This window comes from Neolamprologus brichardi, chromosome 6, assembly GCF_056152115.1.
Source record: "Neolamprologus brichardi isolate AB-2024 chromosome 6, ASM5615211v1, whole genome shotgun sequence".
NCBI classification, from domain to species: Eukaryota; Metazoa; Chordata; class Actinopteri; order Cichliformes; family Cichlidae; genus Neolamprologus; species Neolamprologus brichardi.
Genome location: NC_142109.1, coordinates 25,281,211 through 25,406,836, shown reverse-complemented (window position 1 = coordinate 25,406,836; position 125,626 = coordinate 25,281,211). Strand labels below are relative to the sequence as shown.

The 125,626-nt window shown below is 40.2% G+C and overlaps 4 protein-coding genes, 1 long non-coding RNA gene and 2 pseudogenes across 7 annotated transcripts; 2 read left to right on the top strand and 5 right to left on the bottom strand.

Annotated features, from left to right (window-relative positions):
* Nucleotides 1-5,782: 5,782 nt before the first annotated feature.
* On the bottom strand, nucleotides 5,783-10,509 carry LOC102780306 (N-acetylneuraminate-9-phosphate synthase-like). The gene is made up of 6 exons (XM_087842578.1): nucleotides 10,330-10,509; nucleotides 10,038-10,253; nucleotides 9,359-9,458; nucleotides 8,794-8,948; nucleotides 7,042-7,308; nucleotides 5,783-6,122 (listed from the first exon to the last, which is right to left on the bottom strand). Exons 1-6 carry the CDS (start codon nucleotides 10,459-10,461, stop codon nucleotides 5,937-5,939), a joined length of 1,056 nt encoding a protein of 351 aa, XP_087698704.1. The 5' UTR covers nucleotides 10,462-10,509; the 3' UTR covers nucleotides 5,783-5,936.
* Nucleotides 10,510-16,815: 6,306 nt separating this feature from the next.
* On the bottom strand, nucleotides 16,816-19,422 carry LOC148102559 (uncharacterized; annotated as a pseudogene).
* Nucleotides 19,423-25,671: 6,249 nt separating this feature from the next.
* Nucleotides 25,672-44,164, top strand: LOC148102558 (uncharacterized; annotated as a pseudogene).
* Nucleotides 44,165-44,847: 683 nt separating this feature from the next.
* On the bottom strand, nucleotides 44,848-53,302 carry LOC102780597 (N-acetylneuraminate-9-phosphate synthase-like). The gene is made up of 6 exons (XM_087841903.1): nucleotides 53,086-53,302; nucleotides 52,757-52,972; nucleotides 52,217-52,316; nucleotides 47,070-47,224; nucleotides 45,792-46,058; nucleotides 44,848-45,598 (listed from the first exon to the last, which is right to left on the bottom strand). Exons 1-6 carry the CDS (start codon nucleotides 53,215-53,217, stop codon nucleotides 45,413-45,415), a joined length of 1,056 nt encoding a protein of 351 aa, XP_087698029.1. The 5' UTR covers nucleotides 53,218-53,302; the 3' UTR covers nucleotides 44,848-45,412.
* Nucleotides 52,171-87,397, top strand: LOC148102557 (uncharacterized). The gene is made up of 3 exons (XR_015719135.1): nucleotides 52,171-52,330; nucleotides 55,273-55,407; nucleotides 87,302-87,397. It is a non-coding gene; the product is annotated as an uncharacterized LOC148102557 (long non-coding RNA).
* A 12,609-nt stretch (nucleotides 87,398-100,006) lies between these two features.
* LOC148102556 (N-acetylneuraminate-9-phosphate synthase-like) lies at nucleotides 100,007-105,844 on the bottom strand. The gene is made up of 6 exons (XM_087842577.1): nucleotides 105,636-105,844; nucleotides 105,322-105,537; nucleotides 104,905-105,004; nucleotides 102,880-103,034; nucleotides 100,932-101,198; nucleotides 100,007-100,740 (listed from the first exon to the last, which is right to left on the bottom strand). The coding sequence occupies exons 1-6, from the start codon at nucleotides 105,765-105,767 to the stop codon at nucleotides 100,555-100,557; spliced, it is 1,056 nt and encodes a 351-aa protein (XP_087698703.1). The 5' UTR covers nucleotides 105,768-105,844; the 3' UTR covers nucleotides 100,007-100,554.
* A 5,679-nt stretch (nucleotides 105,845-111,523) lies between these two features.
* On the bottom strand, nucleotides 111,524-122,979 carry clta (clathrin, light chain A). Of its 3 annotated transcripts, XM_087841900.1 has the most exons (7): nucleotides 122,689-122,979; nucleotides 121,999-122,027; nucleotides 120,847-120,964; nucleotides 120,212-120,323; nucleotides 117,077-117,130; nucleotides 114,168-114,203; nucleotides 111,524-112,738 (listed from the first exon to the last, which is right to left on the bottom strand). In XM_087841900.1, the coding sequence occupies exons 1-7, from the start codon at nucleotides 122,864-122,866 to the stop codon at nucleotides 112,567-112,569; spliced, it is 699 nt and encodes a 232-aa protein (XP_087698026.1). In that variant the 5' UTR covers nucleotides 122,867-122,979; the 3' UTR covers nucleotides 111,524-112,566. The 3 variants fall into 3 exon arrangements, with proteins under 3 accessions (XP_087698026.1, XP_087698027.1, XP_087698028.1); XM_087841901.1 differs by lacking the exon at nucleotides 114,168-114,203; XM_087841902.1 differs by lacking the exons at nucleotides 114,168-114,203; nucleotides 117,077-117,130 and having other exon boundaries at nucleotides 122,689-122,977.
* Between the last annotated feature and the right edge of the window lie 2,647 nt (nucleotides 122,980-125,626).

The window sequence follows — 125,626 nt, the reverse complement described above, 5'->3', positions numbered from 1 at the left end:
TATATATATATATATATATATATATATATAATAAATATATATATATATATATATATATATATATATATATATATAGATAGATAGATAGATAGATAGATAGATAGATAGATATGAAATTTAGCCCAGTGGAGGGCACATACCGGGCATTTTCCCGGTGAGCCGACTCACTTTTGGGCCGATGGGCCGGCCTGAAGTGCCCGCTGCGCACCAGCCATACAAGAAATGGCAGCAGCCCATTCGTTCATTTTCATTAGTGAACAATCAAATGTCCTAACGCTACCGGCCCCTCTCCTACCTTTGCTGCACCTTGAAGAGGTGGTGGAAGAAGCAGCGAGAAGGTGGAGCTGGAAAGCCGAGAGAGAACACTGAAAGAAACTAATATGAGATGCAGCTAAATGTGTCAGATTAACCGACATGTTAGCAGTCTGGCTGTGACTGTAACAGAAGTACCAGCAGCATAATCAAGCTTTACAATCACAGAAGGCTGCTGGTGCTGAGGAAGAGACAAGGAAGGTGAAATTCACGTGGTAAGAAAATAGATGGAGGGACATAATTAGGAAGGGATAGATTCAGGGATTTGGGTAAAATCAATGGCTGCTTTGACCATAAGCCATTGCTAATAGTAGATTTTAATTATTATCACACACTGCAGTGGAACTGAGAAATAACCCAACAACAACTGTACCGACCCGATTAATACCCATGTTAATATCAATAGTCAAACAAAATGAAATGATCATGGTGAGTCGCCTGGACCACAAATGCCTGGACAGTCTTAACACAAAGCAAACAATGTCTGAAGAATTTATTAAATAAATAAATCCACCCACTTGAGATGACTCAGTGCAGACAAACTGAAAATTCATGTTTAACCTGTTTATGTGTGAGTGTGTGAATTGTGCATGAATGGGTGGATGATTGTGTATAGTGTAAAGCGCTTTGGGGTCCTTAGGACCAAGTAAAGTGCTATACAAATACAGCCCATGTACCATTTACTACAGAATTAAGAAAATGGTTCTAGAAGAACATGTATGAGCAAGTTTTCAGTGTATGTAGCAAACCTGAGTAGTTCAATTTAATGTAGGTGTGGAAGGAAATACTGCAAAGAAAATCACAAAGATAACATAAGAAATATTTATTTGTTTTTGCTACGCAAATTGCTCCGTTTAAAAGACAATAACAATTTGAACATCGCCTTCTGTTGCCTCACAGGCCTCGTCCAATCACTCTTCCTCTGTGCTCTTGCTTCTCCATCTTGTTTCGTAACACCTGTATAAGTCACTTTAGGCCTTGTTTTTATCCGGACACATGGCTGAATTGTCCTTCCAATTGAGTGTGCTCAGGCACAACATGAGTAAGATTAATTGGTAATCAGTATGTTGCATTTTGAACACCAGTGTTTCTACCTCGACCGAACACATCTAAATGATGGAATTTTTAAAGATTTATAAAGTTAATATTGGTGAGACCAATAGAACTGTGTTTAGAGTTTTGAAATCTTGAGTCAGTTGGTTGATACATACTTTCAGAACTGTGTGAATAGTCAGTGAAGCTTTGAATGTAAGTACAGTATTCTCATATACCAGTAATCAAGCCTTCTATTTCTGAAGAGAAGCCAGTAAGAGTTAGTGTTGTTTTTTCAAGGTAACTGAAAAAAAAACTCCACCTTTTAAGTGTATTTATTATTGTGTTCTTTAAATCAACAGTTATTAATGAAAAAGGATCTGAGGTTAGATGTGTTTTGTTTTTTTTTTAAGATGGGGACAAAAGCATCAATTAACTATTCTATATTTTTGCTAAAAAATTCAAAGTAATTTCACAATAATTTTCCTCTGGTTGTCTGCACCCATTCTTAAATGACTGGATGGCCACCAGTAGAGGGCGCCCACAGTTTGAGAATCATTGCTCACAGGGAAGGGAAGGTGGCCTTAAACGGGGAAGACCTGAAATTAAAAAAGTTTTTTCCCTTTCTTTAACATTTTTTCAAAGAGTTTTTTTAAGAGACTTGTTTTAAAGACACTCAAGGAGTGTTATGGTGTTGTTTGGTGGATGATACATGGATGTTCTGTGGTGTCCTCTGCTGTCTGGTCTGCATATTTGTTTCTTAAAGGATGTACAAATTGTACTTCTTATTTATTTATTTTTTCTGTATATTTTGAGAACCCCAAGACAGAAAATGCAATGTGTGACATGAACAAGCTGGTTCATGTCACACATTAGTACCTATATAATAACACAGGGCTTCTTCCAGAAGCCCAGGAATGGCACCTGGACTATGAATTCAATATTATAAAGTGTCTTACAAAGTCCAAAGCCATACAAGAAACATTGATTGCCTTTTAGAAAATGGAAGGAAATGGAACTGTGCACACAATTCTGAAACCATGACACTTATTTGTATTTTATTTCAAGGTACTTGTATTCAGTTGTATATGTAATATGACTCAGTGAAGCCAAAATGTACATGAATACGTTCGTGGTAGTGTTTTGAGTTTATCACAGCTGTGTGAAATAGCTGTGTGTATTGCTTTGGTGTTTCATTTTGCAAGAAATGTGTCGAATTGTCACAAAGTAATTAATTCTTTCCATTTTATGATTAAGTTTTGAGAAACTGATTGAGAGACTGGTTGGTTAAAAAGATTTTATTAGTAACTTCCTGTTTTTGCCAAACAGTCCCCTTGCCTAAAGCACACAGAGAATTTCTATAACTGCCAAAGTTTCTGAAGCCAACTATGGCTGTATGCTACATAAGAGAGAGCTTTCTTCTTCTTTCAGTTGCTTCCTTTAGCAGTCGCCTCATGCTCATCACAGCATTCAACAGGTACATATAGAGCATTGTGGTTAGTTTTCTTTGTATCCTTTTCTGTTCACACACATTTTCAGTCCATTTTCTGTTTTCATGTCTATCTCACTCTTTTTATTTCTTCTATCATGTCAACCAAAATGTAGTGGTCTATCCTTCACATCCATGATGATCTTCTGGCCCACTAGTTGCTGCATGTGCTCTGACGGCATACCAGTTGGCTTGCCAACCTTCCCTGCAAACATATCCAGTGTACCTTTGGAAATGTCCACTTTAGCCCCCACTGATTTGTACAACCGTGGAGAAAACATAGAATGTAGAAATTAGTGACAGATTAACAATATCAAAGTCAAAGTCAGCTTTATTGTCAAAAATCGTGTGTATCGGTCATACACCGGAATTTGAAATTGCAATGCTCCCACGGCCTTCAGTGTAGACTAAAACAATATAAAGATATAAAGATTTTTTCTAAAGTCTTTTGTACAACACAATACAATACAATTTTAGATAAACAACAGTGAGCAACACAATCAGTGTTTGTGGTCAAGAGTTCATGTGCAAAAGGCGATGGTGGAGGTTCAGAGTTTTGTTTGTCTGGAGGGTTCCAACCAGCGCCACCATCACTAACATCAACGCTAACATCAATGTTAGATCTCAATTAGAATTTTAGGTTACCCTAACGTTGCATTAATGACTCCTGAAAAGAATTTGGAAGTGTTGCTGAAGGATGAAAAGAAAGAAAGTTGGAGAAACAAATGACACAGGATAAAGGTATTATTTATTGATTCTATGTGAATTAATTTGACAGTTGGATTTTTTTTACATCAAAGTTGTATTTGAAAATACTTAATAGTCAATAGCCACAGTTAATGCTAACCTGACCTGCTATTTAGAGGATAATGACTGCGAAACATTTTTTTTTCTTAGAAGCACCTTGAAACATTTGGTATTATGATTTGGCACTATATAAATAAAATTGAATTGAGAAAATGCAGTTTTTTGTCAGTTAGTTAGTCAACCCCATAGGAATTGTAAACAGAAATAATAACCAAATATCCTCTTTGATTCATTGTTTTTTGTTTTTGTCTTGTAGTTGGGTTTAAATTGGAACAAATTGAAGCTGCAGTAAATTTTTTACCTAGCAAGCAGCAGTTAGAAAGTAAGAATTTTATTATTCATTTTAGCTCATGTCTTTTTCATTAGAGCAAACTTTACGTGCTATTTGCTTGCCAACTTAATTAGAAATGTAACACTATTTATTATTTATAATAGTTAGCTTTTTTTGTTACCTACAACCCGATGCTTTACAACATTAAAGTGGTGTTTGAGTTTACTATTTAAAGCAAAACCTATGAAATTTCCAAATTGCCCCAAATTCCTCCATGCTAACAATGAACTTTAAGCTATGCTGTGGGACGAGCTGCCCCTCAGCTTCTGTGCTGCTGTGGAAAATGAGTCCACAGAAGCATAACCTAATTAACGTTGAATTTTAACTGCAGGAGGTTCAGTATATTCAAGCTGAGAGTAGCCTGTGCCTTAAGTTGCTCAATGCTTCTCTCCTAAACCCCTCCCAATCCTTCACACTCTCATCCTACATACATTGCAGTATTCTGTAAAGCTGAAGCGGGTTAAGGTTGACTCTTGCAATAAAGATTTGTATGCTGTTTATCACTTTGTCCTTTGCCTGTTTCCATTTTTTTCCTTTTCTCTTTTGTCATGTCAAAAATAGCCGAGACTTTTGTGGTACTGCTGGCCTTCCACTAACAAATGCTTAAGCGATAGATGAGCTTCACTTTTAATGAGGTCACCCATTGTTTTTAACTAACAACTATTAACTCCCTGAATTAGCCATGGATTGCAATAAATGTTTATAAAACCTGACAAAATTTGTTTTAGTTATAAATGTACATTTAACTATTTTGCATATAAATACTTTGACCATTTTCGTGATGGCATGAACAATTAATAGAGACAACTGTTTAAATGTTGATTCCACTGTTTCTAAGGTTAAAAAATGTCATTATTATATTTAAACTTATAAACTGTTTTTGTAAACTGTGTTTGTAAATTACACACTAATGTGTACCTAACACCTAATTATACTCAGTACTGCATACTTATATCTAATGTTACCAGCTTGGGTTTATTAATCTGTGTCTAATTGGTGTGAAGCCTCTGTATTGACACATTTTGCTATATTTAAATGTTTGGATGGGAAGGGATGAATCACTCCAGAATAAAGATGATGCAAACTAGATGTTTTCAGAACTTTTTTATTTAAAGGATAAATATTAAAAAATCCAGGACCATGGTGGTGGTCAGAGGGCCCGGTGGCGCCAGTGTCCGGTAGCCTCGCCTCTGTCAGTGCGCCCCAGGGCAGCTGTGGCTACAATGTAGCTTGCCATCACCAGTGTGTGAATGTGTGTGTGAATGGGTGAATGACTGAATGTAGTGTGAAGCGCTTTGGGGTCCTTAGGGACTAGAAAAGCGCTATACAAATGCAGGCCATTTACCATAATCATTTCTCCAAATGTAAAGCCTGCAAAAATGACAGAGGTGGTAAAAGTATGTTTGATTGGTGTGGAACCTATATAACCATATATCACCATTTTCTCAATAATGTGTGCTGGGAAAACAGAAGCAGGAACAAAATCACTCACAAAATAGTGAAGGTGTTTGTATATTCTTATAAAGTGCATGTGTCAGTTTTGACAAATCTCATACACAGTTGTGTTCTTATTTTGGGGGAAATGTTTGCATATCAGATACATATGCATCTGATGCTATAAATGTAAACATTTATTCCTAACATGAGAATATGCAGATATTTTTGCCTTTACATGCAAACAGTGCATGGAAGCATACAGATAGAGCACCTTAAGCTGTATTCTAATTCTGAAGTACAAACTTGTCCACATTTATTTTTGCTTTATTTGTGCAAATTATGCAGAGGAATGACAATTCTGCTTTTCCCATTAATTTGATCAGATACACACATTATCTTCATTTAAGCCCATATTTTCTTCCCTTATTTGTTGTTTCTCTATCTGTTCACATCACCTGTCCAATTTCTTTCTACATTTTCTAACCCTCTCTTTTTGCCTGCCTCTATTCCAACAGTTTTGAAGGTTATTCATTCTATCATGTCTGCCAAGATGCTGTCACCTTCCTTCACATCCACTTTGATCTTCTTGCCCACTAGGTTCTGCATGTTCTCTGGAGGGATGCCCTTTGGCTCACCAACCTTCACGGCAAACATGTCTGGGCTGAGCACTGTACCTTTGGAAATGGCCACCTTAGCTATCACTGACTTACCCAGCTGTGCAGAAAACAAAGAATACAGAAATCACAGATAGATTAACAACATATAAATACTAAACATTTATCATTTTTATGGGAACCACTTGATCTATCTCACAAATAAGGTATTGCCACATTGCCAAATGTTGCCAAGGTTTAGTCTTTGTTTCTCTAAATAAAATTTATACCAAAAATATGTATTATATGGTAATTATAAGCTGCTATTACACAACGTGGCACTGAAATTGTTAGCACTATTAATGTACGAATCTATTTGTGTTTGCAAGTTCCCACAGTGAGTTTTCTTCCAAAGTGCAAGGACTTCTTAGGTTAATGATTGATTTTAAATTGATCATGGATGTGACATTGTATCGTTGTCTCTCTGTTTGTCCAGGCTGTAACCTGTCTCATGCCCAGTGATGGTAGGGAGAGGCCCAAGCCCCCTTTGGCAGAAAATTCAAAAGGTACTTTAAAATAAACGTGATGGATAGACCCTACATGAAATGAGACTTACTATATACCTTCTTTTATGCAACAGCAACCAAGTGTCTAATTTCTGGCACATATGCACTTAAATTAAAAAGATAGACATATTTGGAACAGAATAACAGAGAAATATCTTGCACAAAGACATGTGAAAGGTGCGTGGTTGTACAAAAGGGACCCCAGTAATTTTTTAGTGCACCTTAATTCAGCTATGGGGGTTCATGTGATTATTGGAGTTTTCTCTGTATTATTGTAGCATTATTTATCTTATAATATAATGTGCCTTGATGCAACTGTTGTTGTGATTTGGTGATATATAAATACAACTGAAATGAATTAAATTAATGAAGTGGCACTTGTGAGAAATAATAAAAAATCAAGCTTGAAATGCAGACTTCCAGTCTCAACATTTAGCTTTTTGCTAAAGTTCATCCTAAATGAATCAAACTAACCTTATCATGGCAGGTCTTCTCACATGGCAACATTTGTTTGACTGGTGATCCCATTGCCGTCTCCACCAGTCGGATTGCTCGGACCAGCTCTGCCAGCTCGGAGGGCTCCAGGGATGCCTCATGGTCATTTCCCTTCCAGGTCTTATCTAGGGTCACATGGCGCTCCACAACTTTTGCTCCCATCGCAACAGCAGCTACAGTGATGTAGATGCCTTGCTCATGTCCAGAATATCCAATTGGAACATCTGGAAATTCTTCCTGGAATGTCTTCCAGAAAGAATGGAAAAATCAGAGTAAAAAACTTTTGCATTTTGTTTGCTGCCTGTTTGTGTACCCACCACTTTCATACAATACAGTGGTCACACATACACAATTTAATTTAACATCTAAGCACAGTGTGTAAACAAACACTGGTTTCTCAAGTCTTTCATTGGCAGGTTCCTTCTCTCTAGAAAACAGTACCTACAAAACTTTGTGATAGTGTAAGACGACACTGTAATATCATATAACATTTAAAGAATGGATTTGAAGTTAAGTAACTGTTGAGCTAAATGTTGTGTTAGCTTGTACGTCTTTACAAGATGTTAACAGTTGACAAGAAGGACTTTCGAAATGATTACTACAATGACCTGCTCTACTAATGTGGTTAATGAGTCTTCATCTCTGGCAATGTGCCATGTATGAAGAGATGGAAAAACAATCCCACAACCTGCCTCTCCAGTGCACTCCATTTCATATGACTTTTAGTTTCCTTTGGGACTGTTCACCATATTCCAGAGATAATTTTCTTTATTGTTTAGACAGTTTAAAACCTTCTCAGCAACCACAGTGATGTGATTACTTGAATGGACACCGGTCACTAACTGGTCCAGCTGGAAACTGCCAAGGCTCCATAGACCCTTGATCTGCTATTTTCAATGATTTCCTCTTTCAGCAAACCAAGGTACATTTACTTTTTGTAAGAGCATTTAATGATCTGAATGACCATTAAAATCATGGTATAGACAGTAGGATATATAATGTGGCATCTGTTTGGTATTAGTAACTTTAAGAAGGTCTGTTTCAGAAGGCATGCTAATACAGCCGATCCTTATAACAGGCTAAGCTAGCATACATTTGGGCAGTCTTTTCCTTAATTGCACTAAGATGCAAAATCTGTATCGTTAATGATAGGACCAATTAATGGTATAATTGCAGAAAATAATAAATCTTTTAAAAGGCACTAGAGATGAAACTTTTTGCAAAGAGTCAAGTGCAAAAGGCTAAACGGCTCAGTACCAGAGTAGAACAACATCGAAGTTTATGAAAATGTATAAAATAGGGCAGAGTAAAGAAAAGACTGTATTTATTTTATAAACTGTTGATAATAATTAAACAATTCCAATTCCATTATTGACATCACTTATTGATTCTCACTGGGTTCTCAGTGGCTCTGATTTGAGAGTGACCACCAGTACTAAGCAACATATCTAAGACATTACATTCACGCAAATTAATTGTGTGCTGTGGATCAAATGTTGGAGACAGTCCCATCTTTGTTGTGATCAGTGTTGAGGTCGTTACAAAAAAAATAAAAAATAGGTAGTGTCCTAAGAATTGTCATTTTTACTAAAAGTGTTGGGGAATGTTGCTTGAAGGGATTACCTTTTTTGTAACATGAACGTTCCCTTGTTTGCTGCTATGGATTGCAATAAAAGCACATAATCAGAGAAAATGATGACTGAGTATGAGGAAATTATTCACCAATATTACCTTGATAACACTGAGGTTGACCTCTTTAGGATCCAAAGGGTAGGCGCTGGTGCATTGCAGGAGGGTGAAGTTCTGCTTGTGCTCCTTTACTGTCTTGTAGACACGCCGTATGGTTTCCATAGACTGCATCCCAGTGGATATCACCATGGGTCGCCCTGACAATGACATATGTATTATGTAATCCAATATACTGTTTAGATGGGCATGAATGCAAGATCGGTAGTTAAATTTAATAATGAAAATTAGCTAATCATGACAGAGCAGACAAACAAAACTGACAGATTCAGAATAAAAGAGAAAATTCAGGTGATATTTATAAATAAAATATCAGTGTAGCAGTATTTTGTAATTTTTTGTTGTCATGTTGTTGTACGTTTTAATGGTGCCCACTATTTCAGCGCTCAAATGAGGTCTCTATCAGGGAGCTGTTTTTTTTTTTTTTTTTACTAAGGCCTACACCCACAAGGTGGGATCAGGTATAAAATGCACTGTACACTGCAGATTTGCTGTTTCCCACGACAGTTTAGGTAAGAGTGATTTGAAGTACTCGCAAAATGCCTTGTACCTTTTTTGGCAGTTTTCTCAAGATATGGAAAGTTGTTCGCATCACACGAGGCAACTTTGAAGAAGGGCACATCCAGCTCATGAAGGAACTCCACAGCCATCTATGGATATCAGATACATATATGCAAAATTCAGTCATATAACCAAAGAAAGCTAAGATGGAGTACATCAGGCCTAATGGCTTTGTTGTGTCTCGGCACTGAGTGTGTAAATCTCCCGAGATCTACAGGAAGGACGGAACATTATCCTGCAAAAGATTTTGCCTTTGGCCATTATCTCTCATAGGTGTTCAGACAGGTTACGGTGTCTCAATAGGTCATAGCATACTATTCACATTATTTTCTCAAATTATTGACGGATTCCTTGTGCTGTGTGGAGTGGAGCATTTTTTTTTTTTTATCTTGGAAGAGACCACAATGACAAGGACAGAGGATAAAGGTAATTATTGACATCAACTTTATATTGATTTGCAATAAACCTTGATTTTGTGTCCACTTAACCCCTTGATGGGGTTTTACAAAATTTAAATTTCCCCCAACAACATAACAGAACATGTTCTTGGACTGCAAGTGTGAGAAATATGCATCAATACTCAGCACATTGTTTAGTACCACACTGTCCCTGTTGATTGAAATGAAATTCACTGCACACTCTGATTAATCATAATTTTTATCCTATACCTCATCCATGCCAGAGGCAGTGAGAAAGATGCCGATGTCTTCTGCATACTTTTTTAGCTCCCTGTATTGATCATGACTGAACTCCAAGTGACGCTTGTGGTCACCGTACGTTTTCCCCCAGGAGTGCTTTGAATTGTAGGGGCGCTCCAAGGCTCGCTTGCTGAATTTGTGCTCTAATTCACTTTTCTGGAATTTTGCACAATCGGCACCACAGTCCTAAGAAGAGAAGAGAAGTATTTTTTAAATAATATTCTTGAAAAGCTCTTTAAGGACAAAATTTCATTTAATTTACCTTTGCCATCTTGATCATTTTTTTAGCAATCTGAATGTCTCCCTGGTGGTTTTGTCCAATTTCAGCAATGATGAAACACGGATGGGAGCCACCAATCATTCTCCCGGGACATAGTGCAAACTGAAGAGGCATGCTGCTAACAGAGAAATTGAACAGATGATTCAAATTCAGATTGCAAACGACCAAAGCATCCGAGTTGCGAGAGGACAGGAAGTGGTTACTGCTGTATGTTGTACTTTATACCCCCGAGGTACCGCCTCCACAAACTTTTTTTTTTTGATACATAGGCAAGAATTCATATTTACTTATCCCTACCTTTACCTAAACCAGATTTTTAACATTTTTCATAACACCAAGTTTGAACACTTAATTATATTTTGGTTAATTTCTGTATTTATCAGGGATTTTTTAAGCAAAAAAAATTAAATAAATACTAACAGTGTTTTTAATGGCTGTTGGCTTTGTTGTAGCCAATGAAGTTAGATGGAAGGTCACATGCTTTTAACCGCCGCTTTCTCTTTCACTGCTCAGTCCAGAGTTGTTATAATCATTTAATTTTAAGCAATTTCATTTTTAGATAAGTCTTAAATCTCAAACAACCCTTTAAAGTCCAATTGAATCCAAATATTTTCATTTTATTTGAACAAAATATTAAAAAAGAAATTCAAAAATGAATTTTGCACAACTGATTTTCCATCATTATCAGAGTTTTTTGAGCCACAATATCTACTGTGTTAATTGCTGTCTGCAATATGCACTTTAAATGGGAAAACAAAAATGAATTTTGTTGATGTTTTCATAAGCCGTGAATGTTATTATAAAACGTCCTCTATAAGTCCTCTTCAGTTAAACATTTTCATCAGACACACTTTTCACCACCTTAGGTGTACTATAACATAAAATTCAAGAATTACAAATAAGAAAAGAAATTTAGTAATTCAACAAAATACTGATAATGTTTGACAGATACATTTCATGGTTTATTAGAAAATATGAAACTGAATAAGGTTACCAATAAATGTTGCAGTACTGCATTACTAAATGGTTTTGATTATGCCATATCTAGGCAACACTGCTCTCTTTTTAACACTTCTCTTTTTTTGTACTGTAGTTAGTTGGAGACATCACTATTTTCCATAATATCAAAAAATTTCAGGTCACAAGATCTCCATCCAGTATAAAGTGCCTTGAGGCGACTGTTGTTGTAACTTGGTGCTATATAAATAAAACTGAATTGAATTGAATAGAGATACTGGGGAGGGGGGGCGGGGGATTGCATCATGAATGTTCAACAATTTTGCGATGCTAGTACTTAGTGATAACAAAGATGTGCAATGTTTCCAACACTTTTGGAACCTACAGATCACTAGAAGCAATTACATTAGAGTACCGACTCCTTTAATAGTCGTTTAGATATTCATCCTCAAACATTTATGAGTGTTTAATGTGTGAAAGAAAGGCCAGTGGGTCAACGGACCATTTTTATCATAAAAGTATATCTTAAAGTATTAGATATATGAAGCTAAAATTTCACAGCACTCATACATGTTAAAAATTGATACCATTATTTTTTATGCAAACTTGAGACCGTTGAGCAGATGGCATGTGCTGCGATGAAACGCCTTTTTTTTTTTTTTTTTTAAAAAAACAACAACTTTTTTTTACAGTGTATTCACCTCAAACAGACAGTTAACTGGACAGCTGTATTAGCTTTCGGGTGTAGTAAACATATACCTTAGATGAAGAAAAGAGCTTATGATATGCAAATATTTTCCCAGTTTTATAATGGTTGTACCACTTGACATGCAATGCAACTGTCTATAATCTGAATTAAGCGATTTAGATCTATATTTAAGAGAGAGGTCCAAAATTCAACCAGTAATAAAGACCCCTGTGGATAGTAAAATATACTTTGCATTATTGTTATCTTTTTACTTCGAATTAAAAGTCTCATATGGCAACATCAATTTCATGACAAAATGCTTGCTTATTTTAATTATATCAACAGCTTTAAAACTGTTGGGTTTTTTTTGACATTTATATAAATTATATACATTTATTTAAAAATGATTATATATAAAACATAATATAATAAGAAAAATAAAGTAAACCGTTTATATTTTAAATTTACTATTATTATCACTTAAACACAATTTTAATACTCTCCGTTGTCTTACTTTACATGGGCTGCCTCACTGTCTGACATGTTAGGGGATTTAGATATCAAAATCTGAAAGAATTTTATGAATGCACTGAAAAATTATTCAAACTAAAAATGTTTTATAGGTTAAACCCCTAGAATGTTTTGCTTGAAGTAAATTAAAAATATTTATACAATTATGCATTTAATCTCAGTGACCACCATGCCTAGCACTGTGTATTCACCCTGTATTTCTGGAAAACAATAGGGTGGACATTTTAAGTAAGGCACCTATTAGTAAGCTAAGAGAATGTATCTCCCAGATCATGTACTAGCACACAATATAGCTGAATTGTTTCTCTGTAAGAGTGTCACACACATATCTGTTCCCAGGATAACGTTAGAAAAGACGTTTATAAAAAGGCTCAGGAAGATTGCCCTGATACGCACTTACATAGACGTTCACTGTGTATGCTATTGCTCCCTTGCAAGTAAAGGGAGTTTATAATGCATATAACTTTAAGTCAGCCTTTACTGTTCGTCATGCTCAACTACCACAGAAAGACTACAAAAATGATTTTTAACATGTTTAACCCTTTAAGACCTACCATAGAACCAAGTCCGCCAGAGCTTATATTATATTTTTATATGCTGTGGAGCCATTTTGGGGAGCATTTCAAGTTGCTATACATCAATACAACCATTATAGCCTAAATTTTAATAATACGCATGCATTAAGTGCATAGTAATTACATAAATTGCAAAAAAGTGCGATAAACTACAAAACAATTGAAAATCGTTTTTGTTTTTTTAACATATATTTCTAGTTAGAGAAATTTAAGAGGCTTATCCCTCAAAACTGTAAATACAAAAAAGTTGCACAAAATAGTTTCCCACCACAGGAAATTTATTTTGAGTGTCTTCATAGTTTTATTTTTGAAATACACCAATTTCTATACACTGCAGGAAAAATGAAAATAAATATTATAATTCAAATTTGCAAAAAAGCAGCATATGCATCAAAATAAATTATTTCCAGCAGTGCAATATGAGTCCTAAGCATCCCAGAAACGACACAGAAAGTCATAAAGTCAAAGATAACTTTTAAAAACACCAGTATAAGCTCATGAGGCCTTGATGGTAAAAAACTACATTTCCGCGAAAATGACATCACTTCCGGTTTCGGGCAGGTCATGGCGGACATGCGATAGTTTGCGCTGATGGACATAGGAAGTGTTATGAACAGCTGATCGGATCGGCAAAGCGTGTTTCTGGAATATTATGTTTTTGTTGCTGCAAGTGCTTTTTATGCAGTTTTTGCAAAGCTTTATGTGGAAGGAAACTGTGACCGAGGACAAGCTGATGGCATAAGATGTAAGTACAACTCCTCCGGTTTCATATGCAAAAAAAATTATTGCGCTAGCTTACGTGGTTGCAGAGCTACCGGGATTTAAAAATAGTTACGCAAAACGGAGCGTGCCTGCTCCGACCAGCTTTAAAGGGTTAAAAGGCATATATTTAAAATTACATGAAATATCAGGTTATGCTGTAAATAACGGTGACAAGGTTGAAATGTTATGCTTTAACACCAGTCTAAAACCTGCCACAATTGAAACCATGCCACATGCAATAGTAGCAAACTGGTGTGGCTTTATATTTGCCATTAAACCAAACAATAAGATAAGCTTATCTTGTCAAGATTTTTTATGTGGACCTATAACTCTTGAAATTAGTTTCAGGAAAGAAAGGCTATTCATGTAAAGGACTAATGCAACATATACGAATCTGTGGCGGGGCTTGGTCTGCGGTGCTGCTGGTGGACGCACCTGAGCGGCATCGGCAATCATGCTTCGCCGGTGTTGTGCCAAAGTAGTTACTAGTGATGTGCGGATCGATCCTGAAATATCGATTCCTCCGATACCAGTCATTTATGTTCTAGAATCGATTCTCATATTAAAATATCGATATTTTAGTAATTTAGGGTTAATTTGTAGTTTATCATTAACAGGAACATAGTGGAAAGAAACTATAACATTCGGATTGTCTACATTCAAAGGAACTACTTCCTCTTCCGCCTTTCATAGTCATGTGCGAAATGCGGCTGTATAAATGTCTCGCAGCCCCTTGGCGCGCGCACTCACAACAATGGCTGAACGTAATTGGAGTCATGTGCAGACATATTTTACCTCCACAAACAGCTGAGACGTGGTTTGCGATACATGTGGCAAAAAAAGTGCTCCAAGAGTGAGTGGCCATACTTTCCCAACCTTGAGACCTCAGAATTAGGGAGACATTCAAAAGGGCTGTTGGGGGGGGTGATAAATACATTTTACAGTGTTTATTTATCGGATAAAATACGTTAAATGTCACAGTTATTATTGGCCGCCCGGAAACAGCGGGGGTGTCCAAATTCAGAGGCTGCTTCCACCTGAGGACCCGGCCTTCACGGTCTAAAGAAAGCCGGGTAGTACGTCAGGAGCTCCCTCAGTGGAGTGAAACTGCCCTCTGCTCCTTGCTATCTAAAATATAACCGGGCACTGACTTAAACTCTCGACCGTCTCACACTTTGTTTAATTAGTTTTCTGTTTGACGTTTATTCAGCTGTGTGAAAACCCCAGAGGAACCCTCCCGAGGGATTAATAAAGTTTAATTTAATCTAATCTAATAACTTTAATCTCAGCCAAACCGATTTACTCACGAACAAATAAAACACTGAAAAAAACAAACAAAAACATTTTAAAGTTATCAAAGTGACTTATATATCATGTTTAACCCGAGTAGTAAAACACCGCAGGGGTTTGAAGACGATGTGTCGGCTCAGATATTTGAAGTTTACACAGCTACATTCTCACCTGAAAACATGTTAAAAGTTTTTTTGCGACCCAGAAAGAAAAATAAGAGTAATATTAAAACTAAGGCGCTGCCGCCATTGTTGGAAACTGGAATTGGCTGGGCCGCGCTATGAATTCTGCGATATGGTATTTCAATGTTGTTGTCCGGGTGGAAAATTGGGAGAAATTCGGGAGAATGGTGGCTCCGGAATTCTCCCGGAAAAATCAGGAGGGTTGGCATGTATGGTTGTGGCAACATCACTAACTTTGTCAAACACCTCAGAGTAAATCATATCACAGAATATGACGCGCGTATGTTGAGGTGAACTGAAGAGGAGGAGAGGGACAGGTGCTGCTAGGGCGAGACAGACGTCTCTCACGGAGTCCTTTAGTGCTGCAGGCAGGCAACGTGTTCAAATAGCACAACTTCAGTTTTTTATTTCTGTAAGATAAACTCTGCATTGTTAAGTGATAAGAACAAGTAATCTGATGTCCTGTAATCATTATGATGCTATAATTTGAGATACAATAAATAAAATAAGTTTGTACAAAGTATCAGTATCGGATCAGTATCGTCGATACCACCCTGAATATTACTTGGTATCAGATCGGAAAGGAAATCAGTGGTATCGCACATCACTAGTAGTTACCCCCGTCAAAAATTGTTTCCCCATTCACGGGAGCGCGCAAAGTAGGAGGAGCCACTTGCCCAGCTCCGTTCTGTACGCTACTTGTCACTGATCTGCAGTCGACGCAATAAAGAGTAAAAGCTGGAAAACAGCAGACTCGATGAATTTAATATTAGTTTCGTGACATTGTAATGTGCCGCGTGGAAGACAATTTACCTAAAACTGTACACTGAAATAACCTGCTGGGAATACTTTGTCTAGAAAAAGACTTTGATACTATAATACTGTAAAACCAGACGCGATCATGGAAACACGTCGCTCTCCAGGGAATTTACACTCGGTTTACACTTTGTAGCGAAGCTATCACGAATGAGTTTATTTGCAAAATCAATCACAGTATAACCAATAAGTACAGTAACTTTGGAGACGATGTCATATTCACAGCAAAAGTTATGGAGGGATACAAAATTTATCAGGCTGTGTGGCATCGGCTGCCAAAATGTGTGCCCCCCCCATCTGTAATCCATATTGGCTTTGCTATCACAAAGGGTATATTTGCCAAATAAGTCACAGTATAACCAATAAGTACAGTAACTTTGGAGAGGATTTCTTCTTCACAGCAAAAGTTATGGAGGGATACAGATTTTATCAGGCTGTGTGGCATCGGCTGCCAAAATGTGTGTCCCCCCCATCAATAATGCACCTTGGCGTTGCTATCACGAAAGAGTTTATTTGCAAAATAAATCACAGTATAACTAATAACTACAGTAACTTTGGAGACCATTTGCTTTTTTTAGACTTCTTAATTTAACATCTAAATCTATATATGTAGATATGTGTTCTCAACAATGTGTGCCATAAGAACACTAGCTCTGGACCTTTAGTGTCAACTATGTACAAGCAAAACAAATAAACACATCTTCTGGTGGTGGGCTTTTCACGCAGAGCTGGTGGAACCACCGCAAACACATCTCACACTGAATCTGTAAAAAAATAAATAATTACAAATCCCAATGTTAAAATTTCATTTATGGGAATTGATCATAACAGTCAGCAGTCTTTCTTGATGTCATTACCCATTTGTTGTCAGTTTCATGCTCTTCTTCCCCGCAGAAATGACAGATGTTTGTCAAGTCATCTGTTTTAAAAAGTGAAAAAATAGCACATAGAGTATACTACCTACTGCACTTATTACTTCATTCAAACAACTATATGGTTTGTTTCTACAGCCATCATGATGAAAATATTCATGATGTGAGAACATTGAATGGTGGAAAATGAGTTACCTGTCTCTAGGAGGAGAGTGGTAGCAATTTGCAGCCTGTGTGTGTTTATGGCCTTTTTTGTAGACGGAAAGTCTATTGACTCTTTTCAGCAAACTGAAACAGAGATTCTAAGATGACTAAATAGGCTAATATCGTAAATGTTATTTTATAGTAATTTGTTTTCTGTGAATCAATTTCTTTCTTTTATTGTGTAATTATCTTATATTCCTTTTCCTGTCATTAACATTTATTACAACACAACATTTCCAATATTCTCGTATATATGTATGTATTACGGTTAAGACTCGTACTTTCAATGCAAAGACTCCACATGAGGTAGCGTCCACTTGTTTTGGGTGTTTGACTGTGTCACAAGTCCATCTTGAGACGTTGCATCCTTTTTTTCGCATGAATGCCCTGAAAGACAAGTACAATAAAAACAACATGTTTTAAAATTTTGGTGACACAAAAAGGTGAACAGTATGGAGAGCTTAAGTGTCTGTTGAACATCAAGTTAAGAACACTGACCACACTGTTTTGTTAAAATCATTACTTTTTAAAAGTCTACAACGCATTTCCGTGGACAATTTCTTGTCCTTTTTTCCCGTTTCCGCCCATGATATAGAAATCAATCACTTACACAGTACACTTTGAAGGGATATGTAGAGGAGCAAATATGAAATTCACACATGTATAACCTATGTGAATTTATTTTAGACATTTGTCTGATGTTTTAGTGCTAAACCTCCGCAACACTTTATGCAACTACTAAGCACTATTCTCCCCGTGCTATATTTTCTAATGTAAAAACATCATCTCATACAGACATCAGGTCCTCAAATAAACATTGAAACATGGGGAGACTTCTCTTTAAAGGCAAAATTAACCCATAACACCACAATATCAGAAGGCCAACACAAAAATTTAAACCTGTTGCTGCTAGTTTTTTAATTGTGAGTACCAATTTTCTTTTTAAATTTTTTTGATTGACATCATACTTATAATTGTCATAATAAACACAAAAATAACAACAGCAACAAAGAGTTTAATAAAGGGTCAAAATAAATTTCAACATTTATCCTTACCTTGTTGATTCCAAACAATTTTGGATACCTTGTTTAGTTTCTCAGAGTGGATCAAGATACAGTGACTTCTTTTCTTGTGGGTAAATGACCTACAGTAAAATTATGTGGAGAATTACATGTAATAATTCAAGACTTAAGATTATCTGCATGCCATGCATTTGTCTTATAAAACTGATTTGATGAATATTGTAAATGCAATTATTTTTTTACCACTAATGTCCAGTGATGGTGTTCATTTACAATTCCCAGAATGACTTCATGCTCCATGGGTTTGATCTTAAATTGAAACAAAAGAATAAAAATATTAACTTCAGACATAAAAAAAAAGAAATGCAATAACATGTTGTTTAGAGTCCTTTTTTATTAAAGCAATTTATGATATATTATATATCATCCACTTATAAAGTACTCTGCGACAGCCATGATTCACCCCTCATTTCTTTAACGTGTGCAAGAAGCTGGACTATCTTATATTTTTTATAAGTGGTTTTGCACATTACTTCCTCCAAGACTAATAAAGGTCTTTCTAAGGATTTTTTTTTGGACATGGAGTTCATTTTCAATCATTTTCAATGTGATCCTTGTACCATCTGCAGAATAATGTTTAATGCTTTCTTAAGCCTCTTTAACAGTGACGTATGAATCACTTGAGAATAAAAAGGTAAAAAGAGATGAAGCAGTGTTGAAGATTTCAAAAGAGATATTAGCCCAAATGTTTGCAAATCTCAAATCAAGCATTGATTGGAATGTGTACAAAAAAATGATATGATCCGAGGTACTTAAACAATACACACAAGATTCTTTCTAGAGATACCTACCTTGAGTCTTGGAGCTTTTCTCTTCCAAATGGCAGTCATTGAAAATGAATCAATGAATGCTGCTTTTGCTGAATTATGACGATTGCATTGTCTCACCATGATCGCAAGATATGCATTAATAGACTGTGAATACAAAATGTAAACATTTTTTAACTGTTGTCAAGGAATAAAACACTGATAGTTGCATTGTTGTCAGTAAAGATCACTGTACCTCACTTTCCAACTCCATGTCCGAACCAATTTGTTGGATATCCCAGTAGAATAATTTGTAAGCACCAATTTTGGAGAGTAGAACGTGAGGACTCTTTCCAGCCCAGGCATCCATTATATCTACAAAAAGTAATGAGAAAAAGAGAAGTCAGCAGGACTAAATGTAAATCAAAATTTAAAATGCATAATTTCTTATGTAGTTGTTTGACAAAAGACGTGTTTCAGGGTAAATACTTTTAAAACGCTGATAAAATGGGCACATGGTTTAACATTGTATTTTGTAGAAAAAAAGAGCACTTAAATTTGCTTTTATTTGGGGGTAAAGTTACACTTACAATGTTCTATAAAGAAATTTAAATAAATTCATATTAATAAAAGAAAATAAATTTAAATACATAGCAATAGAAATGCTCTTGCCCCTATCAAATCTTTTTTCCAGCAGAAACACCTATTACAACAATTTTTTAAAATTATGTTTAGTTGAAGCTACATGAATATATTTTAAAATGCTCAGGCTCAAGGCTTGCACCTGTGGCCTTTACTATTACATAACCGTTTCTGGAAAAATGTTATTTTTCTCCTCCAAAACTAGTTTTATTATCTTTAAAATAGAGTGCCAATTTCTGGGCTGTTAAAAGCAGCATCTTAAAGAGTATTTGATCTTTCGAACTGTTGCTGGCAGGAAGTCATCATCACAACATTAATATACTTCTTGTAGTGGGCATTCTATGTCACTAGCAGCATATATGACAGCAATTTTAGAAAAGAAGAAAATGAAGAACATACACTACTAGTCAAAATTAGGGACACACCTTCCCATTCAGTGTTTTTCTGTGTGTTCATGCTTTTCATGCAGTGACAATCATCTTAGGTGACTACCCCATGAAGCTCACTGACAGAAGGCCTAGAGTGTGCAAAGCAGTGATCAAAGCAAAGGGTGGCTAATTTGAAGAATCTAAGATATAAAAATATTTTTGGTTCTTTCATACTTTTTGGTTTACTACATCATTTGTGTTAGGGTTAGTGCTCCATATGTGTCCATTCATAGTTTTGATGCCTCGAGTTCTAATCAACAATGAATCTACAAAATAGACAAGGAAAATAAGAAGCAACATTAAAATGAAGGTGTGTCCAAACTTTTCACTCTTAGTGTACATCAGATGTACAATATCAAGCATGAACATTCTGGGTTACACAACAACAAAAGAAAGATTCAGTTTTGAAGGACTCACTTTTTCATGTGTGTAATTTTACACATGTGGCTTACATCCTTTTACAAGTTTTCTATAATGTTTTGCCCCACGAAGGTTTTTTTTTTAAAGCATTAACATATTGTTAAATTTAAATATTCTGTTAGGAAATATACCTAAAAAAATCTTTTTAAAGGTGTAAAATTTGCTATGCCATGATCTACAGAGTACTGAAACAAACACTGTCATAGGAACAAAAGTCCTTTTTGAAAAAATAAAAAAATATTATATTTATTTACATTTCTCTGCAACTGTTGGTTCTGTGGTTTGTGCTGTAGATTGCTGGGCTGTAATCTGTGGAGCTGAGGCTTGTGTGGTTGTAGCATTTGGAGCTGTGGTCTGTGAGGATGGGTCTGCTGTTGTGGTCGGGTCTGCCGTTGTCGTCTGTGAGGCTGGGTCTGCTGGTGTGGTCTGTGAGGCTGGGTCTGCTGGTGTGGTCTTTGAGGCTGGGTCTGCTGTTGTGGTCTGTGAGGCTGGGTCTGCTGTTGTGGTCTTTGAGGCTGGGTCTGCTGTTGTGGTCAGGTCTGCTGTTGTGGTCGGGTCTGCTGTTGTGGTCTGTGAGGCCTGGTCTGCTGTTATGGTCTTTGAGGCTGGGTCTGCTGCTGTTTTGGATTCGGTTTGTAGAGCTGTAGCGTGTTCTGGTGCTGTAGCACTTGTGGCTGGTTCTGGTGGTTCGTTCTTTTTCTGTGCTGTTGCTCCTGACTCTGGTTCTGATACCGTTATTGCTATACCTTGTGGAACTGGAGATGGATGTTGTGTTTGAACTGGTAGTGATGTAAGTGATGCCATTGGTGCTGTAGCCTGTGTAGCTCTAGGAGGAGGTGGTGGTGCTACCGCCACTGGTGCTGCTGTAGCCTGTGAAGCTAGAGCAGATGCTGGTGCTGCTGCAGCTTGTGGTGCTGCTGGACCTGGTTGTGCTGTTAGTAATGTGGCTGCTGTTTTCTTTAAACCCCGGTGTGGCACTCTTGGCATGCTGTCTTTGCTTAACTTTAGCTGGTCAATATTTACTTTTGGAATGATTGTCCCATTGGAATCCTGAAGATCTGCACTTTTACCTTGGATTGCTGTAATAATGTAAGGGCCTAAAAAGTTTGCTTCAAGTTTCCCCCCTTTCCTCTGCTGGCTTCTTATGTTAGCTCTTAAAACTTTGTCACCAACTTTGAAGACAACATCTCTCTTCATCATTTTTATTTTGCCCTTTGTTTTTTCCTGAGCTTTGACCACATTGTCCTTCACCAGTTCCAACAGCTTTTGATGCTTTTGAATGTCTTCCGACAGCTCCTCCTGCCCCACAATGTCTTCCACACTCTCATCAACCTTTGAATCAAAAGACATGCCTATCATTACTATAATTTGTGTAAGATACACAGATAATACATAAAAGAACTGAGAAATACAGTAAAAATTTACATTTAGTGTCTTTGGTAAGTTTTTAAGACACAATGTATTTCTGGCAAAGCTTCAGTGTATCTTAGGATTGATTGGACATGAAGAAAACTGTTATTGAGGGGTGGAACAATCCATAAAAATATTCAGTGGTGTAGTGCTTTTATGGCGGTGACATAGCATCCATTGAAACTGATCTGCCTGCGCCTCAAAAACTAAAAAAGTATTGTTGTGTGGGATTTCCGTGTAGTTTGTCACAGACAAAAAGACATACCATGAACTATTCTGGGATTTCGGAAGGATAGCGAGCCTCTCTGCCAAACATTAGGTAATAAGGTGAGTATTTGGTGGTCACTTGTTTTTTAGTTCTGAGTCCAAACATTACAGCATCCAGATACTCATCCCACATTTCTGGTTGGTCGCCAACGACTTTACACAGGGCTCTGACAATGAAAGCACATAGAAGACAGTCATATGAAAGATCATTTACATTTTTTAATAGTTTAATGTCATGCATTAATGTTTTGTTTGAAGGGAACCCCCATAAATGTATAACATGTACTCCAAGAATTTACCTCTGGATGGTGCCATTCATTTTCTCCACCAGCCCATTTGTTTGTGGGTGATAGGGGGAGCAGAGGCTTCTTTTAATTTTTAACAATCCGCAAACCCTTTTGTTGAGCTGCAAAAGAAAGTTATATACACTGGCTATAAGCACATTAAAATAAGAATTTAAATAAACAGCTGTCATACTAATATCTCAAAAACAGATTTATAAAGACCAGAAAATTAACCTTTTTAAAAAAATTATTCAAATATGAGTTCACATATTTTTGCAAAAGACTAAAGTACTTACAGAATTGACAAATTCTTTGCCTTGGTCAGTAAGAATCCTTTTCGGGGCTTCGAACTGGTGGACAAATTTTATGAGACAGTTTGTCACTTCCCCGGCTGATTTTGACTTTAAAGGGTATGCTTGTGGCCATTTTGTAAAATAATCAATAAAAACACATATGTATTGATGTCCATTGTTGGTTTCAGTAAGTTTTCCAATAAGGTCCATCCCAACCAGTTCAAATGGCTGAGAGACCTTAAAAAGAAAATCATAATTAAGTTAATAATACTGAAATTACACAGAATGCTAGTCTACTGTTATAATTTTTTCAAGTATATAATCAGTAGGTTTCTAAGCAATGAAAACATTGTGTGATTAAATGTGATTATTTGCTATGGTCGATGACTAACCTTTATCGGAATGTATTCTGCTGGTTTTTTAATCGTTGCAGCACTTGCCTGGCAAAGTGCACACTGGGAAACCTAATCAAAAATAAAAGCAATTCAATAAGAAACACAAGAGTTGAGGATCAAGGTTTACATAACTTATTTTGAGAGCTACAGAAACATTGCTGTGTTCCTCTTAAAATAAGTTAGCTGTAGTCGAATTACATAGAGTTTGTTTTAGAGTACCCACCCAATTATTGATGTCCACTGACATCCCTGGCCAGTAGAACCGCTTTGAAATGGCTTCTCTTGTTTTTGTTTGCCCGCAATGGGCCCCAGTAGGACTGGCATGAAAATCTGAAAAAATTGCGTTTGCCTCATCAGCCCCACAGACTGCCGTTGTCTTTATGGTTTTGTCTGTGCCTTTGTAGCGCCAGTAAAACAGCTGCTCCCCTAAACATAAACAAGAAAATAGAAATGTTAATTATAGCTGTTTAAACCACGACAGGTCTATATGTGGTAAAAGTCATGACAATACATCTTGAATGTAATGAATCAATTATGTATGTGATATAATTTGGGGGTGACTATTGGACTGGTTCTCTATATTTATGACAGTATGACTACTTCAGAAACCAAAAAGATTATGCCACACACAAGACTGTATTACTGATACTAAAAAAAGTGATGGATGTGTAAAGTCATTATGACTAATGGCCTTCAGATATCATGGATTTATTTTCAATACAAATATCAATTCAAAGTAGTTTAATTCCAAATTTCCTGCTGTCAGTAATTTTCCACATATGTAATTTAAAGACATAAAGACATAACAGTGGGTACACCTGCGTAAAAGGGTGTGGCACATACCACTCCAAAAGTAATTACGACGTAATATATTGTAGTTAAGCTATAAAAGGACAAAAACAGTTCTTAGTTAACGCTGTCTACTTAATAGCAAACCTTAAAACTTTTACTTTAATAAACGCCCATGTGCCTATTAACCGGGGTTAACTAGCTCAAAGAAAGGTCAAGCTAATTAAATCGGTTAGTGCAAATTAAGACTAGACATTATGCCATTGTATATGTGTTAATATATATGTATTGATGACATTTATAAACGCTACGAAGTTGCTGTTATTACCTTCAATGTCGTAAATAGCAGCTTTTCTTCGGAGAAGAAATTTCTCTTTCTTCGTGAAAAGCGCTGGATACTCGCCTTTCAGTTTATATGCAACCAAAATCTTGTACTCGTCTGGTTCCATCCTCTTGTGGTGTTTGTTATTTTCGAAAACAAATTGTAAAGTAAAGTAATCTCAGAGGCACTCTGGTTTTCGGTTCGTGGGCACAATGTGAGCTAATTTGCATAATTGATGAGGAAAACCCACGTGACCGGAGATTTTGGAAAAATTTGACAATGTCGGAGTCGAGTAGGCCTACGAAAGGTTGGCCAAAAATAACTTGCAAAATTTTGAAAAGCCCTGTTACTTACAAAGACGATAAATATATATATTTAAATGTTGTTTTAAATTTTATTTATTTACAAAGAAAAACTCTGCTAATGTGCATCATTATAGATTGGGGGGGGGGGGCACACATTTTGGCAGCCGATGCCACACAGCCTGATAAAATCTGTATCCCTCCATAACTTTTGCTGTGAAGAAGAAATCCTCTCCAAAGTTACTGTACTTATTGGTTATACTGTGACTTATTTGACAAATATACCCTTTGTGATAGCAAAGCCAATATGGATTACAGATGGGGGGGGGCACACATTTTGGCAGCCGATGCCACACAGCCTGATAAATTTTGTATCCCTCCATAACTTTTGCTGTGAATATGACATCGTCTCCAAAGTTACTGTACTTATTGGTTATACTGTGATTGATTTTGCAAATAAACTCATTCGTGATAGCTTCGCTACAAAGTGTAAACCGAGTGTAAATTCCCTGGAGAGCGACGTGTTTCCATGATCGCGTCTGGTTTTACAGTATTATAGTATCAAAGTCTTTTTCTAGACAAAGTATTCCCAGCAGGTTATTTCAGTGTACAGTTTTAGGTAAATTGTCTTCCACGCGGCACATTACAATGTCACGAAACTAATATTAAATTCATCGAGTCTGCTGTTTTCCAGCTTTTACTCTTTATTGCGTCGACTGCAGATCAGTGACAAGTAGCGTACAGAACGGAGCTGGGCAAGTGGCTCCTCCTACTTTGCGCGCTCCCGTGAATGGGGAAACAATTTTTGACGGGGGTAACTACTTTGGCACAACACCGGCTTAAAGTCTGAATTGGGTCCTGCTGCAGTTGTTGTTGTTGGTGATGTGCGCGGCTGCAAGCTGCAAAGCTGCAGCCGATTGTAAAACAGCTACTGTAAGAATAAAGTGTGTGTGAAAAGTGTTACCATATAGTTGGGTGTGCCGTGGTATTGTTACAGTGGTGTCAAAACCCAGAAGTGGGGCACGGCAGACCCAGGACCAGGGCAGCCTGGGAAGGAGCTAGCCCGAATGGTGACTGAGCTGGCAGCTGCACAGAGGGAGCAGGAGGGAGTAGTGTCGTGCTGCCAGCATGAAGAACTCCAGGAGTGTATCGAGCGCCAGATGCAGAGGATTGAGAATCTGGCGGCTCGGCTCGCAGCCACGATTGCTCCGCCACCGGCGCAGCATACATCACCAACATATTTCAAATTCGTGGCACTTCTGTTATTATAGTACATGTGCAGTATGTCAATGTCCAAACTGAAAGGCAGGACGGGAAAGAAAAAATAAAGAAAAAGGAACAGGGGAGAAAAAAGGAAGAATGCATAATAAAAGCATAGAGCAAAACTAGAAAAGTGCAGGGTTTTTTTGTTTGTTTTTTTACAGGGATTTAAATGCACATGTTGCATTCAGCCCTTTCCAGGAATAACCTTCCCTTCCTCGAACTAATTTTACAAGTTGCAGGCACACACAAAAATGTTGCAGAGATAAGCTTATCTCAAGGTTCAAGAAGTTTATTGTCATGTACACAGCACAACACAAATGGTTACACAGAGCAATGAAAGTCTAACTAAAAGCAAAGTAATAAATAGGTAAAACAAGTGCTTTGTAGCACTTGTAGCTTATGTGTGGGTGTAATAAGAATTTAAAGTGCAAGTAGTTGCAACACTGTCACAGTGATAATATATACAGAGTATGTAATATTAAGATGTTTATGTAAAGATATATACAGAATTGCAAATTTACAGTTATGGATAATTAGTGAGGTTGCTATTCACCTCACTGATGCTGTTAGTAATCTTGGAGTTTTTATGGATAGTTCCTTCAAACTGGATAAACAGGTGTCTACTGTGGTAAAAAGTAGCTTCCATCAACTATGCCAAAAATCTAAGGCTTAACCCTATATACCATGGTATATAGGGTTAAGCCTTGGATTTTTTGGCAGGGTCAGCAACCTTTAACACCCAAAGAGCCATTTGGACCCGGTTTCCAAGCAAAAGAAAACACTGGGAGCCGCAAATATACTTTTTGACATCTAAAATGAAGATAACACTGTATATGTTGCTTTTTTTTTTTTTTTTTTTTTTACTTTTATGCTTTGTGTGAATAACTAAGGTGTGTTGCTTATGAAATCCTTGAAGTGCTACAGAGAAAATTACAATTTATTTATGTAATTAACACATTTTGAACTATTAAAGAAATATAACAAAAGGAAAGACACCCAGCTGAACTAAAATGATCCATGTAGAACAAAACCTGTTGTGAGCCGCCACCCTTATATTGCCTTTGGGCTTTTGGAGCCTTGGCCTGGCTTTTAAAAAATAATTGGAAAAAAGCACTAAAAAGGAAAAATAGATATTTGCAGAATTCTGCCTAAATATGTATTTTACCTGGTTAATGTGTGCGGCGGGGCGTCGTCTGCAGCGCCGCTGCAGTGGAGGAGGATCACGCCTCGCCACCTTAACGTCTGTGCTATCTATGCTGTTGTTGTTTTAGTATGTGTCGGGCTGTGAGCTGAAAAGCTACAGCCGGCTGCATGCGGCTGAGTTTCACCACTCAGTTAACCTGAGTGGTAAAACTGAAGGCCATGAAACGTTTGGGGAAATTCCTAACACACTGTAAAAACTGTGACTAGAGGTTAAAAACCTATGGCAACAAAGTGACACTTAATTTACTTGAGTAGATTTTAATTTCAAGCTATTTATGTAAAATATATATAAAATGTTTATTAAATTTCAACAAAAAACAAAAGTAGATAAAATTCAATTGTAAATTAGTTTTGGATTTAGGGACAAAATCTCAAATTGAAGGTTAAAATTGCCTAATTGTAACAAAAAATAAATTCATTTGAAATTAATCTCTGAGAAAAATTACTTTGAATTTACTAACAAGCTGGCAGAGGTTTAGTAAAAAATTACTAAAATATCCATTACAAAGAAATTAAATGTTTTCGTTTTTATGTAAAACTCAAACTGGATTCAATAATTTTGCATTTAAACTTTATAAATAATGACTGAATGATAAGAGAAAATCAAATTAATTTAACTTTTTTTCTGTGTAAAATGAATCAATGTCACAAAGAGAACATTCAAACAGTAATTGTTTTTATTGTGGAATATAAAATGTATAAAAAAAATTTAATACAACATTTTTCTGCTTAATTTACATTGTATGCACTATGCTGCCCTCACTACACGTGACCATGTGAAGCTAGACAGCTAGCGAACAAAATAGACGAGATCTTCCACACAAGGCTTGCTTTTCTTGCTTTTAATGAAGATCCTTTAAAGCCTTATCCTCTCTCAAAGCTTCTCCTTGCTATTTCTTATTTGTAACTGAAATATACAGAAAGTGAAGATAAATTGCTAGCTAATACACATCTTAATGACAAACTTAAAGATTAGCCTAGCTTAACACGTGCGTTACATTAGCATCACAGTTAACTCCAGGTAAACACATATAAAAGTTATTTCTGAACACATTAATGCTCACAAAGACGAACGTTTCCCAAGGTACACGCGTGTACATGAACTTATTCACTATTTTAATACTGCCGAAGCACTTTTCACAGCATCAAGGAAAAAATACGTCAAAGATATGCAAATGATCAGAGCGCTCCCTCGCTCCCATTTCCACACATACAATACAAAGATCGCTTGTGATGACGATGTCTCACTCTGAGCAAATTTCGAACCCAGACATTTTAACTGTTTTTAGCATGAATTACTTATAATATAACTTTGAACTTATTTATCACTTTGCTTATGTAACTTAATCAGACTATGCACTAACTACTCACTTTTGACCAAAAGGCATGACACTCCCCGCTTGATATACACGCATTATATCACAATAAACATCAATACAACATATTCAAACATCATTTAACATTGAAGAATATTCATTCAGTCTCTGCAAGCAAAACAACAATCTCTGAAACTGGTCTGAGAAACATTTTAACAGTCCCATCTTTTACAGTCCGCACTTCCACTTTTCGGACCTTCTTGTCGCTGCTGGGGAATGTTTTTACTATTAGTCCCATGGGCCATTCGTTCCTGCTGGCTTAGGAGTCCTTTAGCAGGACCACATCTCCTTCTTTAATGTTTTCAAGCGTCCCTTTGTAAGCTTCTTGTTGGACAGCTTGAATGATAACTACCTTGGCTCGGGTGAGTTCTTGGACGTTTGGTGTGTCACTGAAACTTTTCCATCCCCTTTGTCCACTTGTCTTTTGTGCAAAGGATGTAACTACATGAATGAGTCTGGCTATGACTCTGCAAAGTGTGATCCAGTTTGAGTACTTTTTGAAACCGTCAGAACCTAACTGTGGCTCTGCTACAGTAGTTTTCATTACTTTTATGTCCGGACGTATCTCTCTGTCTTTTTCAGGTTCGATGAGCGTGAAAGGACCAGTGTGTGGTTCTGTGTGTGTGTGTCAGAGTACAGAAAGGGTGAACCTGAGAACCAGGTACTGTTTTGCAGGTCTGCTGCTGGAATGAACCGAGTGGCCTGGTCAGCTGGATTGTTATCCAACGCTTTCTGCATGGATTGGATGTAGTGATCTTTCATTTCTGGTGTCTTTTCCAAAGTCTTTTGGAGAGAGCAGAGGCGTTTTAGGGCTTGTTCTCTGTTGTCTGGGAGCCTTCTTCTCGGTGAGTGAAAGGGTAAAGGTGCAACCCAGCTGTTCTCTTGGTTTTGATAAACTTCATTGTCCTTCATTGTCAGGAATGCTTTGTTGTCGATAGACATGACTTGTTTGTTATCACCTTCAGATCTAACAAACACAGTGTCCCAAATTGTCTATGATGCAGGTAGCATTCATGGTGACCCCATAATTCTCTTTAACGTGAATTGTGTTTGGGCAAGGCTCAAAATAGGATGCACATCCATTATCTAAGGTGTGTGTTTTGTAGACATTGACCTCTGACTGATTGTGCTCTTTTCCTAGACACACCTCCCCGACAATAACCCAACCCAGGTCTAGCCTTTGGGCGTATGGTGCATCATTGGGTCCGTTGATTTGCTCATGTACCTTATGGACCCTGATGACGTCCCTTCCTAGGAGCAAAAGGATTGGGGCATGGTGATCGACAGGTGGGATGTTATCTGCGACTGGAAGAAGATGTGAGTGATGTTGGGCAATCTCTGGAGAGGGTATTTCAGATCAATTGTCTGGAACAGAGTCACATTCAATTAAAGGGGGTAGCTGGATGTTGACTTCTCCATCCAAGGACTCGAGGAAGAAGTTTACAGCTCTCCTACCTGAGGTTTGTTCTCTGCCAGAACAAGTCTTTAAGGTGTATGGAGTGGGTTTGGCATTGATTTTGAAAAGGCTGAAAAACTCTGACTTAACCAGTGACCTGTTGGACTGATCATCTATTACTACATACATTTTTATAGCTCTCTCTTTTTGGCCTGCGGGATACACTTTGACTAAACTGATCTTAGAACATGAACGTGGGCTATCACCTTGGCCACATACCTCTGTGCACTTCGACTCGACTGAAGGTGAGCTCTCAGTTTGTTCTTTATTGTCGTTGTTTCCTGATGTAGTACTCTTAGGGGCAGGAGTAGGACCAGGATGCATTGCAGATAAGTGTTTAAGGCTGTCACACTCAATACACTTAACCACTGCTTTACAGTTTTTTGCAATGTGTTGGACAGACCCACAGCATCTGTAGCATATGTGGTGCTCTTTGAGATAAGCTTGTCTATATTCAATAGTTTTGTCTCTAAAAAGCTTACACTTTTTGAGTGGATGTGGTTTTTTGTGGATTGGGCACTCCATTTTCTTTGGACTGAGATTTCTCTGGACCGGCTCTGCCGTGATGTCCATTTTGTGTGCTGACACAGTAGGTTTGCGACTATATGATCTCAGTTTTTCTGTGGGAGAAAGGCCTTGGGCATAGCAAAGCTTGGGTCATTCCTCATTTTCGCTTGCCGCTGGACAAATTGTGTGAAAACTGAGAAAGGAGGAAATGACACACTATGAGTCTCCTTGTACTGTGTTCCTACAGTTGTCCACTTTTCCTGTAGGTTTAAGGGAAGTTTTTCCACTATTTGCCTGACTCCTCTAGCTGTGTCCAGGTAAGCAAGTGCTGGGAGCGCGCCATCTTGTTTAGCACACTGTAGCTCCAATAAGATGTCACTAAGTTCCTGCAGCTTAACATTGTCTTTATTTGTGAGTTTGGGGAAGTCCTCTACCTTTTGTAAGAGTACGTCCTCAACAGCCTCAGGTGAGCCGTAGCACTCTTCAAGGCGTTGCCAGACCATCTTGGCACCTGCAGCAGGATTGAGGATGTGTACAGCACGAATGTGCTTAGCCTGTTTGGATGATGTTGGACCCAACCATTTTGTTAGCAAGTCTACTTCCTCTCTTGGAGACAAATTTAGGTCTTTGGTTGCGCTGATGAATGAGGTTTTTCATGCCCAATAGTTTTCAGGTTTGTCATCAAATTGCAAAAGACCTGTGCTGACTAGGTCTTTGCGAATTAGGTATTTTGCAAACTGTTGCATTTCACTTGATTCAGGTATGCAGTTGTTAAGGTTGGGGGTGTGCTTTGTGGAGTTGGACCAGTATGTGTTGTTGTGGAAGTTTTCCACTTAAATAAAGCCTGCAGACGAGCGGTGAGCGGTAGCTAACATTCTTTAATCAAAGCACACAAAGAACATACAACCAAGCTTGATGGAGAGCCTGCATGACCACGGGGCAGGGTCAGCAGAGTCTCACTGAGCCTAGCATGGCTCTCAATTAAATACCTTCTCCAGGAACAAAAGGCAGTACACAGCTGTTTCACACCTTAAGGTTCACACTCCCTTGCTACTTCCCAGAGTCCTCGAAGAGACAAAAGACTGGTCCTGTGGAGTTCCTGTTTCCCCCAACATCCTTACTGCGTCCCACCAAGATCAGGAAACATTGAACAAAATACGCAAAACAAAACTAGAATTAAATGAGATAATTGATAAAAAAAATTAAAAAAAATTCTTAGTACAAAGACTACGCTTACAAAATTATGATCATGGTAATAAATCCGGTCAATTTCTAGCAAACCAGCTAAAAATAAATAAATAAAAAACAACTATATGTGCTGTTCAAGATTCATCTGGGAGCACAATATAGGAACCGAAACAAATAAACAACATTTTCAGGGATTTCTATAAAACGTTGTATTCATCACAAATAAACCCATCTAAAAAGGAAATTGATCAGTTCTCTTCCAAAATTATTAGACACTCAAGCACTGGATTCGCCACTGACATCAGGTGAACTCCAGGAAGCCCTGATAAGCCAACAATAAGGCTCCAGGTCCAAACGGCTTTCCTGCAGAATTCTACAAAGAATTCAGCACCAGTTTTTTACAGAACGTTGTTGGAAATCAAAGAAAAGGGCAGACTTCCATCAAATATGAATTCTGCAAACATTAATCTCCTGCTAAAACCAGGCAAAGACCCTGTATATCCCTCAAGCTATTGTCCAATATCCCTTATAAATGTAGACCTTAAAATAATCTGCAAAGCTCTCTCAAAGAGACTAGAGAAAATAACCCCCCTCTTAATTCATCCTGATCAAACTGGTTTCATAAAAGGTAGACACTCATCAACAAATACACGTAGATTACTTAATTTGATAGACTACTCATACAGCAAAAACCTTGAAACTACAATATTTTCTTTAGATGCAGAAAAAGCATTTGACAGAGTTAACTGGAAATTTCTATTTGCAACTTTACACAAATTTGGTTTTGGATCCTCTTTCATTAACTGGTTAAAAAATATTATATAATTCCCCAACAGCTTGTGTCAGAACAAATGACCAGACATCCTCCAGCTTCTGTCTCCTGAGGGGCACCAGGCAGGGATGCCCACTCTCCCCTTCACTGTTTGCAATTTTTATTGAACCACTAGCAGCAGCAATTAGACAGAATTCAGTAATTAAGGGCATAAAATGCAAGAACGTGGAACATAAAATCAGCCTTTATGCAGATGATGTGTTACTCTTTCTCCAAAACTCACAAACCAATATCTCTGGGGTGATTGAATTGATAAACTCTTTTGCAAAAAATATCAGAATACTCAATTAACTGGTCAAAATCTACAGTCCTTCCGATTAATTGCTCCTTCCATAATTCCTCTTCGACACCACTGCAATCGGGAAATATAAAATATTTAGGTATTAATGTTTCTCCCAAGCTTGCAGATCTAACTAAATTAAACCATATCCCACTTTTAAAGAAAGTAGGTGATCTGGTTAGGTGGAAATGTCTACCCATATCACTTATGGGAAGGGTTGCTGCTATAAAAATTATGGTCTTACCAAAAAGAAATTATTTATTCTCAATGATCCCAACTAAACCGCCACAAGATTGGTTCAGATCTCTAGATTCATATATGTTCAAATTCCTTTGGAAAAATAAACCCCCATGTATAAGCTTAAAAACACTACAAAAGACCAAGGATAAAGGAGGATTAGAACTACCTAACTTTCAGCACTACTTCTTAGCCAACAGACTTTATCCCAGTTTATCTCAGGATGGCTAAAACATACCCTCTTAGATGAATCTTGGCTAGATGTAGAACAAGCACTTTGCAATAATCTAGAGATTTCAGACCTACCATTTATCAGCTCAAACATCCAATGACATGAATGCTTCAAAAGCATCAGCATCAGCTCTTCTCTGACAGCATGGTGGGAGTTTCTAAAATTGTCTTCATTAATCCCGTGCAAACATACACCTATCTGGAACAACCCTGACATATTACAAAAAAATAATATGATAAACTTTCCAGATTGGAGTGGTAAAGGAATCAAATATTTAGAACATATACTAGAAGGAACAGAATTTATTTCATTTGACAGACTAGTTACACAATATGGGATCAACAAGAAAAGATTTTTAGAATATCAACAAATTAAATCCATAGTAAAAAAAGAAATTTAAACCGGGTCAAGTTGAACTACAAACACCACCAAGTCTGGTTCAATTTCTTAAAACCCCCAAATTACTATCCAAAAATACAGAATACTTTCTAAAACAGATGAATCAATATCACTTCCTATTGCAAAATGGGAAGCGGATTTATCAGTTAACTTAGAACAAAACTTCTGGTCTCAGATTTGCTTAAAAACCTTTCATCTAATTAGAAATCCCAGTCTTCAATTAATTCAATACAAAATACTACATAGAGTGCACTATACAGGTCATTGGATGTTCAAGATGGGCTATACGTCTACCAGCAACTGCTCACACTGCCAAACCAATTCACCGGACAATTATATCCACGCTCTCTGGTTCTGTCCACCAGTTCAGAAGTTCTGGCGCGAGATATGTGAAGACTTATCGAAGTGTCAGAAATGTAACATTCCAACTTCCCCTTTAGTGTGTTTGTTGGGCAGCTTAGATAATGTCACTACAGAAAAGAATATAGCCCATATGGTTTTCACTGCCCTATGCATAGCCAAGAAAACAGTCCTCATGAACTGGAAAAATAAAAATAATCTTAATTCTAACCAATATAGAAATGATCTATTAAGTTACATTAGTCTTGATACAGCCTCTGCCACCACATCAGATCAATTGCTCTGGGCTCCTTTGATCAGCTCCATCACCTAGTGGGGGTGGGGGGGTCATAGTTTAGTCCCACCTTCGCTGTTGTGATTGGTGTGGGGGTAGGGACATGGTCAGGACGTCGGGGGGATTCCCCAGGAGCATCTTCCTTGGTGGGCTCAACCTGGGGTAGCGGTCATGGCCTATTAAGGGCTCTGTTGGCTCTTAGGTGACGGTTTCCTCGTGGCTGCGTGCAGCGGGGCTAGGGAAGGGTCTGTGCTGACGGACGTGGGTTATTGACCTGGTAGCCTGGCTGCCCCTGGGTGGGTCCGGGACGGGCGTGAGGTTCTGGGGGCGCTCCGTCTCTGGGCTGGGGCCCTGGCCGGGCCTCGGGGGCTTGGGTCCTGATTGGTGTGTTGCTGGGGTTGTGGGTGGGTGGGTGTATGGGGGCCCAGCCCTGGTTCACGGTGCCGCCAGTGCATTGAGCCACCTGGGCGGCTCTTCAACAGGTGGGGGAGGTTGTTACACCTTGCAGGAGCTCTTCTCTCTTCAGGAACTCACTCTGCAGGAGGGGGAGATACAGGAGAAGTGGAGGAAGAACTCAGCCTGGGCGTGTATTGTCTTGTGTAGTCTGGAAGATGAGTGGATGACGGGGTGGGTGCAGTTTTCTCTGTGGTGGGGTCGGGTGGGCTCTCCCGGGCTCTGTGGGGCCGGTCGGCATTGCTGTTCTGGGCCCCGGTCCGGATGGGCCTGGGCCCCCTTTCCCTGGTGGGTTGCAGAGTATGGGGTTGCCTACTGGGGTCAGCAAGGGAGCTGGCCCCAGGGAGGGGTCACTTGCCCCTCCCTTCCTTCCCTCCCCATCTCCAGCTGCCTCCCTCTTCCCGCTCCACCACAATCACCCACACATGCAGGGCCTTGGGGTAAAGGTGTGTCACCAGGGTGCAGGGGAGGCATCCCCCTCTCTGTCCCCTTCTGGCTGCCTGTGCCTCAGTTTTATCTCACAACTTAGACATTCACATTATTCACAGTCTTATAACACATACATATAGGATCTTGGGGGTGGGCACGGTACACGGACTCCAAAAGACCATCAGGGTGTACACCTCACCCCTGGCGTCGTTGCCGCCTCTCAATTTTAAATACACGTAGACATTGAGGGCTAGCAGGAGGGGCTATGCGCTTACCTGCTGCTCTCTGGCAGGTAGCTCCATGCCCTCCTGGGTTTTAAATGCACACACATGCATCAACACTACATATGAGCGGGCGGAGGGAGGTTTGGAGTTGGCCGTCCGACTGGGGTCTGGAATGTGGGGCCTCCCTTTTGCTGCGGAGTCGGGCGGTCTGCTTCTCCCCACCGCAGGGAAAAGGGTAACACCACCTGGGTCTGGGTGCAGTTTCCCCCTCCAGGGGCAAGGGTACCTAGACCCGGGGCTTAGAGTACGCTTGGGGAGTGTGATTGTGTGTACAGTGTCTCTCTATGTCTGTCTCCACGTTGGGTGAGTGTTGATTAATTGTATATGAGAGCATGAGGGTGGGAATGGATGTTTGTATCTGTGTGTGCCTGTTTGTCTGTGTCCATATGTCAGGTCGGGTATCAGACGCCACCTCTCTGGGGACATCCCAGGTCCTCCAAGGTATCTTGGAGCCTATCTCCCCCACCACTTCCCCTACCAGTGGCAGACGCCCTCAGACATCGGTGTGTTGGTGGTTCTTTGTGTCCGGGGATGGGCGTCCAGGTACACACCGGCTCACTCCTTGGTGGCTGCTTATCGGGGCCTAGAGCCTGGGGTTCACTCGGGCCACTTCGGGGGTGGGGTGCCCTCGGCCTCGGCCTCGGTCACTCTGGCACAGCTGGCTGGCGGCGGAGCTCACGGGCATGTCACTGCAACCCCCCCTGGCTTCTGCTCCGCGGCTGGTGAGTGACCCCTCATCTGGGACTCTCCTCAGCTCCTTCTGGGACAGTGGCGCAGCTGCCACTCTGTTGGTCTTCTTTGGTCTCTTGTGTTCTGGGGGCCTCTGGATGTCTGGAGTCTTGATCTCCTCCATACCTGCTTCATGCCCTGGAGGATAGGGCTGTGGCTCCCCACACCCTCTAGCAGATCATTAAATGCAGGAACCTTTTAAAAACAAGCGCGTCCATGCTCATAGGTGTACACACGGGTGCTCACACACACAAACTACACCCTTTTTGGCTCCTACCTCAAAGCACACTGTGCGCAGTCGATATTACGTGGTGCACAATAATGTTTAATATTTAGTATTTACTGGTATATTCCCATATATCATCGTGATGTTGTTTATTGTATTGCTCTCGTTTTCTTCTGCTTGTTTTCTTTTTTCTTTCTCAACAGGTGATCCAGGTGATTGATATATGTATTTTTTTGTCTGCTTATTTAGTTGGTTTTTGTTTTTTTGCCCTTTATCCCTGTCCCTCTTCTCCGCTGTTTTTTCCCCCTCTTCCTTTCTCCCTTTTCTTTTCCTCATTCAAGTCTGTCCCGTATCTAGCAAGTGAAAATAAAAAAATAAATAAAATAAACAATAAAAGGTGAATCAAATAGACCATTACATCAAGGCTGGGATGGTCACTTTGGTAAAGTAAATCCGTTGGGCATCTTTCTTCGCTTTTAGACAATAATTGTGATGGCAAAAGAACCAAACGGGGCAGGCAAAAAAAAAAAAAAAAAAAAAAAAAAATCTTCCCATATTTGAAAAGAGGTCCTTTTAATCTACACAATGTCATCTCTCTATCCAAACACCACTGGGTGTTAAACATAGAAATTATGAAAGACTTACGTCAGATTAAACACGTATTACTATATTATTTCCTGAATGTACCTTTGTCTTGAAGATCGTTCTACAGAAACATAAACATCGTGACTGAGCATGGGTCTAACTGATACACTGACTAAGTTTAACCTGAAACTCGCATCATCCCTCTATGTGAGCTTTGCCTGCACTAAAGTCACAGGGCTCCAACAGCATGAAAATGAAAACCAGTTATGTTGCTGGACTGAGCCACTTTAGCTTCATTACCACAACTGAAAAACACTGCCTGGAGACAAAAGCTTCGAAAAACTGTGACTGACAAAATCCCGCACAAATGATTTTAACTACATCACTCACCACTGAGTGTGAAACTTTTTCATAAAATTTTAAAAGTAAATGAGGGAGGCTACAGCCCATCGAAATATATCATTAATATATTTTTTAATATGGTAAAACATGTGGTTAGTCAAAGCTCTGAAGTAACACAGCCATGAAGACTTGGAAAGTGACCTTATGCCAACAGTCCACTTTGTGCCATTTTGCGTAAAAATATGATACTGTCGTTACAGTGGTCATTATTAATCTGATTTTGACGTATCATACTGTTTAGAACTTTTACTCAAAACTGCTATACGTTATTGTTTAAAACGTGTCGTATATTCGAATAAATTAAGATAATCTTACCTCAGAGAACATTTTCAAAAAATGCCTCTTTGTGCAAAATGGGTTTAAAAACATAAACAACTGTAGGATTCTGTTTGTCCGTAATTTAGACAAGGGAACATATGGCAGGATCAGCCTGATATTATTTGTATCCCACTGTAACTTTATTGGATAAAGAGCTAACATCTCCAAAATGTCAGGAGTAGTTAGTCATTACGTTGCTTTGGCATGTGTGTTTGTGAACTAAAAATCAAGAATGTGGGATACTGTTTGTCCGTGATTTGAAGAGCCCAACGCGTGCTCCCGACGAACTGAAACCCAATTATGCAGGGGAGACCTACCTTGGCACTTGTGCAGGTGAAGCCAAAGGGAAGATATGCTTCACCATATTTTCTAGTCTTTGGCTTAGAATGAAGTTGGTTTGGAAACATATTCAGCTATGCTTCATCTCCTGCTTTGCGTTTGTGTGGGCGCCCCGTGCTAGCAGTGTCCTAGCATTTTGGGGTTTTTTTGTTTTTTTGTTTGTTTTTACCTTTTTTTTTTTACCCCCCCCCCCCCCCGTCACACGAGGACGCGAGAGTGAGGGAAAACTACTGGTGTCTATGCAGCTACTGCATGCCAATGGCAACAGCGACTGAGAGCGTTTGTTGTAAAGAGCTCAATATTATGGCAGCAGCTATCCATGGGATCACATAACCGCATGATGAAAACATTAATAGAATTCTAATTTTTATTATACAGTGAAATTACGATATCGTCATTTTTACAGATTCTCCATGCAACACCAGTGCACAAAAACTTTGAAGCCGTATGCCTTAATCCAGATGTTCTTTGGGCAGCACTTGTTAGCCTCCCGGTATAGTGCTGGTCTACCAAGTTGTAACCAGGTCACTAATAGGCAAGTTAATTAATACCGCTACACTATAAAAAACAAAACAGGTTAACTGAACGAAAGCGCCTATACTGCCGACAACCAATACATGTCATCATCCCAGAATGCATTGTGTGCGAAAAAACATGGCTGCTCCCACAGCTCCAAAATGGTTTTAAACAACAAAGATTTAATGAATAACAAAACAATTGTAGTTATTCTCAAGTATGTTTTTATGTAGTGGAGATAATTTGTAACATATTTAGAGTAACTTGTCATAATAGTCGGGGTTCCTTTTAAGAAGGCCTGCTAAGCCAATCGACCTTTATAACAGGCAAAGGTAGCACTCGTTTTGGCTCTCTTTTTTTCCAATGCAGAAAACTGAAACATTTTTATTTTTAATAATACAACCTATTAATGGTATAACCGTAGAGGAAAACAAATCTTTAAAAAAGCACCAGAGACTAAACTATTTGTGAAGAGTCAAGTACAAAGAACCCAAACTGCACAGTACTAGAGCAGAACAATGTCAAAATTTATAGAAATGTATAAATTAGGGCACAGTAAAGAAAACATGAGATTTGTTTGATACATTGTGGATCTGTAGCTGACAGTTGATACCTAATGACCTTAGGCTAAGGTCTTGCAATGTTCACATTGTGACAGTTTGTGAACAGTTTGCTTTGTCTTTCATTATCTAAGAAAGCACCACCATGAGTAGATGTCACCAAGGACAGTGTTAATCTGAGTGGTGAAACTAAAGGCTATGAAACATTTGGGGAAATTCCTAACACCTGCCCTAACATCAATAAAACTTTCATATGCAACTGTCGGTTTTCTGCCTCAACAGGGAGAGTGAACCTTCATGTAACCGCAACATTCCCTTGTTTACTACTACATACTACAATAAAAGCACATAATCTGTCATTGTGATGACTAAGCGCACACCTTGATCACACTGAGATTGACCACTTTAGGGTCCAAAGGGTAGGCACTGGTGTACCACAGGAAGGTGGTGTTCTGCTTGCGCTCCTTGGAGACACAGTGTTTGGTTTCCATGGACTGCATCCCAGTGGATATCACTATAGGTCAAAGATAAGCAACCTTTAACACCTAAAGAGCCATTTGGACCATGTTTCTATGGAAAAGAAAACACCGGGAGCCGCAAATACTTGTTGACATCAAAAATAAAAATAACACTGTATATATTGTTTTTTTCGAAAGTCTCTTTTTAATTAAGAAGCTGCACTTAAATTATCCATGTATCAAACAAAAATTGTTGTAAGCCATCACCATTATATCTCCTTTGGGCTTTCCCAGGCTATAGTGGAGCCTTGACCTGAATTCAAAAATATTTGGAAAAAAGCACTATGCTACTAAAAAATTAAACATAAATATTTGCAAAATAACTGCATAAATATTCATTTTACCTGGTTACTGTGTGTGGTGGGGCGTGGCCTGCAGGGGAGGCGGACGCACCTGAGTGGCATCTGCAATCACATCTCGCCGGATTAAAGTCTGTATTTGTCGGGCTGTGAGCTTGAAAGCTAAAGCCAGATGTGTGTGCACAGCAACCGTGTGAGAAAAGTGGTCAATAAAGAGATGCTGCTGAGCGTGTTCGTGCAAACATCGTCAGGTCTACCGTGGTATGTTTACAATGGGACTTTTGCCCCTAAACCTCTGCGCAAAGCATCTGCAAATCGGGGCTTTTATCTTTACGCAGGACTGTAAGCTGTCGTCTGTGAGGTCTGAGCAGTGTTTGTTTTTAACGTAGTTTATGGTGGGGAACAGCTACTCACTTTGTGGATCCGAACATCGACAATCCACAAATTAGGCTTACTGATAGGCACCTCTCTGCCCAGGCATCATTAAATATTCTAGTTTCTTCAAATATTTTTCTTTTGTTACATTTCTCCATACAAATAAAAAAAAATTCTATTTATATATTATAAGATTACAATAATCTAATTTAGAACTACAAGTTAAGAAAAAAAAACAAAAAAAAAAAACAGACACTTCAGTTAAATACTTAATTTATTTTTTCCAAACCACGCAGAGCCGCAGTATAAGGACTAAAGAGTCGGATGCGGCCCCTGCCATAGGTCGTCCTGATATTATAAGATGTATCATGTGATCCAGATGAACATGGGTGTGTACTTAAAATAATAAAAATTAGCCCATCATAACAGAGCAGACAAGAAGAGAAGAGTTGGGTGGTATTTAAGAAAAAAAAAAAAAATTTCAGCTTTCACATGCAGTCTACATCAAAGAGTTTTTTTTTTTTAAAACCAAGAACTACTCTCACAAGGTGGGAGCTCAGCTATAAAATGCGCTTCAAACTGCAGATTTGTTGTTTCCCCACGTCAGTTCAGATAAGAGTTGAGGTTTTTAATGAAAAGCCTTGTACCTTTTTTTTGGCTGTTTTCTCCAGATCTCACTCACACACACACACACACACACACACACACAAAGCTAAGATGGAGTATATCTGGCATAATGGCTTTATTGTGTCTTGGCGCTGAGTGTTTAAATCTCTACTAGTTGTACTTCTAGTTCTACTGGAAGGCCTGAACAGAATACTGTTCAGGCCTGTGTGTGTCTGGAGAAAACAGCCAAAACAATTCTGCAAAAGATATTGCCAATATCTTTCATAGTTGTTTAGACAGATTATGATTTGTTGACTGCATAGATCATTGCATATGATTTACATCATTCTCAATAAATTGTGTGATTCCTTGTGTTGTATGGATTGGGATTGTTATCTTGGAAGTCACCACAACGACCAGTACAGAGGTGCCTCAACGTAGGATAAAAGTAATTATCATACTCGGTTGAATATAGCATTTCTATTCTATTTCATTCTATTGTACATAGTATTTTATTCTACTCCATTCCAGTGTTTTCTAATTTCTGCTACATAACTTTGCACTTTTGCTAACAAAACAAATTTCCCACCTGTGGGACTAATAAAGGTCATCTTATTCATTCATTGAAGTGCATTAAACCTTCTTGTCCAGGAGGATAATCAACACAAACCATATATTTAAAATTCCACCCACAACACAGCAGAACCTCTTGACTTGACTGCAATGGCTTAAGTCTAAAGGTTTTTCCTGTAGTTTGGATCTCTGTATTTAAAACATGTTTTCTTTCATTGCAGCTTTAAGGAATATGGCAGTGCATCAATACTCAGTACCATACTGTCCTCTGTGGGTTGAAGTGAAATTTGCTACACACGGGATTTATTTTTTCTTGTACCTCATCCATGCCAGAGGCTGTGAGAAAGATGCCTGTGCTGGTTTGTACACATACATGAGAGACACAAGAGTTCTTCTTTACAGATGTTTACTGTACTCCTTTTAACATACACAGGTATAATGTAGAACTGGTGAACATAAATGTACAATAAAATTATATTTCAACACTAAAACATCTTACAATATACATTTCACAAAAATAAAACAAACATGACACTTTGGCCTGCAAGTGGACAAACCGGCGTATTTGGAAACTTAGTACTTATTTCTTTCTTGGCTTGATATTCAAAGGCTAGACCGTCACTACAGCTCTGTCTCAATTCAGGGGCTGCATTCAGAGGTCCTGGCCCACGTAGACTGCAAAGTCCAGGTCCTCTGAAGACCGAGAAGGCTGGAAGTGTGAGGCTGTGAAATGGGACGGTCTAGCCTTCAGATTTGCGTCACCGCTGTAATAAACTCAGCTGTCGGCTCCTTGCTATATAAAATATAACAGGACATTGGAATAAATTCTCTACCATCTCACACTTCTGTTTAATCTGTTTTCTGTTTGACATTTATTCAGCTGTGTGAAAATTATAACTTTAATCTCAGCCAAACCGATTTACTCAAGAATAAATAAAACACTGAAAAAAGCCAAACAATAACATTTAAGACATTTTAAATTTAAGTTATCTAATTGATTTATATATCATGTTTAACTTGAGTAGCAAAAGACGGCGTGGGGTCTGAAAACATTACTGATGAGTCACTCATCAGTAATGTTTGTATAGTGTGCCTAAAATGTTGCATAATTTTCCTGAAAGATCTTTTACTTTGTGGTAATCTTAGATGAGTAGTTTTATGGACAAAACCCACCAGGTCATTCAGTGTTCCCTCAGTGCTAATCAGTGTTGGTCAAGTTACTTGACAAACGTGATCAGTAACTAATTACTTCCCCCAAAAAAGTAATCCCGTTACTTTACTGATTGCTTATTTTCAAAAGTAATTAATAACTTAGTTACTTTTTAAAAACACAATTTACAACCTGAATAGGTGATAAAGCGATAGATCTTTCAGCCCAATTCTACTTTTTCTGCATAATGCATGTCTTTTCTGTGTACCTTCGTGAGTTATAGTTATGGAAAGGTGATGACGATGAACCAACTTTTACTGATGTCATAGAAGCTCTTTCAACCTCATCTGGTTATTCACAGTTTAGCCGCCCTCCACAGTACAGATGTTCATCGCACACAATAAATCTGATTTCAACAAGTTGACAAACATCTAAATTCCCATGCAGACAAAAAGGCTGTATATAGGAGTAGCATTGCAAAATGCTCTGCTCTTTGGCCTAAAGCATGTCAATCAACATTAGCCTCTGAACAGGTGGAGGAAGTCAGCTGCAGGAAGCTAATGGTACCCACATCCAAAAGGTGGAATTCCCTTTTGGGGCCATTGCCAGAATCATCACAATTCCCTTGAATTAACTTAATCCTCTGTGTGTAAAAATGAGAATTAAGTGCCTTACCGAAAGGAAGTACAAATTCTAGAAAGAGTACTGCACTGTGATGAAGTCCCTGACAGTAAATCTGGACATCTTACAAGTGGATGAGTGACCTATGGAGCTTCACTACCAATACTCACAAGCATGATGTCAAAGACACTTGCCCTGAAAGATGACCTCTCTAGAATAACAGCCAGCCTTCCAGATGTCATTGTAAAGGTAAGATTGCTTTGAGTGGATTTGTTGAATTTATTAGACCATTCATGGTGGATCTTACACTTTGTTTTAAGCTGCGTGTGCAATTATAAGACAGAATAAACTAAATATCCACCCCTTGTTAAATATCAGGGATATTGATCATCATTAATCATGAATATTAATCATAATATCAACAGAAGCCTCAACAAAAATTAAATCTCATACAGTATTGAGAGCACAAAAGATGGTTTAGGGCAGTAAAACCTACAAAATAATTACAACAGCTAATTATATAGTAAATTAATGTTATTCTTAGTTGCATCATATTGTATGTTACAGGCCATCGAGACTTGTTCTGATGCTGTTCTGGATAGCTAAGAAGGACTTCTCACAGCCGCCACTTGTCCCAATTTTAAACTTCCTTGACTGAGAGATGAGTGTTGGAGAGAGCATGTGAAGGAAGAAGGAAGGATGAAGGAACTTCTCACAGCAGAGTGTCATAAAGTTGCTCCTGCAACTGACAATGTTTATGTGTCCCAACGGCCAGCCAGCCCAGCCGAAATGGACTTGTTTGAATTTGAGAACCAGCCCTCGGTGTATGAGCTTGAGATTCTGAATCTGTTCCCAAATCTCAAAAGGATGTACATGAAATACAACACTCCAACTCCATCCAGTGCACCAGTGGAATGGCTGTTGAGTTTAGGTGGATTGGTGCTTTTCTTTGAAAGGTACAGACTATCTGATAGAAGGTTTGAGAAGCTTCTGCAGATGCGATATAATCACTGTGATATAATCACCAAAAGAAAACAATAAAGCATAGGTAATTTTCTGAGTAGCCACAAAATGAGACTGTATCAACAGCCTAAATGTAGCATGCAATAGCATTTTCTGTTTTGGTAATTTGGCAAAGTTTGGGGGCAGCACAGTGGTTAGCACTGTTGCTGCCCAGCAAGAAGTTCAATTCTGAGTTCAACTGAGTTCAATTCTTTCTGTGTGGAGTTTGCATGTTCTCCCCGTGTTTGCATGGGTTCTCCTCAGGTACTCAGGCTTCCTCCCACCGTCCAAAGACATGCAGTTTGTGGGGATAGGTTAATTGATTAATCTAAATTGTCCATAGGTGTGAATGGTTGTCTGTCTCTGTGTGTTAGCCCTGCAACGGACTGGAGACTTGTCTGAGGTGTACCCCGCCTCTCGCCCTATGACGGCTGGGATAGGCTCCAGCTTATCCAGGATAAGCGGAATCGGATGGATGGCTAATTATTACTCCTCCACACTGTACCAACTGTTAAAAGGTATTATTGTTGTATTTTATTGCTGTATTTTACTTGCATCTATTTGAAAAAGTGAGTGTAAACAAAAAAGTTCATTTAGTTAAAGGAAATATTTCAGTGTTATTTGTAAACTGTTAATGAACAATCAAGAATACAGAGCTCTTTAAAGCCTTGTTTATTTGAAGTATTAAAATTACAGAAACATTTGATTACAGTTATAGCCCCACATGTGACACCTGGATGATTAAGAGAAATTGTATATGAAGTCCCCTAGATCATTTCACAATATTTTTCCTGACACATGCACTGCATGCATATAGGTGTTTTGTATAATTGGGAGAAATTGTGTCAAACTGGATTAGTATGACAAATGTGTGAAACTTATCACTGGTTGAGAAACTCTGATAGATGTCTCAATTTGGACAAGGCTGGTAGTGTGAATATTGCCTACATAAGGTGGCCTTCAGAAAATAGTGTTTACATTTATTCAAATTACATAAAGGTCATAAAACTGCCATGTAACTTCACCCAAACATATGTTTCAAGTTCAATAATATTCCCATTTGTCTTATCCCTCATTAAATGCACCATATCCCTTTCTGTTCACAAATGACATCATTATCTGCCCATTTTCTAGCTAACTGCCTATGTAACTCTATTTTATTTTCTATCCTTCTCTATTTGCCTGCCTCTCTGTCCCAATAGTTTGGGAAGATCCTTTATTCTATCATGTCTGCCAAGATGCTGTCATCTTCTTCAACGTCCACTTTGATCTTCTTGCCCACGAGCTGCTGCATATGTTCTGGAGGGATACCCTTTGGCTCACCAACCTTCACTGCAAACATGTCCAGACTCAGCACTGTTCCTTTAGGGATTTTCACCTTAGCAATGACTGACTTGCCCAACTGGAGTAGAAAAATAATATAAATACATAAAAGATATATTTTAATCCAGTTCATGTATGTTTTGCAAATTTGTACAGTTATGGATGTTCAGTGAACTGAAGAGGGTGGAAGTAAACACAGTTAACAATGACTGGTTTGATAGTGTTATGACATGATAGAATTTCAAAACTCAAGTCAAATGATTCAAACTGACCTTATCATGGCAGGTCTTCTCGCATGGTAACATTTGCTTGACTGGTGACCCCATTGCTGTTTCCACCAGTCGTATTGCTCGGACCAGCTCCACCAGCTCGGAGGGCTCCAGGGATGCCTCATGGTCATTTCCCTTCCAGGTCTTATCCAGGGTCACATGGCGTTCCACAACTTTTGCTCCCATCGCCACGGCAGCCACAGTGATGTAGATCCCTTTCTCATGACCAGAATATCCAATTGGAACATCTGGAAATTCCTCCTGGTATTTCTTTAAAAAAAAAAAAAAACCCTATAGTATTACACAGACTAACTCTGAGCATATTAAAGTTAAATGTCTTGTATTGCCCAACACAATCACTGGTTTTCATTGACAGGTGTCTTTGCTCCAGAATCAACACCTACTTTGTGATTGTGTTATATGATACTGTAAAATCATATATCATTTAGGGGCTGGATTTGAAAGTAATTGTTCAGCTAGCTGTTGTGTACTATAAAACTGCTATGGTTTATAATAATGTGCCATGAAATGCCTGGTGCACTGGCCATTTGTATCCTCTGTATACTACGGCAATGAAGCTTTCATTCATGATATATGTTAATAATTATGTGCTAAGCATCTGTGAAAAACATTAATGTAGTTTGTCAACATTATCTGTCAACAGTGTTGGGGAGTAATGGAATATATGTACCGGTGTTACGTATTTAAAATACAAAATACGAGTAATTGTATTCAGTTACAGTTACTATTTCAAAAGGTGATATTCAGAATACAGTTACTTTGTTGAAATAAATTGATTACACAGTGGTCTTAGACAATCATATGTGAGAAACAATGCAAAAATATTTTCAATTACATTTCATATTGTTTCTGCCTCTTTTGGGAATGTCCATCATGATCCTGAAATTATGTTTTTCACTCTCTACCAGTCTAACTAAAAAATAAAGTTGAACAATTATGTACCTGTAAGTGTTAACACTGGTTACAAATTGGATCTGTGTGATGTTCTACAAGGGAGTCATGTCTGATACATCCCAGTAATTATAAAATCTGAAGTGGAAAATCAATCCTAAAATGGCAGTGGAAACTAAAGAGTCAAGTTCCCAGGGTGGGTATCTTTTTAACATGTAAACTAAATTAGACAAAACAAAGGCAGAACACACAGTCAGAATGAATTACTGTATTAAAAAAATGTAAAAAAAAAAGTGGGAAATAGGGGCATATTGATTATTTCACCATAGTTGACCCAGAGGAGATGATGATGATGTTCATTCGTCTTACCCTGATCACACTGAGGTTGACATCTTTAGGATCCAGAGGGTAGGCGCTGGTGCACTGCAGGAGAGTAAATTTCTGGTTGTGCTCCTTTACTGTCTTGTAGACACGACGTATGGTTTCCATGGACTGCATCCCAGTGGATACCACCATTGGTCGCCCTGACATTGATAGATTTGATATATACGTAACCCAACAGACTGAAAAAATGGGATAATAATAATAATGGATTGCATTTATATAGTGCTTTTCGGGACCCTCAAAGCGCTTTACAATTCCACTATTCATTCACTCTCACATTCACACACTGGCAAAGGCAAGCTACAGTTGTAGCCACAGCTGCCCTGGGGCAGACTGACAAAAGCAAGGCTGCCATATCGTGCCATCGGCCCCTCTGGCCAACACCAGTAGGCGGTAGGTGAAGTGTCTTGCCCAAGGACACAACGACCGAGACTGTCTGAGTCGGGGCTCGAACCGGCAACCTCCAATTACAAGACGAACTGCCAACTCTTGAGCCACGGGATGTCATCAAAGTAAAGCTGGGCATAGACTGTGCGATTTTTTCAGTCGCGTTATGCTGGGCTTACACTGTGCGATTTTTGGCCCATTTGGGCCGATTTTTGAGTCGTGCGACCGTTTTGGTGATCAGCCCGATTTTGGCCTTCATCGTGCGTTGCGCATCGTGTAGTATACGTGGGGTAATGAGAAGCGATTAACACCTCACGACCAGCTACCGATCATCAATCACTTCCTCACGACCGTCGTGAGGGTGTTACTAGTGATGTGTCAGTCGCGAACGAAACGGCTCTTAGAGCCGGGACTTTGAAGTGAACGACACGAGCCGGCTCCTTATCACGAGCCCTGTTTTTTTTTCTCTCACCCTCTCTCTCACACTTTTTTCTGCTTCACTCCGAAGCACATTAGAAAGGTATAGTAATCATCCACAACTATTTTCAGTTGCAGATGATAAAGGATTCAGAAAGTTTATTAATGCAGGCCCATATGACAGAGAATATACATCTTCTTTCTGTTTTCATGTTTTAATTTATATTTAATTGTGTTGTGGTTTGCAGTGTTTTGTGTTGTTTCACTTTAAATTTGTTTAAAAGGAAAAAGCTGAAAATTTAAATAGTTAAAAATGTGAAATGTGAATAGTTGGTTTTTGTATTATATGATTTATTTGTTAAAATAAATATATGATTTTTATGTGTATAATTCCAAATCACAACAACAACTGAAGAAGAAGCTCTCAATCTCAATTATATGATTTATTTGTTACATTTTATGTGGAGTGAATAAATAAAGGTATATTTACGGTGGCCCCTAGAGACTAATGTACATTCCGTAGTGTACATCAACAAGACAAAACGCGTACAAACTCAGAAGCATGTACAAACTCCAAAACAAGTACAAAAGAAAACAGAAGTGTTCCCGAATGCTAGGCGCAGTTTTGAGTTTTTTGAGTGTTTTGGAGTTTGGACGTGCTTTGAACTTTGTGCATGCTTTGTCTCTAGGGGCCACCGCATATATTTATATATAAACATATATAAATAAAACCACTTTTTTTACATTAGTAATTCCTTTTGTGCTTAATTTTATATTGTTGTTAATAATAAATTAATTAAAGCAACCAAACTACCTGAAGAGCCGGTTTGGAGCTGAAAGAGCTGGCTCTTTTTAGTGATGCCTGTGATGCCGCCCAGTAGCCGTTTTAGATACGGGCAACATGGGCGGTTGCCCAGGGCGGCATCGTGGTGGGGGGCGGCATCACGGGCATTGGCAAAAAAATAATAATAATAATAATTGCTCGTACTCATGCTGCCGACGTTATGCCAACGCATACTGGGGATGGCATAGGCACCGATCGGTTTTCTATCGCCCATTTGCTGGGAGTAAGGGCGCCCTCTGTTTGCGAGGTGCGCCTGCTGCTTGCGGCACAGGGAGGAGAGGGCGGGGCGGCGGGGAATTCTCTGGCTGGCTGGAGCAGCGTCTAATAACCAACTCGCAAAATAAAATAAAATAAAAACAAACCAACAAACACGAAAACACCAGACATTATAATACAGACTTATAATTTGCACCGATGTTTTTTCGAAATTCTATACGCGAAAAGTGAGCGCGAGAGCCCTCGGTGCGCCTGCTTACTGCTGAAGTCAAAGTAAACTTTATTGTCATCTCCGCTACAGTCCAGTATATAGAGAGACGAGACGACGAGGCTTCAGTTACAACAGTGCAAGTAAACAAACAATAAATATAAGAAGAGTAAGAAAATAAATATACACTTTAGGACTAGGGGTAAAGGGATCCATAACAATTTAAAATTTATATTTTATAGTTTGATGATTTAAAGTCTCACACACAACCCGTCGAAAGGGGAGGGGCCCTGCTGCTTCCAAATAGAGCACATTTCATTCATAATGTTGTAAATCCAAGCCCATTATGTATTCATGATTTGAATCCCGGGTTGTGCGAAATCCCAGAAATAAACCCTAGACAAAGTGAATCTGTGCACTAAGGTGTAGGTCTATTATGTTGTGGTGATCCTCGGGTTGGGGGATTTGTGTTTATACTGGAGTGCAAAATTAAAACCAAGATGGACAAGAAAAGTTCAAAGCCATCAGGTGCTCAGTTTAGAAAAAAGAGAAAAGAAGAGGAGGAGAAACGAGCAAAAGATGCAGGTAAGCAGATGTGTGATTGGATAATGGCAGGTCATGTATCCTGAAACAATCAGAATCAGAATACTTTATTAATCCCCAAGGAAATTATGTGGATTACAGTTGCTCCAAGAAGAAATTGTAAAAATAGTAACAGTAACAGACTAAACTCCAAACAGTACATTATGTTACAGATTTTAATATTAGTCAGAGTCAGTTGTTGATTTGTCCTTTTCTCATTGTATGACGAATTATGATGGCTGTTTGGCCGTTTGCATACTATGCATACTCTCTCTCTTTTCATATGTGTGTGTGTGTATGTTTCTCTGGTGAAATTCAGTATGGTTCCGACAACAGTTTTAGGTTAATGTACAATCGTGTGTGTGTGTGTGTGTGTGTGTGTGTGTGTGTGTGTGTGTGTGTGTGTGTGTTTGAAAAGAAAAGTTTTTAACTGCTTTTTAAAAGAACCCACAGAGCAACTAAGGTGTGTTGCTTATGAAATCCATGCAGTGCTATAGAGAAAATTACATTTTATTTATGTAATTAACACATTTTGAACTCTTAAAGAAATATAACAAAAGGAAAGACACCAAGCTGAACTAAAATGATCCATGTAGCAAACAAAAACTGTGAGCCGCCACCCTTATATCGCCTTTGGGCTTTTGGAGCGTTGACCTGACTTTTAAAAAAAGCACTATGCTGCTGAAAAAAAATAGATATTTGCAAAATTCTGCCTAAATATGTATTTTACCTGGTTAATGTGTGTGGCGGGGCGTGGTCTGCAGTGCCGCTGCAGGGGAGTCGGACGCACCTGAGCGGCACCCACAATCGCGCCTCGCCGCCTTAAAGTCTGTGCTCTCTCTGCTGTTCTGTTGTCGGGCTGTGAGCTGAAAAGCTACAGCCAGCTGTATGCGTACAGCAACCGTGTGTGAAAAGCGGTCAATAAAGAGATGCATGTTCATGCAAACATCATCGGGTCTGTCGTGATATGTTTACAATAAGACTTATGGTCCCGAACCTCTGCACACAGCATCTGCAAATCGGGGCTTTCATCTTTACGCAGGACTGTAAGCTGTCATCTGTGAGGTGTGGGTGGTGTTTGTTTTTAACATAGTTCACGGTGGAGAACAGCTGCTGACATAATGTGGATCCAAGATCCATAATTGGGGTCGAAAGTCTCGATAAATGCACGGCGTTTAGGCGGGTATACGGCTTCCTCGAGTGTGACGCTTATTTTGAGTGATGAAAAAATAATAAGATATAATTTTATTTTTATATTTCAAAATCACAATAATCTTCCAATTTAGAACTACAAGTTAAAAAAAGATCTAAACACAAATAAAATACACTTCAGCTAAATATTTCTAATTTATTTTCCCAAACCACCCGGAGCCGCAAAATAAAGACTAAAGAGCCGCATGCGGCCGACCCCTGGGCTAGGTGATGCCGCCCCTCACCACGATGCCGCCCCGGGCAACCGCCCGTGTCGCACGTATCAAAAACCGGTACTGGTGGTGTGCGTGTCTGTGTGAGTGAAAGACAGACAGGGAGAGAGAGAGAGAGCGAGCGACAGATTTTCTGTTATAACCTTCATTTTATGGACGCACAGTGTGAGCACTCAGGTCGCATCAGAGCATCGGGCCATATAGTGTGAGACCCTGCATCGTGACCTACGAACTTATAACCCCTGCGAGTCAATCGTGCAGTTTGAGCAGAAGCTGAATAACGCGACTGAAAAAAATCGCACAGTGTATGCCCAGCTTTACAGTAAGTTTCTGCTTTGATTGTTGTTTGTGTTGTAGAGTGTTTCGTGATGCAATGTCAATAATCTGAGGAGGGTTAAACTAATGATATAATTTATATTCTACATCTAACTTATTATTAAATGTGGTCAATATTTTAAGCAATAAATAAATTACAGCAAACAAACTTCTGGTAAGAACAGAGACTGTGTGTGTGTGTGTGTGTGTGTGTGTGTGTGTGTGTGTGTGTGTGTGTGTGTGCGTGCGTGCGTGCGTGCGTACGTTTGTGTTTGTGCGTATGCACATGGATGTATGTGGGGCGCCGTGGGCCGGGGTACACACACACAAAGACTCAAATTAGCATCTATGGCCAGGCCTTTTTTTTTTCCTTCAGCTTGTAGAGACACATTCTCATGCATGACATCAGCTCACTGATTTTACACTGATGAACTGAATCAATAATTGAATAAAAAATAGCCACAAATAGCTTAAAAACTAGAGAATATGTGAAGGAGACCATTGCTATTGCTTGAAATTCATCGCTGTCGTTACACTTTTAATCCTGCCCACTTTTATACCTGTCCAATGCAGTTTCACATTTTTCTTTTCGTTCTTTTTTTTTCTCTTTTTTTTTTTTTACTAAGGACCACACCCACCTTGTTACACAGTGTTTAATTCACTGAACACCGTCAGTTACATGTTTCCTTAACATTGAGGCAAGAGTGCTGTTGAGGTGTAATACAACAAAGGCCTGTACCTTTTCTGGCTGTCTTTTCCAGATATGGGAAGTTGTTTGCATCGCAGGACGCAACTTTGAAGAACGGCACATCCAGCTCATGAAGAAACTCCACAGCCATCTATGAATATCAAGGTAATTGAGGCACAGAGTATCATCAGTGATCTGTGATATATGTACTGTTCTACGTGTTAGTTATTCAGCTACATTCATGTAAAAAAAAATGTAAACATTCTATTAATTCTGAATTTTCAGGAAAGAATGAAAAAAAAATCACTTGGTACTTGGCAGGTCTTAAAATTAGGTAAATACAACCTGATATTTAAGGAACAAAATATGATATGGTAACTGCGAAGGTCATCTAATTCACTTCAATTTGATCAAAACTCTCATTAATCGCTGGTAGTCTATGCATGGTGACATTATCATCATATAAGACAACACTACACTACACTACACTGTACGTTATGTTCTCAGTTTTGTTTATCAAGTTAAGAAAAACAGAAATGTATCAGAAGTAATAAAACTTTCCTGAAAATCATGGTTATTTGCAGCTCATACCTCATCCATACCAGAGGCAGTGAGAAAGATGCCGATGTCTTCAGCATACTTTTTTAGTTCCCTGTATTGATCATGACTGAACTCTAAGTGACGCTTGTGGTCACCGTACGTTTTCCCCCAGGAGTGCTTTGAATTGTAGGGGCGCTCCAAGGCTCGCTTGCTGAATTTGTATTCTAATTCACTTTTCTGGAATTTGGCACAGTCAGCACCACAGTCCTGATGAGAGAAGAGATGAGCAGAGATAGCAAGGCAAGATTAGGCAAGACATTTTACAGCCCAAATATTTTTTCATCATCATTCATAGTCAGACTACCACTGCCTGAATTTACCTTTGCCATCTTGATCATTTTCTTGGCAATCTCAATGTCTCCCTGGTGGTTTTGTCCAATTTCAGCAATAATGAAACATGGATGGGAGCCCCCGATCATTCTGCCAGGACACAGTTCAAACTGCAGAGGCATAGTGGCGACAGAAAGTTAACAGGCTAAAATTCTGAGTGGGGTCAAATTCACAGGTGAATCTCAAATGACGAACGCTTCAAGGTTGAAAGTAAGAGGAAGATGCTCTTGGATGCACTGTCTTATATAACCCTATGATGACCCGCCTCTGCAACACCTAGATTTGCATGCTTTTCAGGTTTGACTTCATGTTTTTTGTTCTTTTAATCCACGAGAACTAGCATTGATTGAATTCCTTGCTTCAACCACTTGTCATGTTTATCCTATGCTAAGTCAGATTTTGATCCTGAAGTAAGATCAAAATGCAAATCTCTTCATTTCATGTCTCAACACCTAAAAGTATCGACTAAAATAATAAACTGAAAATGTTACGTCCAGATCAAAATACGTCTAGATCAAAATCAGATCAAAACCTAAGGTTTTGATCTGATTTTCTTTTTGCAGTAGTGTTTTTTTTTAAAGATGGATACTCTAATTTCTTTCTAATTCTTTTCATCTTTACATCACCTGATGTGCAAGTTGCTTGAACTGTAAAGGCACATCACCAAAAGTTCAGCCAACACATGTATAAATACTAACAGTGGAGACTTGTCTAGGTTTTTGTGTAACTTCTACATAAAATCCCATAAGAAGTATAAAATATATGTTAATCCCAGATATTATTATATATCACTGACATACAATTTTCTAGTTTCTTGGAGTACTCTGAAAATTATCACTACTACTTTCTAATTTTGCTACTTTTATTTTCAGTATTTTTTATAACATTTTAAAGTATGCTAGGTTTATACTTAATTACAAATATTTACAGATAGTATGCTGTGTGGTTTTGGTTTTGGCTCTTGACTTGAATTCCAGAGTAGGGTGTAGAAGCGTCACAAAAAGAAAATACCTCCTGGAGTTATTTACAGGTTTAACAAGACACAAATTGTAGGTCTCTTTGTGATTCTTGCAAAGGAGAAACACTTGGTAACAACAGAATCTCAGCTATAAAGTGGATGAAAATGCAGAAAACAATACGGAGCAGGATCTGAAACGCATTGTGTTGCGCTTCGCATTGTGTTGCGCTTCAGACAATCTGCTGATTTGATAACTGCAAAGTTAGAGAGGGTCTGTGCTGATGGACGTGAGTTACTGACCTGGTAGCCTGGCTGCCCCTGGGTAGTGGCCCCCCACACCCTCTAGCAGATCATTACATGAAGGAACCTTTTAAAAAACAAGCGTGTCCATGCTCACAGGTGTACACACGGGTGATCACACACACAAACTACACCCTTTTTAGCTCCTACCTCAAAGCACACTGTGCGCTGTCGATCTTACGTGCTGCACAATAATGTTTAATATTTAGTATTTACTGTCATATTCCCATATATCATTGTGATGTTGTTTATTCTATTACTCTCGTTTTCTTCTGCTTGTTTTCTTTTCTCTTTCTCAACAGGTGATCCAGGTGATCGATATATTTATTTATTTGTTTATTTGTTTATTTTTTTTTGTCTGCTTATTCTGTTGGTTTTTGTTTTTTGCCCTTCTCTCCCGTCCCTCTTCTCAGCTGTTTTTCTTTCCCTCTTTCTTTCTCCCCTTTCTTTCCCCCAGTCAAGTCTGTCCCATATTCAGCAAGTGAAAATAAAATAAACAATAAAAGGTGAATCAAATGGACCATTTCGGCAAGGCTGAGATGGTCGATTTGGTAAAGTAAATCCGTTGGGCATCTTTCTTCGCCTTTAGACAATAATTCTGATGGCAAAAGAGCCAAACGGGACAGGCAAAAAAAATTAAAATAAAAAATAAAAAAATCACCTGAGCCAAGGTGTGAAACTGGGTGTGGGTCCCGGGGGGACATTCCCACTAGGTTTAAATCTGGGACTCTCCACCATTTGACCTTATAACTGAAGAAGCTTCTCGGATGAGAGGTGAAACGTCTTCAAGCAACTTAAAGAAGTCCAGACGCTTTTCTTTGCAAGCTCCTTTGACTACGATGACCTGGATGACTGAGAACCTTCACAGACATAAAAATATCCCTTATTTCACCTTTGATCACACACTTTGGTTTTCCAGTGCAGAGCAATGGCCAAGAAAAGGAAAGACTTCCCCGAGTGAAAAAAAAGATGAAGATACAAGCTGGTGATGATCCAGAGCAGCTGGTCTCAGGAAATGAAGAAAAACCCTGATCACCTTCTCTACATAAACAAGGTGAGTTTAATGTTGTGGTTGATTTAGTTTTTCAAGGTATGTATGTTACTTTAATTATAAACTGCTTTTGTTGCAACAGAATGGTGTTATGTGTATGCAACTCTACGTGAATTATAATCCTTTGTAGGGCTGTGTGATATGACCAAAATCTCATATCCCAATATAAGACATATCTCTCCTGATAACGCTATATATCACAAAATAGTGCATTTTCTGTAAATTCTGTGATTCTCGGGCAACTCGACTTATGTGAAGTTTTTCAGTTGGGCGTCGTGTACCTGGAGTCGAGTGTTTTCACCTGTGCGTGAAACTATACATTTTTAGACATGAGTTTTAGAAATTTCTTTCTGAGTATTTATTACTGGTATTGTCTTACTATTGTCTTATTTGTTGTGATTTAGGGTCTGTGCGCACAAGCAGAGGTTTTTGTTTGTAACCGTAACCTTGTTTTCAGAGCCTTGTCTAACACTTAATGGTCATGAAATATGTCAGACTTTTTACTCTACTTAAACAGCTAAGAGCATTTGAACACCATGGAGAAAAAGGTGTGCATTAAGGAATTTGAACTATGATGTTTAAGTGTTGTCACTGCTGAGGATTCGTGGACACAGATCCTTATTCACTACGCTGCTGTTTACAGTTTAACTTTTCATCAGAACAAGCACTTCTAATTGTACTTTGCTCCTCACTGATAAAACAAGTCCAGTAAATACACTTTTATCTTTAAGTTTGGGACAGTGATCTGTCTTAATTTATTTTGTGTTTTAGTTATCATATGGGGAAAAGTCCTGTGGTTATCCATCCGTCCTGTTCGAATAAACCCAAAGTTCAGGAACATCTTCTTTAGATCTGTTCAGTTTTATTCATGTGGCACCGATTAAACAGTCAACAAATTTTGACTCAAGTATGTTATATTGTAAGGTAAAGACCCCAAAGAGTTAATCTCAGACAAATGTTCACACAAATGTGAATTACATTCACTTCATTAATGAAGTGAATGCAGTTCAGTAATCAAAGGTGTTTGGCTATAACTGACTACATGTGTATACAGTATCATAAGTGGACAGACATGGATGTAAACCACACCTTAACCATTTGGCTGAGGCAAAACTACCACAAGGCAGTGATTTTAACTAAAAGGTACTCTGGATATTATTAAATGTGAACATATTGTTAAATATGACATTTTTAGTTTGTCAGGTGTCCTGTTTGAAGAAAACACTTGGTAGCCACTTGAATGAATGTAAATAAACACATTTACATGGGGGCAACCTGATTTCAAGGAAATAAAAATGCTCAAATTCTTTATACATTTTTAGACATGAGTTTAAACGGCTGCCATTTTCTTTCTGAGTATTTATTACACGGCGTGCTGCGAGGAAAAGCGTGTTCTAACGTTTGAGAGTAAGGATTATTTTGAGCACCTGACAGCTCTTTTTTGTTTTTCATTCGTAAACATGAAGGCGATTTTCCTGGCCTGGGATTTTATAAAAACATTCTGCAGTACATCAAAAACGAAAGAAAACCATTAATCAACACATGAACATTACCTCTGAAGTTACAGCGGTTTTATTAGAGACACGGCTAAGCGTTTTGCATTTTGCATAATTTTAAAAAGTTTAAATTTGTTCAGTATTGAACGGCAGAAATTAGGTTTTCTTTTCGGAAGTATATAAAACGAGAAAAAAAAACGTCGGCCGACAGCGCTGTAAACAACGGTAGAGTTGTGCGTAACAAGCAAGCGAATAATGAAGAAAACAGATTTTTAGACGGGAAACTGTTCTTGAAGTACAGAGAGAGAGAGAGAGGGAGAGAGAGAGAGAGAGCTGTGCATCGTGGTCGAAGCAAAACAGTAAAAGTAAGAGTGAATACATGATGATGTTTATGTGAAGCGTAGTTTGGATCTTCTTTTGCTGCTGGTTTGCTCAATATTGTTTGGAGAGACATCAAACTAACAGCTTTAGAATCAGCGCATAAAGGGCGTGAACACAAAGCGCGGACCGCCGACAGATCAGAATCAGCGAGCTGTCGGCTTTCAGCCCCGACTGTGAGAAATTCGACATCTAACTGATTCTGATTGTCAGGGTTCCAGGGTCGTTGACCCAGTGCTTTCAGTTTTGTTCATGTTCAGTTTATTTTGCCACTTCCATGTTCTCACTTCCTGCTTTTCCTGTGTCAGCTCGTCTCGTGTCATTAGCCAGATTATGTTCAGCTGTGTACTCACCGGTCTGTCATTATCATCCTCATCAGTCTGTGTATTTAAGCCCTCTGTTTCTACTTGTTCACTGTCGTGTCATTGATGTTGATGTCGTCTCTCCGTATGTATGTTCAGGTCAGTCAGCCAGCCAGCCAGTCTTTCAGCCAGTCAGTCCTTCGTTCCTGCCCTGTTCATCCACGATTCATAATAAACCATCTTCAGTTCTTCACTATCCACGAGTCCTGCGTTTGGGTCACTTCCTCGCCTCCACACACGACACTCCTGACACTGATCCGCGGGTTGCGCTGTGTGTTTAAGTCTTTGTGCAGAATCCGTGTACCTGCTCTCATTTACTGTCTTAGCTGTTTGGTGGTTGTTGAAATTTTGTGAGATTTCACCAGAGATTCTGGCATTTCGGGCAAAATCAATTTATATTAAAAAATCGATTCAGGATTTTAATGAATAGATTTTACGTTATCCAAGCCAGAATCGATTTTAATCGATAAATCAATTATAAAAACCCACCCCTAGTTATAAGGTTAATGGGCATCCAGTCAGTTAGCTAGTTAGTATCCATTTAAAACAGGACAGTGGTAAAAACAGTAGGCTACAGACAATTTTAAGTTTTAGATTTTAAATAGGCTGCATACATTTCAATGGGAGCAACAGGACGGTCAAATGTTGCTGATTTTACTACAGAGCAGGACGGATTGTAGGGTAGCAAACATTGTCGGAAAAAAGTTACGTCCAGATTAAAATCACCTCTACAAACTTTAGGTTTGCAGAGCTGATTTTCTTTTTGCAGTAGTGTTTTTTTTTTTTTAAAGATGGATACTCTAATTTCTTTCTAATTCTTTTCATCTTTACATCACCTGATGTGCAAGTTGCTTGAACTGTAAAGGCACATCACCAAAAGTACAGCCAACACATGTATAAATACTAACAGTGGGGACTAGGTCTCTAGGTTTTTGTGTAACTTCTACATAAAATCCCATAAGAAGTATAAAATATATGTTAATCCCAGATATTGTTATATATCACTGACATACAATTTTCTAGTTTCTTGGAGTACTTTGAAAATTACTACTACTTTCTAATTTTGCTACTTTTACTTTCAGTATTTTTTATAACATTTTAAAGTATGCTAGGTTTATACTTAAATACAAATATTTACAGATAGTATGGTCTGTGGTTTTGGTTTTGGCTCTTGACTTGAATTCCAGAGTAGGGTGTAGAAGCGTCACAAAAAGAAAATACCTCCTGGAGTTATTTACAGGTTTAACAAGATACAAATTGTAGGTCTCTTTGTGATTTTTGCAAAGAAGAAACACTTGGTAACAACAGAATCTCAGCTATAAAGTGGATGAAAATGCAGAAAACAATACGGAGCAGGATCTGAAGCGCATTGTGTTGCCAACAATCTGCTGATTCGATAACTGCAAAGTTTCAAAACTCTGACAGTAACATCAAAACAAAAGCTGTGTGCCAGGACATTCATGGCATGGGTTTCCAGGGTCAAGCAGCTATTATTGGTGCAGCTGGGTGCAATGTGTAGCTGGCAAAGTAGCTGGCAAAGTACTTTTGTCTTGTAGTTCCTTATTTTCTTGGCTTAGAGGTAATTACTGGCCCATATGGTTTTCACTGCCCTATGCATAGCCAAGAAAACAGTCCTCGTGAACTGGAAAAATAAAAATAATCTTAATTCTAACCAATATAGAAATGATCTATTAGATTACATTAGTCTTGATACAGCCTCTGCCACCACATCAGATCAATTGCTCTGGGCTCCTTATCCTTATCCCTATCAGCTCCATCACCTAGTGGGGGTGGGGGGGGGGGGGGGGTGACGGTTTCCTCGTGGCTGCGTGCAGCGGGGCTAGGGGAGGGTCTGTGCTGACGGACGTGGGTTACTGACCTGGTAGCCTGGCTGCCCCTGGGTGGGTCCGGGACCGGCGCGAGGTTCTGGGGGCGCTCCGTCTCTGGGCTGGGGCCCTGGCCGGGCCTCGGGGGCCGGTGCATCGAGCCACCTGGAGTGCTCTTCAACTGGTGGGGGAGGTTGTTACATCTTGCAGTAGCTCTCCTCTCGTCAGGAACTCACTCTGCAGGAGGGGGAGATACAGGAGAGGTGGAGGAAGAACTTAGCCTGGGTGTCTATTGTCTTGTGTAGTCTGGAAGATGAGTGGATGACGGGATGGGTGCAGATTTCTCTGAGGTGGGGTCGGGTGGGCTCTCCCGAGCTCTGTGGGGCCGGGCGGCGCTGCTGTACTGGGCCCCAGTCCGGATGGGCCTGGGCCCCCTTTCCCTGGCGGGTTGCAGAGTATGGGGGTGCCTACTGGGGTCAGCGGGGGAGCTGGCCCCAGGGAGGGGTCACTTGCCCCTCCCTTCCTTCCCTCCCCATCTCCAGCTGCCTCCCTCTTCCTGCTCCACCACAATCACCCACACATGCAGGGCCTTGGGGTAAAGGTGTGTCACCAGGGTGCAGGGGAAGTATCCCCCCCTCTGTCCCCTTCTGGCTTCCTGTGCCTCAATTTTATCTCACAACTTAGACATTCACATTACTCACACTCTCATAACACATACATATAGGATCTTGGGGGTGGGCACGCTACACGGAATCCAAAAGACTATCAGGCTGTACAACCTCACCCCCGGCGTCGTTGCCCACCGCTCAATTCTAAATACACGTAGACATTGAGGGCTAGCAGGAGGGGCTATGCGCTTACCTGCTGCTCTCTGGCAGGTAGCTCCATGCCCTCCTGGGTTTTAAATGCACCTTAGAACACACATGCATCAACACTACATATGAGCGGGCGGAGGGAGGTTTGGAGTCTTCACACACCCCCATTCTCTGCGGCCATCTAGACTGGGGTCTGGAATGTGGGGCCTCCCTGCTGCTGCGGAGTCGGGGCAGTCTGCTTCTCCCCACCCCAGGGAAAAGGATAATACCACCTGGGTCTGGGTGTAGTTTCCACCTCCAGGGGCAAGGGTACCTAGACTCAGGGCTTAGAGTATGCTTGGGGAGTGTGATTGTGTGTACAGTGTCTCTCTATGTCTGTCTCTACATTGGGTGAGTGTTGAGTAATTGGTCAATCAAATGGACCAATATGGCAAGGCCATGATGATCCACTTGGTAAAGTAAATCCACTTGGCATCCTTCTTGGCTTTCAGACAACAATTTTGATGGCTAAAGATCGAAACGGGACAGGCAACAAAAAAAAAAAGAAGAAGAAAAAAAGAGGTAATTACTGGCAATTGACTAACAAGCAGCCTCATGCCCAATAGAAACCTGTTCTCTTGCTTTTCCATAACAACATATATATGTATTTGTATTTGGCTACGATTCACTGGAACTTTTGATTTGCATTTCACAAATGTCAATCTAAATCATGGGTAGGGAACATTAGTCCTCGAGAGTAGTGATGGGATTTCCGGCTCTTTTTAGATAACCGCCTCTTTTGGCTCGGCTCACTAAAAAGAGCCAGCTCTTTTGGCTCCAAACCGGCTCTTCAGGTAGTTTTGTTGCTTTAATTAATTTATTATTAACAACAATATAAAATTAAGCACAAAAGGAATTACTAATGTAAAAAAAAGTGGTAATAATTAAAAAAAATGTTCATTTACCTGTTACTACCACACACCAAATCCGGTCATTGGTATTTCGTGGCTTGTGTAGCCACTAGGTAACAAAAGCTCAAAACTGCGCCTAGCATTCGGGAATACTTCTGTTTTCTTTTGTACTTGTTTTGGAGTTTGTATGTGCTTCTGAGTTTGTACGTGTTTTGTCTTGTTGATGTACACTACGGAATGTACATCAGTCTCTAGGGGCCACCGTAAATATACCTTTATTTATTCACTCCACATAAAATGTAACAAATAAATCATATAATTGAGATTGAGAGCTTCTTCTTCAGTTGTTGTGATTTGGAATTGTACACATAAAATGTAATGAAAATAGTAATAATAATAACATAATATAGAACAGACTGTCTGGCTAGTCACCTTGAAAAGTACTGGAAAGAAGAAAAAAACATTTTCTTTGTGTGACAAGAATGACAAGAATCACATTGGGTGGTGACTACAAATACTTTTTGTATTTCTAACCTATGACATTTTACTAACTGTCATTAAACTGTCATGCCTTGGCTTCTTGTCACAATCATTTGAGCCAGTGTCAAAGAAAGAAAACATTTAAAGGCCTAAGTGTAGTTTGCAAACTATACTTTTAATCCTCTAAAAATGTTTTAGTCTTTTTAAAGAAAAAAGTTGTTTGTTCTGTTTTGTTCTCTGAAACCAGTGCTGAGTATGTTGTGATGAGTGATTGGAGGTGATCATACCACACATAATCTATTAAAGCTTGTTTTTGTTTGCCAGTGTCAGTTGGATATTTCCATGTCTTGATCAGAATTTTCTGTCCTGAAGCAAACTTGTTAGTCTAGTTAGGCTGCATATCCATTCTTTAAGTGATCACGCGATGAACCGTGCTTCTGGGCCCAAACTACCCTGCGTTTATTAAGGCCTTTGTGTTTTTAAAATGTTTTAATGCTTTGTATCTTTTCCTATTTAATCTCAACAAGCCCTAAAACCAGTCAGCAATCACTGTTGGCCTCTGTCAGTTTTTATTACCTCTATTCTTTTTACAGCTCCGTTCAAAAGAGGCAAATGTATTCTGAATATAAAAATCAGAAAAAGACTTGATACCCAAGGAGGCCTACAAATAAAAAGCACCATCAACTATAGTTGATGGTGCCTTCTTTATAAAGAAGGCTGAAAAGAGGGATTTTTCAAAATGGGTGACTGAAGGGAAAAAAAGGTCAACTTAAAATAACGACAAAATTGATACCATATTTTCAAGGCAACTTTGACAATAGAGTTATTATAAAAACCTGCACTGGGAGGTTGCTTTTGGGCATAAATCAGGGCTGGTAAAGAGGATAAGGCACAAGAAGAAATCTCCAAGCTCAGCCACGCCGGGGCATTATTCATGCCTTTCCCCTGTAGCCAGTACCTGAGAATACAAATATTACATGCCCAATAATAGAACATAAAGTTTGGTAAAGCCACCCCCCCATCTTTTTCGGTCTTTGAAGATATGTCTTGCGTATTCTAGGGTTTTTTTTGTTCCAAATGAACCCAGAGAGAATCTTGTCTAATTTAACAAAAAAGAAAATTGGGATAAATACAGGGACACACTGAAAAAGAAAAGAAAATATTGGGAGGTTGTTCATTTTAATTGTATTTATGCGCCCTGCTACAGACAGATGGAGTAGAGACCATCTGTCCAAATCCTGTCTAAGTTTCTCCACAAGTGGGTTGAAATTAAGCTTGAAAAGATTATGAAATTGACTTGTAATTTTAACCCCTAAATATGTAAAGTTGTCCGATACAACTCGAAAAGGCAGTGCTGTACACTGATATTACTGTGCAGCAGCATTCAGAGGGAACAGTTCACTCTTGGCGAGATTATTGCGCCTTGACCTTCCTTCTAGATCCTCGCATTTAGCTTGCAGTTGTCTGACCTCCTCCGTTAGGACACTTACAGCAGATTGAAGAGAAGTCAGGTTGTCACTGCAGGCTGTAGCTGAAAGCTCCAAATCTTTAATGGTGGTCCCTTGAGCATTAACTGTAGGGTGGTTATTGCAGCTTTAAACTCAGCCTTCACAGATGATATTTCTGACTGCAGTGTATGGGTAACTGTATCAATCTTGCAGTCAAGCTTGTCGCAGATGTCCCGTTTCAAAACCTCCAATGCTCTGGTAAATGTGACTTCGCCGAGCGGTGCGCCCGCACCCCGCTCGTAGCTGCTCTCTGTGATAGCCGCATCACGTTGAGAGTCGTGACCCAGCTCCGGGCTCTGTGTACCACCCGGATCGGCCTGGCCCAGTTTTCTCCGTTGCTCCCTCTTATCTCCCATTATGCAAAAAAAGAAGAAAAGGCAAATGGTGGGACTTTTAGTGAAAGAACTTGACTGTCCTCACTGGCGTTGTTGTCCCTGGCTTTCTTTCTCTCTTTCTCTCCCGCTCCGTTCCTGTGCTGCTGCGAGTGTAACTACCGCCCCTTCCCCGTCATCCCAGGGCAAAGCACAAGGCTGGTGTGCGGAGTGAAGCGGAAAAAAAGTGCGAGAGAGAGGGTGAGAGAAAGGAAAAGAAAACCCAACGGCTCGCGATAAGGAGCCGGCTCGCGTCGTTAACGTCAAAGATCCGGCTCTAAGAGCCATTTCGTTCACGACCGACACATCACTACTCGAGAGCCATGGTCCTGCAGGTTTTAGATCTCACCCTGGGTCACCACACCTGAATCAAATAATTTCTACCAGGCCTCTATTCTTACTCTGGATGACATTATCTTGGCCTCCAGTATCACTGTGAGAGCATTTCACTTACAGACTGCAGGCTTACTTGTGGTTCCTAGAGTGTTTTAAAGTGAAATGGGAGGGAAAGCCTTCAGCTTACAGGCCCCTCTTCTGTGGAACCAGCTTCCAATTTGGAAGAGAGATACCCTCTCTACTATTAAGATTAGGGTTAAAACTTTCCTTTTGACAAAGCCTATAGTTGGGACTGGAGCAATTGACCCTGAATTCATCCTTAGTTACACTGCAATATTTGTAGGCTTTTGGGGGCTTCCCATGATGGATTGAGTGCTTCTTCTTCAGTTGTTGTTGTGATTTGGAATTGTACACATAAAATGTAATGATAATAGTAATAATAATAACAATATAGAACAGACTGTCTGGCTAGTCACCTTGAAAAGTACTGGGAAGAAGAAAAAAACATTTTCTTTGCGTGACAAGAATCACATTGGGTGGTGACTACAAATACTTTTTGTATTTCTAACCTATGACATTTTACTAACTGTCATTAAACTGCCATGCCTTGGCTTCTTGTCACGATCATTTGAGCCAGTGTCAAAGAAAGAAAACATTTAAAGCCTAAGTGTAGTTTGAAAACTTGTTAGTCTAGTTAGGCTGCATATCCATTCTTTAAGTGATCATGGGATGAACCGTGCCTCTGGGCCCAAACTACCCTGCGTTTAATAAGGTCTTTGTGTTCATAAAACAGCCACTAGCTTCAGCCAAGTCCGACATCTTCCGCTTTAGAATACGACTACGCAGCAAACTGGCGCGAAATGACGTGCATGATGTTAAAGCAGCAGAGTTTACTTCTACGTTTAGAAGATAAATTATTGAAATTAAATAATGATATTCAGCAAGTTTAATTATTTTACAGTGTAACGCAAGTACATTGTAAGTAACTGTAATTAAAATACCTAAAAATGAACAGTAGTTAGTTACTCTACTTTTTCAGTGGAAAAGTAATTTAATTACAGTAACGCGTTATTTAGTAACGCATTACACCCAACACTGGTCATATGTCACACAGTTTCAAACAAAACAACTTCTTCTAGCCTAACTTGGTGGGTGTGTGTGTGTGTGTGTGTGTGTGTGTGTGTGTGTGTGTGTGTGTGTGTGTGTGTGTGTATGTGTGGGGGTTCCACTTTTTTTCTGTCTGCATGTTCCTGTTCTTATTAATATGCCTCTGCAGCTCTGCACAAGACTTCCTGTTTTTCAGTCTGGCTGAGCACTTGGTTTGTGAGTCAAACTGGCCTTGCTTTATACAGGCCTTTATTATTAAAATACATAAAACAATATAATCAGAAAATAAGCACTAAGAATATATATTTATTCTTTAACAGTATTTAGATATGAAGATAAAGTCAACAGCACAAAGCAAAACCAACCAGCACAGAGAGACTTTAAAGCGATCGGCACAGTGATTCTACTTTAGAAACATGAGCAGGTAGAGATGGAGGCTGCAGCCTGAATGCTCATCAGTTTGTTACCAGTTCAGGGTCTGGCCCATGGGCTGTGGTCGGCCTTCACTCAGCTCTAACACCACTCTGGCTTTTTGACTAGCTTAGCATTAGCATTCTTTACGTGCAAATGCTTTGGCCATTCTCAATATGTGTACTTGTGCGTACTTGCGTTCTCGTGTACTCATGATACGTCATCAGTCGGAGACCAAGTACTGTTCCAATTCGAAGTACGCATCAAGCCGAGAACGCAAAAAAGTCCCGGATGTGTTCTCGCTCCGCCCGTTTTATCGAGCATGCATCGGTGGTGACTTGTGTGGACTTGGTACAGCTAAATATCCCAGAATGCGGCAATGGCGGACGAGCGGGGCTAAAAACTTTTAAATATTACTCTTTCTGGGTCACAAAATAAACTTTTAAGTTATTTTCAAGCGAGAATGTAGCTGTGTAAACTTCAAATATCTGCTCGATTTATCAAGATATCATATATTTCCAAACGCGCTCCGACGTTTTCGGAGACATCTGTGACTCGCCAGCTCCATAGCAGACAGCGAGGTCGAGGATTATTACAGCCGGCGAGAACAGCGGACTCTCGGCACATCGTTTTCAACCCCCCCCCCCGCGGTCTTTTTGCTACTCAGGTTAAACAAACCCCAAACCCCAGTAGCTGTCTATTGTATTGAGTGTCCACTAAAATAAAAATAAAAGCGTTCTAACATCTCACCTGCTTGTTTTTATTAAGGTATGTACACGTATAAAAAATAGTGTACATGTACACTATTTCTATTAATAAAGATTTCACTACTAAGGTTAAACATGATATATAAGTCACTTAGATCACTTCTAAATGTTAATGTTTGGTTTATTTCAGTGTTTTATTTGTTCCCAGTAAACCGGTTTGGCTGTGATTAAAGTTAAGCTTCATAACATATTACTCACAGTTAAATTAAGAGGGGACGGCAGTAAAAACTCCAGACCTGTGACATCATCAAGTACGCTGGTGTTCCAATTGTACAAATCGCGAGTCCGTACTCGCATTCTGGGTGAGTCCGTACTCCCGTGCATTCTTGGCGAGTACGTACTCGCGTTCTCGGTGAGTACGTACTCGCGTACTTGAGAATTGAGAAAGGGCCCTTGTGTTACGTCCCCTGGCTAGTCTAGGGGGTTTGGAGGGACGAACATAAAGGTGGATAGTGAAGGAGGAGCCAAGATTATATTTTTAAAAAGGTTTAGTTTAATGCTAGTGAGGAAATTTGGGTTCCGACTGAGGTATAACTTCAGGGAGAGCCAAGGCCAACATAACAAACAAAACATCCGTGATGTGAAAATAAAATAAACTTACCTAACTCCAAAGAAAACAAAATATACAACCTATAACCATAACCTACCTAACAACACATAAACAGGAGAAAACAGGGTGTCAAAACAAAAGGCAGCTCTTCCCTACAAGCAGTCTGTACATTAAAACAAAAATGCACATACAAGTCACAAAGGCATGCAAGCCCGTACAGGTATGGCATCCAAAATGGCCAGAGGGCCCAGAAGTACAGCTCCCCACCTCACTGGCATCCACTTCAAGCTTGAAAGGTTTAGAAAAGTCTGGAGCAACAAGAACAGGTGAACTCGACAGAAGACCTTTTGCACATTCAAAAGCATGTTGACACTCAGGACTCCAAATGAATGGTACCTTCGGGCTGCACAGGTTTGTCTTTTTTTTTTGTTGTTGTTGTCCTGTTTGGATCTTTAGCCATCAGAATTGTTGTCTTAAAGCCAAGCGGATTTATTTTACCAAGTGGATCACCATGGCCTTGCCATATTGGTCCATTTGATTGACCTTTATTATAATTATGTATTTATTTTATTTTCGGTTGCTACAAACGGGACAGACATGACTGGGGGATAGGACAGGGAGAAAGAATGAAAGAAAGAGAGGGAGAGAAAGAAAAACAGAGGGGAGAAGAGACGGTGAGAAAGGGGGGAAGAAAGAAAGAAAAACAAACAAAACACCTGGATCACCTGTATGGAGAAAAAAAAACAGAAGAGAAAGCAAACAAAAAAAGAGCAACATAATAAATACAGCACCATCACAATAAACTAGCTAGCAGTAGATAACAGTAGATACTAAATATTAAACGCTATTGTGCAGCACGCAAGATAGGCAGCGCACAATGTGCTTTGAGGCAGCAGCCAAGAAAGGTGTAGTCCGCGTCTGTGAACACCCGTGTGTACACCTGTGTGCACACCTGTGTGGATCAGCATGCTTGTATTCCAAAGGTTTCTCCATGTAACGATCTGCTAGGGAGTGTGGGGAGCCATAGCCCCGTCCCCCAGGGCATGAAGCAGGTATGGAGGAGATCCAGGCCCCAGACATCCAGAGGCCCCAGAGTACGAGGACCTGAGGAGGACCACCAAAAGGGGCGGAACCGTGCCACCCTCCACAGGTGCCAGGCCCCGCCAATCGGCCACCAGGAGTGAGCCGGTACATACATGAGCGCCCAGCCCCAGTCGACAAGAGCCACCAACACACCATCGTCTGAGGGCATCAGCCACCGGCAGGGAGTGTGGTGAGGGGAGATAGGCCTCCGTACTTTGGAGGGCCTGAGATGTACCCAGAGAGGTTGAGTCTAAGACCCAACCTGACATATAGACACAGACGAACAGGCACACGCGGACACAAACGTGCATTCCCACCCCCATATATACAACCAAATACTCGGCACTCACCCAACGTGTAGACAGACACAAATAGACACTGCACAGACAGTCGCACTCCCCAAACATACTCTATATCCCAGGTCCAGGTACCCCCGCCCCCAGAGGGGCAAGCCGCACCTAGACCCAGGAGATGTAACCCTTCTCTCTGGGGTGGAGGCAAGCGGACCACCTCCTTATCTGCAGTAGCAGGGAGGCCCCGCATCCCAGACCCCAATCTGACGGCCAGCACCTCAACCCAGCCCCCCAGCCCTGACGGCTAACAGAACCGGGGTGAGTGAAGACCCCAAACCTCCCTACGCCCGCTCATATGTAGTGTTGCTGTGTGCTGTTCTAAAGTGCATTTAAAACACAGGAGAGCATGGTTCCTGTTTCCTATCAGAGAGCAGCACGGCTCCTCCCGAAAACCCTTAGTGTCTATATGCATTTAAAATTGAGGGTAGGGCACCAGCGCCAGAGGTGGGTTGGAATACACTGACCATCCTCTGGATGCTGTAAAACGTGCCCACCTTAAGGCCCTATATGTATGTGTTATGTGAGAGCGTGAATAATGTGGATGTCTAGGTTGCAGAATAAAATTGAGGCACAGGCGGCCAGAAGGGGACAGAGGGGGAGTGCCTCCCCTGCACCCTGGTGACATACCTGCACCCCAAGCCCTGCGTGTGTGGGTGTGGTAGAGCGGGAATAGGGATGCAGCTGAGGATGGGGAGGGAAGAAAGGGAGGGGCAAGCGGCCCCTCCCTGGGGCCAGCTCCCCCACTGACCCCAGTAGGCACCCCCACACTCTGGAACCCACCAGGGCAAGGGGGCCCAGGCCCATCCGGACCGGGGCCTGCAGAGTGAGCTCCTGTAGAGAGGAGACCACCTGCAAAGATATAACAACCTCCCCACCAGCTAGAGAGCCCCCTAGTTGGGCCGATGCACCAGAGGTCCCCTGCACTGGGGCTGAGCCCTGGGGCTCCACAGGTTTGTCAGTGGTGTTACAACTTCAGAAAAATTCCTACAGAAACACCTGTAGTAACCAACCATCCCCAGAAATCTACGCAGCTCACGGCGTGTTGTTGGCACAGGAAAGTTGAGGATGGCATTAACCTTTGCACTGATAGGGCGAACCTTGCCCTGTCCAACTTCCTTTCCAAGGTAGGTAACTGTAGCCTTACCAAACTCGCATTTAGCCAAGTTGAGGGTCAAGGAACCATCAGCTAAACGCTTGAACACAGTGGCTAAAGTGTCGACATGCTTTGACCAGTTCAGTTGGAAGAATAGATGACCACATCATCAAGATAAACATTACAGTTTGCCACACCAGATAATACAGTTGACATTAACCTCTGGAAGGTAGCAGGAGCATTTCTCATTCCAAATGCCATGACTGTATATTGTAAAAAGTGATCAGGTGTTACGAAAGCTGAGATTTCTGATGCTCTTTTTGTCAAAGGAACTTGCTAATAACCTTTAAGAAGGTCAAGCTTCTTTTTTTTAACACAGTTTTCTAAGCTTTAGAGCGCTCCAAAATTCACATGAAAGAAAACATAAAGAAATGTCATTCTAACATTTTGGAGAGACTGTAATGGCACATCAAATTTGGTTAACAAAGTGAAATATAGGATTTATAGGTTAAGTGGCAAACATAACCAAAAATAAATGTCACAAATGTACACATACAAAAATCAAAAACACTGTAGTTTAAACTAATAAATGGTGAGGACAAAAATGGACAGAGGAGGAAGAATTAGCAATGAGACAGCTTCAATCTGTGCTTTAATTAACATGTTAAGATGCACATTTGATTAAATAAAAATTACTATTAAACACTTATAAATTATACACTCACTCGAAACATTGCATGGTCCGCAACAATATTCATATAGGTGGTATTAAACTGGGCCAAGTAAAGATCCTCCACACCACTGGGGATAAAGGGCAAAAACCAACTAAATAAGCAGACAAAAAAATACATATATCAATCACCTGGATCACCTGTTGAGAAAGAAAAATGAAAACAAGCAGAAGAAAACGAGAGTAATACAATAAACAACATCACGATGATATATGGGAATATAACAGTAAATACTAAATATTAAACATTATTGTGCAGCACGTAAGATCGACAGCGCACAGTGTGCTTTGAGATAGGAGCCAAAAAGGGTGTAGTTTGTGTGTGTGAGCACCCGTGTGTACACCTGTGAGCATGGACGCGCTTGTTTTTAAAAGGTTCCTTCATGTAATGACCTGCTAGAGGGTGTGGGGAGCCAAGGAAGACCAATAGAGGGGCAGCTGCGCCACTATCCCAGAAAGAGCTGAAGAGAGTCCCAGATGAGGGGTCACTCAGCAGCCACGGAGCAGAAGCCAGGGGGGGTTGCAGTGACGTGCCCATGAGCTCCGCAAGCAGGTCAAGCTTGCTCACATAAGCAGCAATCCAACGCTGTCAATACAGTCCTCAATACGGGGCAGTGGGAAGGAATCAGGTACTGTTACTGCATTTACCTTGCGGAAATCTGTGCAAAAGCGAGGTGTTCCATCTGATTTTGGCGTAACCAGGCATGGAGAGCTCCATGGACTATGGCTTGGGATAGCCAATCCATGCTTCAGAAGGTAGTCTACTTCTTTGTTTATCATTTCTCTTTTTGCCATATTCACACGGTAAGCATGCTGCTTAATAGGCACTGCATTCCCAACATCAATGTCGTGCTCTATTACAGTAGTACGGGAAGGCATGTCCCCAAAGAGTTTTAAATGAATGTTGACAAGCCTTTCGATGTCTAACTGTTGCTCACGGGTCAAGAGAGAAAGATATGTAGGACCACAGAGAGAATCAGCTCTAGAATGAAAGGATTTGAGCATATTGAGATGGCACAAGCATGATTTACGCTTCCTGTCTGGTGTTTTAATCACATAGTCCATGTCATTTATTTTCTTATCCACCTGGTATGGTCCACAGAAGCGGGCAGAAAATGCAGAGCTAGCAGTTGGTCAAAGCACCAAAACCTTGTCACCTGGATTGAAAGATCGAGGAACGGCTTTCTTATCATACCAACTCTTCATCTTCCCCTGAGCAGAGGAGACGGCTTCTGCAGCTGCCAACCTGGCCTTATGGAGGCGCTCTCTGAACTGTGAAACATAATCCAGAACATTAGTTTTCATCACATGATCTGTTGACAAGAACTGTTCTTTCAACAACTTCAAAGGTCCCCGAACAGAATGACCAAACACTAGTTCATTTGGGCTAAACCCAAGTGATTCTTGCTTAGCTTCACGTATGGCAAACACCATCAGGGGTACTCCCTCACCCATTCTTTTCCAGTATCCAAGCAGTATTTCTGCAATGTTGCCTTGAGTGTCTGATGCCAGCGCTCTAATGCTTCTTGAGACTCAGGATGGTATGCACTCGACACAACATGCTTAATCCCAAGAGTCTGCATAACCTGCTTGAAAAGTTTAGACAGAAAGTTAGTTCCTTGGTGTGTCTGGACTACTTTCGGTAGACCAAAAGTAGTGAAGAACTTTGTCAAAACTTTAATCACCAAAGGTGCAGTTTTGGAACAGAGTGGAACAGCTTCTGGAAAGTACACATTTTGAAGACACACGTCAAATTAGACATTGCAGTCAGTAAAAACTGATTACCATTCTTTGTCTTGGGCAATGGACCAACACAGTCCACAATGACACGTTCAAAAGATTCACCAAGTACTGGTATAGGATGAAGAGGAGCTATGGGAACTGTCTGGTTTGGCTTTCCTGCAATCTGACATGTTTTACAAGTGTGGCAAAACTCAACTATATCAGCCTTCAATCCTGGCCAAAAGAAATGGTTGAGTATCTTATTGTACGTTTTTGTAACTCCCAAATGACCAGACAGGGGGTGCTCATCTGCAAGGGAGACTACGTAGTGACAATACTCAAGAGGCACAACAATCTGATAAGTAGTTCCATTGTTAATCATGGTGACCTGCAAAGAAACGCGTGCAGCCATCATTGCATTGCATAAAAAGGGCTTCACAGGCAAGGATATTGTGGCTACAAAGATTGCATATAAATCAACAATTTATAGGATCATTAAGAACTTCAAGGAAAGAGGTTCAACTCTTGTTAAGAAGGCTTCAGGACATCCAAGAAAGTCCAGCAAGCGCCAGGATCGTCTCCTAAAGAGGATTCAGCTGCGGTATCGGCATGCCACCAGTGCAGAGCTTGCTCTGCACTGGTAGCATGCCAGTGCCACCGGCAGCAGGCAGGTGTGAGCGCACCTGCACGCACAGTGAGGCGAAGACTTTTGGAAGATGGCCTGGTGTCAAGAAGGGCAGCAAAGAAGCAAAGAAGTTTTTCTCTCCAAAAAAACCCATCAGGGACAGATTGATCTTCTGCAGAAATTATGGTAAATGGACTGCTGAGGACTGGGGCAAAGTCATATTCTCCGACGAAGCCTCTTTCCGATTGTTTGGGGCATCTGGAAAAAGGCTTGTCCGGAGAAGAAAAGGGGAGCACTACCATCAGTCCTGTGTCATGCCAACAGTGAAGCATCCTGAGACTATTCATGTGTGGGGTTGCTTCTCATCCAAGGGAGTGGGCTCACTCACAATTTTGCCCAAAAACACAGCCATGAATGAAGAATGGTACCAAAACATCCTCCAACAGCAACTTCTTCCAACAATCCAACAACAGTTTGGTGAAGAGCAATGCATTTTCCAGCACGATGGAGCACCGTGCCATAAGGCAAAAGTGGCTCGGGGAACAAAACGTTGAGATTTTGGGTCCATGACCTGGAAACTCCCCAGATTGAGAACCCATTGAGAACTTGTGGTCAATCCTCAAGAGGCGGGTGGACAAACAAAAACCTACTAATTCTGACAAACTCCAAGAAGTGATTATGACAGAATGGATTGCTATCAGTCAGGATTTGGCCCTGAAGTTGAATGAGAGCATGCCCAGTCGAATTGCAGAGGTCCTGAAAAAGAAGGGCCAACACTGCAAATACTAACTCTTTGCATAAATGTCATGTAATTGTCGATAAAAGCCTTTGAAATGTATGAAGTGCTTGTAATTATATTTCAGTACATCACAGAAACAACTGAAACAAAGATCTTAAAGCAGTTTAGCAGCAAACTTTGTGACAACTAATATTTGTGTTATTCTCCAGTCAAAGATCTTGTCCTGTGTGAGAAAACTTCACCGTACCTCAAAGTCATTACTATAGTTTATTAATTTCCACGCTGATGTCAGCTTTAAATGACACAATAAAGTGTCAGACACAGCAAGCAGGGAAGCAGAATAACATCAGAAGAACACACCTAAAGAAAGCTCAAGCCGATCCAGGAGAGAAGGACAACTGCTGCCTAAGCGAAAACCTGTAGTGGTCCCGTACATGTCAGGAGTATCTGAGCAGCTGAGACGCATTTTTGAATTGAAAGAGACAGACCTCTTTCTGGGGGCCGCCATCGACGTAGATGACATCCGGCTAAAGGCCTGAGAAGTGGCCTGCAAAGGCGAGGTGATTCTGGCCGAGCTGGGTCAGACAGCGCTGTAGAGGCAGCAGAGGCTGGACCAGGCGCGGCAGACGCTGGACAAGGCGAGGATGGTGCGGGACCAGGCGAGGATGGTGCGGGACCAGGCGAGGATGGTGCGGGACCAGGCGAGGCTGAGGACGCAGGGGTGGGACCAAGCGATTCTGATGCTGACACTGCATGCGTGGATGAGGACGCTGACGCTGAAGCTGCTGCTGCAGGCAAGGATGAAGCAGCAGACGACGGCGTGGGAGCCGCAGGTGGTGGCGCTGCAGGCAACGCATGGGAGCCGCAGGTGGTGGCGCTGCAGGCGATAGTGATGGCGGGACGGGCTCCTCGGATCCCTCAGCAAAAACAGTCACAGAACCAGCAGGCACAGGGGCCTCTGGCACACACAGAGCAAAACCAGCAGGTTTGGACACCCCCAGCAGACACAGAACGGAACCAGCAGGTGCACAGGCCTCTGGCAGGGACAAAACACAACCAGCAGGTTTGGAGACCCCTGGCAGACACAGAACGGAACCAGCAGGTGCACAGGCCTCTGGCAGGGGCAAAACAGAACAAGAAGGTTTGGAGACCCCTGGCAGACACAGAACGGAACCAGCAGGTGCACAGGCCTCTGGCAGGGAGAAAACACAACCAGCAGGTTTGGAGACCCCTGGCAGACACAGAACGGAACCAGCAGGTGCACAGGCCTCTGGCAGGGGCAAAACAGAACAAGAAGGTTTGGAGACCCCTGGCAGACACAAAACGGAACCAGCAGGTGCACAGGCCTCTGGCAGGGAGAAAACACAACCAGCAGGTTTGGAGACCTCTGGCAGGCACAAAAAGAACCAGTAGGTGCACAGGCCTCTGGCAGGGAGAAAACACAACCAGCAGGTTTGGAGACCTCTGGCAGGCACAAAAAGAACCAGTAGGTGCGGGAACCTCCGGCAAGCACAAAACAGAACCAGCAGGTGCAGGGACCTCTAGCAAGGTTGACGCTGGACTGGAGCCGAGCAGCACATAGGTTTGATTCAGGCACCGACAGCAGGGTGCAGTCCTCTGCTGGCTGAAAGAGTTCACAAAAACTCCCAACAGAGGGCGGAGGTGGCTGAGTTAACTCTCCCGGGCTCTCAGCAGAGAATGATTGCTGAGAGGGCTTTGAGTTCTCAGGTAACACGGGTTGTGCTAGTGTTGAATCTCCCAGTTCTTTGAATCTTTGGGCTGAAGAAGGACACTTACTCGGTGTATAAATGCTCAATCAACAATCCTTTATTTCCATACAATTTTCACATAATGAGTATAAACCATCCGGATGGGGAGAGATGCAGAGAGGGTCACAGCAAGTCTCAAAATGGCGATGTGTTACACAGCTTTTTATACTTTCCTCTGGCCCCCACCTGGTCGTAAACCTAAACATTCACACTCTCTTATCTGTCATGGCGCCTAAGTTATGACCTCGGGCTCCCTGTCTTTCTACCTCCTACAAGGGTGGGGGCACAGAATGTTGTCTGCTTTTGCTATTGCTGGACCAAGGTCCTTCACACGCAACCTTCTCAGAGAATGATTTAAGCAGTCTGACATGACAAGAAAACAGTGTAAAGCATTCACAGCAGATAAATTGTGGCGCCCACCTGTCTAACAGAACCCAAAGGATGGTCACATTCTTTTAATCCCCAGAGATATACTTGAACTTTTGTCTATCCTACTAACAAAAATATACTGAGACATTTTGTCTAACATACTATAAGAATATACTGCGAAGGGGGTCAGATCAGATCAGATTCAGATTTTATTTGTCACATACAGGTTGCCCCGCAGTGAAATGAGACGTTATCAGGGAGTGTTTGTCCGGCTTCAGCCTTGGGCCTGTGCAGCTGGCGCCGTGGTGGTGTCTGCATTTTGATGCCGAATTTGTTGATTTATTGAGAATTTTCAAAGCTGATCTTTAACACTCTGATACTGGTCTCTCTATCTCCCGTTGGAGAGCCGCGAGCCTCCCCATGATGGTATCAAACTTCTGATCCGTGGTGTTATCATTCTTTTGATTCTGAGACCTCACAACTGCAGTGATCCGTTCTGTGATGTGATCCAACTTTCGCTCAAGGTTCTCATTTTGAGCAGGGCCCTCTCTGATGTATCCCACCATACGCTCAATGGTGTTGTTTTGAGCCTTCACAGAAGCCGTAAGCGTCTCCAAGGTGTTAACCATGCTGCGTTCGTTGTGAGAGGTCGCGACTCGTCCCGTCGCTTCAATTCCAGCGGGCAGCTTTGGGGGGGTTTGAACAGCCGGTTCCGCTCTCTTATTTCTCCGATAAGTCAGGGCCATGCCAGCTCCGATCAGCAAGAACCCCGTTATCATGGTTCCGAATAGGTAAATATCTTCAGCGTCCTCGATCGACAGTCCCGCCAGGCACACGAGCCTCCATTTCTGCCACCCGTCCATCGTGTAACCGGCAGGGAAAGTCCCTCCGGGGCACTCGGGCTCTCCCGAGCCCAGACTTCTCGTTGAGAAGAGGGTGTCAATAGCATTCAGAGACCAGTTGATCAAATCCATAATCATGTTCTTTAACCTAATCTCACAATTCCCCCTTTGATCTCTCTTTAGAGAGATCACTTACAACATACATTCTAGGGTGGAAAAGTGGTGTCAACTCTTTCCCAGTCTCCTAGTATTTGTGCTTCACACAAAAACGCTGGATTTCCTCTGCGCTGTCACTTTTAGAGCTTGGCACGCTCTCTCCATCCCTCGAGTTGTCACACGTCCAACGCTGCTGAAGATTTAAGGCAGAGCACGTCGTACACCTTAGTTGTCTTCCTCAATGTCAACGATGAATCTCTCATTTTATTTAAAATCCTGCTGTGGGAAGTCTCCTCTTGATCTCCTGGAAGCTCAGTAGCACAGCTCTCTGTGTGATGTCCGCTGTGCTGAAGATGATCTCTGATCCTCCTGAAGCCTCTCTCCTGGCCTCAGCTCCCATCCTGTGGACGATCCTCTCAGCCACTCCTTCTCGTCATGGCACCTCACGACATCTACAGATTAAAAAATAACACTCCTTTCCCCACATGGCTTCCACCATGTGTCAACTCCCCAATGAGACATGTACAAGAATGTTGCACATTCTCTCTAAAACAATCTCCAGGGTTTCCCACTTGGAGGAGCCATACTCCAACCTGTAACCCTGGGAAAAAACATTAATCAGCAGTTACATGTTCAGCTTATTCAACTCCCAGCTCCACCTGGAGCCTGTATCCTGGAAGACAAATCTGTTAAATCAAACTTCACATTTGCAACCAACTGTAGATCATAAGAGTGATAAAGTATTCAGCATAAAAGACAAGTATCATGTGCAGGTTTTCTCCAATCATTAAATCACTATTATTACCATAATTTGTCCCAAATCATGAATCATCCCAATTTATTCCACAATTTAATCTGTGACTTCCCTTAAACAATGTCACTCCACCCATTTTATCACTATGAGCTCAGTAGTGGCTAGCTAATAAGTTCATATTCAACTATTCCATAAACACTGCATCTTATTTGTTTCCTCATGTCACTTGTCTGTTTTCTGCTGAATCCTCTACATCCACTCTTAAAGAAAAACAAACATTATGAGCACACATAGACAATCCTGGTGGTCAGGCGCAGGTCGATAGGTTCCAGAGGTGCCGTAAAAGGTCATAAAATTAAGCCTGCTGTAAAAGGAATGACACTGGTTTCAACACAGGAAATTTCTCACGTTATTCACATCGTCAAAGTAACCTTCAACGTTTTCCCAACAACACAGTGTAACAGCATCATCAATCCTGTAGTAGAGAAACAAACATCAACCAATTGTTCTGTTATAAATCTCATCATCAAATCACATGAAGAACTATAATGCTGTAGAAAAGAAAATGCAAATGTTAGCGCTGCGCAGGTGTGTACACACTTTCTCACAGTATTCTCTGTGAGCAACACAAGCCCATGAATAACACACCCCTGGTAGATTCACAAACACAGAAAGTGGCATTTAAAAGGTTAAATCATCACTCAACCTCGAATGTTGCTGTCATCTTTCTGCTCCTGTAAAAAGAAACACATAAATTCATCCACCCTTTTGGCCTGTCTAGGTGGAGGTTAACTTTGAGTCGTGGTCAAGTCTTGTCAGCTTTTACCAGTCAGTCAGTTTGTTTTTATTTCCATTCATTCATTCATTCATCCATTCTTTCTTTCTTTGCTGATAGTGGAAACCATCGCCACATTTGATTTCCACCCTCAGCAAAATGACGTCATTTCAAAAAGAAAAAGAAGAACTTTAGGTCGGATTACCTCACTGAATCCTTTTAGGCAGGGACTCTCATTTTCTAATTGTCCCCAATAAGTGGCTTTCTCCTGAGCCCATTTTAATGTGGAGAAAAATACTTTGCGACTGTTTTCAGTAAGAATGTTTTATAGCGCTTTAAAGTTCAATCTCTCAGGCCTGGATTAAAAACCTGATTTGTTAAATCAGGAACTCACAAAATACCAAAATATCACCACCGGTGGATCACTCCTCTCAGATGTTCTTATTTCAGTGCACTGTAACAAAAGCAAAAACAAACGTAACCAATAAAATACTCATATAATAACAAATACTGGGGCCCGTTGGAAACATGTCCAAGCATAAAACCATCTTTCTCTCTCTTAGAGAAAGCAAACAATCCAAACCTCACTGATAAAATCAACCTAGTGTTAAGCAAAACCCAAAATCAACCAAAACTTCACCAGAAAGTGATAGGTTACGAGGCAGGGTGCACCCCGAACAGGTCACCAGTATATCACCTAGAAACAAACTATCATTTACACTTACATTCACAGATAATTTAGAATCATCAATCAACCTAGCTCTAACAGCTGCATGACTTTTCACTGTGGCAGGAAACCAGAATACCCAGAGAGAAACCGCTGCAAACTAACCAGACAGTGGACTTGCACCCAGGACCTTCTTACTGTGGAGCAACAGCACTCACCAGCATGCCAACAATGTAGGAAATACAGGGAAGCTATGATTTCCTGTTGAATTTTGTACAGATCTTTAAAGCCTGAGGCAATTATGTTAAATACACGTGGGATACTTACGTAAATCCAAGGCTGGCCCCCTTTTCTCTTTTTTAAATTTATTTTTTATTTTCAGTGTGTTCCTCCTTCAATTAAATCTCAATCACAAAAATGTGGTGCTCCGAAATAAGGCTCACACCGTTAATTCATCATTTTCACTCTGTACCACTGCTCCTTATCCGGCTGTGTGAAGCACAGTAAACAATTCAGTCGAGGCCTTGAGCCATAGACAGACATCACTCACAGACATTGTTTTCATAACCAAACTGCTCTAGACCCTGTCCCCTAAATCTGCACAAATGCCCTCTGGGTGACATGAAATGCATTTAACCAATTAACAATCAATGGCTTCTTGTTGTTGTAACAAATTCTGTATTTGGACGTTTGTGTGCAGCATTTTGCGTATCAGCATAGCATTTGTTAGTAAAGCATTCTTCATTGCATCAGCGTGTGTGTGTCACTCTTCCTTGCACAAACATGTATATGTGTGTGTGTGTGTGTGTGTGTATATGTGTGGATCACTTCTCAGTGAATTGAATCAGCATTTCGATTTGTGTGCGTGTGTGTGTCATTTCTCAGTCAATCAATGAGTGCATATGTGTTCATATGTGTGTTTCTCTTAATTCTGAGTCAGTGTATGTAGATGTGTGTGTTTGTGTGTGTGTTTGTGTTCATCACTTTCCTGTTCTGGTGTTCTGGGTAAACCAGGGCCTGAAGCGTGCTCTGGGGTCCTGCCTCCCCCTTTCCAGTCCGTTTGCATCCCTTGGTGCTGCTGCCCAAAGTTCTGTCCATACTGGTTCTGGCCCCAATTAAGGCAGTCCTTTTCTCCAGTGCAGCTCCTCCTGAGCCATGCTCAGTTTCTGCTCTGATGTCTTGAGGTCTCACTGAGGGCAGAAACCTCAGAGTCTTTTCCGTACACGTCAGATTGAAGTTTATTGATGTTTTCCTTGCTTTGCTTCCACGGCCTTCTGCAGCTCTGCTGTTCGGCTCTTCTCAGAGGTCAGCTCCTGGCTGAGCCCTGACACCTGTGTCTTCAGCTTATGTTCTTCTGCTGCTTTTGTCCAATCTGAGGTGCCTCCTGACCTCAGTTACTCCTCGTGTCTTTAGCACGCCCTTTTTGCTGCCCGATCATCTGTGTTGGTCTGTCACTGTCCTGCACAGTTTTAATGCAGAGTTGTTAAGGTCAGCATTCTTTTGCTCGGCCTCACCTTTCATCCAGGCTTAATAGGCGTCTTGTCACAGCTCTGTCAGCTGAAACCGTCTGGAAATCTCCCCCGTGTAGTGAAACGGGCCTTGGATTTAACGTTCTCCGTCTCCGCTGCATGAGATCGTTTTCCTGCAGCACTGTTGACATTCTCAGGCTGTTGTTGTGGGTCCAGCTGCTGTAGCATTTGGTCAGGGTCACATCAAAGATGGTAGAAGGGAGAGCAAAGGTGGTAGAGGGGAGAGCAGGAGTCCAGGTCAGCCTCGGCTTTCCGGGCCGACAAAGCAGCCTGTAATTAAGCATAAAGAGAAAAAACAAAAACAAAACAAAAACAGACGAACAGGAAAATGATGTTGTTTTGGCTGTGTTGTTCAGAGAGGGGCCAGGCCCTGTGTCAGCCTTCTCCCCCCCTTTTTTTTGTTTTTTCTCACTATATAATCAACTTCTAACCCACCAAGTTGACAGGACAACACAGGTACACGTTAAAATTCTTAAGATCATGTTTAACAATTCAAAAAAGGAATTTTATTTCATTCAATAATCACTTGTATTAATCAATCAGAAGAAAACATGTCACAATTTGACTCTTTTAACCACTAAATTTATTATTTCATCACCGGTTTATCATACCAGTGTCTGTCTTTTTGAAGTCAAGTTGTTGTCCTGCAACCCAGAGAGTTTATTTGTTAGTAGTGGATAACCTTTATCATTTAACAACATGTGTATGTTAAGTTTTGCTGCTTTAACCTTGCTGGAAAATCTTCACGTGTTCATGAGTGTAAGCTGTTTCTTCATTGCGTGTGTGTGCGTTTGTGGGTGGGTTATTTTAACTTTTTCTCCAACAAGGCATTTCTCTAATTGTGTGTGTTTTTAATTTTGTTTCCCAAATTTTGATTTCCCACCTTAAATAACAGCATTCCATGTCTTCAGCCAGGAATTAGAGCTTGCTTGTGAGATTCAGGGACACATGGTGCCAAAAACAATTCAGTGAAAAACTTGCCTGAAAATTTCCAGTAATGGTAACCGATAACTGGAGGAGAAGATGTCCTTTAAGCCTCTTTTCAGGGTGAGGACAAAGTGAAAGGTCAAGCTGTAAAATTTTGAGCCAGAGCTTGGCCTGTCTGTCGTCCCAATTTTGTTAATCTATCCTTTTGCTGCTGTACTCAGGTTTCCAGGTTGAGAGAAATCCACCTGTATTAAGAGACTAAAACATTCATTTACTATTTTTCTTAAAACATCCATTTGGTTCATCTGCCTAGATTTTACTCTCTCTCTCTCTTGGTGCATAGTTCACACAGTCAGGCAGTTGCCTTTTATGGGCATGCAGATTTCCGGTCACCGACACTCACCCCCAGCAGCCGCCAAGCCATCTCTCCTATATCAAAACCCAGCCAAACATCAAACATTCACCGCAGTCATTCAAAAACTGTATTTATAATATTAAAATCAACAAAATCTGCATTTTAATTACAGGCATGTATCATTGTTTGCAAATCATACTTATAAAACTCAATAACACGCTAAACAGGAAGTCCTCTGTAGGCTTCACAGCAGCCACCTCATTTGCATGTTCACACACCGTCTAAACTAGCTCGCAGCGCTGCAGCGCGCTGTCGTCACACACAGCCTCGTTTCACACTCAACTCTCTATTATATTTACAAAGACGTCTTATATTTACAATCACTCCTTCTTTATCACACAACTCCTTACTCTCCTTTGGCACAGCTGCAACCTCTAATTTTTTCTCTGGCGCACTCCCAGGTCGCATGACCTGCAGCGCCCTCAGCAACTCGTCTCTCTGCTTCTCAAAGGTTTTCCACTCACCCTGCACACCCCCTTTTTCTATGTTAGACTTAGAACCCAACATTTTCACACCACTACACACCTTTAAATCCTCCAAATGACTTCACAGTTTGCAACAATTCACGACACAGCCTCTTGCCGCAATTTCTGCACAACACAAACACTTTTAGACACAAATTATTCTGTTGGCCTCCTGCCACAATTTCTGCACCACACAAACACTTTTAGGCACAAATTATTCTGTTACTTTAATTGACTCCCGTACTTCAGACGAGACGCCGACTCTAACGGCGCTTTCACACAAACTACACACCTCCAACTCTCTTTCTCTCTCTCTTTTTTTTTTTTTTTTTTTTTAAACCACAGAGTAATACACCCAATTCAGCCCGTCTATCTCTATGTGGCTCCAAATACCCTCTTTATTTAATTTAACACTCGTCAGGGGACAGGCAAACAACAATTTCAACCACTGAAACGAGGAATATAACCTTTTTCAACCTTTTTAACCTTATTTTACCTTATTTAACCTTATATACCCTTATTTCTCTGACTATTCTTAGAACTCAACCTTTGTTCGCAAAATGTGTCTTGTTCTATGTTCTAATCCAGAATAAAATGTAAACCCGTGATTACACAAACGTTTTCAATATTATTCTGTGGCTATGCGGGAGTCCTCAGTCCCCAAGTCACCACCTCAGCAAACCAGACGCCGCTGGACCTGACTGCGCATCCACAGGCAGGGGGGTTGCCAACACCATGAACAAAACCAATTTCCACAGGTCCACTAGGCATCAACCTTTGATCCTAAAATGTGTCTTTGCTCTAATGTCCTCCCATTCACACATTAACCGTCACTGTTACCGTGTTTATATTTCACACAGAAACACAGCAAGCGCGTCTCATCAGCAGAAACACACACAGAAACCTCTGAGCTCACCTTTGAAAATGCAAGCGCACCACAAGCCAGATTCTATTTCACCTCTATTTCAGATACACTTTGGCCGCCTTTTGGAAGCTTTTCCCCATTTCTTGCAACAGAAGCCAGTTTTAGACAAAATTAATTATGTTAGGGTAAAGTGGGCTGCACCCTAGTCTCAACGTAGAATATAATTAGTATCTTGCTAGAGGCAGTTCCTATGACACACTGGAATTCTAGTCTCAACGTAGAGTATTATTAGTATTCTTGCTAGAAAACCAGACACCGACAATTTAATGTGAAAATACGTGTAACTCAGCGAACAGATTAATTTGGAAAGCCCAATATGCACATTTGGTATTTATAATACAACAGGCTGTGCTTACCTTTTGATGTTTGGACCGTCCTCTGTTCGCCTCGCCCCACGATCTCACCACAGGCCAAATCTGCCCTTCCTCAGCACACCAAAAGATCCGGGTCACCGGCACCAAGTTGTTGAATTCACCCAGTTCTTTGAATCTTTGGGCTGAAGAAGGACACTTACTCGGTGTATAAATGCTCAATCAACAATCCTTTATTTCCATACAATTTTCACATAATGAGCATAAACCATCCGGATGGGGAGAGATACAGAGAGGGTCACAGCAAGTCTCAAAATGGCGATGTGTTACACAGCTTTTTATACTTTCCTCTGGCCCCCACCTGGTCGTAAACCTAAACATTCACACTCTCTTATCTGTCATGGCGCCTAAGTTATGACCTCGGGCTCCCTGTCTTTCTACCTCCTACAAGGGTGGGGGCACAGAATGTTGTCTGCTTTTGCTATTACTGGACCAAGGTCCTTCACACGCAACCTTCTCAGAGAATGATTTAAGCAGTCTGACATGACAAGAAAACAGTGTAAAGCATTCACAGCAGATAAATTGTGGCGCCCACCTGTCTAACAGAACCCAAAGGATGGTCACATTCTTTTAATCCCCAGAGATATACTTGAACTTTTGTCTATCCTACTAACAAAAATATACTGAGACATTTTGTCTAACATACTATAAGAATATACTGCGAAGGGGGTCATGTTCTTTAACCTAATCTCACACTAGCTTCTTGGTTTCCAGGGGTCCAGAGTCAGCTGAGGGTTGAAGCTCAGCCTCTGGGGAGGCCCTGGGGAGAGTTACAGTCTCTAGAGAAGCCAGCTTTCAAGGGATCAAGACTGTCTTAATGAGTGCATCTCTTTGTTTAGCATGAGTGGGTGAAGAGCATGGCTCAGCAGGAGACTGGGCTGCTGAAGGCTAAAGTGCTGGTTGAGGAGAGAATGAAACTGGTGGTGGAGCAGATGATTGAGCTAAGGGGTAGCGGGTACACTGGAGACTGAGCTACAGGTTGGGCGGCTAAGTGGGCTAACGGTAGAGGTGGGAATCACCATACATCCCACGATACAATATTATCACAATACTTAACGCACCATACGACATTATTGCAATTTTTTAAAATATTTTGCGATATTCAGATTCTGTACATAAAGGTAAACTTTATCAATATTCATTTTATCTAATATCAAAGTCTCACACTCAGTCTTTCTCTCATTTCAGTCAGTTTTATTGTTGACAAACTGAACAGTTTGTATTACAGTATAGTCCAACTTAACTGAATGCAACCATCTGTTACAATTATAGCTATTATGAACTATGCAATTTATGAAAACTATGCAGCCCATTCAGCAACTGAAAAATTTGAAAGTAAATTAAAACAAAATATAATTTTACATTAAATAAAAAAGTTTTAAACTTAATTAAAATAAAACATGTCTTAAATTAAAATAAGTAAACTGTCACATTTATTGCTGCCAAAAAACAGTTAAACACATTTGGACAGGGAAGGAATGTCAGGATTCTTGCTCAGAAAAAGGAGCTGATCAACATGCTCTGAAGTCAGAGCACAAAAACTTTTTTTGTAACAAAATATCGATTTCTGCTGTCCCTGTATCGATACATTATTAGCAAACGAAATATCACGATACTACACAGAATCGATTTTTTTCCCCCACCCCTAGCTAACGGCTTTGCTGAAAGCAGTAATGATGGCTGTAAAGCAGGTGGTGGAGTGGAAGACTGAGCTGGCGGCTCGGTGGAGGTAAAGACAGCTGAGCCTGAACCTGAGCTGATGATCAGAGTGACAGTTGTGTAATAGTAATATTCCCCAGCTCAGGAGGAGCAGAATACACACCGTCTCTTAACTCCAACACAGCCTCAGGAAAAACAGTTTTTGACTTCCCCGGCAAAAATAAAAAGTTTCTGGGATGATAGTTTTTATATTCCCAGGCTCCGAAAGAGCACAAGCAGAAGACTCTTTAACGTCCAAAGAATGGGAATGAACAGCATCTGAACTATCAGTGTCAGAGACGGACATGTCAGCTGAGACAGTCTTAAAACCTCTAAGTTCAGTTTTGCCACAGCCTGAAAAGTCAGATATGGGGTTGTCAGCTAGAGGAGAAACTGACTCAGGATAAACAAAGTTCGTTGAAGAAAGCTCCGTGTTCTGCCGCTGCTGTGTCGCAGGAAGCTCATGCAGCTTCACAGCGAGCTCCTTTCGCTGCTGCTGTGGGTGCTGCGACTTCAGCATGGAGTACTGGGAGCGAGCAAAGGCTGCTAGCTCCCGAGCTTGAAGAACCTCGTGGGCTTCGTGCAGCTCATCCAACATGCCCATGAATCCCGAGTTAGCGGAAATGTGGATATCTCTCGAGGATTGCTTCGATAGCATTTATCCCTATTGCAATTGCCTTAGTACCCTCTATGTAGGAAATCAGCTTCACCAAGCTCATGATGCGGGCGAGATCGCTCTCCCGGGACAAGCCCGCTGGGTTCAGGTTATGGTCGCGTCGTTCTGTCATGACTGTGTGCTACGCAGGCAGGCAGGATTGGACCCAAACGCAGGATTCGCGGAGGCAGAGGTGACCTTAAGAAACTTGGTTTATTACAGTAAAATACTACAGAAAACTAACTGAACTGGGAAAACAAATAAACTAACAGGTAGGCAAGCAAGCAAACGGAACACACAGCGAGAATGAGGGTAAGCAGACGTTAACGACGCGACAGAGAACAAAGGAAACACAGGGCATATATACACAGGGGAGTAATCAGGGAATGGAAAACAGGAGGGAGACACAGCTGGGAATGATTGGGCTAACAAGACAGGAGTGAGGTAAAACTGAACACCCTGACACCAGACACAAACTTTCAAAGTAAAACAGGAAACAAGAAACAAGGATGCAGACTGACACTGATCTAAATCTAGAATAATAATCAAAATAACACAACCAAAGAACCAGAACATAAATCATAATACAGAAATATACCAAAATATAAGAAACTGAAAAAGCTGGGTCAAAATGACCCAGAACTGTGACACAAACTCTGATGTAAATGCATTAAAGTCACAATCCTTGCTGAGGGAAAAAAAAAAAACTTTAAATCTTTGTATTTTATTTTATTTTTTCAGCTTAAATATCAAACTAACTGTACTTTTTGTTGACATTTTTGCTTTCTGTCTTTCCAACCTTTTGAAGGAACAGTTGGGTTGCTTAATATTGGCAATTTATATTTTTTGGCTATTTCTGGCAATAGAGTGAAAAACCTTCATAAGGGGCTCCTTTACATGCACCATATATGAGTATCTAACAATAGGAAAAGCACTGTTCTACAGTCTCCAAGAATGGTTTTTACAAAGGCATATATGAAATCCATAATTTTTTTTGCAATTTCACATTGAAAAATATTATTCTTTAAAACATTTACCGAAATAAAATAATAAGGCCATCACAGTTACAGCCTATTCTTATCAACTGTTTAAATAACTTACACATTTGAGAATAGGGTTGTCAAACATCTAGGAACAGGCAGGACTCAAATGCAATTTTAGCCTTCATTTTGCTTATTTACAGTAAAGTTTCAACAACAATATGGCAAAAGGACCGGTTCTTATATGGCTCCTTTCAGCTCTTCCTGACGACTCAATGTGCTTTATACAGCTTGAGCTTATTCAGCCATTCACACACACAGGACATCACAGATCCTAGAGCTTATCCATTATTATCAGGATGTCCTAAAAACTCACTGAAAAGCATTCAGCTTATCCAAAATGCTGCAGCAAGAGTACTGACAGGGACTAAAAAGAGAGAGCATATTTCTCCTGTTTTGGCTTCCCTTCATTGGCTTCCTGTTAAATCCAGAATTGAATTCAAAATCCTGCTCCTCACATACAAGGTCTTAAATAATCAGGCCCCCTCTTATCTTAATGACCTTGTAGTACCATATCACCCCATTAGAGCACTTCGCTCTCGCACTGCAGGCCTACTTGTTGTTCCTAGAGTATTTAAAAGTAGAATGGGAGGGAGAGCCTTCAGTTTTCAGGCCCCTTTTCTGTGGAACCAGCTTCCAGTTTGGATTCGGGAGACAGACACTATCTCTACTTTTAAGATTAGGCTTAAAACTTTCCTTTTTGCTAAAGCATATAGTTAGGGCTGGACCAGGTGACCCTGAATCCTCCCTTAGTTATGTTGCAATAGACGTAGGCTGCCGGGGGATTCCCATGATGCATTGAGTTTTTCCTTTCCAGTCACCTTTCTCACTCACTATGTATTAATAGACCTCTCTGCATTGAATCATATCTGTTATTAATCTCTGTCTCTCTTCCACAGCATGTCTTTTATCCTGTCTTCCTTCTCTCACCCCAACCGGTCGCAGCAGATGGCCGCCCCTCCCTGAGCCTGGTTCTGCTGGAGGTTTCTTCCTGTTAAAAGGGAGTTTTTCCTTCCCACTGTCGCCAAAGTGCTTGCTCATAGGGGGTCATATGATTGTTGGGTTTTTCTCTGTATCATGAAGCGCCTTGAGGCGACTTTTGTTGTGATTTGGCGCTATATAAATAAAATTGAATTGAATTGAATCCCTTTCAATTGTTGAAATGACTTGCACATTTGGGAACAGGGTTGTCATTTGAATGGATCTACTGTAGAGAAAATGTTATGCGAAATATGAAATATTTCAAATGTGAATCTCACACACCCACAAACACACAAATGTTGGAGAGATACATTTATTTTAGTATTGGATTACTGGCAAATATGAAGCTGAACAATTCTGGGAGTTTCGATTTGCTAGGTTTAGTAAACAGAAGAAAACCACTCCTCTTTTTACAATACTTTTTAAGTTGTTCTCTGTGACTTTTTAGATTTTGCTCTTGAATTTTGATTTTTTAAAACCATGAGGTTTCGGAGTAGCTCGGGTGACCAGGTTTAATTATGTAAATATTTTTGTGCTAATGTTTTCTTGAGCAAGCTGTAGAGTTTTTCCCACAATGATATCAATGTGGATATTTAACATTTAGTAGCAACTCAAAAGTAACTAAACTGCCAAACAGTTCTGTTTACAGAGCTGTGTTCTATACAATACAATACAATTTTATTTATATAGCACATTTAAAAACCCGAAGGCACACCAAAGTGCTTCACAGTAATATGGAGAATCAACTTAAGTCAATAACAGGGTACAAATCGGGCACAAGCACAGACAGGATAGAGGCACTAACAGACCAGGAGAGTTAGATAAATACAAAATATGCTAAGAAGACAAAAACAGCAGTAAAATTAATAAAAAATAATAAATTTAATAAAATCTAATAAAAGATTTAAAAGTTTAAAAATTAAAAGATTTAAAAGGGTATTAACTGGTCGGGAAAGACAAGTCAAATAGATATGCTTTTAATCTTAATTTAAAGGACTGGATAGAGTCCAAGGCTCGAATAGAAGCTGGGAGGCTATTCCAAAGGTTGGGTGCAGCTGAAGCAAAGGCACGATCGCCTCTGGTCTTCAGTCTAAACTTAGGTTGACCTGATGATCTTAATGCACGACAAGGAGTGTACAAATCGTATCAATCGTACAGGGAGTTCAGTGATGCTGCCAAATCATCAGTCAGTTGACAATAGATTTGAATGTCATCAGCGTAAAAGTGATAAGAAATATTGTATTTTTCAAATATGGAGCCCAAGGGTAGCATATACAAAGAGAATAATAAAGGGCCCAATACAGACTCCTGGGGCACACCACAACAGAGAGGGGCAACAGAGGAAGAGTATCCTCCCATCACAACAGAGAAGGATCTATCTGTGAGGTAAGAATTAAACCAGTTAAGGGCAGAACCCTTGATGCCTACAACATGCTCTAGCCTCCTCAAGAGTATATTATGATCAACCATGTCAAAGGCTGAAGACAGATCCAATAAAACTAAAACGGCAGGGCGACCAGAGTCAGCAAATACAAGAAGATCATTATAGACTCTTAGCAGTGCCGTTTCAGTGCTATGGTGTGGCTTAAAGCCAGACTGGTATTTGTCAGTGATATTATTTGCAATTAAGTAAGCCTGTATTTGGAGAAAGACGGCTGTCTCTAAAATTTTTGATAAAAACGGAAGCTTCGAGATTGGCCTATAATTAGCAGGGTCTTTCTGATCAAAATTACTTTTTTTAAGAACGGGGTGCACTACCACATGTTTAAAGGCAGTCGGGACACAGCCCACTAACAATGATAAATTCATTAAGAATAAGATGCAAGGCCCAATTTTCTCAAAACCTTCCTTAATAATTCAGGATGGAAGGATATCGTGCACAGAATTTGAGTTTCTCAGTTGTTCAATTATTCCCTTAAGAGTGGGGAGTGATAACAGCTCAAAGTGAGAAAAGGTGGACATGCATCCTAAAACCGGAACAGGATTCAGCACAAGAGAGTGTGAAGCCTTCAGTAATAAAACTTTTCCAGTAAAATGATTAAGAAATTGCTCACAGAGAGCCTGAGAGGCCGAGCTCGAAGAGTCCAGACAGGGATTTATCACTGAATTAAAAATTTTGAATAACATTCGGGGGTTGTGGCTATTAGTCTCAATAATGTCTGATAGGAAAGCTGCTTTAGCTGCCTTTACAGAGTTCTGGTAGAGAAAGCGGCTCCTACAAAGAATGTCATAGGATATCTGAAGCCTGTCTTTTTTCCACCTCCTTTCAAATTGACGGCAGGCACGACGTAAGACTCGTATAGTGTCATTTAGCCATGGTTGATGAGAAGTTCTGGGACGTTTCATCTTTATAGGGGCCACAGTATCTAAGATGGAACAACAGGTGGATAGCATAGCGTTGGCAAAATCATCAACCAATGGAGGTGTGTAACAGTTTGTATCAGTGAAGTCTGGATCAAAAAAGGCAAAGTTTAGAAAGGTCGTAATGAAGTTAGCCACTGTCTCAGAGTTAATGATACGTACAGGGCGATGACAGCCTTTAGAATTTAAATCAATTGCACATAGCTCAACATCAACCAAAAAATGGTCAGAAATACCAGCATTATCAATGTCCATAGTACAAATATCCAAAGCATATGAGAGGACCAAATCCAAGGTATGACCTTTAAGATAAGTTGGTTCCCTGACCCACTGTGTAAGGTTAAAAGAGTCAATTAGGGCAAGAAAATCCTTGGCTAGGGGGTCATCAGCACAACAAATATGTATGTTAAAATCTCCAGTAATAAGAGCTTGGTCATAACTTAATAAAAATGAACCTAAGAAGTCAGCAAATTCACAAATAAAATTGTATTGTATTGTACTGTGTTCTAGTCCCTGCACCACCTGATTCAAGCACACAGAAGAAGCCGCTGAAGGGTCATGGTTTTCTAGCAAAAAGTAAAAATAAATCACTGTTTTCTAATGTTGTAGCACCATGACATGGGATCTTTTCCTTTTTGAAAAAAAAATCAGAAGTTCTTGGGGGACAATGAACTAGAGTTTGTTATCTGGGTGCATGAGGACTGGTGCTTAAATGAAGAGTTCCTTTAATTTGGTGAAGGCTGCTGTGGCTTCTGGGCACCAAACAAAGCGCACCTCTCCAAAAGTTGATTCTGTTCATCTGGATGTAGCGTTTTGTGGGAGAAACGTTTCATCCCTCGTCCAAGTGACTGTGGGACGAGGGACCAACCAATATTAAAAAGGTCAATATTACGGTAAAATACTGGCAGCTGTGGTTGCCAGAATTTCACCGTGGAAAATATAATGATAATGCAGAATACATAACGGTATACTTTGTTGAGAAATGTAAAATTCACAGTGAACTTTGGTTTTTGCACAATAATTATATTGAAATAAAAAACTAATATAATGTAAACCTGTTAAAATCCAATTTTAATAAGGTTGATTACTGTCTCCTATTGACAAAGCACAGAAGAGCTGTATAATACAAAACATGTTTTTTTATTCAAAAGTTCATATTTACAGTAAATTATTGGCAGCTGTTTTGAGCCAGAATGTCGTCTGAAAAATTTAGCTCCAACAAATGAGGCAATAAATATAATAGGGCTGATTGGCATAAAATTTACATTCTATGACTTTTTGTTATAATTTGTTAGAAATTTGTTAGAAACATTAATGAAAAACCAGTAGAGACAATGATTAAATTAAACAGTTAATATTAAATAATCAAATTAACAACTCAGCTCAACAACTCAACAACTTTTATGCTCGTTTTGAGCGAGGGAACCCCACAACCACAACCAAAGCAGACGTGACGCCAGACCACCAACCTCTGACTCTCTCCCCCACCGATGTAGGAGCGGTGCTGAGCAGGATCAATGTCCACAAGGCTGCAGGTCCTGATGGCATCCCTGGGTGTGTTCTCAGAGCGTGTTCTGGGGAGCTTGCAGGAGTGCTCACAGACATATTCAATCTGTCCTTGGCCCACGCTGTGGTACCGACCTGCTTTAAATCCACCTCCATCGTCCCGATACCCAAAAACTCCAACCCATCTTGCCTAAATGACTACCGCCCAGTAGCACTCACCCCCATCATCACTAAGTGCTTAGAGCAGCTGATCCTAGCACACTTCAAATCCTGTCTCCCCCCCCACCCTGGACCCCCACCAATTCGCATACCGCCAGAACAGGAGCACAGAGGATGCAGTCTCCATCGCACTGCACTCTGTCCTCTCACACCTGGACAACAACAACACATACGCCAGAATGCTGCTTATAGACTTCAGTTCAGCATTCAATACAATCCATCCCTCACAACTCATCAGGAAACTGACAGACCTGGGCATCAGTTCCCCCATCTGCAAATGGTTACTGGACTTCCTGACCAACCGCCCCCAACATGTCCGGCTGGATAACCGCTGCTCATCTACAATCACAATGAACACCAGTGTACCACAAGGCTGTGTGATGAGCCATTTCCTCTACTCCCTCTTCACCCACGACTGCAGACCTGCTGATGGTTCCAACACCATCATTAAGTTTGCAGATGACACCACAGTGATTGGCCTCATCAGTGACAACGATTAGGCCGCCTACAGGGAGGAGATGGATCGTCTGGCTGATTGGTGCGACAGAAACAACCCGCTGCTTAACACCGAGAAGACCAAGGAGCTCATCGTGGACTACAGGAGGAATGCTGACCCACATCCACCCATCCACATTAAGGGGACGGCTGTGGAGCGTGTGAGCAGCTTCAAGTTCCTGGGAGTCCACATCTCCGAGGATCTCATCTGGACGACCAACTGCTCCAAGCTGGTCAAGAAGGCTCACCAGCGCCTCTTCTTCTTGAGGACTCTGAGGAAGAACCACCTCTCCTCAGACATCCTGGTGAACTTCTATCGCTGCACCATCGAGAGCATCCTGACCAACTGTATAACAGTCTGGTACGGGAACTGCTCTGCCTCGGACCGGAAGGCGTTGCAGAGGGTCGTGAAAACTGCCCAGCGCATTGCCGGAGCACCACTTCCTGCCATAAAAGACATCTACAGGAAGCGGTGTCTGAAAAGGGCTGGGAAAATCATCAAAGACCCCCGTCACCCATCACATGGACTCTTCACCCTCCTGCCCTCTGGGAGGCGCTAAGACCACCAGGTACCGGAACAGCTTCTTCCCCACAGCTGTCAGACTCCTGAACTCTGCCTCCTGACATCTGACCCACACTAAACTCATGGACTGGACATACACACACCCACAACCACCTACACACTCACAATGGACAACCGTACCCTCAAACACACAATAATAACATGGACTGAACCACCACTCACAACCACTAGCACTTTATATAGCCTCTGTAGAAATTATCCACATATCTCACTTATCTTAACTGCACTTACCTCAGCCTTTGATACAGTCAACCATACCATCCTGATAAACAGACTGAGAGACCTGGTTGGGATGTCTGGCTCTGTTTTAGACTGGTTTTCATCTTATATATCTGAAAGGAGTTTTAGTGTGTCTGCAAACCAGATCATGTCGGAATCTACAGAGTTGTTGTGTGGAGTTCCTCAGGGCTCTGTGCTGGGACCTATTCTGTTTTTAATATACATTCTTCCTTTAAGTCAGATAATACAGCAGTTTCCTGAAGTATCTTACCATCTTTTTGCTGACGATATTCAGCTATATTATTCGTTTAAGCCTGCTGAAGCTCATAAGCTCTCCAATCTGATTGACTGTTTAACCAACATTAAACAATGGTTGAACAATAACTGCTTACAGCTAAACCCAGACAAAACAGAAACTTTGATTATTGCACCAGGCAGTGCAATACCTGATATTAAACGGCGACTGGGTGACTTAGGTTCCTCCCAGAAACATAACCTTAGAAACTTGGGTGTCATTTTTGATGAAGCTTTTTCTTTGGAGGGACATCTAAATCAGACAGTAAGAACCTGCTTTTTTCACCTGAGGAACATTTCTAAACTTAGATCCATCGTGTCAACAAGTGAACTCGAGATGATAATACATGCTTTTATCTCTACAAGACTTGACTACTGTAACAGCCTGTTTACTTGTCTAAACATGAAAGGGCTATCCCGCCTACAGGTTGTTCAAAACTCTGCAGCGAGGCTACTGACCCGCTCGAACAAGGGTGCTCATATGACCCCTGTGTTAAAGTCGCTGCACTGGCTACCAATCAGATTCAGGTTCCATTTTAAAATTCTAGTTTTAACTTTTAGAGCATTACAGAGACAGGCACCCCCCTACATTGCTGATCTGATTCATACACATACCTCCACTCGTAACCTGAGGTCAGCAAACCAAAATCTTTTAGTGGTCCCCCACACTCGTTTTAAAACCCGAGGGGACCGATCTTTCCAAGCTGTTGCACCCAGATTGTGGAATGCACTTCCCCTATTTCTACGGGGTTTGGACTCAGTGGAGACCTTCAAAAAGCAGCTAAAGACATTTTTATTTCAAAAAGCTTTTAATTAGACCAGGGTTTTCATGGTGTATTTTATGACTGTATTATGTTTTTACCTTGTAAAGCACTTTGTGACATATGCCTGTGAAAGGTGCTATATAAATAAAGTTTACTTACTTACTTACTTACACTACTGTATAGCTCTGTGTAAATAATCATTCTGTACATACGATAATTTTTAATCCTACAACTGTTTATAACTTGCATAGTTCACATTTCTGTATAACTGTATATCTCAGATTTCTGTATAGTTTTTTTATTTCATATTTATATCCTGTTCATAGCCTGTACATAGCTTGTACTCACTACAGCCTGTACATACTTATAGTTATAGAATATTCACAACATACTTCATACCGTGTACATTATAACATACCATAATAGACCCATTTCTGTAATATACTTACATATCTATATTATTGCTAATATATATTGTAATATATCTATATCACTAAAGCACTTCTGGATGGATGCAAACTGCATTTCATTGCCCTGTACCTGTGCTTGTGCAATGACAATAAAGTTGAATTCTATTCTATTCTATTCTATTCTAATGACTAAAAAGGCACTGATCTAATTAATATCAAACTTAATACAACCAAAAACAAATAAGTACATAATAAACAGTCAAATAAAATTTAAAAAGCTTGATACTTGCAGTGGTTGACAAAGTTTCTTTTTATCCAGACTTGATAGTAGAGGGCTTTCAAAACAGTCTCTGATGGTGTCTGAGGGATTGGAACAGGTTTTGGAGCCAATGTGTTTGAGGAGTTGCATGTTGTTCTTCTGATGCTCGGTGTAGATTAGCGTTCTTTCCTTGCAGTCTGAAAGCAAATACAAAGCACAATAAAGCAAACTGCCCATTTCAAAAACAAATAGACATGTATCAAGCATAAATACATATAATAGAGTACATTTAATAGAGCTGACCAATTGTATAATGATTTACAATTGTGATGCATTGCAATGCGGACAAAAAGCATTTTTAATCCATTCAGACAAAACTAATCCATTATTAAATACAGTCCTGATCAAAAATTTAAGACCACTTGAAAAATGGCTGGACATGGTTGGATCTTAACAGGGTTCCAACAACATGCAACAAGCAGAAATGGGAGGTAGACAACATTTAACTTACATTTAACAAACTTAAACTGAGACAGGCTGTTTTACAGCTGATCAAAAGTTTAGGACCACATGCCTTTAAAAGGCCTAATCTATGCAAATATGTGTCTCTCACAGTGTGCCATCGCTGCTGAGGTGGGACGCAGTAAGACAGTCATTTGGAATTTCTTAAATGATCCTGGGGGTTATGGAACACAAAAGTCAAGCGGAAGACCCAAAAAAATCCTCAACCCAAATTAAGGCCATTAGTGGTGATGGCTGCAGCAAACGGCATCTGAGACTGAAGGGCTTCAAAAACAAATTCTCTGATGAGAACTAAATGTAAACTTGATGGTCCTGATGGTTTCCAACATTTCTGGTGTGACAAGCAGATCCCACCTGAGATGTTGTCTACGCGCCACAGTGGAGGAGGCGCCATAATGGTCTGGGGTGCTTTTTCCTTCAGTGGAACAATGGAGCTTCAGGAGTTGCAGGGGCGTCAAACGGTTGCTGGTTATGTCCAGATGATCCAGAGAGCATCCCTCATGACTGAGGGCCCTCGTCTGTGTGGTAACGACTGGGTTTTTCAACAGGACAATGCTACAGTACACAATGCCCGTAGGACAAGGGACTTCTTCCAGGAGAATAACATCACTCTTATGGACCATCCTGCGTCTTTCCCTGATCTAAATCCAACTGAGAATGGACAACAGTTCCAGACAGTAGACACCCTTCGTGTGGCCATCTTCACCACTTGGAGAAGATGCATTGGGATATTGAATTGTATCGTTGACATGAAAATTTCGGCACAAAATTTCTTTACTTTTCTAATTAAATCTCTGTTATTGAGCCTCACAGGTCCTTTTCTTCTGCTGCTGCACATCACATGCCAGCAGTGGCTTCGCACATGTGCGATTCATTTGCAGTCTGGATGCAGTGGGGCAAAAATCATCTGTTCCATCTTCCACTTTGTCACCAATTATGAGAGACAAAAGCCTTAAAAATTTCCAGTTTTGTATTAACTGTCCTGAGAGTTTGTTTGAGGACTGACCTCACACGGCTTTAAAGAGGTATCAGAGTCAGAGTATTTAAACTGTTTAATACTCCGATTCAGAATGGAATGGGTGAACCAATCTTTTTTTTTTTTTCACAAAAAAATTAAGAAACAGCGCAGCTTCATATGACAAAATGCCCTAAAAATGTTGTGTCCTAAACAAAATGGCAAACCTGGCTGACAGATAAAAAATATTTTAAACAGTTGAAAACTAACTCAAACTTTACTCCTTCTTTATCTGGTGTACCTTCAGTCTTGAGGTGTTCAACAGGAGAGTTGTACATCTCTATTGTGCATTCTGCTCCACACTGATTTGGATCACCACCCTGAAAAACAGATTGTGTCATTAAACAGTATCTACAGAAATGATGTGTACGACTAAAGCAGAGGCCACCAGTGCAATGTGAGCCCAAATTATCTCCAGCATGCAAAACAAGTTTCCTTTAACTACAGTTTTATCTATTTATTTCCATAACCTAAAGGATTAAAAACTTCAAAGGCATCTTGGTATAGCAGTAGTTTGAAACATAATGGATTTTGTTTAAAAAAAAAGTACTACTTTTGAACATCTTACCATCACTAATGTCACACAGTACATCGATGAAGACTGAGCCGAATGCTCACCTGTTACACATCTCTGCCACAAATCAGAGTCTAACAAATATTTCAAAGTCTCTCTAAGAGGTACATAGTATAAAAACTGATCTTTTCCATTCTCACTTTGTCCAAAAATTTTTTTTCTTGAGCTCCACATAGTTCAACATGTGTATGAAGGACTGTGTTCTGGAGTATGTTGTAATCAATGGCCCTTTATGACATGCAGAAAACAGCCTGGATATCTTGGCCGCCTTACAAAGCTTGGTAATACCCTCATCAGATAATGTTGTTTCAGTTTTTAGGAGTGTAGTGAGCTTATTCAGAGTATATGACTGACCCAACTCATGTCATTTTTTAAATTTCCTCTACAATAGTCAGGATGGCAGAAGCAGGTCACAATGAAATACATAACCCTAAATAAATCAAAAAGGTACATTGTCTTACCTGCTCCTGGTAAATTAAACACGTGTTTGTTTTACAGTAAAGCTAGCTAAAATCTTAAACCTGCTGCATTAGCATGAACTAAAGCCTGTGACAGAGGAACGCTTTCAACGCAACAAGAAAACTGACCAAGCGAACTATAGTTACAGTTGATATTTCATGTCTAATGTTATACTTGCATTGAAATAGAAGGTTGTTGGCAGTGGCGGTCCTAGCCTGTTTGGTGCCCTGGGCGAACACTCCCTCTGCCCCCCCCCCCTCCCCCCGATACTATGCAAATGCAAACGGAGGGCGCCCTTACTCCCAGCAAATAGACGATAGAAACCCAATCGGTGCCTACGACATTCCCGATGTGCGCTGGCATGATGTCGGGGCAGCATGAGTACGAGTAATTTATTTTTTTTGCCGATGCCCATGATGCTGCCCCCCATCATGCTGCCCCGGGTAACCGCCCGTGTCGCCCGTATCAAAAACTGCTACTGGTTGTTGGTTCAGTGCAGGGTGCTGCTGGTACTCCCTTGCTGAGCTGAGTCAGTCTGGACCGTTGCAAGTGGCACTGTCTTGGTTTGGCGGACTACACGCCACCAAGGAGTATTGGTGCCCTCTGCTGTTGCAGTACCTCACAGTCAGACAGCTATCTCTCTGTGACAATAATAGTACCCTCCTCGTCTAAGCTTTTTTTTTTTAATGTAAAGGTAACGGTTTAGACACGTGATGCAATTTCTCCAAAACGTGCATATAAATGAGACTTTTTAAAGAAACTGATTGTTACAGCTTTAATAATATACTCTTTGACTGCTCTTGACCTTGCAAGCTACACCAGTTATTTTATTAACATTATTTCATTATTTTTTTTGGCATTTCATTTTTATCAATTAATTTTAATTTCAGCAGGTGGTACCACACTCAAACAGATTGAACAGTGGTAAATTCATGATTTAAATCTCCTGTTCCACCACATCCCAAAGGTGCCCTTGGTTTGGGATCTGGTGAATGTGGAGGTTGATGGAGTTCAGTGAAGTCATTGTGATGTTTAAGAACCCAGTTTATTTCATGATCACAGTTTCATGATATGGTGCATCATCCTTCTGGGAGTAGTCATCAGAAGATGGGTACACAGTGGTCATAAACGGATAGACATGAATGGTGGAAGTTTGAGGAGAGGAGTAAGCAATTAACTAATAAGAAAAATTATGTTTAATGATCAAACCAAGTTAACTGATGAATCCCAGAGATTCTAAATTTGAATGTATTTTTTTTGCAATGATAAGGAAGATTAAAAAACAATCACTTGTGACTCATGATGTGTATTAAAGGGTTAAAAAACACTGTAGGCAAAGAAAGATACCCAACAGATTTACTTTACCAAATGGACCAGCCCAGCCTTGCTGTATTGGTCTATTTGATTCACCTTTTATTGTTTTTTTTTGTTTTTTTTTATTTTCACTTGCTAAATACGGGACAGACTTGACTGGGGAAAAGAAAGGGGAGAAAGAAAGAGGGAAAGAAAAACAGCGGGGTAGAGGAAGAGAGATAAAGGGCACAAAAAAACAAAATAAGCAGACAAAAAATACATATATCAATCACCTGGATCACCTGTTGAGAAGGAAAACAGAGAAAACAAGCAGAGAAAAAAAGAACAATATAATAAACAACATCATCGCAATGATCTATGTGAATATAACAGTAAATACTAAATATTAAACATCATTGTGCAGCACGTAAGATCGACAGCGCACAGTGTGCTTTTGAGGTAGGAGCCAAAAAGGGTGTAGTTTGTGTGTGTGAGCACCCGTGTGTACACCTGTGAGCATGTGCGCGCTTGTATTTAAAACGTTCCTTCATGTAATGATCTGCTAGACGGTGTGGGGGGGCCATAGCCCCGTCCTCCAGGGCATGAAGCAGGTATGGAGGAGATCAAGGCTCCAGACATCCAGAGGCCCTCAGTACACAAGAGACCAAGGAAGACCAACAGAGGGGCAACCGCACCACTATAAATTAATATATTTTCAACATAATAGCAGTGTAAAACTAAAGACAAATCACCGTTTGTCAATATACATAAATTTAATATAGATATTACAACCATTTAATCATTTTTGATTTAATGGTAATTTACCATTGCCATTTTACAGTTATTTGGGGTAATTTTTACATACATTTCTTACAGTTTACATTTGCATAATGACTGAAACCAGCCCACTGAAGCAACAATGGGCTGGGAGGTCAAACAACTTTGGCTGAAGGGAGAAGTGCAGCTACCTGACTGTAATTGATGATGAAGGAACTATAAAAATTCCATGTTCCATGTTCTTAGTCTTAGTTTTGCCCACTTTAGTTTTCCTAAAGACACGTTCACTAAACCAAACTGAGATCTTTGGAATTTTGTGTCTTGGTACATGTAATATGGTATGTTATCCATCCCATCAGAAAATGAGCACACTGTGGTCATAAAGGGATGGCTTTAAGCTACAATACCCAGGCTGTGGAGGATAAATAATGCTCACAAAGATCTCAAGGTGTGCAAAGAAGTACCACCTACACAATTTTATCATCAGTAGCAGTCTGATCCATTGAGGAGGGATGGCTCTATGCTTTCATGTCATTTACTCCCAAATCTGATCCTTCCATCCAAATTTTGTTGCAGAAATCAAGACTCAATAGACCAAGAAATGTTTTTTTAGTCTTTTGGTATATAATTTTGATGACACCTAGTTTGTTAAGAATGCAGACAAATCGGAAACATGAGGACACAGAAAAAGATATGTCTTGCTAACTAATTTATCACACTACAACAACAGTTACTTTAATTTTGCCTTTTTCTATATTTTTAATATTTATTTTACATTTGATCATTTTACAATTTATAGGCTCCTTTAGTTAAAGGAATGTCTCAATGTTCTTTGTAAACTGTTGATGAAAAGTCAAGAAAACAGCTTCCTAAAGCCTTGTTTATTTGAAGTATTAATATTACAGAAACATTTGATTATAGTTAAAGCCCCACATGTGTATATGCAGTCCCCCAGATAATTTCACAATAATATTCCTGACACATGCAATACATGCATATGACCATCCTGTGTAACTAACCATAGCTTTTTTGTTATGATTCCATCCTGGAAAAATTAGGCAGGGAGAGAAGACATCAAACTAGCGAAGAATGAAAAATGTGGCCTGTGGCATTCAGAAAATAGCCTATGACTGCATATAGAGTTGGCATCACGATCTAATTTCCATATACATCTACGTTCTAAAGTGTTTACATTTATATTATTACATTTATTCAAATTACATAAAGACGTAGATTTCAAGTTCAATAATATTTATATTTGTCTTATCCCACATTTAATTTACCATATGCCTTTCACTGTTCACACATGATATCATTTTCTGTCCATTTTCTAGCTATCTGCCTAATTTACTTACTTCATATTTATTTTCTATCCTTCTCTATTTGCCTGCCTCTCTGTCCCAATAGTTTGGGAAGATCCTTTATTCTATCATGTCTGCCAAGATGCTGTCATCTTCTTCGACATCCACTTTGATCTTCTTGCCCACCAGCTGTTGCATATGTTCTGGAGGGATACCCTTTGGCTCATCAACCTTCACTGCAAACATGTCCAGGCACAGCACTATTCCTTTAGGGATTTTCACCTTAGCAATGACTGACTTGCCCAACTGGAGTAGAAAAGGAATATAAATACATAAAAGATATTTTAATCCAGCTCATGTACGTTTTGCAAATTTGTACAGTTATGGATGTTCAGTGAACTGAAGAGGGTGGAAGTAAACACAGTCAACGATGACTGGTTTGATAGTGTTATGACATGATAGAATTTCAAAACTCAAGTCAAATGACTCAAACTGACCTTATCATGGCAGGTCTTCTCGCATGGTAACATTTGCTTGACTGGTGACCCCATTGCTGTTTCCACCAGTCGTATTGCTCGGACCAGTTCTGCCAGCTCGGAGGGCTCCAGGGATGCCTCATGGTCATTTCCCTTCCAGGTCTTATCCAGGGTCACATGGCGTTCCACAACTTTTGCTCCCATCGCCACGGCAGCCAGAGTGATGTAGATCCCTTTCTCATGACCAGAATATCCAATTGGAACATCTGGAAATTCCTCCTGGTATTTCTTTAAAAAAAAGAAGTAGAAAAGAAAAAAGCCTGTAGTATTATTGTCTGCTGCACGCACTGCCTCTTTGTGTACCTGTAACTGTCATACAATACAATGCTAAGACATACCCAAACAATTTAATTTAAAATCTAAACACAAGTCTGAGCATATTACAGTCAAATGTGTTGTACTGCCCAACACAATCACGGGTTTTCATTAACAGGTGTCTTGTCTCCAGAATCAGCATCTACTTTGTGATTGTGTAATATGACACTGTAAAATCATGTAACATTTAGGGGCTGGATTTGAAAGTAATTGTTTAGCTAGCTGTTGTGTACTATAAAACTGCTAATGTTTATAGTAATGTGCCATTTGCAGTGCACTGGCAGTTTGTATCCTCTGTATACTACTGTGTGGTGGGGCGTGGTCTGCGGTGGCGTGCAGGGAGGGCGGACGCACCTGCACGGCATCCGCAATCACGCCCGCCAGGTTAAAACACGGGGACTCAGGTGTGTGGTGAGATGTAAATCAATAAAATGGCTCAAAACACTGATCCCTGGACCCTCCGTGCCTTAGTCTCGCCACAGTGGTGCCGAAACCCAGGAGGCAGCACGGCAGGTCCTTATCGGAGCCAGGGAGTGGAGGAGCTGGCCCAGAGGGTAGCCGAAATGGCGGCCGCCCAGCGGGAGCAGGCCGCCGCCAGCCTTGAACGAGCCGCTCCCGCCCCCGGTGGACGAGCCGATCCCGCCCCGCCGGCAGTGAACGATCCGCTCCCGCCCCCGCCAGCGGTGGCCGAGCCGCTCCCGCCCCCGCCAGCAGTGGACGAGCCGCTCCAGCCGGAAGAGGTGGAGAAACTGGGATGGGAGATGGCGGTCCCAGTGCCAGGGGAGCCTGCGCGACCTGGGCCCGAGGTCGAGCGGCTCCGGAGCGTCAGATGCGCCCGGTAGTGAGCCCCTCCCGGGGCCGGCGGGGTCGTGCCGGCTTGCCAGGTAGCCGGCCTCCGGACCAGTTTCGCCGCTGCTGTTGGAGGCGTGGCTGAGCCCCGGACAAGCCTCGCCGCCATTTGAGGTGTGGGCGGCCTCCGCAAGGGACTTTGCTCTGTTCCCAGGTTGGGAACCGGTGGGGTGGGGGAGTAGGTTCGGCCGGATGACTCCCCGGCCTCAATCGGGCGATGGGGGTGTGTGGTGGGGCGTGGTCTGCGGTGGCGTGCAGGGAGGGGGGACGCACCTGCACGGCATCCGCAATCACGCCCGCCAGGTTAAAACATGGGGACTCAGGTGTGTGTGGGATTATGGTGTGTGGTGAGATGTAAATCAATAAAATGGCTCAAAACACTGATCCCTGGACCCGCCGTGCCTTAGTCTCGCCACATACTGCAATTTCATTCATGATATATGTTAATAATTCGATTCTAAGTATATGTGAACACAAAGGACAGATAGGAATTGAATTTAGACTAGTTTATGTTGATCTGATTAGAGCAAATCCTTGACTTTTGGAGTAAATAAAATAGTATCTGCTGAACCTATTTCCCACTTCAAATCTATAACAAATAAAAAGCTAATATATCTGATACAATCATATGTGAAAAACAATATAAAAATATTTTCTCATACATTTCATGTAGTTTTTGGCATATTGATTATTTCTCCACATTTTACCCAGAGGAGATGATGATGATGATGTTCATTCATCTTACCCTGATCACACTGAGGTTGACATCTTTAGGATCCAGAGGGTAGGCGCTGGTGCACTGCAGGAGAGTAAATTTCTGGTTGTGCTCCTTTACTGTCTTGTAGACACGGCGTATGGTTTCCATGGACTGCATCCCAGTGGATACCACCATTGGTCGCTCTGACAATGATAGATTTGTATATATGTAACCCAACAGACTTATTAATAAATGTAGTTAATATTTTAAGCAATAAATAAATCATATTAATAATTGTTTTATTATAGGTAAATAACTCGTCCCGTAACATAAGTGGGGGCTCATCCGGGATCTCCTTTTCCCCATAAGGAGGATTCCCATTTGTGAAAGAGAAAACGTGTGTTTTTCTCCATTTTGTTTTCTTCTTCTGCCCTCTTCCGTGTTTTGAGCACCATGTCGGCTCCATTTTGTTTAGAGGACTTTTCAAAAGCTCCATCTGTTGTGCTCCTTGAGAACTGCTGCAAATGCGAATTGCTGCATTACGGCCCTGGGCCTTGGAGAGAGTGAGACTACCCTTTTGTGCTTATGCAAATCTAAGTGTGCCAGGACTCGTGGATGACTGGCTGCTGGGAGTCCTGTGCCAGCCTTCTTTTATGCAGATCACACTGTGCCAGACCTCGCAGACAATTGGCTGCCTGGAGATCCCATGACCACTCCAAGACCAATTGACTGGCTGATTGTCTGCACCTGGGAGTATAAAAGGCTGAAGATCCTTCACACTATGGGGAATTGCTGCTCTGAAGTGACATGCAGTGTCCTCCTCGTTGCCTCACACTTGAACTTTGTTGAAACTGTTTGCTGTGTTGCTCTTTGTTTGCTAAACCAGCTGAACTTAGTTTCATTAGAGTTTTGTGATGCTGGCTTGCCTTAGTTAACCCTTAGCTTTTATTTTGTGTGCTGCCAGCTTGCCTTAGTTAACCTTTAGCTTTTACTCTTGACTGTTTTTTCTTTATGTAATAATTGTTTGCCCAGTGGTCTGTTGAACAGCCCTGTCGGTTTTTTGTTCAAAGTTTGAAATTAAAACCTTTTTCTTTACTCAGTTTTGTGTTGGGGACTTGTGTATGTTAGCAGGGGGGTCGTAACAAATTCACTATTATTTATTAAACTTAATTACACATCATTAATTTATATTGTATTCATATGTATTATGTCATTATTTTTATACTCCCACTGGATTTATACAGCTGCATGTTGAAATAGTCTGCAATACAAACAGCAAACAAACTTCCATTCACAGCACGTGTGATTCCTGACAGTTGAGACTGTGTGTGTGTGTGTGTGTGTGTGTGTGTGTGTGAAATGTTTGTTGAAAAAATGTTGAATAAGCTGAAATACACCAAATCATTCACCTGAAAGACAAAGTGGAGAACTGTTGAAAGCTCATACTCACACAGGAGAAGAGGTTTTGAAGTTAGCAGGTAGCCGAGCTTATTTAAAATGTACATTAGAAAAAGCTGACTAATTACAAAAGAAAATTTTGAATCAAAAACCATCTAAATGAATATTGAAAGTTCATATTATTTTATTCACTGAATGACTGAACTGTGGGAGAATCCAGGCCTGGCCATAAATTAGCATCTATGGTCAAACCTTTTTTTTCTCTTCAACTTAGAGACACATTCTCATGCATGACATCATCAGCTCCACAGAAATATGCCCTTTCTACTTTTGTGTTATTGTACAGTTTAAATTCATACTATATTTTTACACTGATGAACTGAATCAATACTTGAATGAAAAATAGCCACAAATAGCTTCAAAACTAGAGAATCTGTGAAGGAGACTATTGTTTGAAATTTATCTCCATGCCATGTTGTTACACTTTTAATCCTGCCCACTTTTATACCTGTCCAATGCAGTTTCACATTTTTCTTTTTGTTCTTTTTTTTTTTCTACTAAGGACCACACCCACCTTGTTACACAGTGTTTAATTCACTGCACACCGTCAGTTTCATGTTTCCTTAACATTGAGGCAAGAGTGCTGTTTAGGTGTAATACAACAAAGGCCTGTACCTTTTCTGGCTGTCTTTTCCAGATATGGGAAGTTGTTTGCATCGCAGGACGCAACTTTGAAGAACGGCACATCCAGCTCATGAAGAAACTCCACAGCCATCTATGAATATCAAGGTAATTAAGGCACAGAGTATCATCAGTGATCTGTGATATATGTACTGTTCTACGTGTTAGTTATTTAGCTACAGTATGAAAAAGAATGTAAACATTCTATTAATTCTACATTTTCAGGACAGAATTTGAAACTTTCATTAATCTCTGATGATCTGTGCATGGTGAAATCATTATCATCATTTTTTCTACATTTTCTTCCAAGTTTTTTTTTTTTTCAGGGTTACACACACATTACCGCATCAAAAGTAATAAAACATTTAAAGTGAATGTTCCTGACAATACATAGTTATTTGCAGCTCATACCTCATCCATACCAGAGGCGGTGAGAAAGATGCCGATGTCTTCTGCATACTTTTTTAGTTCCCTGTATTGATCATGACTGAACTCCAAGTGACGCTTGTGGTCACCGTACGTTTTCCCCCAGGAATGCTTTGAATTGTAGGGGCGCTCCAAGGCTCGCTTGCTGAATTTGTACTCTAATTCACTTTTCTGGAATTTGGCACCGTCAGCACCACAGTCCTGATGAGAGAAGAGATGAGAAGAGCAACATAGTGATTTTACAGTTCAAATATTTTTTCATCATCATTCACAGGCAAACCATCACCTCCTAAATTTACCTTTGCCATCTTGATCATTTTCTTGGCAATCTCAATGTCTCCCTGGTGGTTTTGTCCAATTTCAGCAATAATGAAACATGGATCGGAGCCCCCAATCATTCTGCCAGGACACAGTTCAAACTGCAGAGGCATAGTGGCGACAGAAAGTTAACAGGCTAAAATTCTGAGTGGAGTCAAATTCACAGGTGAATCTCAAATGACGAACGCTTCCAGGTTGAGAGGAAGATGCTGTTGGGCACAATGCTATTTATAATCCTGGGGAGACCCACCTCTGCAAAACCTAAATTTACATGTTATTCAGGTTTGAATACACCTACTGTTTGTTTGTTTTTCTATCCATGAAAACTAGCAGTGGTCCATTTCTTCTGCCCAGATAGATTGTTGAGGATGACTGGATGATCCTGTATCTAAATAGGTCATTTAGCAATTTCTGCCAAATTTCAGTCAGGGACCATTATTCCTCCATAAATGGTGCTGGTCTAGCATAGTGTGGAGTGGTGCCATCATTTCTACGGTTGAGCCTTTGTGGCTGTGTATATGTTGCCGCAGTTTGGAATAATCTGTGTAATCGTTTGCTGTGTGGTGTATGAATGACAGAACAGATAGAAACAGAGGCACGACTGAAGCATTTTGACGCAGTTTGTTAACCAAGCTCTGGCTGCTGGGTTGAGATTGACATGCACTTAGCTCTATCATTACTCCGGGTTTCTGGCTCGCTTTGTGTTGTGTTAGAGTGCCCCCTGTGCAGATGTGTGCAAAAAGCTAAAGTTGTATTGGTGGTATGCTACAGGGATTTCTGTCCTGCACACGTTCTCCATTCTACTATTTCACTCTTGTGCTTTGTGCAAGAAAAAAAAAGACATGCATAAGGCATGCATTTTGCTGAAGCAAAAAAAGAACTTTATTTGGCAAAGAATATATTGACATTAAAGTCATTAAGTGCCAAGTGTTTAAGTGCCAAAAAGATCATTAGTTTCAGAAGCTTTCTGGGAAGAAGTGTGGCTTTTTCAACTCATTCAACAAACCAATAATAACTGTCATGATAAGACAAACAAATAAATGGAAAATAAAATGGATCAGAACCACTATATAAAAAGTTGTGACACCACACCTACAATTGTCATGCTTGTCATGTTTTATTAAAAAGGATCATTTGTGGTCTCTGTTTCAAAGCTGACATAAACTGAGATGCTAAATGAAACACAGTACACAAAGTCAAATAGGGGGTGAGAAATGAACACAAAATGAACACAAATGCAGATGTTTAAAACAGGAATTCAATACTGACATTTGTCTTTTACTTTTTTAAGGAAGAACATTTTCTATTCATACTCCAACTGAGTCAACAATTTTGTTAACAAATATTGTTAAAAGGGAGAGGCAGAGACTTGGCGTCTCACTACTTCAATGCTGCAATCCATGCCAACCCTAAAAATATAAAACTGCACAGACATAGATCAGTATTCTATTTACAGTTTGCAATTTTGTGCAAGATTGATGAATTATGTGCAAGCTACTTTTTACATTTTAATAATATTTTTAATAAGAAATGTACACATTTCTACATGGATTGGTACCTTACACCAAGTGCAAATAAAATATACAATTATTTGTTGGATGAAAATAAAATCTCATCTATAAAATGATGTAAAAGATAGTGTTTACAACATTTTTATTCATAATATTAGATATTGGCAAATATAATTGAAATAATCCTTTGGATATCAGTTTCCAAAGTATAGTCAAGTAAAATTTATCTCTGCATCTCAAATACTTTTAAATCTGTTTAAACTTCTCCAAAAATGCCTTGTTTATAGGGATATAATGAAAATGCATAATTACAAAGTAGTGTGTAGAATAAAAATTGATTTGCCCAGAGGCCTTCTTCAATAACATATCTCACCTAAGTCTTCACCTTCTACATAATTTACTTAGGGATTATTAAAGCATTCTGATTAGGATTCTTCAGATATCAGTGCAACTAGCAGTCAGAGACTGACTGGATAACCCTGTTCTAGCCCTGTGGTATGCTTTGGATCATGAGCTGTTTCTCTCTTTTTCCAAACCTTCTTCCCATTATTCTGATCCAAGTTAACTTAGGTTTCATCTCTCAGAAATGTAAAAGTCAGAAATACCCAGGCTGTTTTAGATGTTGGTGGCAAAGTCTAACCTGGCCTTCTTGTTCTTGGTCTCAATCTTGTTCTAGACCCTCTGTATAAGCTTGATTAAAAAAAATTGGGAGAAAAAAAAATACAGCCCCACCTCCAGAAAAATTGTCTAGATGTTGTAAAGTATTTTTCTTAACCAAGGAAAGAATGATCTCTTCCCACAGTTCAGTTATATTCTTTTGGTGTTGCTGAGCTGGCCAGTTCATTCTTTCTTTTCAAGAATCACGTCTGCCAGAATGGTGATTTGGCCAGTCTTAAAGTTTTTTGTCATCATACTAAAAGGTTTTGACTTGGACAGAATGTGAAAACAAAATGTCTCTTCTTCTGTGCTTGTAGAAATTGTCGATTTGCATAACCGAGATTAAGATGCAACTTTTGCAGAAACATCTAAATTATAGTGTTTCCTTCCAATCAGGTCAATGAATTCTTAATTTATTCATTAATATGTGAACATTTTCTTCTGCTTATCCAATTTGGAAAGCATGTTATTTTCTTAATACTTCTGCAATATTTATCTTACTTGTTTTAAGTCATCATCGTTTTACAACGTCGAAACATCATCACACCACACACAAAACCTGAACCCTATCTCTAGGCCTGTAACCCTGATACATACTAATAATTACAAGTGTGACTCACTTGCAGTGTTGAACCTGGACAAACCTTATGCTGATTCAGGAACAACGCTAATTATTTCATACCAGTTATATTAGATACACCCTGTGCAAACAGTTTCATCTCCAGTGATTTTTTATCTTCAGTTGCTCTGTTACTTTAATGCATTTCTATATATATACCATATTTCTTAGATTTTCAGGGCCGAGTACAATAACTTTAGTTTTATCTGAACTTAGAAGCAGAACATTATAGGCCATATAGGTCTTTATGTCATTCTTGCAGTTTAACTAATTGGTGTGTGTTATCTGACTTCACAGTGAAAATGTATGCTATGTCTTCTAATGATACTGCCCAAGGGAAGAATGTATAATGTAAACAGAATTGGTCCCAGCACCGAACCCTGTGGAACTCCATAATTGACCTGTGAAGAGGATTCTCCATGTACATGAACAAATTGGAGTCTATTAGATAGATATGATACAAACCCACTGCAACGCAATACCTGTAATGCCTACAACGTGCTCTAATCGCTCTAATAGAACTATTCCTCTGCAGATGAGCAGTTAGCTGTTTGACAACTACTCTTTCAAGGATTTTGAGATCAAGGGAAGGTTGGAGATTGGCCTATAATTAGCTATTACAGCTGGGTCTAGAGATGGCTTTTTAAATAAAGGTTTAACTACTGCCAGCTTGAAGGCCTGTGGTACATAGCTGATTATTAGAGATAGGTTGATCATATTTAAGATTGAAGGATTATTTAATGGCAGGACTTCTTTGAGTGGTTTTGTAGGAATGGGGTCTAAAAGACATGTTGATGGTTTGGAGGAAGTAATTATTGAAGTTAACTCAGAAAGATCAATTGGAGAAAAAGACTCAATGAATATCAATGGTACTAAAAGTAGCCACACATCTTTGAGATGATTATGAGTATTTTTTTTCTCTAATGGTTACATTATATTTGTGAAGAAGTTCATGAAGTCATTACTAGTTAACACTAAAGTAATAGTTGGCTCAGCAGTACTCTGACCTTTTTTTCTTTTTTTTTTTTAGCCTGGCTTCAGTGCTAAAAAGAAACCTAGGGTTGTTCTTATTTCCTTGAATCAGTGATGAATAGTAAGATGTTCTAGCTTTAAGGAGGGCTTTCTTATAAAGCAGCAAACTATTTCTCCAGGCTAAAGGATGATCTTCTAAATTTGCGACACGCCATTTCCTCTCCAGCTTACGAGTTATCTGCTTTAGGCTACGTGTTTGAGAATTATACCACGGAGTCAGGTACTTCTGATTAGAGACCTTAGTTTTCAGCGGAGCTACAGTATCCAGAGTCGTACGTAGTGAGGAGGCAAAATTATTAACAAGATAATCAACCTCTTTTGGAGTAACGTTCAGGTAGCTGCTATGCTCTATGTTGGTACAGGGTATTGAAGATGACAACAGTAGGTGGATTATATTCTTAAACTGTTTCCAGGAAACACTATTAAAGGTTCAGTTTCTATGCCATATGTTAAAACAACATCTAGAGTGTGATTAAAGTGGTGGGTGGTGTTAGAGTGAATTGTTAAATGTTGTCATTTTTATGCTTGCCAACTCTGATGAAAGGAATTCCACTGTCCTTCCCCCCAGATTCTCGAGGTTCTGGGTGGGGGGCTGTAGTGTTTTATTGCAGATACATCCTATCTGGAAGATCTGTTTCTTGTGATATTGCTCCTGCTTTTATGACCCTTTTGTCAGCAGGAGGTAACACACACATTCTTACACACACACACACACACACGTTCTTACAGAAGTTCACACATATACATACAATGCCTTGTCTTAGAACCATGTTGGCGTTGCTTTGCTGTGATGTGTTTTGTGTGAACTGTCTATTGGCGACTGTCAAGCCTTTGAGTCGCCGAGCAGCTGAATAGGGGAATAATGTTAACGCGCCCGCTGTTCAAAACATAAGTCAAAGTTCCAGATTAAAAACTTCTTTATTTGTTATCAAATCCTTAAAATCCGTAGAAAAAACAGTGATCAAAAAACATTCTAAGCTTGAGCGGTCGACTTCCCCCATCACCCACTCATTCACAAAAATTCCCTCGGCACGTGAACAGGTGATATAGCAATCACTATTACTATTACCGGCACCACGTGACCCAAAGCTACGCCTATCCACAACACTGTCTCTCAATAAAAGGCAGCGGGAGGAGGCCTGATTTGGGGTCATTGTCGTGGTGGACACAGACGAGGCCTCCCTTGCGCAAGTAATCGATCGATCCTGACTGTCTTGTTTCCTTCATGATGGATAAGTCTCTAGAATTAGCGGGGCTTGTGGAAACACAGACCCAACAGGTGGGTTCTTTTACATTTTACTAAATCTACACAGCATTTAATCTGTTAGTCTACTAACAGATTAAATGCTTTGTCGAGGCTGTCATTTTTAGTATCTACATGGATGTTAAAATTGCCCAAAATAAAGATTTTTATTCGAGCTGAGCACTAAATCAGATGAAAAGTCTGAGAAATCAAACAAACTCTGTAAGGCTCAGGTGGACAATAGATGATTACAAATAAGACTGGTTTTTGAGTCTTACATCTGACTGAGGAGCAATTACAATCTGCAACTTCCACATATGAACACCCAAACCATTTTGAACAGAGTTCTAAGTAAAATGGTAAAATCTGTCAGTTGAAACTTATTCATCTTGTGAGTATGAGAATATGAGTTTGAGACTTTTACATCATTGCGTTCTGTTAACGGTGCCCCAATAATGGGGGGTTGTGTACTTTTGATAGTGTAATAGTACATAGGTGTTCATATCATTTAAGAGCAGGAAGAACGTGTTGTGACCTTATAAGGTTTTATATGACATCTGCATGATGTTGCAATTTCACAAATGTTGGAAAAAATAAGATGTTAATCAATACATTTACATTAGATGACAGTAAAAAGGAGTCTTCAATGTGGTAAAGTTCATATAAAAACATTTAATGCAAATCTGAGATTTTTTTCCCCTTAGTTTGAAGCAATATCGAGTTATACTCTGACCTCAAAAAAAAAAAAAAAAAAAAAAAGGTAAACAAAGACTAGATATTCAATATGAAGTTGAAGGACAGCAGAACAACACCTTTAATTTACTTTTTATTGATATTGAAATCAAATGGACATTGAACAAACATGGTCAACCAACATCTGGCTAGGATCTAGTTCTCTTTAAAACCACAAATGTCTAATTTCAGTGACATAAATGTTTTATATAATGTATATATATTGCCTTCTGTATATGTACATAGGTACACGCATCAAGTACATACACTGCTGAGGTTTAAACACACATACAAATAGGTCACATTTATTGTAATGACTGGACTTCAGTTCAGTTCCTGACTAGGAGGGGGAGAGGCTTTCAAAAGAAATGCATAGTTTAACACAATATGCCACAAGCAGGCTCTACACACAGTTCAAAGTAACACACTGAATTTGGAGTTCTGTCTGGAGAGTTTGGTCCTTCAAATCAAAATCAAAAAGAAATACTTTGTACTGGACATGCTGCGGAAAGAAATGTGAATGAAACCATGTAATATCAACCCTCAAAAGTAAAAATATTAATGAGGCTGACAGATTAACACTGACAACACAGCATTATAGGAATGATATTGGTGGGGGGGTGTTGGGGGGTTGTTTGGGGGGGGGGGGGGGGGGGCGGCATTGTAAAGCACTGTAGTGTAGCTGTTGGCCCAAACAAATGTCAGCCCTTCCCTTTTAGTGTCCCAACTCACCACCCTTGCACAACTGTCACACACACCATGAGACCTTGTGTAGATCTGTCCTTGATTTCATTTTTACTAAACAACAAGGGAAACAAAGTCTTGACTGATTTATTAAAGAGGTGTATAGGTAAAATCTTTAAGGGGCAGACAATAGTGAGCAGGTACATCAAGGCTAATCTTTACAGCCCTGCCGGGAGGAAATACATCAGGGTAAGGCAAGTGACTATACCCTTTGAGGTGGGGAAACAAGGCTGTGCATGACTGACAGATATGGACACAGGGGTGTAAGTGCCCCTTGATATCAGAATACAAATGGAGGGGCATGAGTAGTTGGTTTCGTTGACGTGTCATGGAAAAAGATGATATGGAATAATTTCCCGAGCAGCCTTTGGTGTCTAGCGGACTAGTGGGGACTGCTTCAGGGAGATGAGGACTGAACGCATGCGGGACACATCCTTAGCCTGCTTGCTGGACTTGGGATTAAAGTCACAGAGCCGTGCCACCCGCTCCCACTCTGTGCCTGGGTTGTTCTCATCCAGATCTGAAATCATGGCTTCCTCAGCCGCCCTGTAAGCATTAAAGGAGGAAAAGACATAGAAGAGCGAGCCCATCAGTGTGTGAAGTTGTGAGATACACAGCTGTGCAGCCCTGAAAAAGATCTCTGCTGACTAACACCACATACAAGTTCTTTAGACAAAGTCAGAGGCGCCAACAGTGAAATTTTGACTCAAGTTCTCAGTTTTGGTTACACTGACACTGAAATTGAACTTTAAGCCTGGCATTAAAAACTCAGTTTTTCCATCTGATTTTGTCTGGGTTGGACTTTTTTAGTTCAGCAGCATCTACCTCAGGGCTGGACAGTCCAATCACTACACACAAACATCCATCTATCTTTACTCCCAAAACTGAGTAATCAACAAGGAACAAGCTTTCCTGGCTTCATTACCTGTGGCATGCCCCCCACTTTACAGAATACAGCAAGTCACCTGTATATTCTACTCTCAACAACATCAGGGGGAGATATATACACAACAATGAGAAATCAAGCTCAAGCCAAAAACAACCAACCCCCCCAAATAATAATAATAATAATAATAATAATAATAATAATAATAATAAACACAACAACAATAATAATAACAACAATAAATTAAGAAAAATGTATTTCTGGCTGGGTAAAAGTGCTGTTCATTAAGGAACTCAACAAGAACCAAGTATAGTGATATGTAGTTATCTGTATATTTGTCCTTGATTAATAGGAATAGTAATACATGTTGAGATTTTTAAATCAAGCCTAGCAGAACAAACAAAACAAAACAAAAAAATGCATTAGGCATGCATTGGCAAGCAGAAAAGCGGGGTGTTTCGGCTGTGGCAAGGAATGCGCTGACGTTGAAATTATGTGTCTCAAATGCCAAACAGATAATCAACTTTAAAATATTTAGGCACGGGTGTGGCTTCATTAAATCCATCAAAGACCAAAAAAGGCCTTTACAAAGATTACTTATGTAGTTAAACAAATGCAAACAAGAACAAAAATAAATAAATAAAAATAAAAAAAATTTAAATGGATCAGTTCCACTATTACAAGGCAATTTGAGATGCAAGCCACAGATATGGCTAAACTCTTGTGACACCCCACCCATAAACATGAAACTCCAATGCTATTCTTTGGTTCTACTTAAAAGGATCTTTTGTAGTCTCCACCCCACCTGAGCTAATAACTTAAACACAGTACACAAAGAAAAATAGGGCAGGTGAGAAGCTAATGAGCATTCACTTTCACAACCATCTACAATACACAAGGGACTAGAAGGACCACAACATCACAGGAGGAACATTATACCAAACTCTAAGCTCTGGATCTAACTCTTGTGCTATTCAACTGGGTACCTCTGCAATGCACTATAAACACATACACAGACAGAACTGCATCTAACCCCTGTGAAAATGATAAAGTATTTTGAAATTCTGGGGTTTTATATTTTTACTTAACTGGTCTAGGCGGTAGCAAGGATGGTTAATATGTGTGCTTTAAGGTGCATAGGAAAAGAAAACAGGGAGAAACAGTTTCACAAGTCAGAATTTAGGAAAGAGAGAGAGAAAGAAAGAGAGAGGGGGTGAAATAAAAGACAACAAAAATGAGCTCAAATGCAGATGTTTAAAGTCAGCATGCAAAAGCAACATTTTTCTTTTGGCTTTATTTTTTCTAAAAATGAAAATGATTAGTGTGCAGCCTTTGGTTTGCTGAACTTAACTGATCTTCTATGTTTTCTATAAATAAAATATCAGCTTATCAATCTGTAAAGTTAATCAATTTAACCATCTGCATCATCTCAGTAATCTGATCTACAGAGTCCAACAGCTCACTTCTTCTATATCTATTTTTCATGAATTATAAACACACAATGTTCCTACATTTGTAAATAACACTCCAATTCTCACTTCCTCCGAGTAGTAGGTATCATAGAGTGACACCAATCAGATGGAGGAAGAGGAGCGATTAAGATTCAGTGTCATTCTGCAATACTAAGACTAAAATTTCATTCTGTGTTTAGGTGAGTACAAGATAACAATAAGTTGTCTGTGAAGGTTCTCAGTCATCCAGGTCATCGTAGTCAAAGGAGCTTGCAAAGAAAAGCATCTGGACTTGAAGTTGCTTGAAGACGTTTCACCTCTCATCCGAGAAGCTTCTTCAGTTCTAAGGTCAAATGGTGGAGAGTCCCAGATTTAAACCGAGTGGGAGTGTCCCCCAACAGAGGGACAAAAGGACCCCCTGATGATCCTCTAATCGCCTGAGCCAAGGTGTGAAACTGGGTGTGGGTCCCAATCAGCCAGAGTTTCGGGTGAGCTCATTGTGAAACCTAGCCCCACCTTATCATGCGAATTCCTGAGGTCAGATGGCCCAGGATGTGAGTGGGCGTTAACGCCATCAAGCAACTTAAAGAAGTCCAGACGCATAACAATAAGTTGGAAAGCTTCACGGGTGTGCACATTTTGAGAAAAGGACTATTCAAATAACACAAAGACAGCGGAAACGTGATGCTAATTTTCAGATGAGCAGCTCAACAAGAAAGAAACTAAATACTTTAAAATGTTGGAGGCAATGTAGGAATAACAAGAGGCCTGGAATTTCTTTACATGAAACCAGGTTTTGCACCAATCTAAATTCTTACATTTGGCAACTAAGCTGACAGCAACAAAACGTGCACACTACAATGAAGGCTAATGGATACACCCAAGTAATTTGATAGCAGAACCAAAGGCTGCACAGCTCAAGCTATTCGATAGCTAGCTGGGCGTATCAGCAGGTCATCTTAACATTCTAATAAAGCATGAACACAGCTCAGTTTGAAGCAGTTGTGTATCCACGATTTGATATCTTCACATTTCTTATAGATAAAAATTATTACTAAATTACTACTGCCTGGAAACAAACTCCAGGCTCATTCAGCATTTAAGAAAAAACCTGGCATGTGTTTCTAAATAATTACGGTTTTCTTAATTATTTATATGCTATCTGATGTTTATATAATACTAAGAAACCTCAAAAGTACCATTGTGAAGTGAAATGATTTACCGTCTACACAAAGTTTGCTGCTTCAGTTTAGCAATTTCCTTCTTTGCCGTGAAAACAAACGAATACGAGAGAAAAAAAGCGCTTCAATTCCAGAGTTTGAAATCTGAGAGAAGGACAGATTTCCTATCCTGAAACAAACGTAATTCATGGGGAAACGGTATGGCATTCACCCAATAAAGAATGCTACCAAAACATCCTGCAACAGCAACTTCTTCCAACCACCCAAGAACAGTTTGGTGAATAACAATGCCTTTGCCAGAATGATGGAATACCATACCGTAAGGCCAAAGTGATAACTAAGTGGCTCAGGGAACAAAACATTGAAATTTAAGGTACATGACCAGGAAACTATCCAGACCTTAATCCAATTGAGAACGTGTGGTCAATCCTCAAGATGTGGGTGAACAAGCAAAAAACCTGCTAACTGTGACAAACTCCAAGCAGTGATTATGAAAGAATGTGTTGCCATCACTCAGGATTTGGCCCAGAAGTCGACTGACAGCATGCCCGGGCGACTGCAGAGGCCTTGAAAAAGAAGAGCCAGCAAATATTGACTCTTTGCATAAAGTTGATGTAATTATCAATAAAAGCCTGTGAAACTTATGAAGTGCTTGCAATTGTACTTGTTTACATCACAGAAACAACTGAGAAAAAAAAAAAAAATCTAAAAACAATGAAGCAGCAAACTTTGAAAACCAGTAAGTGTGTCATTCTCGAAACTTTTGGCCATGATTATAATATATGAGATTAAGGAAAAGAAAAACCACACACAATTGCTTCAAACCATCTCTACATATCTTACTTGTAAGTAAAACAAGAAAGCCAACATTAATAAAGTTGTTAAGTGGAAAAAAAACCCCAAAACATTTTCATTAATTTTTACGCAGTTGGTTTAAGCAGGTGTTAATTGTTAGAAATTTATGAAATGCATTTGGATAATGAATTGCTGAAGAGAATAAAAGAGAAATGATTGAGAAATTAACATGGGCACAGTTGTGAAAGTATTAATTTGATTTCCATGGATGTGATGGCATGCGTTACTGAAATATACCGACAGGCATCAACTCACAAATGCCATGCAGATGATATGGATATGGAGTTCAAATTATAAATGCAGTTTATATTTGAAAAAAGTTCAAGCTGGATAGGCAAAGTAACGATTATGAATACAGGCATTTCAAATGTATGACTGAAGGAGAAAGTAACACAAGAAGGTAAACTGATGCTCTAACTAAAGATATGTGTGATGTCAATGGTTGTTGACAATGGGGAAAAAAACAAAACAAATAAACAATAAGAGGAGGATGTTAGTTGGAGCAACATACACATAACCAATGAGCTCAGAGAAGGGTTGCTTGTAGAAGTCTTCATCCAACACCCTGGACAAATATCCACCCAAACGACAGAGCAGCAAGAAGGCAGGAGAAAAGAGAGAAAGCGGTAAAAGGGAGAAGAAGAATGAAAACACAAGCACTGCAAGTTACCATACAATAATATGCTTAGGGATATAATCAATCAGGTGTTTGATCAGTGTCAGAGGGATTTAAAGACTGTTTAAATTAAGTTTTACATGTTTAATGCCATGGCACCAGTCATGCACAACACACTTTTAGCTCTTCATACCTCTCTCACATTTTGAATACTTGACACATTTTTAACTAATTAGCCAAATAGTGGAATCTCTTAACCCAGTATGTTATAGCTATAACAATAAGCGTAACCCCACATCGGTGCATGCAACGCTGTAAGAAAAATCATGTGACAGGTGAAACAGCTGCTGTGCTAGACAGCAGTGCAGTGTCTGACACGTAAGCGCAACTTTTGAATCATTCGCATTTGTGCTGAGGAGTAGACGAGACCACTTTAAGTGCCATTTGTGTTTTTAAATTTTTGGCTTGTCATCACCCACTACACAAAAGGACCATGGAGGAAAAAGAACATTTTTCCAGTCTGGGATCATTTAACTCTTCCGTCTCCGCCCACATACACAAGAAAGAAGAAAAAAAAAAAAGATTTTGGTGAATTCTGCATTTGGCATACTATATTATTCAATTACATTATTTTGTTATAATCAAATGAATTGGACTATATCACCAGCTGGTTACATAAAGAAGGACCCTTCACTCATTTAGTGTTCAGAACCTAGTTCAGTCTCTCTCCACACTGCCTGCAATGCACTGTTAAGTCCAGTAGATGTCGCTATTAATGAACACCTCAACACCCCATCGACACAATAGGGGTAATGTGCTACACACTCCATGAGGCACCATCTATCTGTCACTATTGTATAGGTATACCTCTGGAGTATATCGGGTTATAAGACATGCGATCTCAATTTATTCTTTTTTTTTTCTTTCATTTTTTAAACCCATTACCCTGTTCTACACCTTATACGTTTCTGAAGCCAGAATACGGTAAAAGGAGCTCTGCAGATTACCTCGAAAACTGTTAGTCACCCACAGGATGTGTCGTGAGATGTCATGACCTTTTTAGTAAATTACCTGCATCAAGTCATGAATGCAAAAGTAGAGATGCACCGATTGACCGTTCATAAATTGGAATCAGCTTATTTTCAGTGTTTTACACCTTGCCTGGTGATCAGTCAGACTCCCATATGACCGATTATAAGCCAGTCCTTTTATGCATGTATGACTCACATATAGCAGCACAGGCTATTAGTTGCACACCCACCCACATGCTACACTGTTAGCACGGAAGTGAGATAAGAAACAAGGGTGGCTTAATCAAAAAAAAAAAAGTTCAGAACAACAAATCTAAAGAGATATTTAAACATGGACATTTTAAAGAAACTAACAGAGGAAAAGTAGCTAAAGCTATCCAGAGCTCAGAGGCAGCCTCATGATGAGCAAAGGATCAAAGCAGTTATGAGGAAAATTACAGAGAAAAAGAAGACAATGTCTTGTTATCTGGTGAAGTCATTTCAGGTAAATATGGGTGTACAACAGCTTATTTTCAGTTAATTATTTATAATGCACTGAAGTAGTTTAAATTTTAAAAAAAGATCCTGTAATTGTCAAGTTTATTGACAATTACAGTTTATTTTACACAGAAGAAATGTGGAGTTTTGTTTGTAACTGTTGTCAGTTAAAAGCCTGCAAAAATTAGTAACGGCATATCAGAAAAACATCTAAACTGACCAAGAAAATTGCAATGGGTGCATCTCTATACAGAACCTTCCTGTGATAATAAAAGACACAGTAAAAAGTGTTTTTACCTCACAGGAGATATTTGACTCCATTTGTTTTCCTTAAAATATCATACATTAGTTATTACATTTCCAGAAATAACAGCAAATTGCATAGACTTGTCTTAGGTATTGGTAATTTTAATGACTGAAGACATGCAGTGAACAATAACTCCAGTGTCTGGGAAACTTAATACAGTGGAACCCCGACTTACGAAATAAATTCATTCCAGAGAGTCTTTCGTAAGTCAAAATTTTCGTAAGTCGAAGCACCTTTTTCCATCGCCTTTTGAGTGAGGCGATGCTGGCTGAAGACGAAGTTCTTGGTGGAGGAGGACCTCGCTCATATTTATCAATAATTTCTTTGTTTCCATCGAGAGCACTTTACGCTTCTTCTTTTTACTTGAATTACTTGCAGAAAGTTTTTTCGGCCACATTATGAATGAACGATAGGCTAATTGCAAACGAAAAGCACACGAAATAGCGCACTGCAACAACAATACGTCTTTCACGTGGAACAGCGAAACGCAAGTACGAAAGCCAAGGAGTTTCACATGATTCAGAAGGCATTGTGAGCATTCTGGGCTCAGCCAGCGGATTTCGTTACGCAGGCATTTTGCTGTACCATAGGCAGAAATATTGCCGTTAAGTGCTTTCGTAACTTGAATTTTTCGTTAAATGGGGTCTTTGTAAGCCGGGGTTCCACCGTATTTTTTGGACCATAAGGGGCACTGTCGATAAATGGGTCCATTTTCATACACAAGTCGCCCCAGATTATAAGGCGCACTGTCGATTTTTGAGCAAATTAAAGGATTTTAAGTGCGCCTTTTAGTGCGAAAAATAAGGCAAGTGGAGGTCAAATAGCATTTTAACTAAAAAGGTGGTGAAAAACCACATGAGATTTCCCCTTAGAGAGAATGGATTTTCTTTAAAATATGAACCTGTAGACAACTGAAAAAAAAAAACTGATGCCACACACAAATGGGGACACCAGCATACTGTGTTTCTTGAAATTCAAGGATAGGTTATTCCGATTCTTCCTGAAAAAACAACATATGGATACAAATTTCAGTAATTAGTTGTAAACTTACTCAAGGGCACAGAAGTTGAGTGACCGGATGGCCATCATTTCTTCCCCTGCCACAACTGACAGATCTACACTCTTTTTAAGCCGGGATAACTCACATATCCCCACAGTCTTCTTTCATTTTTATTGATCTTCCATCCTGTTTCTATGCGTCCAGGACTACAGTACCTGTTATTGGTTTTGGTTTTCTCCAGCTGCTCATTCTGCCTGGCATGCCATTCCTCCAGCTCCACCTTGGCCTTCTCCTTCCATTCTGTCTCCTGCTGGCGAGAGTTAGCATCTGCAGAAGTAAATGCAAAAATACAGAAATCACACACAAGAGCAGAGACTGATAAAAGAATAAACATCCCCAAAAAGATGATAAACATAATGATGTGAAAGGAAACAGGGACAGAAATAATTGGTTAACACTGTATGTGGAATATCCAGTAAAAGAAGGTCATTTAGACAGAAAAATTATACAACAATATTTCAATAAAAAAAATCTGTGATAATATTTCTGATGATACTTGCATACAGTGACACAACAAACAAGTTGATGTTACAAAAGGTACTAAATTGTTATAAGGATCTAATGCTTAGCAATCAGAGATGCCTGGGGTTCTCACACTGTCACTCACAGAGAAAGTAAACCCCTTGCATTGCTATAGCATTGGTATTGAAACATGATAATTTATATCATGTAAAAATTGTTACCAATATTATTGTTGACAGCACAGCCCAAATCTCCACCTTTACTTATCACATCTCACAGATCAGTGTTCTGTCCTACCCTATAATAAAGCGTTCTTCTGGGTGCTTACCTAGCTCCTCCAGCCTCTCTCTTTGCTCCTCCCTCCACTTACGTAGACTTTCTGGTTCAGCCTGCAGTCGGTCTGCATTAGAAATTGCTGCATAGGCATCTGATGGACCATTGCTTTCCTGAAAAAGGAGCAAAATGGTAAGCACAGTTTACAGTTTTATCAATATTTTCAATGATTTGGCTATTTATCCATTCATGTTCAGTGTTTCATTTTTCTAACCCGTATGTGAAAGTTGTAATTAAAGTGGAATTGGCTTCCCCACCCCCCAATACGCATACCGTACATGTACTCTTAGAACATTCTCTCACTGACAGGAAAGGAAGAAATGTTGCAATGACAGCACAGGAAAAGGAAGCTGAAGTGACTAACAGACAAATATTCAAAAGCTCGGCTACTAAAAATCACTGTTACGGTGTTAAAAGGAAATTAGTATTTTCCACAATGACGCACACAGTGAAAATTCTGCAGAATTGATATATAAACATTTCGAGCAAATCTTAGTATTCAAGTAAATGAATTTCAAGGATAATTGCTGTTTGTTATATTTATATAACAAACAGCAATTATCCTTGAAATCAAGGAACATAACTAAAATGAAGTGTGTCAAGAAGCAAAGAAGTTTAAATCCAAACATGAGAATCTTCAGTGTCATGTTTTTAAACTGATGCTAGTAAGCTGTACAGAGTGAATTTTTTTTTTTTTTTTTAAATAAATCACCCCCTTTCACCTTTACTGAAGGCCAATTGCCTGCCATCAGGCACTACTTTGAGTCACTGAACTGGTTGCAGGTCATCCATGAGCAGCCATGGTGCTGAAAGTCTGCAGTCTGACCAATTTCAAATAGGTCTGTACCAGAAAAGGCCCCTCTCATTGTTGTATATCAATGGGCCCTGTACTATGAAGCAACTTCAACACACTGAGGGTATCTTTTTGTTTTGTAGATTCAAATCCTTCTTTATGGTGCAGGCATTTAGTACAAACCATCCTTTTCATCCCTCTATTTATTCTTCCTTTAACACTATACGTTAGTGCATACACAAACAATTTCTGTATTAAAATATTTTAATCCTTTGTGCACTTATACACACAAAACACAGAGGAACAAACACAAGGTGATTTCCAACATGATAACTAAAGAGCAGATGACATTACCCCATGAAGCTCTCCATTGATGGCACCATCTAAAACAGGTAGAGGTGAGACTGCAGTTAGAAATCAAACAGACAAATAAAGGCATAAACATGACAAAACATCTTGAAATATTAAATGTCCTAAAAGAGATAGTTACCATGCCGTGAACTTGTCTAACGGAGCACCAATTACTGTTGCTAAATGCACTCCTGTTTCGTAATAATGGATGTCAGCATTTCTGACCAACAATTCCTACAACTGAGGCCATACTAGATTGGAGGAAATGAGTAAATCATGAGCAAAGGTTGTTAAGCTGTGCCCGTTTCCTAAGTGGCTGACACAAACTGCTGTAAATGTAGCCGCAAGCAATCAAGTTAATTGGAAAGCAACGAGTGGCAGTGCCAGCAGCAGCAGCTTATTTCAGCATAAAATAGCATGTATTAATAAAGGACTTCAAGTTTCACCTGTACGTGTTCCTTGTGAGTTCAAAGTAATCTTACACAGGTTAATATCAACGCTAACCATGTCCACTTGGCTAATCTGCTAGCTCAGTTAGCCTTAGCTTTAGTGTCCATTCAGGGCCAAAATAGCGTCTAGATTAACCGCATGTTGAACGTTTAGTTACACATACACAAAATCCTCGATCACTAATGACGCCAAACAGACAACATACAGCGACATTCTCTTCGCTTGAGCATAACAGCCACGCACCGTTAGTGTCTCCTAGCGAAGAGGGGACATCTCCACTGTCCAAGATGCTGAAGCCTTCGTCGTTTTCAATGCCCGCAATTTCGCTTTCCTGCTGGGCCAGGAAAGCGGCAGCGGGGTCCTCCTCCGAGCCGACACCGTTTCCAGCACTGGGCGCGTTCAGCATGTCAAAATCGTCCATGTTGTCTGTAGTGATAGAGGGATAAAAGTGTGAAACAACGAGCAGGTGTAGCACCACTGAAACCGATGAGACCAGCAGGAAGAAGGACGAAAGGGGAAAAACGGTGAAAGCTGGCGTAGCGGAAACAGCAGTGTAACCAATCACAAGCAAGAATGGATTACTGGCAGTAGTCATGGCCAATCATGTAACAACTTTCTCATAACGGGACCAATCAAATATTTGAAAGCGTTTCATGCGGATCCCATGACCTGCTGGGTGCTGCTGTCAGAAATAGAGAAAAATCTGCAGTATTTTTTTTAATCTGCTGCACGTTTAACAGACAACTGTTTGCATAGCCATGATTGGGAATTCGTCAGATAAGAAAAATAAAATTAAAATTTCAGCATTTTTTTCTGTTTTATTTCCTCAGGTTTTTCGTTTACCCTCTAACTTTACAAGGCCTGTTATTGATTTAACTCCCTGATATTGCTTAACCCTTATATTGGAAAATTGTCTTGAACTGTCCTATTCGATCACAGACCGTTATTCCAATTATTTTAGTCTTAGGACTAAGACTTCTGTCGTCTTCTGTCAAAAAGTTTTCCAGCTTGCTCTTCATAACCCTGGCAGCAGTTGTGTCCAACCCCAGTATAATTCCGCGCTGGTTAATTATTCACAGTTCTGACAGTATCAAAGGGCTCAGGTGGCAAGCGTTCACCTGACTCAGGTTATATAGCTGGGTGCAACTGCTGTTTTAAAACAGGAATACTATCGGAGTTACTCAGGGAAGACTTAAACTATTAGTTTGTTTATTTTTATAGTAATTGAAAGATAACATTAAAAGAAGTTCCAAAACTCCACCACAACTTATTTGAATTACTAATACATATGCTGAGTGAACTGTACACTACTGAAATATGAATTACTTTACTGACAAAAGACTATATTATCATGGCCATGACTTCTCCATGCAAAATCGCCCTTTACAATGCTTTTACCTAAATTAATATTATGCTGCAATTTACTGTATCAGCTAGGCAACTCCAGGCCTCAAGTGCTGGTGTCCTGGAGGTTTTAGATGTGTCCATGATCCATCACAGCTGATTTAAAGGGCTAAATGACTCCTCAGCATTTCTTGAAGTTCTCCAGAGGCCTGGAAATGAACTAATCATTTGATTCAGGTGTGTTAACCCAGGGTGCAATCTAAAACCAGCAGGACACCGGCACTCGAGGCCTGGAGTTGCCTACCCCTGAGCTAAACTCACAGTATTCACAGTTTCACAGGTGATAGCTTTGCACAATAGTTGCAATCTCTTAAACAATACATTTAAGACAGTCAGTTATGTTTATGACTACAAGCTGGTATGCCCTAAACACCCCTATTTAACTACTGTTGCAATCTACATTGTGGAAGTAGTTGCTAAACTAAGTAAAGATTTTTTTAAAAGTCCATCATTATTTTAGACAGGAAGCCTCTTCAAGCACATTCACAAAAATTAACTGCTACAACTACAAAGCATGAATGCGATGATGGAATTGAATAGTAAAACAATGGGCAATTTATTTACTACAAGGCAATCTAATCCAGTTTGTGTTTAGTGGGAGAAACCGTGCTGCTTGGTTCCAGAAAGAAGGCAACAGTCGTGAACCACATGACCTGTAGTGCAGCAGATCATCTAGCTTCTCCATTTAGGGGTTGCCACAGCAGCTCATCTCTTTCATCTTCTTCTGTTACACCAACCCCATGCATGTCTTTGTTCACTACATCCATGAACCTCCTCTGAGGTCTTCCTTTTTTCTCATGACTGGCTCTATATTTAACGTCTTTTGATCAGTGTATCCACTATCCCTCCGTACGTCCAACCCAGACTCAGCCTTGTCTTCCAACTGCTCAACCTGAGCTGCCCTTTTGATGTACTCTTTGTAAATCTTGTCCATCCTAGTCACTTGTGATGAAAATCTTAGCCACTGGAATTCTATAGGCTCCACCCCTGTCTTTTTGCTAATGCCACCTTCACCAAACAGTACATCAAAGCAGGTCTGACTACCATGTAAACTTTCTCTTTCACTACTGCTCCCCTGACACTTGTGCCCATCCACTTCACCCTGTCTGTACTCTCTTCTTCACCTCTCTTGCACATTGTCCATTGCTTTGGATGGTTGACCCAAGGTATTTGAACTCATACACTTTTAGATGCCCCTTTTATTTGTGCAAATGTAATTGTTTTTCATTCCACTTCTTTCCAGGCTCTCTTCCACTTGCTCCCTTAAGATTACAATGTTGTCTAGAAACATAGTCCACTAAGACTCATGCCTCCTCTGTCCAATATGCTGAAGCCATCATTGTTTGACCTTATCTGTCAACCTGTATATCACAATTGCAAACAAGAAGGGGCTCAGAATTGACCCTTCCAGTGTCTCTCTGTCCACAAACATGTCCTGTACCAGCCTCACATACTTCTCTGTCACTCTTGACTTCCTCATGTAGTACCACAACTCCTGTCATTTGTGTTCTAAAGAACACAGGGTGGCCATCCACTATTTGGTGGTTCCCAGCTGCTCCAGCCTGCATGCCAAAGTATCCTGAAGATACTGAACCCCAATTTGCTCTGCAATGCCTTGATTCAGTAGTGTTTGATTGTGCACAAATGTTAGGAAGCACTTGGGCATAGAAAAAAAGCACTTGTATGAATGGGTGAACGAAGCATGTTCTATACAGCACTTTGAGTGCATCACTGGAGCAGAAAAGGACTGTATGAGAGACAATCCATTTACCGTTAG

Bases quoted from the DNA above. Each gene is read 5' to 3' on its own strand.
- LOC102780306 (XM_087842578.1), bottom strand. From the start codon at position 10,461: ATGCCTCTTCAGTTTGCACTATGTCCCGGGAGAATGATTGGTGGCTCC. The intron at 10,254-10,329 runs GTAAATTAAATG...TTCTCTTCTTAG, and splicing joins AAATGATCAAGATGGCAAAG to GACTGTGGTGCCGATTGTGC. The intron at 9,459-10,037 runs GTATAGGATAAA...TGATATCCATAG, and splicing joins CTGCCTCTGGCATGGATGAG to ATGGCTGTGGAGTTCCTTCA.
- clta (XM_087841900.1), bottom strand. From the start codon at position 122,866: ATGGACGATTTTGACATGCTGAACGCGCCCAGTGCTGGAAACGGTGTC. The intron at 120,965-121,998 runs GTAATGTCATCT...CTCCTTTTTCAG, and splicing joins TCAATGGAGAGCTTCATGGG to GAAAGCAATGGTCCATCAGA. The intron at 114,204-117,076 runs GTATGTTGCTCC...TGCACCTTAAAG, and splicing joins TCTGAGCTCATTGGTTATGT to CACACATATTAACCATCCTT.
- LOC102780597 (XM_087841903.1), bottom strand. From the start codon at position 53,217: ATGCCTCTGCAGTTTGAACTGTGTCCTGGCAGAATGATCGGGGGCTCC. The intron at 47,225-52,216 runs GTACAGGCCTTT...TATCAATGTCAG, and splicing joins GGAAAAGACAGCCAGAAAAG to GGCGACCAATGGTGGTATCC. The intron at 45,599-45,791 runs GTCAGTTTGAAT...TTTCTACTCCAG, and splicing joins AGAAGACCTGCCATGATAAG to TTGGGCAAGTCAGTCATTGC.
- LOC148102556 (XM_087842577.1), bottom strand. From the start codon at position 105,767: ATGCCTCTGCAGTTTGAACTGTGTCCTGGCAGAATGATTGGGGGCTCC. The intron at 105,005-105,321 runs GTATGAGCTGCA...TGATATTCATAG, and splicing joins CCGCCTCTGGTATGGATGAG to ATGGCTGTGGAGTTTCTTCA. The intron at 101,199-102,879 runs GTAAGATGAATG...TTTTTTTTAAAG, and splicing joins TCAACCTCAGTGTGATCAGG to AAATACCAGGAGGAATTTCC.